At 44.2% G+C, this 144179-nt stretch overlaps 4 protein-coding genes and 1 non-coding gene across 10 annotated transcripts; 2 read left to right on the plus strand and 3 right to left on the minus strand.

The window, feature by feature from the left end:
* Positions 1-3099: 3099 nt before the first annotated feature.
* Positions 3100-45722, minus strand: LOC115163203 (huntingtin-interacting protein 1). Of its 4 annotated transcripts, none has more exons than XM_029714899.1 (32): positions 45436-45722; positions 29813-29876; positions 29199-29341; positions 28030-28086; positions 24137-24217; positions 23585-23661; positions 23195-23256; positions 21538-21678; positions 21145-21202; positions 20905-20980; positions 20545-20694; positions 20182-20282; positions 19819-19891; positions 19232-19415; positions 18948-19036; positions 18464-18580; positions 18314-18325; positions 17944-18045; positions 16965-17159; positions 16712-16859; positions 16366-16452; positions 15742-15849; positions 15252-15388; positions 7855-7965; positions 7627-7685; positions 7271-7364; positions 6571-6671; positions 6234-6339; positions 5906-6029; positions 5649-5710; positions 5459-5576; positions 3100-5346 (listed from the first exon to the last, which is right to left on the minus strand). In XM_029714899.1, exons 1-32 carry the CDS (start codon positions 45553-45555, stop codon positions 5336-5338), a joined length of 3168 nt encoding a protein of 1055 aa, XP_029570759.1. In that variant the 5' UTR covers positions 45556-45722; the 3' UTR covers positions 3100-5335. The 4 variants fall into 4 exon arrangements, with proteins under 4 accessions (XP_029570759.1, XP_029570760.1, XP_029570758.1 ...); XM_029714900.1 differs by lacking the exon at positions 45436-45722 and adding an exon at positions 39190-39724; XM_029714898.1 differs by lacking the exon at positions 45436-45722 and adding an exon at positions 37732-39046.
* Positions 16206-16312, minus strand: LOC115164001 (small nucleolar RNA SNORA16B/SNORA16A family). Its single transcript, XR_003869860.1, has one exon. It is a non-coding gene; the product is annotated as a small nucleolar RNA SNORA16B/SNORA16A family (small nucleolar RNA).
* An 8877-nt stretch (positions 45723-54599) lies between the features above and the next one.
* LOC115163210 (B-cell CLL/lymphoma 7 protein family member B-B) lies at positions 54600-57993 on the plus strand. The gene is made up of 6 exons (XM_029714908.1): positions 54600-54786; positions 55260-55335; positions 55444-55531; positions 55728-55898; positions 56096-56199; positions 56321-57993. Exons 1-6 carry the CDS (start codon positions 54695-54697, stop codon positions 56387-56389), a joined length of 600 nt encoding a protein of 199 aa, XP_029570768.1. The 5' UTR covers positions 54600-54694; the 3' UTR covers positions 56390-57993.
* Positions 57994-69372: 11379 nt separating this feature from the next.
* LOC115163200 (tyrosine-protein kinase BAZ1B) lies at positions 69373-104784 on the plus strand. Of its 3 annotated transcripts, XM_029714893.1 has the most exons (22): positions 69373-69572; positions 71319-71438; positions 72856-72972; positions 73891-74035; positions 74235-74451; positions 76420-76541; positions 76803-77000; positions 78516-78692; positions 78918-80490; positions 81491-81629; positions 81858-82003; positions 91720-91834; positions 91996-92094; positions 92249-92429; positions 92675-92860; positions 93532-93679; positions 96660-96803; positions 97496-97643; positions 97976-98094; positions 101459-101595; positions 101727-101833; positions 102126-104784. In XM_029714893.1, the coding sequence occupies exons 2-22, from the start codon at positions 71320-71322 to the stop codon at positions 102736-102738; spliced, it is 4950 nt and encodes a 1649-aa protein (XP_029570753.1). In that variant the 5' UTR covers positions 69373-69572; position 71319; the 3' UTR covers positions 102739-104784. The 3 variants fall into 3 exon arrangements, with proteins under 3 accessions (XP_029570753.1, XP_029570752.1, XP_029570754.1); XM_029714892.1 differs by lacking the exon at positions 69373-69572 and having other exon boundaries at positions 70364-71438; XM_029714894.1 differs by lacking the exons at positions 69373-69572; positions 96660-96803 and having other exon boundaries at positions 70365-71438.
* A 26835-nt stretch (positions 104785-131619) lies between these two features.
* LOC115163206 (frizzled-9) lies at positions 131620-134648 on the minus strand. Its single transcript, XM_029714905.1, has one exon. It carries the CDS (start codon positions 134117-134119, stop codon positions 132365-132367), a length of 1755 nt encoding a protein of 584 aa, XP_029570765.1. The 5' UTR covers positions 134120-134648; the 3' UTR covers positions 131620-132364.
* Positions 134649-144179: the final 9531 nt, after the last annotated feature.

The following is a 144179-nucleotide window of genomic DNA, read 5'->3' on the forward strand; positions in this document are numbered from 1 at the left end:
TGAGGCAGGCTGGGTTTGATCATAGTTTATTGTTCCTATGGCTGACACCCTTATTCACACAAACATTGAACAGTGATTACATTCACATGGCCTGGCTTCACAATATGGGCTCCTTTTTTAGGGCTTTAACCCTGTAAAAGGCACACAAAGACTACAGCACCTGGTTCCAAGTAGAGGAAAAGGTCTACTCTACAATAAAGTCTTGTAACGCAGCTAGGCAAAAATTATTTTACAAGGTCAGGTCATGTGGTCAGGAAAAATCTCCTGGCCCTACTGATAACACGCATCCTACAAATGAGCTAGCATGTGACGGTTACTTAGACTCCATCTTATATTGGGATTCTGCATGTGCTGTTACGGGCGTTGTTCTACTGTCATTGTCCACTTTTCCTCAGTGGGATATATTGTTTTTCTCATATACCCAAAGCACTACACAACAGAACCAGAGTCACTATCCGATAAATAAAATGATAAAATGACCCAGACCTTATTTGATCTTGACAACCCTGTCAAGATCAACATCTGTGATGACAGCAACTAGAGGGCTGTAGTGTCTGAATGGATGTGTTGTTTGTTTGGGACATGGGGTCCATCCAGGCATCATGACGAGAACCTCAGTCGTCGGAGTATAGCGGGAGAGCTCTCTCGATTTTATAGAGCCTAGTGCCTGCTCAGCTCCCAACCAACCGCAGGGAACTAAAAATAGCTCAGCCTCTTGGAGCCATGCATCACACCTCCCTGTCCACCTCCCCCTCCCTGCTTGTAATGGATTAGAGAGGACACAACACTGCATAAGCCTACAACACAAATCAGCCAAACAACAGCTGAGCAAACAGCATCCTCCACAGTGTTGTACAGAACATTGATAATGAACAATTGAAAATAAATGTATACATTGGGTAAACTCTGGTTAATATATAAAAAAAGGAATACAGACACTGGTGTGTGTGGTCAGATTTCTTCGCCAGGTGCTCGGGTCTGGTCTCAGGCAGGAAGGAGACACAGATCAGCCATAGCTGAGGCCTATAGTACAGCACCAGTACAGTACAGTACACAGAGAGAGGACATGTAGAGCCTGACACCTGTTCACAATGAAGAATGGTACTGCACTGCTGTCTGTGTATGCAGTATAGAAGTGTGGGAGATTGAAAAAAAAAAAACTGATTCAGGAGTTAATGCAGGTTCAAATCCAATCTAATTGTATTTGTCACATGCGCCAAATACAACAGTGAAACGCTTACCTACAAGCCCTTAAATCAACAATGCAGTTTAGAAAAATCCTAAAAAAATAAATAAAAGTAACAAATCATTAAAGAGCAGCAGTAAAATAACAATAGCGGGGCTATATACAGGGGGTACCGGTACAGAGTCAATGTGCGGGGCCACCAGGTAGTCGAGGTAATATGTACATGTAGGTAGAGTTATTAAAGTGACTATGCATAGATAACAGAGAGTACCAGCAGAGTAAAGGGGGGGTCAATGCAAATAGTCTGGGTAGCCATTTGATTATATGTTCAGGAGTCTTATTGCTTGGGGGTAGAAGCTGTTTAGAAGCCTCTTGGACCTAGACTTGGCGCTCCGGTACCGCTTGCCGTGCGGTAGCAGAGAGAACAGTCTATGACTAGGGTGGCTGGAGTCTGACAATTTTTAGGGCCTTCCTCTGACACCACCTGGTATATAGGTCCTGTATGGGTGGAAGCTTGGCCCCAGTGATGTACTGGGCGGTACGCACTGTCCTCTGTAGTTCATACTTTCCCTCTAGATTAGAGATTGTTGTAATCTCCACATTTGTCTCAGATTATATACTTTCATTCATACTCAATTTCCACTTTGAAATGTATATTTTTAGAGTGTCACGCTCACACACATGCAAAACCAGATCTTCCCTCCAGGACTGATGAGCGCTCAGGGTTTTATGGAATTGCAGTGATACCCCAGATTGAGATACTGTAGGTCTTCCTTGCCATGCAGTCTAGCTGGCAGATATAATGAAGGGCGATCAGATTAAGATTGACTAATTATTAGGCTGGATACTGTGGTCTATTCCATGAGGTGAAATGTTCAGAATGTTCCAGACAGAAATATAATGAATAGAGCAGACAGACACGATTCCCTGATCTACATGACAGGCAACCTCACAGAAGCCTTGTGTTACAATAAGGAGCGGTGTTCAAAGAATGAAGAAGACAAATGCTAAACAGCTGTACATAACTTTAACCAACAGTGTACTTTCTTGGGCATTGATGTTGGTAGCAATGTCTTAGTAAATACAGATGTCAAGGAATTGACTTGAATCAGGTACGTTTCTTGGTATTTGTAAACAGGCCTTTAATGAGTGGAAAAGAAAGCGGGATATTGGTGCATTAGTCTACTCTCAGATCAATGGGAGACAGTTAAAAAGGACTGTTTTTCCATGCAATAAATCAAATCAATACTTTCCACAAAGGCTCTAGCTGAACATTGAAAGAGGATATGTTCTTTCTCCAATCCATCTTACTGTATACTATAGCAGTAACAATGGATGTTAATACTGTGTAAATACTATACCCCTACTATTCAAAACTGTGCTGAATAGATTGAGTGATATGAAAGGTATGGTTTGACCCCCCCCCCACCTACCTTTAGTTCCATTGTCTTGACATTAAACAACAGTGTTTCGTCCACAACTAATCTCACTTATATAACAGTATTACTGTACAACACACAGAAGGAACTTAGTTCATCTTGCTACATTAAACAATTATTAAATGTTAGACAATCCACTCTTGACCGTTCCTGACAGTACAGAGCCAGACATCCATCCTACAGCTCCTGTATCAATCACTATGATTCAAACGTTTCATAATAATTCTCCCCAAGTGCATTACATCCCATAGAATCCTTAAAAAGAGTGCATGAGATAACGTCCTAAACGAGGAATGGGATATCTGGAAATAACCCACGAGTCACTCAATCATTTCAATGATACATTTTCCTGATCACTTAAGGGTTTTAAACATTAAATATTCATGAACATTTTAAGTACTTTAAAAAAAAAATGGTGCCAGCTTACCTTGGTCAGTCTGCATTGAAGTGAGCAAAAAACAACAAAAAAACAGGTTTGTCATATTAATGAGTTGAAATATTTAATTTTAAAAACTGAAAAAATTATACGCAGATACATAGTTTTTAGCATATCATACAAAGACATTATTTAAATGTTATTTTGAGTACTGTTTGTTTCTCATCGACTACAGTGAGCGGCAGTTTGAAAGGCTGGCTGAGCTGGTTGGACTACAGACACAAACCAAAGGGTGAGAGGTCAATAACCAGGAAGTACACCGTTAAATCATCATTAAATACCCAGTGTCACAACTTTTTATATAAAACAACCAAAAGCAGAGCAGAATAATAAAACCTCAAAGGGGCATTAAGACACGCAGGAAGACAAACTCAAAGAGCATCACACACAGAGAAAGTATACTGTGATTAAACCAGATCAGGGTCCAAATAGGATTCATACATCTTTTTGAATTGCATTGGGTTTCATTGAGCCTGACTGGAGTGCCACATGGGCGTGTTTTGAAGTACATTTGGGACTATTTCATTGGTTCCATGGCGCCAGGCAAGCTCAATCAAGCGCAGCTAAAGTATTTGAAAGGAAAACAAATACTGGATGAAACCCTACTAATCTAACTCATGGTGTACTCGACAACATACAATATTCCCAATACTTTTCATTAAGCCAGATTGAAGAGCAGTAGTGACCACTGGCAAGAGAGGCGAGGAGAATTCATGAGTCTCTAATGTGGTAGCTCTGCTGTGCAACACTGCCCTCGTGTGACAATTTAACATATTACACAGGTCCAGGTATACCCTTCCTGTTTCAGTCCGTTTTCTTCCATTTGGTGCCTAATGAACACAGCCCAGGTGTTATTGCTAGTGTAGACAGATGATGATGGAAGTTGTCGGTTTCCCTTCCTAGGCTTTACAGCTACGTCATCTGGGGAAGCTGATAAGAACCCAGCAGTGTGGGTGTGTAGGGCTGCGTTCCAATTCCCTACCTTTCTGCTTATTACTTGCTCACTCCACCAGATTTCTTACACAAGTCCATTCCTTTCAAATCAATGAGGGGGGAGTGCAGTGGAGAAGGGTAAATTATCAGACGTCAGCTTAAGGAAGTCCTTTTTCCGGCGACGTTTGACACCATGAAGCTCAGAGCCACAGCCATTCAACGGTCCATCATGATCAGTGTCCTGTTCAATAGGACACGGCGTAGCATACCGTTTAGAAAGCGGAAACAAGCGTTTCATATTGGACACGTTCAGGTACTAGCTTTTCTTCCGTGTTGTGCCTAATGAATACAACCAGGGGTTCAAAGCAGCCCCAGACCGTCACACACACACACACACACACACCACTTCATCTCTAGCTTCAACTCCAGCAACAGTCCTCTGGCTGCTCAGACATGCTACACTTGTGCCTTTAGCAAACCTAAGCCCCCATTAAATATTCCTGGGCTTTTTTGTATCCACAGGGTAGCTGGGCATCTAAACAGTCAACTCTAATAATAATAATAATAATAATAATAATAATAACAACAACAACAGTCATCATGGTCTTAAAAACAGGAGGTGAAAAGGCATAAGTCCGTATCCCGGTGGGCGTATAGCTTAGATGGGGTTTGTGTTAGAGATGTAAAAGCTCACAGTGAGTAGAAAAAGAGGCTCAAAGAGAAAAGAAAAGTGGGGAGGCAGTGAGGGTGGGAAGGGGTTAGCTCTCTAACACAGGGTACAAGTTAACAACCCCTACCACTTAGAATAACAACGCAACACAACTGTTGAGTGGGAGAAAAACACGGCTGTTTTCGTTGCACTGATGAGACATGGGCAGGCAGGGGGAGGGCAGGGGGTGGGGTCTATGTGGAAATCAGTCAAGTCTCCCTCTGATGAGGGATTGGCCCTTGTGCAATGCATTGTAGGATGTCTGGTTGTGAAGAACTTGTGCTCGTGGTGGGTCGCTCCACAGTCGCTCCGACTGGGACAAAGTGAACCGTTGGAGAACTGAAATAAATACTTGGTAGAAGACAGAGGAACCATCAGCTGGTGTGATATTTCTCAACAGTCGAGGGGGACGGGCCAGGCAGGTAGTCAATCCATCCCGCCACTTTCCCTCCTCATCAATGTCCAATTAGAAGCAGCTGGGAACAAGAGAATTTTTAAAAAGCACCTTTTTTATTTGGCTTTCATAAAAGATTAAAAAATAAAGAGAAAGGCCAAAGAGAGTATAAATGGGGCAAGAGGCAGAGCGAGAGAGAAGTTAGTCTTGTGGTTGGAGGAGAGGTGGGGAGCAGACCTCAACCTGTACCTGTGAGGAGAATAGAGGGATATTAGACTGGGCTTCAACACAACCAATTACACATAATCGCTATTTCTGCCATAGTGCCTCTGCGTAATCACTCTGAGACACACATACGCACCTTCGTCCTCCTCCCCCCAGCCCTCGGCCACCCCGGCCAGCTCGTAGTGCTTCTTCCTTAGCTCTCCAAGACGCTCTCGCTCCTTCTGCAGCTTTGTCTCCAGCTCTAGAACAGAAACCTGACAACACACACAAAAACACAGTTTACTTAGACCTGTAACACACACTCAGCCACCCCACATTGCTCTTACCTGTGAGTCCATCTCCTGCCTCTTGATCTGAGTGAGGGTCATACTGGAGAAATCCATGGTGTCTGAAGCACACAGTCATAGGAGGGAGAGAGATGGAGAGAGAGAGAAAAGGGAGGGACATATGAAGAGAAAGGAGGGGGAGATGAAGATAAGAGAAAGAAATTCAGCATTCACTCACAAAACATTCAGTCACAATACATGTCATGTTGATCTCTCACTGTGTAAATCCATGGGCACGCTACTGTTAATCCACTCACCTTTCTCCTCGATCTGGGACTTCCCGGACTTGGTGGAGGCTACAACCCCGGCGGTGGCCTGTGTGACCCCTTTGGATGCCAGCTTCAGGCGGCCCAGGTTGGCGTTATCTTTGTCTGCCTTCACCTGCCCAACAGACCAGAGAGTGGATGGGTTACCAATGGGAATCGGTGTGTCTTAAACACATGTAGAGATATGGTTGACACACCGAGTGATGAGAGAGATCTAACTTGGCATGTGTCGATCCGGTTGTGAGTGAGTGTCTCACGCACGCACAAGCACACACTTTGAGTTACCCCAAATCATTACATACAAGAAGTACCGTCTCACCTTGGATGCGGCCACCAGTTGTGCAGTGCTGGCTGCGATCTCATGCGAACACACCATCAGCTCCTCGTACTTGCCCTTGCCCTGCACCACCAGGTCTGCTGCATCTCTATGGGATATATTACGCAGAGCATTATGGGTACTGTAGTACATCATGCTACTAGTTCAACGCTTATAGGCTATACAGTATGGGGTGGAGTTTTTTTCTGGTCAGGTCATGTAGTCAGGAAAATCTTCTGGCCTAAATGAGTGTATTCCAGAATACGATGGTGTTGTGGAAAAGTGACAACACTGCTGTAATACAAGGTTACATTAGAAGAGAAAGGGTGATACTACTTACACCATGACTGTGGCGCCCCAGCCCACGGCTTTGGAGGCTGAGATCAGGCCTTCCGTCCAGCGAGAGTTCTTGACATAGAACTCCTTCATGGATGCTGCCCCCTGACGGGGAAAAAATATTATATTGGAATATACACTGAGTGCGCAAAGCAATAGGAACACCTGCTCTTTCCACGACAGACTGACCAGGTGAAAGCTATGATCCCTTATCGATGTCACTTGTTAAATCCACTTCAAATCAGTGTAGATGAACGGGAGGTGACAGGTTAAAGAAGGATTGTGAAGCCTTGAGACATGGATTGTGTATGTGTGCCATTCAGAGGGTGAATGGGAAAGACAAAAGATGTAAGTGCCTTTGAAGGGGGTATGGAAGTAGGGGCCAGGTGCACCGGTTTGAGCCATAACACCTTGGAAGAAAAAAAAAGCTTGAGGCATGGAATGCATAGTTGGAACATGTCGGTCATATCTTTAGTGTACAATATGACATTTCCCCCTCCATGTCAAGTGGGAGTGGGAGCACTGAGCAGAAGCTACATAGGCAGCAGAGAGGGCAGCAGCTAAATAAAACAAAATAAAATACAGCACATGCGCATAAATCTCCATATCAATAGCCCCGGCAAGTCAGGTTCCAGAAAATCCGGAACCGCAGCCACTCCGTATATTATATTATTATGCACATATGATAGGTTTCTGTTTCTCACTCTGCCACTCTCCACAATGTCCCTTTGCAGATCTTTGGAAGACAGCACGAGCACTTTGATGGCCTGCATCAGGTCTGTACAGGAGGCCAGGATCCTATGGGGGGTGATAGAGGACACATTCGATCGGCAGCTCCACTGTGCAACACATCTTGATATGAAACGTTTCACTCATTTGAAAGTTATGTGATTCTCAAAGCCAGGGTTGTGTTCATTAGGGCACGTGATGAAAACGATGTAAAAGGGGATGAAAAAAATGAGCGTTTCTTACTGAACACGTCCAGGTAGTCCCTCCCTGTTTCAGTCCGTTTTCTTCCATTCGGTGCCTAATGAACACAACCCAGGAGTGGGAGACTCACCTCTCGTTGACCTCCATCTTAACCCCTGTGTCGACAGCACGCGACTTGTTGAGCATGTCCTGTCAATAGGATACAATAGAGGAAATTAGACACCTTTTGGTTGGTACTACTGTAAAATGAAACCAGAGGATTCTTTTCACACACACACACACACACACATTTCTGTTTTATTCTGGTTCTTCCTTGGTGATGGTGGTGACACACACACACACACGTTGAGCTAGTTACCTCTATCCTGGCAGCTGCTGACTCCACAGCAGCCGATGTGGCAGCCATTTCCTGCTCCACCAGATCTCCCAGCTCCCCCTGCTGCAGCTCCAGACCCTGAGGACGCAGTTTCTACAGACCAGAGAGAGGGAGATAAGAGAAAAAGAGAGGTGGCATTGGATTTGTTGTTTTTAGTGGTGCCCCTAGATGCTGTCAGTTTGACATTTCGACAAAATGTTTTTAAAGATAAGGACATGGGTTCCCCCTCCCCCTCCCCGTGCCCAAGTAGGCATTATGAGGAAGTTGAGGTTCTCAGAATGATTTCAGGGTGTGGACTTTCGGTAAATTTAGTAGACCTACAATACCAGTCAAAAGTTTGGACACACCTACTCATTCAAGGGTTTTTATTTTTACTATTTTCTACATTGTAGAATAATAGTTAAGACATAAAAACTAGGAAATAACACCTATGGAATCATGTAGTAACCAAAAACGTGTTAACTTTTTAGTGACAGGGGGCAGTATTCGGAAATTCAGATGAATGACGTGCCCAAATTAAACTGCCTGCTACTCGGGCTCAGAAGGTAGGATATGCATATTATTAGTAGATTTGGATAGAAAACACTATGAAGTTTCTAAAACTGTTTGAATGATGTCTGTGAGTATAACATAACTCATATGGCAGGCAGGCAGGCAAAAACCTGAGAAAAATCCAATCAGGAAGTGTGGAAATCTGAGGTTTGTAGTTTTTCAAGTGATTCCCTATCCAGTATACAGTGTCTGTGGGGCCATTTTGCACTTCCTAAGGCTTTAACAAGATGTCAACAGTCTTTAGAACGTTGTTTCATGCTTCTACTGTGAATGGGGAGAGAATAAGAGGTCCTGGAGTCAGATGACTGAGAAAAGGACATGAGCTTAGTGGCGCGCACTCCCGTGAGAGTTAGCTGTGTTCCTTTTCCTTTTTGAAGACAAAGGAATCGTCCGGTTGGAATATTATGGAAAATTTATGATAAAAACATCCTAAAGATTGATTCTATACATCATTTGACATGTTTCTACGAACTGTAATATAACTTTTTAGACTTTTCGTCTGAACTTAAATGCGCGAGCACAGTGCATTTGGAGTACTCTACCGAACGCGCCAACAAAAAGGAGGTATTTGGACATATATATGGACTTTATCGGAACAAATGAACATTTATTGGGGAACTGGGATTCCTGGGAGTGCATTCCGATGAAGACCATCAAAGGTAAGTGAATATTTAATGTTATTTCTGAGTTTTGTTGACTCCACAAAATTGCGGGTTTGGTTTCGTCTCGGAGCGCTGTACTCAGATTATTGCAAAGTGTGCTTCCGCTGTAAAGTATTTTTGAAATCTGACACAGCGGTTGCATTAAGGAGAAGTGTATCTATAATTCTTTGAATAACAGTTGAATATTTTCTCAACGTTTATGATGAGTATTTCTGTAAATTGATGTGCTCATTCACTGGAAGTTTTGGGAGGCAAAACATTTCTGAACATTACACGCCAATGTAAAATGGGGGTTTTGGATATAAATATGAACTTTATCGAGCAAAACATACATGTATTGTGTAACATGAAGTCCTATGAGTGCAATCTGATGAAGATCATCAAAGGTTAGTGATTCATTTTAGCTGTATCTGTTTTTTGTGACGCCTCTCCTTGCTTGGAAATGGCTTTGTGGTTTTTCTTGTCTCGGCGCTGTCCTAACATAATCTAATGTTATGCTTTCGCCGTAAAGCCTTTTTGAAATCGGACAATGTGGTTGGATTAACGAGAAGTGTATCTTTAAAATGGGATATAATAGTTGAATGTTTGAGAAATTTGAATTATGAAATTTTTGTTGTTTTGAATTTGCCGCCCTGCTATTTCACTGGTTGTTGAATAGTGTCCCACATTTCCCAGAGAGGTTAAACAAATCCAAATATTTTATATTGGAGATTCTTCAAAATAGCCATCCTTTGCTTTGATGTCTGCTTTACACACTCTTGGCATTCTCTCAACCAGCTTCATGAGGTAATCACCTGGAATGCATTTCAATTGACAGGTGTGCCTTCTTAAAAGTTCATTTGTGGAATTTCTTTCCTTCTTAATGCGTTTGAACCAATTTCTGTGTTGTGACAAGGTAGGGGTGGTATACAGAAGATAGCCCTATTTGGTAATAGAACAAGTCCATATTATGGCAAGAACAGCTCAAATAAGCAAAGAGAAACAACTTTAAGACATGAAGGTAAGTCAATCCGGAAAATTTCAAGAACTCTGAAAGTGTAGTCACAAAAACCGTCAAGCGCTCTCCTGAGGACAGCCACAGGAAAGGAAGACCCAGAGTTACCTCTGCTGCAGAGGAGGAACACACAATTAATCTTCTCCTTTCCCCCTTCTGATAACCAGGCGGCGAATCGCATCTCTGCATGTCTGGCAGACATATCAGTGTGGATGACGGATCACCACCTCAAGCTGAACCTCGGCAAGACGGAGCTGCTCTTCCTCCCGGGGAAGGACTGCCCGTTCCATGATCTCGCCATCACGGTTGACAACTCCCTTGTGTCCTCCTCCCAGAGTGCTAAGAACCTTGGCGTGATCCTGGACAACACCCTGTCGTTCTCCACTAACATCAAGGCGGTGACCCGATCCTGTAGGTTCATGCGCTACAACATTCGCAGAGTACGACCCTGCCTCACACAGGAAGCGACGCAGGTCCTAATTCAGGCACTTGTCATCTCCCGTCTGGATTACTGCAACTCGCTGTTGGCTGGGCTCCATGCCTGTGCCATTAAACCCCTACAACTCATCCAGAACGCCGCAGCCCGTCTGGTGTTCAACCTTCCCAAGTTCTCTCACATCACCCCGCTCCTCCGCTCTCTCCACTGGCTTCCAGTTGAAGCTCGCATCCGCTACAAGACCATGGTGCTTGCCTACGGAGCTGTGTGGGGAACGGCACCTCCATACCTTCAGGCTCTGATCAGGCCCTACACCCAAACAAGGGCACTGCGTTCATCCACCTCTGGCCTGCTGGCCCCCCTACCTCTGAGGAAGCATGGTTCCCGCTCAGCCCAGTCCAAACTGTTCGCTGCTCTGGCACCCCAATGGTGGAACAAGCTCCCTCACGACGCCAGGACAGCGGAGTCAATCACCACCTTCCGGAGACACCTGAAACCCCACCTCTTTAAGGAATACCTGGGATAGGATAAAGTAATCCTTCTAACCCCCCCCCCTTAAAATATTTAGATGCACTATTGTAAAGTGGTTGTTCCACTGGATATCATAAGGTGAATGCACCAATTTGTAAGTCGCTCTGGATAAGAGCGTCTGCTAAATGACTTAAATGTAATGTAAATGAATTCATTAGAGTTACCAGCCTCAGAAATTGCAGCCCAAATAAATGCTTCACAGAGTTCAAGTAACAGACATATTGCAACATCAACTGTTCAGAGGAGATTGCAACAATTCAACCATGAAGGCCTGATTCATGCATAGAAACCACTACTAAAGCACACCAATAAGAAGAAGAGACTTGCTTGGGCCAAGAAACATGAGCGGTAGACCGGTGGGAAATCTGTCCTTTGGTCTGATGAGTCCAAATTTTTGGTTCCAAACGCTGTGTCTTTGTGAGACGCAGAGTAGGTGAACAGATGATCTCCGCATGTGTGGTTCCCACCGTGAAGCTTGGAGGAGGTGGTGTGGTGGTGCTTTGCTGGTGACACTGTCTGATTTATTTAGAATTCAAGGCACACTTAACCAGCATGGCTACCACAGCATTCTGCAGCGATACACCATCCCATATGGTTTGCACTTAGTGGGACTATCATTTGTTTTTCCACAGGACAATGACCCAACACACCTCCAGGCTGTGTAAGGACTATTTGACAAAGAAGAGTGATGGAGTGCTGCATCAGATGACCTGGCCTCCACAATCACCTGACCTCAACCCAATTGAGATGGCTTTGGATGAGTTAGCTGCTTTTCCTTCACTCTGCGGTCTAACAAATGCTCAGCATATGTGGGAACTCCTTCAAGACTGTTGGAAAAACATTCCAGGTGAAGCTGGTTGAAAGAATGCCAAGAGTGTACAAAGCTGTCATCAAGGCAAAAGGTGGCGACTTTGAAGAATCTCAAATATAAAATATATTTGGATTAACACTTTTTTGGTTAATACATGATTCCATAGTTTTGATGTCTTCGCTACTATTCTACAATGTAGAAAATAGTACATATAAAGAGAAACCCTTGAATGAGTATCTGTGTCCAAACTTTTGACTGGTACTGTAGGTAACAGGAGCTTGCAGGTGAGGTATGTCACAACCGTATGTCACAACCGTGTCAGAGAATTTCACATCCATGGCAGGCCAGAGAGTGGACAGCAGCACTAATTCTTCACATAAAGCTTTATCATAAAACTTCCAAGTGACATGGCAAACAAGAGCCCATGTCTAAGGCATAAAACAAACGCCGGTGGACACTAGTCCCCAACAAATGCTGGGACCTAACCAGTGGTGTACTGACATGTTTTTAGGTGCCGGATCGCAAAATAAATGTATTACATCATCGTTTCTCAATCAAAGTCTGTACTGTATTAGACCATTGAATAATACCATTTTAAAATATGCATAAATGCATCCTCCATGAAACATCTGCCTATGCCTACACATATTGGCTCAAATAAATATTCACAAATACCAAATTAGGCCAACCACTTGCTCTCAAATCAGTTTCATGGGAATATGCATTTAGATCTACTTGAATGATGTAACTAATTACTGTTTGAGCAAATTTAACATGCCCCCCATTATTACCAAGACAATAAACATGGGAGTTTGCTCCTCATCCCCATAAGTCACTGATTGAGTAAGTACTATTGTGACATACCCAAATTCTTCCATAAAATGGTGAGTTGGGAACCAGATCTGCACTCCTAATCATCCAGATTCCAGCTAAGATTTTAGCTACACCAACGTTCACCATGGACAGAAAAGACCTGGTCTGCTCGGTCCTCCAGTTGCTGTCCCTGGTCCAAGTCTCTTCAGCCATCAGACAACTCCAATCAATTAATGACCTGAGAACCATAGAGTTCGGCCACAGCTATACACGTCACGGCCGCAAGCTGCTCTACTGCGTCGCTCAACAGCTGACCATCAACGGCCGCACATGTCTGTTGGTTGACGCCATGTCTGAAGTGCTTAGAAAGGCTGGTCATGGCTCACATCAACACCATTATCCCAGAAACCCTAGACCCACTCCAATTTGTATTCCGCCCTAACAGATCCACAGATGACGCAATCTCTATTGCACTCCACACTGCCCTTTCCCACATGGACAAAAGGAACACCTATGTGAGAATGCTATTCATTGACTACAGCTCAGCGTTCAACACCATAGTGCCCTCAAAGCTCATCACTAAGCTAAGGAACCTGGGACTAAACACCTCCCTCTGCAACTGGATCCTGGACTTCCTAACGGGCCGCCCCCAGGTGGTAAGGGTAGGTAACAACACATCCGCCACGCTGATCCTCAACACAGAGGCACGTGCTCAGTCCCCTCCTGTATTCCCTGTTCATTCATGACTGCACGGCCAGGGACGTCTCCAATGCCATCATTAAGTTTGCCGATGACACAACAGTGGTAGCCCTGATCACCGACAATGACAAGACCTCCCTATAGGCTGAGGTCAGAGACCTGGTCGTGTGGTGCCATGACAACAACCTCTCCCTCAATGTGATCAAGACTAAGGAGATGATTGTGGACTACAGGAAAAGGAGGACCGAGCACGCCCCCATTCTCATCGACAGGGCTGTAGTGGAGCAGATTGAGAGCTTCAAGTTCCTTGGTGTCCACATCACCAACAAACTAACGTGAAGAGGGCATGGCAAAACCTATTCCCCCTCAGGAGACTGAAAAGATTTGGCATGGGTCCTCAGATCCTCAAAAGGTTCTACAGCTGCACCATCGAGAGCATCCTGACTGGTTGCATCACTGCCTGGTATGGCAACTGCTCGGCCTCCGACCGCAAGGCACTACAGAGTGTAGTGTGTACGTCCCAGTACATCACTGGGGCAAAGCTTCCACCCATCCAGGACCTCTATACCAGGCGGTGTCAGAGGAAGGCACTAAAAATTGTCAAAGACTCAAGCCACCCTAGTCATAGACTGCTCTCTCTGCTACCGTACAGCAAGCGGTACCGGAGCGCCAAGTCTAGGTCCAAGAGGCTTCTAAACAGCTTCTACCCCCAAGCCGTAAGACTCCTAAACATATAATCAAATGGCTACCCAGACTATTGCCCCCCCCACCCCCTCTTTTACGCCACTGCTACTCTCTGTTATTATCTATGCATAGTTACTTTAATAACTCTACATGTACATAGTACCTCAATTACCTCGACTAACCGGTGCCCCCGCATATAGTCTCGCTATTGTTATTTTACTGCAGCTCTTTAATTACATGTTCCTTTTATTTCTTATTCATATTTTTTAAACTGCATTGTTGGTTAGGGGATTTGTAAGTAAGCGTTTCACTGTAAGTTCTACACCTGTTGTATTCGGCGCATGTGACTAATAAAATGTTATTTGATTCAACGCACGCGCACTGCATTATGGCTTCCGTTACTTTGGGATCACCGAGGGGCTACTCCCAGCAATTGATCGGCCACACGACTCTACTTTGCAGTGGGCAGCCTCAATCCAGATATCAACCCCGATGCTAGAAGCCTGCCAAATGATGCCGTTTGTGATAACACACAACCCTTTACTGCAGAGAAGAACATGGATCGGATCATTGTTACGATCGCCTATGACCCGCGTCATGTAGACGTCTATGTTGTGGAAGACGTATACATAACGCAGCACCAACCGCCAGGGATACCTACAAGATCCGTGTCGGCATCTTGAGAGAGATACGCAGTAAGAGAGATATAGCAGCTTTTAAGCAAGAGGTAGGTTGTTGATAGAAACCAGGGCTGAAAGTAGATTGACAGTCTTGCCAGTAGGCATAGTACAGAATCCTTTGAACATGTAGTCAACTTGTGATTCTTCTTCTGATGAGATGCCAAGTGTTTAATAACAGCCTTATTGTTTTCTTTTTCTAGTTCACTTTGAGATAAAATGGACATGTAGACTATTCAAGTTTATACATGAATCCCTTCATCCCTGCAGCCTGACAGGTTTTTCAATGGTTCTGTATCGTTAGTATCAACGTCAGTAACCTGGGCACTGCAAAGTATAAAAATAATGTTTTTCTCCTCCTCCTTTTAATTCGCTAGTAATTGTATAATAATCTAATGTTATCATGAGATCAAATTACTGTAATTTGCACCTAAACTGTACTATGTACTCATATTTACTCTTAAGAATAAAGCAGCAACAATAACAACAAAACTTGTATGACCATAAAGACTGGACTGACCTCTGCGGTGGCCAGGATGCCATCCAGTGCTGCCCTCAGCATGGCACTATCTGCCGTTGCCAGGCTTGCCTGCTCCTTCATCTGAGCCAGCAGGGCCAGGGCCTCGGCCCCACACGCCTTCACACTGTCTGACAACGCTGTGTGTGTGTGTGGGGGGGGGGGGGGAAATACAGACACAGTATGGAGATTTAGAGGAAGTGGGTGACTAACCGCTAGCCTGGTCCCTGATCGGTTTGTGCAGTCTTCCCAACGCCGATGGTCATTGTCACCCAGTGACAGACAGCACAAACAGATCGGGGACCAGGCTAGGCTATCGTTGCCTGTCTGTGCATTATCAGTACTTCTCTAACAGATGTATATAGGGATGTAGAGGGTTTTTTTTGTAAGACATGGATCAAATCAAACTTTAATTAAAATGATGGAGCATTCCTGTCCTGGATGTGTGAGTACACATTTCAGTTGAAAAGACACAGGGACAGCTCACACTCACCGTCCGCTTGCTCCACTGGCACCATGTGAGAGGTGGCACTGCCCTGAACAATGGTGTCACCCACCAGGTGGGCAAGATGGGTCACTGCCCGCACCAGCTCCGACACACCTGGAGAACCAAGGGTCAAAGGTCAAACTACTATAAAGCCTAAACACAATCAACAGGCTATGCTACTTTTATTTTCAAGTACTTGAAGGCTGGAATGCTGAAAAACCCTGTATTTTAGCTATAAAGAAGCACTTTACTATCAACCTCCACTGTCCACAAAGTGGCTGAATAATGAATACCTATAACATATTTAATTATATTCAAGTAGATTTACTTTCTTCTATTGGGAAGAAATCAAATAAGACAATAGAAATCTAGATCTTTCATGTGGGCAAGAAACTGAAAAAAATTACTTTTCTTCAAGTAATATATGTGTACCAGTCAAAGCTTGGACACACACACTCATTCAAGGATTTTTCTTTATTTTCACTGCACAGCGGCCGTCGGTGAAAGTAACGTTTTTTGGCTGCCTTTTGACCTTGTCTGCTACACAAGAACAACAACAGCTTCGATAGGTGCCTGAAAGTAGAATGTGATGACACAAAGCTGACTAGGGGAGTAAGTTCTGAGTCTGACCTGTGTTGTCTGCCAGGTAGCTGTCTCTGGCAGAGTGAAGTCTGGCCATACAGTCCAGAGAGGCCTGACACCTGGACGCCAGGTAGTCTACACACAACGAGGGTACACAGTGAGGGGGGAGGCATCTTCCACCAGACAAACAAACATACACACTATTATGAGGGGGACATCATCCTACATCACACCCTGGAACACAAACACACATGTACAAGTAGATTGAGGCGTCACACACACACATCCAACATGGCTTTCACAATGTGGCATCATCTCAGACGGACAGACAGACAGGAACAAAGCTGGAGTCAGGTGTGCATAAGACAGAGGTTGGAGAAGGTTAGGGGCTGACCTGCAGAGCTGGTGCAGCTGATGTGTGCTGGGTCGTCAAGCTGGGCCAGTGAGTCCTGGACTATCCTCTCTGCCTCCTCCACAGCCCCCTGTAGGGCGGACCAGCGGGCTGCCACCAGCTGGCTCTCCAGGGCCTGCTCCCTGCTCTCCTATCCACACAGGGTCAGTTAGAGAGTCAGAGATCACACACGCTCACCGAGAGGCTGACACACAGGCGCACACAAACACACACAACTGCCTCCCTTAAAACACACCTTCTCATTGAGTTGGTTCTGTAGGGCCTCAGCGGTCTTCACACCGCTCTCCCTCTCACTGGCCAGGCTGCTCTGAACACGCTCAAGCTCCTCCCCCAGGCCTGCAAGCTCCTCCTCTTTCTTCGACAAGGATTCCGCTAGCTCCACCTTCTCCGATTCCACAGTCGAGAGCTGAGAACTGAGCTCCTCACTCGACTGAGAGAGAAAGTGAGTGAGGGGGGAGAGAAGTAGAGAGAGAAAGTGAGTGGGGGGGAGAAAATGAGTGAGAGGGGGGAGAGAGAAGAGAAAGGAGAAAGAGTGTGACACACATACACAGTATTTTAGGATCGTACATATCCCTGTTTCCCTGCTGAACTCAACGAAAAGGCTCACACACTATACACTCCTAATAGAGACAATGCCCTAAGTGCTATGAGATGTGGATATGACAACTGCCATTCCTCTACTCTCCCTCGCCTGTACGTGGGCACCCTCCTGAGCATGCGAACAAGAACGTGAACGAGAGACGGGAAGAAAGAGTTTGTAAGTGAAATGTGTGACAAAGTGACAGCGCATGTGTGTGAGGACAGGAGGGAGTGGTCGTGTGAGAGAGAAGGAGAAGGGGGTGGGGCGAGAGAGAAGTTGATTCAGAAATAGGGGTTGACAGGAGTGGGAGGGTGGAGAGAGGGATGGGCGGTGGAGAGGAGGAATGGTAATTGGACATTCATGGCCTGGTAGGACTACACAGCGTCGGGATCACGCAGAGATCGAAGTCTGCACCGACGCTCCACACAACCTTCTCCACACACACTGGCACCATACACAGACAGAGATGGGTCGAAGAGTAACATGGAGTTGTGGAATGTAAAGATAGAAAACAGAGTAAAGACAATTTGAAGGTGTCAGGGTGAGGTAAAGTGGGGTAGAGTGGAGAGGAGGAATGTACTGTTGGGTGAGTGTTCAGGGTGGAGAGGAGATAAGGAGTGTACGGTTTGGCTACCTGTTGGGAAGAGGCCATGGTGCTTTTCAGGGTGTCTAGCTCCGCCCTGCTGGAGATCAGCTCTCTCTGCAACTCCTGCAGCTGATCCACCTGTTCCTGCTCCTGAAGGGGGACAGAGGCAGGAGAGACAGAGAGTGGCAGGAGAGACAGAGAGAGATAGATAGAGAGGGGAGGACAAAAGAGAGAACGAGAGTGATAGAAACAAAGACGCATGTTATTTGCTAGGTCTCCATCTCTCTACCTCCGTCTATTCTACCTCTCTAACTCCCACATGTACAGCAAGGCATCTCAGTTACACAATTAAATGATCAGAGACAGATGGAGAAAAAGTTGAAAATGTACTGTAGTATGAAGAAGTGAAGTATATTACATTTGAAGTCCTCTGTGTCCAAGAAAGCGAGAGAGGGAGAGAGAGGGAGGGGGAAAAAGGGGAGAGTAAATAGAAAGAGTTGATACATAGTGTACACACAGTATTTCAGGAGAGTGTGCATCCCTGTGGGAGTGTGTGCCTCGCCCTCACCCGTCTCTCCGCGACCTCCTTGGCAGCCTTGACCTTCTCCTGCATCTCTCTCCTCACGCTGTCCACCTCGTCCTCAGCCGCCCGCGCCACCGTCATCTGACGAGTCACCTCCGCATTCTGAAGCCACGAACAGAAAAACACAGACGGCTTTAGGTGAGGGAAGAGTTTTTAGAATTGCAAACAAGAATTGTGGAGGAAATGTGTGAGCATTGCTGCTAGAAGTGTATTCTCCAAAGACATGTTACACTACAGAATGTATAGGGGTCCCTGATCCCACGCTACTCCCCCTCCCTCGGCCCAAACCCTCTGATTGGTGGAAGCAATATGGTGAAAGCTCTACCACTACACTTCATACTTATCCAGACCCTTCAGATCTGCAAACATGGACGGATTTGGGCCAAATGGGACTGGCTGAGAGGGGTAGGAGTCAGCCTGCACCATGAGTCTGAGGTTCTTCGATCATAAGGGGTCTGAATGGGCCTACCTTCCTCAGCAGATCAGCGTGACTCTGCACCAGCTCTGTGTACTTCTCCTTCAGCTTGACGTAGCGCTGCTCGTTGGCCACCGCTTTCCCTGAGACACACGGACAGACAGCGCTGTTATTGTCACAAGAGTCAGATGGCTGAATCCCAACTTGAGATATGCACACGTAATTCAAAAAGTTTGTGTAGGCATTGATATCAGCTGAAGGTACAGTAAGAAGATATTTGAGTGACTCATGTAAATCTTGTGGCCTGGGGTTGTCTGGCGGGCTGTCTCTGGACTCACTCTCGATCTCAGTGAGGCTTCGCTGCTCTTTCTCCGTGTCCTCTTTGACCCGGCGCAGGTCGTCAAGCTCCGCCCGCAGGAACTCGCCCTCTCCCAACGCCTGCATACTCAGGTGGCTCTGCTCTGCTAGCTCCGCCTCCAGCTCATCGACACGCCCCCGCAGCGCCTGGCACAGACGCCCACTCTGAGAGAGAGAACAGAAAGAGAGAGAGAGAGAGAGAGGACGGAAAGAGAGAGAGAGAGAACGGAAAGAGAGAGGACGGAAAGAGAGAGAGGAGGGAGAGAGAGAGAGAGAGAGAGAGAGAAGACGGAAAGAGAGAGAGGACGGAGAGAGAGAGAGAGAGGACGGAGAGAGAGAGAGAGAGAGGACGGAAAGAGAGAGAGAGAGAGAGAGAGAGAGAGAGAGAGAGAGAGAGAGAGAGAGAGGACGGAAAGAGAGAGAGAGAGAGGACGGAAAGAGAGTGGACGGAAAGAGAGAGTTATGTTTCAACAGTGTGTAAACACACTGCCTCAGAAGTTCAGGCATTATGGAGAACTGCCTCTGTAGTGGCTCAAGTGCCTCATTAAACCTCCTCCCCCCTCCTCACCTCCAATCTGAAGGACTCCAGTTCCTCCCTGAGGGCCTGGATCTCCCGTGTCAGCTGCTCGATCAGGCGGTCCCTAATGGAAACAGGACAGGACAAGGTCGTGTTCATTAGGCACCAAATGGAGGAAAACAGTCCGAAACAGGGAAAGAAATAGCTGGATGTGGCCAATGATAAAAGCGTATTTTCGGTTCACCATTGCAAAACGTTCTGGGACGGAAAGCTGCAGGGCTTTCAATGCCGCTGAATACCTCTATTAGAGGTCAGTGTGGTCTGAATTGTGTGACAATCTATACAGACCAAGGATATCCTACAAATGTCAAATTTGGTCATCCAGAGTGTAGCAGTTTGGTTCTGGTGTCTTACTTGTCGTCCTTGCGCATCCCGTTCTGACTGTTGAAATTGAAGGGGTCCGTGGCGGCGGATGTGCCAAAGAGGTCGTCGAACCTGGGCTCTACCACAGCAGCCTAGTCGGAACCAACACAGCAAGACAGAGAGACAGTCGTTCTATAGGCTTTAGGTTTCATTAGGTTAAGTTGACAGATACACAACTACCAAGACAGAACACAGGAAGGGCACCGTCTGTAACATGGCATATTTTGTGAGAAAAAAAATGCATTCCGTGTGTGAGTCAGCTAGTGCACGAAATTCATCTTTCACACACAATACGGCACGTTACAAACGGCGCCCCATAAGAAAGCAGTAATGGGACATGTTCAGATGGGCTACCGGCTGGGCGGGGATGTCGGTATCCACCAGGTCCTCTGTCACCAAGTCCGCCATGTGTTCCATCTCGGGGGAGGACGACTCAGCTGGGATGACCACCACGGGACTGATGTGCTCCGACAACGCCGATGCCCGCAGGAAGTTAGGTGGGTTCTGACAGCAGAGAGAGAGAGCGAGCATAATTAATCAAATTGTATAGCACTTAACTCAAGTAGCTGAACAGCAACCTGGGCCCAAATTCCTCAAGAGCAAGCAAGGGCAACAGAGAAATTTGGAGACTTTGTTCATGCGTGACAGTATTTACTTGATAATACACAGCAGAGATCCTGTCTGATCTACAGGCTAGTTCAGGAGGACTCTTACCTCAGGTAACTGTGGGATCTGAATGAGCCTCTTGAAGTACTGCAGGTTACTGGAGCGGTAGAATAGACTCTTCAGCCTAGCAGAGACAACACACACACACCGATGAAACACTCCACCTTCATCATCACACCTTAGTTAGGTCAGGTGGCGGAGCACTAGGGGCTCTGGTCAAAACTAGTGCACTACATAGGGAATAGGGCGCCATTTGGGACGCGGTCCGTGACTTGTGTGTGAACTGACTTGTTGAACTGCTCCTGGAAGCGGTCTCTGTGGCCCTGGAGTGTGTCAGCAGGAAGGCCTGGAACAGACAGACAGATCAGAGTTTTGGAATGTGTGTGTATGTGAAACTACTGAGAATGTGGATATACTACAGTGTGTGTGTGTGTGTGTGTGTGTGTGTGTGTGTGTGTGTGTGTGTGTGTGTGTGTGTGTGTGTTTGTACTAAGGTTTTATGCATTTCCTAACCCTATGATATGACCAAGAAAATGATGTGAATTATGTGCCCTTGGAATAGCCACAGTTTTTCTGGGAAGGTCACAGGAAAAACTGTTGGCCTTAGACTAGTAGCCAAGTATGAGGTATTCAGGCTGTCACTCTGCTATTTGTCCAGCGGGGGGCGTGTGTTGGACTCACAGGAGTGCAGCTTGAAAAGCAGCTTGACGGTGTAGTCGTACAGGTGGCTGCTGTCCAGGATGACCTGGATCAGTGGAGCCAGGCGACACTGGCCCGCAGCCGTCACCGACACAGACCGCGACATGTCCAAGGAGCTGAACACTGCAAGGGAGGACACACACACACATCAGTGATCATCTCTCTCTCTCTCACACACACACAGTGTGTGCGTGCGTGCGTATGTGCACGCAGGTGGTCAGGCAATCAACCAATGAGTATGTACTCCAACAGACTCTCTTCCTCTCTCATTACAGCTCTCTTTCAGTCCCTCCATCGCCTTTGCACTCCCTCCCTCCCGTTCTGATGCCAGTCCCTACAGACCCAGTCGCTCCCTCCCTCCCATTCTGATGCCAGTCCCTACAGACCCAGTCGCTCCCTCCCTCCCATTCTGATGCCAGTCCCTACAGACCCAGTCGTTCCCCCCCTCCCGTTCTGATGCCAGTCCCTACAGACCCAGTCGCTCCCTCCCTCCCGTTCTGATGCCAGTCCCTACAGACCCAGTCGTTCCCTCCCTCCCGTTCTGATGCCAGTCCCTACAGACCCAGTCGCTCCCTCCCTCCCGTTCTGATGCCAGTCCCTACAGACCCAGTCGCTCCCTCCCTCCCGTTCTGATGCCAGTCCCTACAGACCCAGTCGTTCCCTCCCTCCCGTTCTGATGCCAGTCCCTACAGACCCAGTCGCTCCCTCCCTCCCGTTCTGATGCCAGTCCCTACAGACCCAGTCGTTCCCTCCCTCCCGTTCTGATGCCAGTCCCTACAGACCCAGTCGCTCCCTCCCTCCCGTTCTGATGCCAGTCCCTACAGACGCAGTCGTTCCCTCCCTCCCGTTCTGATGCCAGTCCCTACAGACCCAGTCGCTCCCTCCCTCCCGTTCTGATGCCAGTCCCTACAGACCCAGTCGCTCCCTCCCTCCCGTTCTGATGCCAGTCCCTACAGACGCAGTCGTTCCTTCCACACCGAGGTGTGGTTTCCTGTGCAGCCAAACCCTGACACACACAGTCAGGGCTCTCAGCTCTTGGGTGACGTGATGCTTTAGCCTGCAAAACATCTCTCCTGATGGGAGGCAAAGAGTCTCTGTGTGTGTGTGTGTGTGTGTGTGTGTGTGTGTGTGTGTGTGTGTGTGTGTGTGTGTGTGTATGAGATGAGGAGACAGGGTAGAAATGAGTCCTACTGAGAGTGTTCAAATGGAGGCAGAAGGGCAATCATGTTGAGACAAATGGAAGATGAAATGTGTTTTACTTTGTGAAGAGCTTATAGAGGCCGGGAGACAGGAGAGTACTGTATAGCTCTGTTTTAATGTCCATGCCAGTACACTACTTTCAATGAAGCAATGTATTGGGCACACATTCTAAGTGGTATGCTAGTGCGGCTATTGGGACATAGCCTATGACGCCAAAACCAGGGTCCTGTTCATTATGCCCCAAACGGAAGAGAATGGACAAAAACAAAAAAAGGGACTACGTGGACTTAAGAAATGCTCATTTCTGTTTTCGGTTACAAAATGTTTTCCGTTGTGTGCACAGATGAACATGACCTTGACACACATACACATATATACACACACATACATACAAATAAATATATATAAAAAGAAAGAGCGAGAGAGAGAAATAGCTTACCACCCAGGAAGAGGTTGAGCTCACACTCCAGGTAGTCCAACATCTCCACTGTCAACTGGAAGCTGTAGTGAGAGGACACACACACACACACACACACACACACACACACGTTGGATTGGAGGGTTCCCAGCATGTAAAGTGGAGGCATAGCCTACACATCACACATACAGAGGCGGTAAGACCCATGACCCTGAGTTGGTTTGTATACATATAACAAGAGTAATGTGCTCTATATGGAGTCTAATAGAAGGCAATAACAAAAAATAATTCTGCATTTTCAACATCTGTAATCATAATCAAAGGGAACATTGGAGATATATTAGAATATGTATCATTATAGATCCAGCTCTCTGTGGTTCGGCGGGAACAACTAAGGCAAGCGACACTCACAAGTTGTTGACGTCGTTTTCTCCCGCCTCGTCAAGCTGCCTGTTTGACATCTGAAGGTTGCCGGGGAAACGGGGATTCTGGCGGAGAGGGAAGAACAAGTCATATCAGAAATGGGGCTGAATCTCAATTGTATTTCCGTGATTCCTCGTCTCATCTTGCCTTCCCTCCTCAAAACGCATCGGACGGAGAAGATTCAAGGTCTTCTGTTACAATGTTCTTTGAGAAGGAGATGAGGAGATAGGACATGAGGAATCAAGGAAATACAATTGAGATTTATCCTCGGTTTTTCCCAATTCAATAGGCATCTCCATTTAAAAAACAAAAATATCAGGAACAATAACTAAAACCTCCAGAGCAACACCAAGTCTGCTGCCTGCAGTATTTCACTGAGCTTAGCTGCCTATGAACTACTGATTCCTAAAAAGGCAATTCGTTTTAGAGAAGTGTGTCTGTGTGAGGGATATCCCTCCAGAAGGGTATATGAGAGAGAGAGGTGGAGAGAGACGGGAGACTGGTCTGTCTGTCAGTCATACAGGCTGGGGCATTACTCACTTTGACGTGGAACTCCATCTTGGTGATAAGCAGTTTGAGGTAGATGCTGCACAACTTCCCATAGCCTTCACTCAGGTGACCCTGAGGGCAGAGGGGAACAGATGGAGTGAGACACCAGAGAGAGAGACCAGGTGAAAGTGAGAGACATGATCTTCTCCAGAGGCTTGGGAGAGTTCCTAAAGGGATCGCTAGTTGCTGACGTTGCAGAAGGAATTTGTATCATTAAATAAAATGGATCTGCTTCTGCAAAGTCCTACACTGTATGCGTGTCAATAGTATGTGTGTTTGTGTGTCAGCGGTGCGCGGGTCAGCTCTTTGTTCACCTGCACCCTCTCGTGATTGCTAACCCATCAGCAGAGCCCGACTATGTGATAAAGTGAAAATCTGAGGCCCACACCCGACCCTAACCCGATAATATAGAAAATGCATTGTAGGCTACAGTCAAAGACGGCAGAACAATTTTTTGACAGGGGGTGCAAGATTAGTTTTGCCCAATTTTAGATACGTTTCTGCTTATAATTTTATAATCTATAACTAGATACATGCAGCTTCTCTGTCATTATATGTTGCCCTAGAAGACAAAAAATGCTCACCAGAATGTCATAAATCGATAGAATGAATGTTTAAATCTAGTTGACGTCAGTAAAGATCCATTTGTCATCTCTGCTTCTTCGCAGAGCAAAGATGTTTAGGGACCGGGGAGAAAATGCAATAACTAAAAATACAAAAAGACTGCATCAGTTTGACCGGTTGCAAGGAAATAGAAAGCTGTGAAAACAACACAACATGTTTCTGATAAGATCTGAGTTTGGCTCGGATGCATATTTTATGTGGTTGAAATACTTATCAGCTTTTATGATGCTGATCAGAATCACCTTTATTTGCCAAGTATATTTACACACTCAGAATATTACTTGGTGATATGGTGCTGCTATTGAAAGATAACATTAAGAGTCAGACAGCTGGTTGAGAGAATGCCAAGAGTGTGCAAAGCTGTCATCAAGGCAAAGGTCGGCTACTTTGAAGAATCTAAAAATGTTTGATTTGTTTAACACTTTTTTGGTTACTACATGATTCCATATGTGTTATTTCATAGTTTAAGTCTTCACTATTATTCTAAAATGTAAAAAAATAAAGAAAAACCCTGGAATGAGTAGGTGTGTCCAAACTTTTGACTGGTACTGTACATATATAAAGATATACATCTGTAGAGGTGCTGACTGAACATTTGCATTCTTTCAAAATACTGAAATAAAATATTGCTCCGGATAAATAAAATATTGTTGCCTACATTTGGTGTATAATTTCACTGTAAGTAATGCTTAATTCTGCAGGAGTTAATATTAAGGCTGTGAGATGTTATTAACCTCTAGTCAGTGTCCAGATTTCAGTTTCTATTGAACCCATCTGAACAGCAGGCTACAGTTCCCTTGACATGCCAGAGGCCTATTTGAAGGCCTAAGGCGCGCGTAAAGTTAGGCCCTAAAGCTTAGGCTTGCTTACGCACGAATGCCAGATAGCCTAAAATAATGAAAGAAAAATGTATAATTCTTGTGCAATTTATAAGTATTATTTTCTCTTTATTCAACCTGACCCCCAACCACCCACCCTTCATTCACACCATTTTTAAATGACCTTAAACCCGCCCGCCCACAGATATAACCACAAGGACTGTGGGTTATGAGTCAACCCACGCATCATGTAGTGTGTGTGTCAAAAACTGAATAACCAGTCAATTGCTTCTTCCCACTTCCCTTTCCTTCGGCCCTCAGTGTGATGTCACAACAGGAAGGAAGCAGTACTGGTCATCAATGTCACTCTCCCAGAGTCCTAGTATATTTTGTACCATTAGCAAATACCACGAGAGACCCAACTAAGTGTACTTCCAGGAAAAGGTGACGAGACCCTACTACCCCCTGCCCTTCCTACTCACTGAATGCCTGAGCAGTAATCGTTTTTTCCACTTCACTGCTGCAACCCAGAGGCAACTCTTTTGTTGAAAGGTGGTTATTTCATGTAAAAATAACAGTCCTGAATCAATCATTCACCTGGATGGAAACAGCCCCCCCCCAAAAAGAGTGTAAAGCAATAGTTTATACACAGTAGCACCATTAGGATACCATAACAGCAGCGTGTTATTTAGTCTGACTCCGGTTTAGCAGAACCACATTGCTGTGACGGTCACCTATTAGAATGTCGGTCTCTCCGATGGCAACACTACTGACGGCAGACCGGCATGGACACACCACGCTGATAATAATAATGACATGGTGGTGATGATGATTTTACTCCCTCAGTCACTGTACATGACACGTGCTCTAAATCACATCATATTCCCTATGGAATGCCAATTTACCTGCGTGCCAGTTATGGTTTTCATATGCACATTTTTGTGGAACACTCATTTCATTTATTATAACGTCTTCATATCTCAAAATGACTAATCAAAATTTGATCCAAATTTACATGAAAATGATACTTTTTAGGGTTGTAACTTCTATTGCCAACTACATAAAAATAGCCTACATATAAAGCCAACAAATAACAACACTGCAGCCTGCAGGTAGAAAATATCCAGAGAAAAAGAAATAAGACTATAAATCACATTGGCGACATATGGTCTGCAACGCACTAGAAACATCGGATCAACCATTAACTTGGTCAGGCCTGAAGTTCATGCTAGAAAACTTGCAACATAGTATAAAATATTCTGGGCCCTCAGTTTCCTGAACCAGTGAGCTCAGGACAGACACAGCTGTAGTCTATTTACACCGGGGATAAGCAGTAGGACTAGTAGTAGGACTATTTTCCACTGGATCAGAGCATGCCATTATCCCCTTTCACGCTGGGAGAGAAAAGGAGAGCTGGAAATATTTTTTTTATACATTGAGGAACTATTGTCATTCTCAATGAATGTAGAAACAGACTTTGTTTGCTTGCTGTTTGAGGTGAAGAAAACATTACTTTGAGAAGATCCACAGGTCATTAGTGGTGGTGAATTAAGCCAATCAGAAATACCATCAGATCCCCAAATGGGCACATTTATATGCCTACATTTGCGTGCAGGCCAGGTAGCCTATAGGCCCACTTCTACGGGTAATCAGGTCCGTGTCTTTACTCAACATTAACAGGAGCACTCTAAACAAAAGACAATGACTAAATTAACAAAACTCGTAAATGGAATTAAATAAACAAAAACTACTTTCTCACAAGTGTAGCATAGGTTGAGCACTCTGCAAACAACGTGTCCACTCCGACAATGAGAACAGGAAGACTGGAATAATAATAATAATATATTGAATGCATTAACAGAAATTACCATAACCAAACAAACATTGTAGATTTGAAATTCTAGGAATTAACTGTAAATGTACTACTGGTGATATACAGTATGTAATGAGGAATTGAAATACACTAACAATCAAATGCAAACAATTCACACAACAATGAATGTGCACAAATTGGCGAGAGAGCGTGCATTCTAGAGACGTGCGTCTTAGCCACACTCCCCTTCTTGGACTCTGCATCCCCGCGGCCTCCACAATGGATTAGTTCACCGAGATGAGCGCGAATAAGACATGTGTCTCATGTGCCATAAAAACATTTTTTATTTGCTACTGCTCGACCCCCCCAAAAATTGCGTTTGACCAACATATCGACCAAACGACTAATTGGGGTCAGCCCTACCCTATATAGTGCACTACTTCTGAACAGGGCCCGCAGAGGGCTCTTGTCAAACTTAGTGCACTATATAGGGAATAGGGTGCCATTTCCGACACAGCCAATGTGTCCATGCCAGCCTGCCGGTTAAGAGACATGATGACTGGGACTGAGAGTTTTTCCTGGCCTTAGGGCCCTAATGGCAACCGTCGGTGCCGTGTTCTGGTCCTTACCCACATTCTGCTCATGTCACCGAGGTCCGCCTTGTTCCTAATCGAGTCCTTTATCACCTGAACACACAGAAAGAGAATTTAGACAAGGCTGAAGCCACAAGCCAAATGTTCAGAATGTTGCTGATTCAACAGAGAGCGCTACATGTGAAGTTGTACTGTATGCATTGTGCGGGTGTGTTCAAGGCCAGTGTGTTGGGCAATCGCCAGGGTGCTCAGAAGTGAATGAATGTGTATGGGGGTGTGTGAACAGCACTATGCTGATCATTTGCATGGTGCGTGATGCTAGTCCTTGGAGGTTGTAGCTAATTTGGCTAAACTGGTGGTTGTCATCTCACTGTACAGTAGGATATATTCATAAACGTAGACGCTATGTAGCCTGGCCCCAGATCTGTTTGCGTTTGGCATGACAATGCAATATGACTTGGCAAGGCAGCAGATCCCAAATCTTGGACCAGACTAACAGCTATTCTGAATTAAGTGCAAATCTCAAATGATATTCCCTATGGGCCGGTTTGTTGGACACAGACTAAGTCTAGTCCTGGACTAAAAGCAACGGAGAATCTCCATTTAAGTAGCTTTTTTGTCCAGAACTAAGCTTGATCTATTTCCGGGAAACCGCCCCTATATTTAGTTGACTTTAACCTTCTTTTACCAGGTAAGTTAACGGAAAACACACACTCATTTACAGTAATGACCTGGGGAAGAGTTGCAGGGGAGAGGACAAGAGAGGGGTTGCAATTAGCCAATTGGAAGCTGGGGATGAGGAGAGCCAGAATAGGAATTAAGACAGGGCGACCAGGGTTAACACCCCTAGTCTTGGGATAGGTGTTGTGGAGAGCGTCAGTCCCCATTCAAGCCCAACCCTGGCCCCTATCCTGCTTGGCTTCAAACCAAAGCCAGCTGAGTAATAAACAGGGAATATTGTATAATTTGTTGTATCAAGTCTACGGAGAGATGGGCATGTCCCTGGCATGCAGCATGCTCAGGATCGTGTTCATTAGTCACCAAACGAAAGAAAACAGAGTGAAACTGGGAAGGACTACAGAGTCTTGTCCAATAACAAATGCTCATTTCCGTTTTCCGTTGCAAAATGTTCTCTATTGCACGCCTTAAAGATCGCGACCCAGGTATGTGTCCCATCAGGGCTGTGTTGGTGGGTTCAGACTTACGTTGGGATGGCCGTCTCGCAGCAGCTTGTGGAAAACGTGGCAGAACTTCCAGCAGAGCACCGCATTGCTGGAGAGCGGCAGCCGGTTGACCGTCGCCCAGAAGGTGTGGGCGCCCTTCTCATGGTGGGTCCCCAGGATACAGGGTGAGACGAACCAGTCAAGGAGAAACACACAGGAGATGGCAGAGAGAGAACACATACTCTGACGAAGGCTGCTATGACAACATGTGCCGGGGGTGTGAATGTCCAGGTGTTTTGCTTGCCTATTCAACATCCATTGTTCTCTCAAGAGGGGCTGAAAACCTCTCACAGATCTCTGAACATATCTCACAGAAAGACCGTACAGAGCAGTCTGTCTCTCGGTCTCTTTCTCAGACACACACGGCTAAATGAATGGCCTGGTCCCGGCAGACAACCACGGTCAGGTTACAATATTGTTTTGCACAAACATAACCCTGAGTCATGAAGGAACACTCAAGAGCTTCCACAAACCCATGGGAATCAACATAAACACAGCTCTCATTTCTCTATAGTCAGAGGAAAACAGATTCTATCCAACACACACACACACACACACACACACACACACCACACCGGGCACCACAAGGAGGATATTCCTGGCATGCTTCTCTTTGACGGCGACTTCCTGCGTGTTGATGGCCTTGTTGATGCTCACAGCCTGTGCAGAGGAGGAAGTGGAGGGAAAGAGGAAAGAGACAGAAAATACCAAATCAGGGAGATGCTTTTCACTCCTCACTCTGAGGAACACAGAACACACAAATAATTATGTTTAGATGATTTAGTGAATTACTGTTACCATAGTGAATTACCAAAGTGAATTACTGTTAACATATTCAGTAGGCTACAGGTCTATGATGTGGCAATCAAAGCCTAACCCTAATGTTTCAAACACCATACTTTAACTGAACCATTAGAACACACACACACACACACACACACACACACACACACACACACAGCAACTAAACTCAGCAACAACAAAAAAAGAAACGTTCCTTATTCAGGACCCTGTCTTTCAAGGATAATTTGTATAAATCCAAATAATTTCACAGATCTTCATTGTAAAGGGTTTAAACACTGTTTCCCACGCTTGTTCAATGAACCATAAACAATTAATGAACACGCACCTCTGGAACGGTCGTTAAGACACTAACAGCTTACAGACAGTAGGCAATTAAGGTCACAGTTATGAAAACTTAGGACACTAAAGAGGCCTTTCTACTGACTGAAAAACACCAAAAGAAAGAGCAGGGACCCTGGGCATCATCTGCGGGAACGTGCCTTAGGCATGCTGCAAGGAGGCATGAAGACTGCAATTTACTGCCCTGGCCACATCTGCAATGTCCGTACTGTGAGACGCCTAAGACAGCGCTACAGGGAGACAGGACGGACAACCCACCGTCGCTGGACCAGACAGGACTGGCAAAAAGTGCTCTTCACTGATGAGTCGCGGTTTTGTCTCGTCAGGGGTGATGGTCGGATTCGCGGTCCATGAAGAGGAGATGCACTGCAGTACTTAATGCAGCTGGTGGCCACACCAGATACTGACTGTTACTTTTGATTTTGACCCCCCTTTGTTCAGGGACACATTATTCCATTTCTGTTAGTCACATGTCTGTGGAACTTGTTCAGTTTATGTCTCAGTTGTTGAATCTTATGTTCATACAAATATTTACACGTTAAGTTTGCTGAAAATAAACACAGTTGACAGTGAGAGGACGTTTCTTTTTTTGCCGAGTTTATATAATAAAATAATTGTCAGTAACAAAAGGGAATACTTGTACCCTACAAGTAGCCTACTTGTTCTGAATATTCAAGAAAGCAATCCTCAGCAAACTGGCCCCGTGTGGGCTTCACTTGTCCAGTTGCATGTGGTGGTGGTAGCCTACCTCCAGTCCTGAGAGGGTTAAACAAACAAGGCTGAGCAAATGCAAAAAGGACACACACATCACAACCCCATCAGCCATCTGCCAGGTAAAAATCTGATTCCTCACACAGCCTTCCATACCTTCCAAGAAAAATCATTTCACTTCAGGGTTGTCATTTTTCAAATCAGGAGACATTCTTTTAACTTCTGTGTAAAGAGCCACATTCTTTTTCCCTTTAGTGATAGGCCTATTAGGAGTATCCCTTTCAGGCCTATTAGATCCCGGGCCTCCATCTGAGAGGAAAAAGCAGCACCCCTATGCGCCTCCACCTCTTCTCGGAGCCTTTAAAAATCAGGGATGGGCAACCCATTTTGCCATGGGGCGGAGAGAAATGTACACAGTTTTTAAGCGCATTTCCTGCAATTCTACACATTTTGTCATGACTTATGCCATGTTAATATGATATCCGAGTGAGAATGACTGACAAAATCAATTACCCCCCCAACCTGGTCTATTATTCTACTATGATTACTACAAGTTTAGATAGATTGTTTTAGTCTAGCCAGCTAATTTACCAACGTTAGCTGACATGGCTAACTGAGTGACATAACGAAAAACTGCTGATGCACATCCACATTTCTAAATTGCAGCTTGTGTATCCTACTATTCTGACTCTCATCAGTAAGTTAAGACCCCGAAAAATAAATAAACAAATAAATATTGATGGATAGATGGATAGATCTCCCTCTTTATCTGTGGGCCTACAAAAGATGGGCGGGCCGGCAGGTGCCCATCCCTGCTTTAAATGAATAGCTGTGTCACATGTAGCATGTTCTCTGATAAAGAACAGTGACATGGAGGTCTGAAGTGGAGTGGTTGCGGGGAGTGTCACAAAAGGACAGGCCAGGTTGAATAATCTCACTTCCCCCAGATGTCCTGAGTCTTCTCTGGGAGGGGAAGCAGAGGGCGATAAATCATCACAGGTCCACTTCCCTGGTGGTCCACTGGGAGCGCAGGAAGTGTGTTGGTTTCACATGAGGGAAGAACTTGCTGACCATGGCATTGAGAGGAATAGCCTAGGTGTAGTACACTACACGGTCATGCTTGGTTTGGTTGGAGTAAAGTACACACCAGATGCATATGATGAGCAAGTCAAGTCGAACCCCAAAAACGTCTATTCTGGGGGATTTTTTTGGACACCTTCTTCATTTGGTCATGTAGATTGTGTGTGTGTGTGTGTGTGTGTGTGTGTGTGTGTGTGTGTGTGTGTGTGTGTGTGTGTGTGTGTGTACAGTTTTGAAACACACACACACTAGGGGCGCAACAGTCCTGACGAGAGCAGACAAAATAGCCTACATTTCTGTGTGTCTTTTCCTCTCAGCCTCATTACAAATGGCATATCCCAGCTCAAGGTGACAAAGACGGGCTTTGTATTGACAAGATCGATTCACAGGGTGACTGTCATTAAGTCACAGCTGTGACTTCTGAAAAGGAGGAAGAGAAGAATGCAGAGCTGGCCAACAGCTCTCAACACACACTGCTCCCTGGTTTAAATTCCACTCCAGCCGTGTGTCTGTGCTTAGCTTGTAGCCCTGCAGAGGACAAACCATGCTCAAATCTACTAGCCATGCCTTCGATCATTAAAACATACATGCAGGGTTGATATGGACACTGGTGCTACTGGTAGAACTGCTGTTGTTACATAATCAAGCACAAGCCAAGAGATGTGTGTGTGTCATGTCAACACAGAGCCATATATCTGACCAAAGTCTCCTGTGGTTTCCTCTGTGTTTACTGAAGATCTGACCACAGGCAAGCTAATGTTTGACCTTTTCAAGTGTCACCATTGTTTGTCTGTGAGAATCCACTGCAGGATGGATGAGAGACTTATTGAAAACCGCTTAGGAGGAGACTGGACAAAATCTCATATCTAGATTCCACTTGGATATAAATACTGCAAATACAGTCTACAGCATCTTCTATACTGAACAAAAATATAAACACAACAATTTCTACAATTTTACTGAGTTACAGTTCATATAAGGAAATCAGTCAATTGAAATAAATTAGGGCCCTAATCTATGGATTTCACCTGATTGGGAATACAGATAGATATGCATCTGTTGGTCACAGATATATTTTTTACAATTTTTATATGGGCATGGATCAGAAAACCAGTCAATATCTGGTGTGACCACCATCTGCCTTATGCAGAGCAGCATCTCCTTTGCATAGAGTTGATCAGGCTGTTGATTGTGGCCTGTGGAATGTTGTCCCATTCGTTTTCAATGGCTGTGCGAAGTTGCTGGATGTTGGCGGGAACACGCTGTCGTACACGTCGATCCAGAGCACATCAGGCCATGGAAGAACTGGGACATTTTCATCTTTCAGGAATTGTGGACAGATCCTTGTGACATGGGGCTGTACATTATGATGCTGAAACATGAGGTGATGGCGGCAGATGAATGGCACAACAATGGGCTTCAGGATCTTACCACGGTATCTTTGTGCATTCAAATTGCCATCGATAAAACGCAATTGTGTTCGTAACTTATACCTGCCCATACCATAATCCCACCGCCACCATGGGGCGCTCTGTTCATAACGTTGACATCAGCAAACTGCTCGCCGACACAACGCCATACACGTAGTCTGTGGTTGTGAGGCCGGTTGTACGTACTGTCAAATTCTCTAAAACGATGTTGGAGGCAGCTTATGGTAGAGAAATGAACATTCAATTCTCTGGCAACAACTCTGGAGGACATTCCTGCAGTCAACATGCATATTGTGTTGTGTACAAAACTGCACATTTTAGAGTGACCTTTTATTGTCCCCTGCACAAGGTTCACCTGTGTAATGATCATACTGTTTAAATCAGCTTCTTGATATGCCACACCTGTCAGGTGGATGGATTATCTTGGCAAAGGAGAAATGCTCACTATGTAAACAAATTTGTGCATATGGAACATTTCTTGGATCTTTATTTCCAGCTCATGAAACATGAGACCAACACTTTAAATGTTGCATTTATATTTTTGTTCAGTGTAAAAATAGCACTCGTATCTACCCTTACATTTCACTCAAAACCCCACACCAATTTTTCCCCTAAAAAAATAAATAAAAAGTTTCTGAAAACCAAGGAACGATGAAAGGCTCCCAGCACTTGTGTAAGCGGTTCCCACACAGGAACGACCCAATTAGTCCACAGAGCGACTTTGTCGTCCATCTGAAAGAGAGCGTCAGCTGCCCAGGACTCCTGGCAAGCCAATGGGACTAGAAGCTGGAGCGGCTCGCTGGCATTGACAGGCCTATTAACTCATCTCATCGCAGTATGGGCAGCCGATGAAGTGAGATGATGACTGCTATAAAATTAAATTAGGAAGTGAGAAACAGACTGGTGGTGAGTGTGTTGGGGGATGAGGCTTGCCTCACAGACAGCCTAGTCTGGACTGGGCACACCTACGTCGTGCACAGAGAACTCTGGAGGCCTCTCCCGTCACCATTGATATGCTAGTCCTCGCCTGGCTGTGTGGCAGCGGCACTGTCAAGAAACAAACGTTAACGGCCAACGCATTCGTTGATCTTAAAGGATAGGCGTGAGCAATATGGTTTAAACTCCACCCAGCCTATCAGAAGGCAAGGTGAAGGAATTACCATACTGCTTAAATCTATCAGATCCTTTGAGATCTACAGGAGTGCCCAGGCCTTAAGGATGGATTGGGATTCAGCATGAGCCTGTGTTGTCTAGTACTGCGCAGGACCCAGCCGGTGCCTTAAAAGCAGCCCAGTCAGGGCCCATTTAATAATGCAGCGATCTCACATTGAGTTATTTGCCCAAAGAAAACATTTGAATAATGGTTTTGAATGCTTCACATGAACATGACTAACGGCCCATCCCAAGGCATAATAGGGAATTTCTCCTGCAGACGTATCGGCACTAGGACACTACATGATTATGACGGCAGCAAAGTATAAGTTTTATCACTGCTCCAGGAAACTTGTTGAAGAGCAGAATAAACTTAATGATGGTCCAAAAACATCTGTATTTAGAGATAGCACCCTCTACTCCTGTGCAACAACAATTATGATCAATTGAATCAATCAATTAACAAAATCAGTCTAATCAAAATAAGCCTGAGTTCTAACGAGTTTTGGGAGCTGCCATCGTTACGTTACAATTTTTATTTAACTAGGCAAGTCAGTTAAGAACAAATTCTTATTTACAATGACGGCCTACTGCCGGCCAAACCCTAATCCGGTGAACGCTGGGCCAATCGTGCGCCGTCCTATGGAAGAAGCTACATGGAAGAGGGGTGCTTTTCCGGTGGTGGTCTTGATAGTGTTTTAGATGATCTGCTGTTCACGCAGTGCTGAAACCACACCAAATCACAAGCAGGGGCCAAGCAGCACACACTATTCCCTGTTCCCACAGTAGTGCTTTTATCTGGCCACATCTCTTCGTAGATTCCTCACATTCCTTTTTATGAAGAAAATAATGAGTAAAAACACATGAAAAAAATATAATAATAATAAAAAATAAAAAAATCAGGATCTCACCGATTTTTCACAGCCAACCTTGGGACGTTCATATGATGGAACGGTACGATGAACTCACCGATTATGGGGTGGGAGAAACAAGGGGAGAGTTTGTGTTATCTTATACCATGCATTCGGAAAGTATTCAGACCCACTGACTTTTTCCACATTTTGTTATGTTACAGCCTTATTCTAAAATTGATTCAATTGTTTACTTCCCCCTCAATCTACACACACAATACCCCATAATGACAAAGCAAAAACAGGTTTACATTTTTTTACAAATGTATAAAAAAAGTTCAGACCCTTTACTCAGTACTTTGTTGAAGCATCTTTGGCAGCGATTACAAGCTTGAGCCTTCTTGGGTATGACACGACAAGCTTGGCACACCTGTATTTGGGGAGTTTCTCCCATTCTTCTCTGCAGATCCTCTCAAGCTCTGTCAGGTTAGATGGGGAGCATCACCGCACAGCTATTTTCAGGTCTCTCCAGAGATGTTAGATCAGGTTCAAGTCCGTTCTCTGGCTGGGCCACTCAAGGACATTCAGAGACTTGTCCCGAAGCCACTCCTGCGTTGTCTTGGTTGTGTGCTTAGGGTCGTTGTCCTGTTGGAAGGTGAACCTTTGGCCCAGTCTGAGGTCCTGAGTGCTCTGGAGCAGGTTTTCATCAAGGATCTCTCTGTAGTTTGCGCCGTTCATCTTTCACTCGATCCTGACTGGTCTCCCAGTCCCTGCCGCTGGAAAACATCCCCACGGCATGATGCTGCCACCACCATGCTTCACCGTAGGAATGGTGCCAGGTCTCCTTCCCATTGACACTTTGAACTCTTTGGCCTGAATGCTATCTTGATTTCATCAGACCAGAGAATCTTTTTTCTCATGGTGTAAGAGTCCTTTAGGTGACTTTTGGCAAACTCCAAACAGGCTGTCATGTGCCTTTTAAATGAGGAGTGGCTTTCATCTGGCCACTCTACCATAAAGGCCTGATTGGTGGAGTGCTGCAGAGATGGTTGTTCTTCTGGAAGGCTTTCCGCATCTCCACAGAGGAACTTTGGAGCTCTGTCAGAGTGACCAACAGGTTCTTGGTCACCTCCATCACCAAGGCCCTTCTTCCCCGATCGCTCAGTTTGTGGGGGCGGCCAGATCTAAGAAAAGTATTGGTAGTTCCAAACTTCTTCCATTTAAGAATAATGGAGGCCACTGTGTTCTTGGGGACCTCCAATGCTGTATACATTTTTTGGTATTTGTGCCTTGACACAATCCTGTCAATTTTAGAAAAGCTGTAACGTAACAAACTATGGAAAAATAGAAGGGGTCTGAATACTTTTTGAATGCACTGTATGGGGAGATTCAGGCACCGTGGACAGAAGGTGAATGGTGGGCTGCTGCGCTGGTACTGTGAAAACTTGTCCACCACCTCAAGAGGAATGGGTAAGCAGAGAATGAAAACAGGAAACATGGTTCGCTGTCTGTACACGGAGGTGCTGTGGTGGAGAGAGGGTCAGTAGGTCTGGGGTGTGGTAGAGAGACGGGGGGGGGTGTGCTCAGTCAGGCTTCCTGTCTTGGCACATTTTTTCCTGCCCATTTCCTTTCTGCTGAAAAATGCACCCAGCTCCTCCCCTCTTCCTCCACCTCAGGCCTAGTACCCGGTGCCAACCCAAACAGACCTCACAGCTCCAGACTTCCAGCTCCCCTATTATAATGTTTCCTTTGCCAGCCTCTTCCAAGTTGCCCCAATAGGTCAATTGGACATACTTTTTACATTTTGCAGAGACAGACACACAACATTTGTAGCTGTTTGACACTAATAATGCTCTCCTATTGACAACGACTGCTTTAGATGGATATCTTGAACTAAGAATACCTACTAGCCACTTCCTGAAAAGTTACTCACTTCACATTACGTCACACTAGACAGACTGTGTGAAAAACACAAACTAATTCCTGAAGAAGAGCTGACGTAATAAAAGCACTGTAAAAGGGCAAGCACATCTGCAGCTGAATTAGTTTGTGGTTTCTCTATGCACATTCGCACTAATTAACCTTGATAAAGATGCTATGACACTGTAGAAATGTAATATCGTCTTACAAGACTAGGTTTTAGTTTACCTTAACAACAATAGTAGGGCCTATACCCAAGATGTAAACGGCAAGGCTGTTCTCTGGGCCCTCTTTGAAAACGATTTGATATCTGTTTTTGATTCTTGCATCTGCCAAGAGCGTTGATGTTTTCATACCGTTGTCTCTCAGTTCATGACATAAATGACCAAAGCAGAGGACACTGACAGGCAGGCCTTTATCCTCCTCTGGCTGAGATGGAGAGGAATTCGTCTCGGAGAGCAGCCTTGAGGCTTCGTCTGTTTGATCCAGAGCAGTGAACAGCGCTCCAATAACATATTTATAACATGACTTTGAGCAACCGGTGTTGCTTCCAAGAACAACTGAGAAACTTTTTCCACATCACAACCAGTGTCTGTCACAAACAAACTGTTGTGTGTCCTCAGCAGCTACCTCCATGCCAATGAGCTTTCAGGGAGGAGCACAAAGCCCCTGGAGATGCTTTCGTATCAGCCCCCTCCCCCCACTCCTCTATACAGAGCCAGAGTAGCCTACACTGTGTTGGCACTGAAAGGGCAGTTTTGGTGCTTTGGTCCTGCTAGTACACCTGCTCCGGAACTCACACCAAGTCCTGCCAGTGTTGAACTGACCCTGAGGGGATTTCTCAAGCGGGGATTCCCCTATTCACAAATTACTAATCAACGTTCTCCATCGGCTGTCGAAGGCCATTCATGATCAATCATTCACAACAGCATACATAGCCTCTATCACTATAACCCATGATATTTGCAATAACACTCATGCTGTAATAAAAATGTGATGGTTGTGTGTCAATAAGAGTGATTATTCGTCTGAACTAAATCATGCATGGTTTGTTTTTATAATGCTGTATGTCCCTGGTTGTTCGTATTTATTTTTTTTACATTTATGGATTGTGCAATTCAACCTATTACTAAATAAGCTGCTGTCTCTAGTAGCCTTATAGAAAGTATTTAGCTGACCATGACACACATTGTAAAGCAGCTGGGCTACCATAAATGTCTGACATCGCTATCGTCCAACAAAACAACACTACAGTCAGATAGCTCGTTGACATTCTAGTCACCGTGAAAAACGTACGCGTGCTTACGTTATCTAAAGACTATAGAGAACGGGCTACTGTGAACAAATAAAAAGGGGGAAACATCCGATCCGTCCAGGGAAATTCGTTAGCAAACTATAGCCCAATACACTAGTTATAGCCTACACTAAAACATGCATCTGACTGGAGTCTGGACTATCCTATAACAAACCATATCCTACACGGCCAACTTACAAAACACCACCTCGATATAGTTTAATGATCAGCAACTGATTTAGAGCGAACATAAACATATGCAGTATCTTACATTTCCTGAAGAAACAATCCTGGTATCAAATTAGTTCGCTCTCACCCTAAACATGCATATCTGTTGCGCCTTTAACGCAATAATGCTCAATGGAAAAACAAATCGATATCTGGAAACCTACCATTTTACTAAGATCCATAGTCTCAGAAAAATGCCGGGTGGCTGTGAGATCAAAGACAAAGCGGGTCGCTGGCAATACTTCCGACACAATACTCTACAACTGGGAAATGAGAAATCTAGAAACGCTTTTGAGGGAAAGGGTGGTGGAGTGGGCCCGTTAACTCAACATGTGTCCCGATTTGGTATCAAATTCTTTCCTTCCGTGTCCATTCTACTCTCCCCGGTCTTACGTGCTCAGTTAACGGTGGGGGCTCCCAAACACAGCATCCGACTGTCAAGAAGCGGAACCGAACTCTCTAGAAAACGACAGTCTACACACGGGAACGTGTACCGTACGCTGCTTCTCTGCATTTTCCGCATATAGGTTTCATACCATTTTAGATTGCTGTATTTAAAAACGACATGACAGTTTCTAAGCATCGAGTATTTAATATCTGTCCGGGGCTTTTGTGTAAACAACAGCGTGCTCTCACTGAGACAATAGGTGCAGACCGGGGATGGCACAAACCCCCGCCCAAACTAACCTCGTTCCTCACCATGTAACAAATTATACAATCCTGAAGAAAAAAAAAACGATCAAAGAAAAGATGAGAAGGCGAGACACCAGAGCAGCGTGGCTCGGACACACTACAAATAATCATGATGGTAAACAATGTAACTTTCCATCACCAGTATAACAATTCATCAGTGATTGGGTGACTGCTTACATGTGGCCATAACATTACTCTCTGATGTAGGCCTATGTCTATGGGCCATATTGAAATATGATGTGCTATACGAAAAGTGTAGCCTACAGTAGCATAATTAAAGTAAGTCACTGTCAACATCAAAGATATGCTGTGCCTCTACTGCAAAAAGGAGCCGTTTTCAGTCTTCAGCTATGCTGAGGCAATGTGGCTATAAACTTTAGCCGACAGAGTAATTGTAGGTAAATAGTGCCCCCCTCTGGTTACTCTGAGACAGGTTTATATCAGAATCATGAAATGATTGCACTGTGGAACCGTCACAAAAGAAATCGAACAGCTCAGATAATTTCAGATAGCTATTCAAAGAGTAGCCTCCTTAATTATAGAAAAAGCACAAACAAGTCAATATTAGACCAAGCATATCATTCTTTAGCCTCATTTCGGAATTGTTTGCACGTCATGCACGAAAAGCACATGAACAAATAAAGTTACTATTATTATAACTACTAGGGCCAACTGAAGAGCATAGTCCACAGTAATCATTATGTGACCCATTCTCCTGCTGGCAGACTGGCCGCTCCACACAAACAGTCACGCTTCAGACAAAGCCTGCTCTTCACCACAGTCTCTTCACTTCCTGGTACTGTGTGGGTGGACCCACCGAGCACAGCTTTATGGAGAGGCTGCAATTCTCACATACACTACTCTAGGCCTCTATGAGTATCATGTTTAAATTGTAGTCAGTTGTAGAATATTGATTGTTTACAAAACTTCTGAGTTTCTCTTTTCATCTGGGTCCCCATACATTGATTCCGCCTTGGTGATGGTGGTGCCGAGCACACACACACACACCAAGTTTCAAGGGTGAAAGTCCTCTCTGTCTCAATTCTGTGGGCAAAGTTCATATAATGGCCTTGAACACAGCTGAGACAAAACAGTTCCTGACCAAAAATCAACTTACTGGTAGGTCACGCCGGCATTTCATTGCGGAGTAGGCCCTTCTAGCCAGTTGGCCAGACTCAGGGCATATCGCTACTGTGTGTGAGAACAGTATCCACTAAGCAATACTGGTTTTACTCAATAATAATATCAAGTCTGATAGAAGTTAGAACTAAAATCACAAGTATTATTGTAATGATGAACTCAATAATACAAATGTAGGTCCTTGTGATGATGTAACCTAAGCATCCAATGTCCAATTAACTTTTTTCAGCTTGTAAAATATCTAATCCACTCCAAATTAAATGCCAGAGTTAATGCCATTGTGAGCTCATCTCAGCACTTTGTTCCAATGGCTGACCTGCCACTCATGTCCAGGACTTTTTAATTTACAGCCGGTGCAATGAGGCCACAGGCCAGTGCCTGTATGTTTTTGCTGCCTCAGTGGTTTTAGTGGGCCAGGGCCGCTTTCGCTCTCCCTGTGCATGTGTGTATGTAACTACCTCTCTCTGGTTATAATGACAGGGTACAAGCACAGGGTGGGTGTAACAACAAAGGCAGGAAGAGAAAAAAGGAAGAGCAAGAGTATTTGTAACAGACAGAGAGATTAGACAGTCCACCCTGCTGTGCTGCTCATGCCCAAGGGACATTCCACAGCTGCCAGGGCACCACAGTGCCCCGCTAAAGGGGGCAAAGGCGTTCTCTTAGTCAAACCAAGGTACATGATCTAAGAACTAAACTGTTAACATCGTCCAAAAGTGTCAGAATGACTCTTACTCTCAAAAAGCAGAGGATTTCAACACCCACCATCTCAGATTGTTTTGAAATTGTTTATGTTATTAGAAACATAAGATTAGCATTCCTGCAACATCATTTAGTTCAAATTTTATTTGATCTGAGAAATTATGCTAATTGATTGCACCAAAATTGGCCAATTTAATTTATAGGATTCATATAATATTCAATAAATATAGTACCTAACATCCAATTTGGACTAAACGGTTTTCTAACAATGAGTAAGACATGAGGAATCCAAAGAAATTGTCACCCACGGACCCCCCACCCCAATAACGAGTATATAGTATCAGTTCTCTATGTCTGACAAGCAGTATGGAACTGCAGCTCAGAGTATTGTTTCTTCATTCCCAGTGAATTTGGTGATGTTTTTCTCCACTGTTCAGTGAAAGTCATTGAAGTTGTTAGGTTTGTGTCCCATCCAACATCCTGATATTACCAGGTTCTGGCCACTAGATGGTACTGTTCCAGGTGATTACTCTTATTTTAAAGGCGGCTTTTGACAATTTCTTTGGATTCTTCATTGAATCGCTATGAATCCTATAAATTAAAAATGGCAAATTTGGGTGCAATCAATTAGCTTATTTTCTCAGAGATCTAATTATATTTCAACCAAATAATGTTGCAGGAATGCTAAATCTTTTCTGTTTCTAACAGAAACAATTTAAGATAGCGGGTGTTATGGCTTGCTGAAACGACCCATACTGAATATCCAGAGGCAGCCTGCCTTGGAGAGCTGTGGGATGCAGGAGGCAGGCAGGAAGGATCTGGATCTAAATGTAAGGCCTTAATTATGTAAGCCACACTGCTGTGTGGTGGAGTCGATCTCAGGATGTATCCCACAATAGAAAGCCCAGTCTGGGAGACCCAGGAGAGGTTCTAAAGTGGGGTGCCGGGCTGAACGGAAGTAGCCTTCCCACAGACGCAGCCATGTTTCTCTCATTTCAGACGACTATCCAGACAGACACTCTGTCATTGTAGCAGGCAGTACTTAGCTATGGTTTCTGACCACAACAGTGGTGTTCATCACCATAGTGCATTCCAGGGAAGATGGATGGAAAAACATCAACATGTAGTCTAGGCCTTCTAGCCTATTTCAGGAATAAATAGAAACTAATTAAACCAGGACTCTTTTATTGTTTCAAGACAAATAGTTTCTCAAGATGGTCACTGAGCTCATTTTTAACAACTGTGTCATTATGTTTCATGACCGATGAGAAACTGTTACGTAGCAGTACAACTGTGACTCCAGAGAGAGGCATGGTGTAACCGATGTGAAATGGCTAGTTAGTTAGCGGTGGTGCGCGCTAATAGCGATTCAATCGGGTGACGTCACTCGCTCTGCGACCTTATGTAGTTGTGCCCCTTGCTCCGCGGCTTTTGTGGCGCGATGGGTAACGATGCTTCGTGGGGTGTCAGTTGTTGATGTGCGCAGAGGGTCCCTGGTTCAAACACAGGTTGGGACGAGGAGAGGGACGGAAGCTATACTGTTACAATGGCAGTACTTCATAAACAACTCCACCATAGATTAATTCCATCCACAAATAGAGAGAGCATTACTAATTTCAGGTCTCTAAACATGTCATTATATGTATGCTGTATGTGTTACCTGGCCCTGGGTGAGGTATTTTGTATAACTCTGCAGACAAAATGATGGAGCGAGGACTCGGAGTCTGAACACACCCTTGTTGTTTACCCGACTCTCAGGCTTTAAGCCTCGCCGAGATAGGAGCCCTGGGACCCATAACTTCACCCGTACCACTATCAGTCTACTCTAGAGACTTGTTCTGTGTCAATGCATTTCTATACACCATAAAAAGACTGCATTTTGCCAACTCCTATGTTCATTTGTGTAACAGCACAAACAAATCTGGGACCAGGCCAGATTGTATTAGAGTGCTTGTGCCTGAACAGAGGAGCTGGAAGGAGGTCTTATAGCAGAGCCAAACTGGTGGTTTTAGGACAGTGGTGAAAGCCAGCAGATTCAGGCAGATCCAAGCCACAACAGATCAGATTAACTCGGGATGATCCCTATATTAAAGCACAAACAAGATTTCACTGATTCCTCCCTGCGCCGCGGAACAGCTTTAGGACTGCTGTCAAAAATCTACCATAACAAAAACAACTGCCATAACCAGATTAGGAATCATATCCAATTTGAGCAATTTTGAGAGGAATGTGGTGTGATTGATTTTAGGTGAAAGCCTAAACTTGTCTATGTCACAGTCACAGCACACTACGACTACAAGAGACAGCAAAACTTTGCTCTCTGGATGAATCTTCAGTCCCACAAATGAGTGCTCAAAAGCTTACTGATTAATTTAGCAGTGGTCGTAGTAGAAGATGGGAAAAGCAGGTTGCAGCCACCGCTGAAAAATAAATAATCCAGCAGAGCATGGTAATTTAGAGGCTTGATTTTTCTGACCTACTTTTTTGACTGGTCTGGGAAGAGGGGGGAGAGACCGCCAAGCAGAAAGTGTCTTGTCCACACAGCTCAGTAGCTTGCATGAAAAATGAGCATGCGTTTTTCTGGACTTCAGCTCTTGAGTAACAGCCTATCAGCTACATGGGATGGATAATTCATAGAACATCCAAACCATTAAAAAAGGGGAATCTGCAGTTGCTACATCCATTTTTGGATGTATACCCGTTGATTCTTGAAGAATATAACTTAGAAATGGCTCATGAGCTTAATTCAACTGTCCTACCCCATCAGAACCTAGAATATAAGCTTGTTTTACTCCAATGTTTGTAAACAAACACTATATAGCCTCAAAATATGAATTCTCCAGCCCCATCCCTCAGTTTTCTACAGAAACACTGTTTGAACTGCGGATTGCCCCTTTAATCCGCATCAACAAACAGTGCTGCTCAGTTCCACCATTTTTTCCTTCCTTTCTCACAATTCATTTCCCTGTATCAGAGCAACAATGATAGTCCCACCCAGCTCTCTCACACACCCCAGTATGTAGGCTGATTGCACTTTCCAGAACCCATCACAATGTCCCAGGTCAATAGTTCTAGTGCTGTGTCCAGGAGTCACTAATAGGCTTTTACTGCAGTTCGATACATGGTAGTGGTATTTATGGATAGTCCAGGCAGACACACAAAGCATGTTTGCCTACCTCTCTGAATAGTCCAGGCAAACGCATACAGAATTTAGCCTCTCTCTCACAGTTGTGGGCGTCACCTCTCCTGAGATATGGTAAATCAGACCTGTTCTTATCAGACAGAATTCCTCAAAAGGGCTACATCTGTGCTCTTAGGACTGACCCATTTCAACAGATTTGTATCTTGCACTGAAGACCCAACACTGATGTCATGTCTCTATAATCTTTGCAATGTCAATTTTATGTGATGGCATATTTTCTCTCTGCTCCTACGTGTGCTAGGCTATTTGAGGCAGAGCCATCAAAAACTTATATCAGAGATGTTACCCCCTGCTAAGAATAGGGATGATGTTGGCTTGCTATTGTGTGGTGGTACTATAGTACTGCATTGTACTACAAACATCGTAAACAATGCATTCATGTAAACACTCGCTGATTTAGGTCAAGTTGGCGCGCATGGATCATGAGTAATGTTCACAAAAAAATCTATGGATATTCGAACGTGCGAGGCAGCACAAATCAGTCAAGCAGATGAATCATGACATGTCCGCACGTTCACGCTGAAAGGATCATTGCCAATTTCAACGCAACGGACTGTTCCAACTCGAAGCTTTACCAGAACTATTATAATATCTTCACATTTTAGTCCCTTCTAATTCTGTAAACGAAATCCCGAAATCCCCAAGTTCCCACTAAACAAGTGTTCAAGTGTTTTACCTGACCGCGTTCAAAGTTCTCCTTTTCAAGTTCAAAACTGTTGGCACCACCGGTCCGACGAATCAGCGCTTTGTGAATTGGGTTCGGTACTTGCTGCATGGAACTCTTCACTCGGTCCATTGTGTCTCTTTAGAATTTCCACAGAAAAATAATATTTCTACAAAGTCATCGTCAAATTATTTCTAAAATTTGACAATAATAGTCCATGCAGTCGACTAATTCAGGAGGTCATTTCGCCTGTCCACTGCGTCTCCCTCTGTAGGCGATGTCATGTTTTTAAGCTGGGTCCGTAACCAAGTAGGAGGTGGGATTTTACTAGTTGCGAAGTGGTCAATACCAGTTGGATGCGTTCATGTGCTTTGAATTCGTTGACAAACGCAGAGTGGCTTATGCCCAACGGCTGTGTAGACCATAAACTAAAGGTACAGCTATCATGCTTGTAAACAAATGATAGTGTTCAGAAAATATATTAATAAATTGCTTTTTTTAAATAATGCATTGTTTTGCATTTAACTGCCAAAATGCTGTTATCAAGATAATTTTCTTAGTAGGTGGTAAGCTTGTGAGAGAAATGGGAGCTAATGATGATATAAGAGTTTCCCACTAGTAATTACCATTTGGAAGGCCATTCAAGTGGATTTTTCCCAGTCCTATGTGGTAAATTCCCACTCCCCACTTGGTTATGAACACAGCATTAAGCCTGATGTACAGTGGGGTTGCTGGTTGTCAGCTGGAGGAGAATAGTTGGGTCAGGTTAAGTTTAAGTTTTTTCTTCTTCTGGTTATCTAGATCTCTAGCGCCCTCTTGAGGCATGAAGCTTAAAGCATCAGACAAGCTCGATGCATATATTGATTTTATTAAAACATGTATGTATGGAAAAATACATATTTAAACATTTCAAGCAATGACTGGTCGAAAGAACAGATGACATTCAGTTGACCAAGATTTTTTTTAGACAGCCCTATCCTGGTGCCCTATTATTTGAAAATGATTGATTTTGATATTATGCTCAATTACGCATGGTTGAAGACACATGATAGCGTTTGGGTTGTTAGTACAGACTTTATCACGATAATGTAAATATAGACAAGCCTGTAGGAAAAGTCCATGTTTATGACTGTAGGCCTACATTCAGTGTCTAATTGAGTTTTTGCTGCAATAGCCTACATAATAGACACAGCATGCCAGTGGCCTATTAATTTTTTATTCAGAGTAAACAATGAACTAAGGAACTAAATTAAAAATATGGTGGTTATAGTATGGTCTAATAATATGTGTGTAATATATGTTTTTATGGATATGGTTATAATATGTTATTATATACAAAACCAGTCAAACGTTTGGACACCTACTCATTCAGGGATTTTTCTTTATTTTACTATTTCTACATTGTATGATATGAAATATGAAATAACACATATGGAGTCATGTAGTAACCAAAAAAATGTTAAATAATTCCAAATATTTTTTATATTTTATATTCTTCAAAGGAGCCACCCTTTGCCTTGATGACAGCTTTGCACACTCTTGGCATTCTCTCAATCAGCTTCACCTGGAATGCTTTTCCAACAGTCATGAAGGAGTTTCCACATATGCTGAGCACTTGTTGGCTGCTTTTCCTTCACTCTGCGGTCCAACTCATCCCAAACCATCTCAATTGGGTTGAGATCAGGTGATTGTGGAGGCCAGGTCATCTGATGCAGCACTCCATCACTCTCCTTCTTGGTCAAATAGCCCTTACACAGACTGGAGGTGTGTTGGATCATTGTCCTGTTGAAAAACAAATGATAGTCCCACTAAGCGCAAACCAGATGGGATGGCATATCGCTGCAGAATGCTGTGGTAGCCATGCTGGTTAAGTGTGCCTTGAATTCTAAATAAATCACAGAAACTGTCACCCGCAAAGCCCCCCCACACCATCACACCTCCTCCATGCTTCACGGTGGGAACCACACATGCGGAGATCATCCATTCACCTACTCTGCATGTCACAAAGACACGGCGGTTGGAACCACAAATCTCAAATTTGGAATCATCAGACCAAAGGACAGATGTCCACCAGTCTAATGTCCATTGCTCGTGTTTCTTGGCCCAAGCAAGTCACTTCTTATTATTGGTGTCCTTTAGTAGTAGTTTCTTTGCAACAATTTGACCATGAAGGCCTGATTCAAGCAGTCTCCTCTGAACTGTTGATGTTGAGATGTCTCTGTTACTTGAGCTCTGTGAAGCATTTATTTGGGCTGCAATTTTCTGAGGTTGGTAACTCTAATGAACTTATACTCTGCAGCAGAGGTAACTCTGGGTCTTCCTTTCCTGTGTCGGTCCTCATGAGAGCCAGTTTCATCATAGCGCTTGATGGTTTTTGCGACTGCACTTGAAGAAACTTGAAGCTAAGTAGTAACATTAACATGATGCCTTCTAATTGTAGTTGCAGGACTCATAATATACAGGAGAATAATCGCCTTACGGCGCAATCATTAGGCAAGGGTAATTTCAGTGTAGGAAAGGATGAAACAGTGTCTGTGCCACCAGTAAGTACAGATGGTAGTATAAATCCCCTCGCACAGTTCCCGCAGCCGGACAACTTTCTCATGGCTTCTGGAGGGAAATGCTGTAGCAATGCTCAAACGGTGTCGCTCATTCAGCCGACAGAAACTTTCAACCAGTTCTCCCCATTAAACAGCGAGTCGGAGTCAGAGGCCGAGACTTCTCTGGACTCTACTCCTCCCGTTACGGGGTCTGAGATGCCAAAGACTCCCACCATTAGCTCTGACAAATTGAAAACCCTAGTCATTGGCGACTCCATTACCTGCAGTATTAGACTTAAAACGAATCATCCAGCGATCATACACTGTTTACCAGGGGGCTGGGCTACCGACGTTAAGGCTAATCTGAAGATGGTGCTGGCTAAAGCTAAAACTGGCGAGTGTAGAGAGTATAGGGATATTGTTATCCACGTCGGCACCAACGATGTTAGGATGAAACAGTCAGAGGTCACCAAGCGCAACATGCCTTCAGCGTGTAAATCAGCTAGAAAGATGTGTCGAGTAATTGTCTCTGGCCCCCTCCCAGTTAGGGGGAGTGATGAGCTATACAGCAGAGTCTCACAACTCAATTGCTGGTTGAAAACTGTTTTCTGCCCCTCCCAAAAGATAGAATTTGTAGATAATTGGCCCTCTTTCTTGGACTCACCCACAAACAGGACCAAGCCTGGCCTGTTGAGGAGTGACGGACTCCATCTTAGCTGTTAGCCAGCCTGCCAGCTTAGTGGAGTCTGCCACTAGCACAGTCAGGGTAGTCAGCTTAGCTATCCCCATTGAGACCGTGTCTGTGCCTCGACCTAAATTGGGCAAAACTAAACATGGCGGTGTTCGCCTTAGCAATCTCACTGGAATAAAGACCTCCTCCATTCCTGCCATAATTGAAAGAGATTGTGATACCTCACATCTCAAAATAGGGCAACTTAATGTTAGATCCCTCACTTCCAAGGCAGTTATAGTCAATGAACTAATCACTGATCATAATCTTGATGTGATTGGCCTGACTGAAACATGGCTTAAGCCTGATGAATTTACTGTGTTAAATGAGGCCTCACCTCCTGGTTACACTAGTGACCATATCCCCCGTGTATCCCGCAAAGGCGGAGGTGTTGCTAACATTTATGAAAGCAATTTCAATTTGAGCTTCTAGTCATGAAATCTATGCAGCCTACTCAATCACTTTTTATAGCTACTGTTTACAGGCCTCCTGGGCCATATACAACGTTCCTCACTGAGTTCCCTGAATTCCTATCAGACCTTGTAGTCATGGCAGATAATATTCAAATTTTTGGTGACTTTAATATTCACATGGAAAAGTCCACAGACCCTCTCCAAAAGGCTTTCGGAGCCATCATCGACTCAGTGAGTTTTGTCCAACATGTCTCCGGACCTACTCACTGCCACAGTCATACTCTGGACCTAGTTTTGTCCCGTGGAATAAATGTTGTGTATTTTAATGTTTTTCCTCATAATCCTGGACTATCGTACCACCATTTTATTACATTTGCAATCGCAACAAATAATCTGCTTAGACCCCAACCTAGGATCATCAAAAGCTGTGCTATAAATTCTCGGACAACCCAAAGATTCCTAGATGCCCTTCCTGACTCCCTCCGCCTACCCAAGGAAGTCAGAGTACAAAAATGAGTTAACCACCTAACTGAGGAACTCATTTTAACCTTGAGTAATACCCTAGATGAAGTCGCACCCCTAAAAACAAAAAAACATCTGTCATAAGAAACTAGCTCCCTGGTATACAGAAAATACCCGAGCTCTGAAGCAAGCTTCCAGAAAATTGGAACGGAAATGTCTCCACACCAAACTGTAAGTCTTCCGACTAGCTTGGAAAGACAGTACCGTGCAGTATCGAAGAGCCCTCACTGCTGCTCGATCATCCTATTTTTCTAACTTAATTGAGTAAAATAAGAACAATCCAACATTTATTTTTGATACTGTCGCAAAGCTAACTAAAAAGCAGCATTCCCCAAGGATGGCTTTCACTTCAGCAGTGATAAATTCATCAACTTCTTTGAGGAAAAGATCATGATGATTAGAAAGCAAATTACGGACTCCTCTTTAAATCTCCGTATTCCTCCAAAGCTCAGTTGTCCTGAGTCTGCACAACTCTGCCAGGACCTAGGATCAAGGGAGACACTCAAGTGTTTTAGTACTATATCTCTTGACACAATGATATCTTTCTTTCTTTCTCTCTCTCGGAGGACCTGAGCCCTAGGACCATGCCTCAGGACTACCTGGCCTGATGACTCCTTGCTGTCCCCAGTCCACCTGGCCGTGCTGCTGCTCCAGTTTTAATTGTTCTGCTTGCGGCTATGGAACACTGACCTGTTCACCGGACGTGCTATCTGTCCCAGACCTGCTGTTTTCAACTCTCTAGAGACAGCAGGAGCGGTAGAGATACTCTGAATGAGCGGCTATGAAAAGCCAACTGACATTTACTCCTGAGGTGCTGACCTGTTGCACCCTCGACATCCACTGTGATTATTATTATTTGACCCTGCTGGTCATCTATGAACATTTGAACATCTTGGCCATGTTCTGTTATAATCTCCACCCGGCATAGCCAGAAGAGGACTGGCCATCCCTCATAGCCTGGTTTCTCTCTAGGTTTCTTCCTAGGTTCTGGCCTTTCTAGGGAGTTTTTCCTAGCCACCGTGCTTCTACACCTGCATTGCTTGCTGTTTGGGGTTTTAGGCTGGGTTTCTGTACAGCACTTTGAGATATCAGCTGATGTAAGAAGGGCTTTATAAATACATTTTATTTGATTTGATTCAAAGTTCTTGAAATTTTGCGTATTGACTGACCTTCATGTCTTAAGTAATGATGGACTGTTGTTTTTCTTTGCTTATTTGAGCTATTCTTGCCATAATATGGACTTGGTATTTTACCAAATAGGTCTATCTTCTGTATACCACCCATAACTTGTCACAACATAACTGATTGGCTCAAACGCATTAAGAAGAAAATAAATTCCACAAATTAACTTTTAACGGGGCACACCTGCATTCCAGGTGACTACCTCATGAAGCTGGTTGAGAGTGTACAAAGCTGTCATCAAGGCAAAGGGTGGCTTCTTTGAAGAATCTAAAATATAAAATATATTTTGATTTGTTTGACACATCTTTGGTTAATACTTGATTCCATAAGTGTTATTTCATAGTTTTGATGTCTTCACTATTATTCTACAATGTAGAAAATAGTACAAATAAAGAAAAACCCTTGAATGAGTATCTGTGTCCAAATGTTTGACTGGTACTGTAGGTAACAGGAGCTTGCATGTCACCAGTCCACTCCTGTGGGCATTGAATTAGATCATTTCCATGGTTTCTGCTGGCCCTCTCATATTTGATAGCTGGCAACAGGCTGGTTTTCTGTACAGTACTTTGACAGTAGTGCTGGCAGGCAGTGCCTATCTTACTGTCTTGTTTGTCAACTGGGATTGAATCTCCAGGAATGTGCTGTATGTTTACTTATTCTCTCATGTGAAGAACTCTCATATCCTCTTATTGAGGGAAGATGGGTTGTGACCTAACCAGAAAAAACTCTGGCCAATAGTAAGGCTAGGCTATAAGTATGACCTGACAAGAGCAAACTCCTGGCCCTAGGCCACCTCCATCTGATATGCATCTTCATTATCAGGCAGAGCCATGTTGATGCATTAGGTAATATGCCATGATGTAGAATAAAATAGTGTGTGTGAGTAGTGTGTGTGTGTGTGTGTGTGTGTGTGTGTGTGTGTGTGTGTGTGTGTGTGTGTGTGTGTGTGTGTGTGTGTGTGTGTGTGTGTGTGTGTGTGTGTGTGAACAGTGTGTGTGTCCATAATCTTAAAAATACCTAACAGAAATCGAATCGCAAGATGTAATAGACATTGATCTGGGTTTGCAAACATTCAAGGAGTGGGACACAAACCCGGACGCTTAAAAGAAATCCCGCTACGCCCTCCGACGAACTATCAAACAGGCAAAGCTTTAACACAGGACTAAGATTGAATCCTACTTCACCAGTTCTGATGCTCATCGGATGTGGCAGGGCTTGCAAACTATCACGGATTACAAAGGGAAACCCAGCCGCAAGCTTCCCAGTGACGCAAGCCTGCCACAGGAGCTAAATGCCTTTTATGCTAGCTTCGAAGCAAGCAACACTGAACCATGCGTGAGAGTATCAGCTGTTCCGGACGACTGTGTGATCATGCTCTTCATAGCCAATGTGAGTAAGACCTTTAAACAGGTTAACATTCACAGGACGCATACTCAGAGCATGCGCTGACCAGCTGGCAAGTGTCTTCACTTATATTTTCAACCTCTCCCTGACCCAGTCTGTAGTACCTACATATTTTAAGTAGGCCACCAAAGGGACTACCCTTTGCCCAAGTACACCGGGATAACCTGTCTAAATTACTATTTACACTCACATCCGTAGCCATGCAATGCTTTGAAAGTCTGGTCATGACTCACATCAACACCATCATCCCAGACACCCTGGACCCACTTCAATTCGCATACCACCCCAAAAAGTGAACAGATAACGCAATCTCTATTGCACTCCACACTGGCCTTTACCACTTGGACAAAATTAACACCTATGTGAGAATGCTGTTCATTGACTACAGCTCAGCATTCAACAGCATAGTGCCCTCCATGCTCATCTCGAAGCTAAGGACCCTGGGACTGAACACCTCCCTTTGCAACTGGATCCTGGACTTCCTGATGGGCCGTCCCCAGGTGGTGAGGGTAGGCAGCAACACATCCGCCACGCTAGTGCCCTTCTGCACAACTCCAACACCATCATTAAGTTTGCAGAAAACATGATGGTGGTAGGCCTGATAAATTGACGATGATAAGAAAGTGTATAGGGATGAAGTCAGTGTGGTGCCAGGACAACAACCCCTCCCTCAACATCAGCAGAACAAAGTGGCTGATCGTTGACTACAGGAAACGGAGGGCCAAGCACACCCCATTCAGATCGACAGGGCTGTAGTGGAGCGGGTTGAGAGCTTCAAGTTTGCCGGTGTCCACATCACTAAGGATCTATCATGGTCCAAACACACCAATACATGACAATGCCTCTTCCCCCTGAGGAGGCTGAAAAGATTTGGCATGGGCCCTCAGATCTTCAAAAAGTTATACAGCTGCACCACTGAGAGCATCTTGACTGGCTGCATCACTGCTTGGTATGGCAACTGCTTGGCATCCGACTGCAAGGCGCTACAGAGGTTCTGTGTACGCCCCAATACATCACTGGGGCCAAGCTCCCAGCCATTCAGGACCTCTATACAGGCAGTGTCAGAGGAAGGCCCTAAAAATGGTCAAAGACTCCAGCCACCCAAGTCATAGTGTTCTCTCTGCTACCACATGGCAAGCGGTACCGATGCACCAAGTCTGGAACCAACAGGACCCTAAACAGCTTCTATCCCCAAGCCATAAGACTTCTAAATAGTTAACCAAATAGCTACCCGGACTATCAGCATTGACCCTTTTGCACAATCTTTTTTGACTCATCACATACGCTGCTGCTACTGTTTACTATCTGTTCCTTTATTCCTAGTTATATGTACTGTGCATTTGGAAAGTATTCAGACCCCTTCCCTTTTTCCACATTTTGTTATGTTACAGCCTTACTCTAAAATTGTTGAAATTCATTTTTTCCCTCATCAATCTACACACAATACTAAATAATGCCAAATCGAAAACAGGTTTTTAGAAATTTTAGCAAATGTATTTTATTGAACCTTTATTTAACTAGGCAAGTCAGTTAAGAACAAATTCTTATTTACAATGACGGCCTACACCGGCCAAACCCAGACGATGCTAGGCCAATTGTGCGCCGCCCTATGGGACTCCCAATCACGGCCGGTTGTGATACAGCCTGGATTCGAACCAGGGTGTCTTTAGTGACGCCTTTAGCACTGAGATGCAGTGCCTTGGACCGCTGCGCCACTAATTAAGGCCACAGCTATAAGATCAGAATAGATAAAGGTTACACAAAATATCTCACCCTGCTGATTGAGCCTGCCAACCAATATTTGTTTTCTCCAGTGCTTGACTTGGGCAGGAGCTCACCGGAACTGAGTACCAGTACCTAAAATGTTTTACTGCTTCAGTTCCTGCACCTCCGATAAAATATTGGTTTAAAACTATTGCAGAGTTCCTGCACCTAAATATAAACAGTACCTGCACACAAAATGAGTACCGGCACCAATTTATGTCCACGTCAAGCACTGGTTTGCTCAATAGAACCAAGCTTACAAATGCATGCTATATCAGTGTTTATTGGTCAGTGCAACCCTCTGCAAGACTAAAAAGATAGGCCCATAATAACACATACTGTATATAATTGGATCACTCCCTCTCCATTGTAGTTTCTTCATCCCCTCACTTCCTCTCATACCCAAGGACTATCATCTCATATCCAATTTGATATAATGAACCATGTAAATCATTATGTTTATGTCATTTATGAGGTTAAAATATCCAGATATTCATCATTCCCATCATAACAACCTATTCCTTTACTGTCAATGGTAATGTGATGACGTCGGTTCAAAGATGATGGGGAGGATGGAGAAAACAGACAGACCAACCACTAGGAAAAGAGAATGGGTGTTAAAACCTCGCGAGAATATTAGTATATTGGAAGAGTAGGCACACTGCAAGTTTGGAGTTGCAAGAAAAGACATCTCCAAAAAGTAACAACAACTAAAGATGTCCGGACGGTCAGGTCGCGCGGAGACACGAAGTCGTGCTAAAGATGATATTAAAAAGGTGCTGGCAGCAATTGAAAAAGTGCGTAAATGGTAAGTAAAACCGCGGGGATTATGTAAATGAAATGTAAACATCTGCAACGCCACACATCAAACTTCACTCGTAAAATATTAGAAGGGTTGGTGAGTGATTGAAACAACAACCAATAGAGAGACTGGGCTGCCGAAGCCCGGTATTGCTATGGGCGGGACTAACGGTATTTTTCACAATCTGTCAAAATGGCTACACTTGTCCATATGTTGTTACAATATTACGCATTCTGATATAACTGTGACCCACATTGAAAATATCCATCGTCCGTCTGAGCAGTTTCCCTCGGCGACTTTCAGGAATATTTGTCAGAAATGCACGTATAAATAAAATAGTATCACACAGGCTATTTACATAGCGTAGCACTATGCATAGCCACCAGTAAATGAGCCAACGCCAGCAGAATCTTTGGTTCATGCTTTTTATTACTGAATGTAGTAAATCTATTCTCTGTTCTGTTACATTTCATTTTCAGGGAGAAGAAGTGGGTAACAGTGGGAGACACATCCCTACGAATATTCAAGTGGGTGCCTGTGACAGACACTAAACAGGTATGTTATCTTATAATACTGTGTCTGGCCATTATATGGTTCATGAATTTAATGAGTTTGTGTATGGAACTACGCTGGCTCTATTTTTCTCTCTCTCCTCTCTTTCAGATATACCGGAGCAAATCCATAACTGGAGAGGTTCGAGGTCTAAAAGATGTGGTGTTGGAAAACACCAGCTCTACCTTGGATTTCCAAGGTGAGGCACTGACTGACTATGAGCAGCACAAGCAGCACTGTATTTGGAGCAGGTTTTAGAGCACCGCAATACTCTATATAACAGGGTTTGGGGCAAGTCCGTGGAAATGTTTAAATGTAATTTCAATTTACCTCCTGAATTGAAAAGGATATTGATCTGAAACCGTTCAAGACCGCTCCTGTTCTCTTCAACGCAGATGAATGCAGCAACCAGAGTTTCCTGTCTGATATCTACCAGCCCAAAATGGACAGCAGCAGCTCCAGCTCCCAGCATGCCAGTGAGGCAGTCAGTCCTCTTCCCCATACCACAACCCTCCGCACGACCGAAGACGCTCAACCACCCATGCTGGGCCAGGAGAGTGTGGACGGTACAGTTGGCCTAGCATACTACACTGCACCCATGTAGGGCGAGGAGCTTTTCCAGACCCTGTAACCTGACTAGGAAAAATTCTGGGCCCTAGCTATTATGTCACTCATGTAACTGAGGTATACTCTGTTGGCTAAATTACAGTTAATATCTCAATGCCTTTTAAGTGTTTCACTCAGTCTATCACTCTATATGCAGAACCGTCCCAGCCAGCACATGAAGTTGCTGATGAGCCTCCAACATTGATCAAAGAGGACCTGGTTTTGCCCCTTGGTGTCCGAGTAAAAGCTCCATGCACAGAGGTAAGTCGTTTTCTATATTAATAAAGGATATTGAATGTTATTGATAATTGCTTCAGCTCTTAATAATAACATGAAAGAAATCACCATAGTCAATTTATTTAAATACCAATATTTCTAACAGGAAGAAGAGGGATCAGGAGCCCCTCCACTGAAGAAAGTTTGCAGTGAAAAAAAGGCTGTACTGAGATAACTAGTTGATTGGATGGACATGCATGCAACCCATGCACTAGCTTTATTGAAGGCTTCAAATGGGACATAAGAATAACTGCCAAAATAATAGAAACACTTGAGTAAATGAGGGATACAAAGTATATTGAAAGCAGGTGCTTCCATACAGGTGTGGTTCCTGAGTTAATTAAGCAATTAACATCCCATCATGCTTAGGGTCATGTATAAGAATGCTGGGGCAGGCCATTATTATGGCTACCATGGAAATGCCCCCTTAGTACTGTATGAGAACACCAAATGATGCAATTTCTTGTGGCAGAATGGTGTTGCCGCCCTCCAATAGAGTTCCAGACACTTGTGGAATCTGTGCCAAGGTGCATTGAAGCTGTTCTGGCTCGTGGTGGCCCAACGCCCTATTAAGACACTTTATGTTGGTGTTTACTTCATTTTGGCAGTTATTTGTAAATAGATTATTATAAAATATGCCTTTCTGTTAATCAAGTTATTACAAATGGAATACATTTAAAAAGAACGTTGAAGTTATTGTTTTAACACAGTTTTAAGTTGTTTTTTAAAATACAATTTTACTTTCTCAGCTTTGAAAAGGAATCTTAAGCCGTTTAATGCGTTACACTGTACATAAAGTCGTGCTCACAGAAAGTGCCTATCGCTCTGAAATATCCACTATTTATTTTCTGTCAGGCAAGTGTCTCATATATTATGCTATTTGTATAAATTGCACAGATATAAATAATTATGGCCCCTATTCAATCAAATCAGTTTGTTAATCCTGAGGGATGAAGTGGAGCACATCTTAATTCATGTTCGGTTGAGTTTCTTTTGTTTCACACTGTTAGCGCTGTTTTGTTAAATACATTTATCCAAGCAGCACAAGAAGTATGAGGGGAAACTTATTCCGGTCACTGGATTTGATTGAATATTGGCTGAAGTTTTTTAAATCATTTTTTACGTTTGTACTTTGCTTTGCAAATCAGATTAGAAAACTGTTTGTCATGTCTATCATTTTTGATATACTGTATCTTTCTTGTTCAATTTTCATAGGACATTGAAAGTGAATGGTGAACGAGGTTGAAAGGTAGTTCAAGACCTTGGTGTAAATACACTTGTATTGTAATTCAGAGAATGTTTCTTATGGTCAGGTGGGTCATGCTCTCAAGTGCTTATTTTTGTGCTGCAAAAGTGATGCACATGCTGGAATATACGCTGCTCCATAGCAAAATCCAGTTGTAGATATTGTGTTTTCTGTTTGCAGTGTTTTGCATCTTTTGACTCCCATACTCTCAAATAATTGGGCAAAATATTTTTCACTATATAGGATGACCACTTGACCTGGTTGCATTTTATCAACACTGTTTCATGGAAATGATTGGATTGCAAATCCATGGCCTTTATCCCTCAATCTATACATAGAAGGCTTGGGCTGTGACTGACCATACGTCTCCAGACTTAGCACTGTGGGTTTTTAACAAGTCCATGAAATAAACTCCTGGCACCTGATAGACATTATATAATTATTCTTGGTTGAATGTTAAAATCCATGGGAATTAAGTAACTCCTATCACTGTAGGAAATGTAATTTCAGTATAAATTCTTGTGAAAATGTGATTTTAGTGTTTTCGTTATTTGTAAAGAATACTATTTTCCTGTCATACTAAACATTTTCGTGAGAAATATTTAATTGCTTGTTATTGAATGTAAGGGATAGTTCACTCAAAATAAAACTAAGTGGATTATAGGGGAATAAGGTGACTTTTCAAAATTGTAATGCATACAATGTCCTCAGACAGGGACACTGAATCTAAATGCAACGGGACATTATGTAAAAAGAAAATTAGTTTTCTCTTTCTAGAAGGGGCCCAACAATGTCAATATATTTGACAGTTATGGAGGTGCCCAGCCCACCCAAGCAATAGAGCAGTGGTTCCCAACCTTTTCGGTTACTGTACCACCAAATGAATTTTGCTCTGCCAGGAGTACCCCTGAAGTACCCCCATATGTGCATTTTACCAGTAGGCCTATGGTCTCATGAGTCTTCTCAAGTACCCCCTGTGGAAAGGCCAAGAACCCCCAGGGGTCCTAGTCTCCTGGTTGGGAACCACTGCAAAGAGCCCCACAGCGGATGCATCATAAAACCTAGCGGTCAAACAGGGAAATATTTCCCAAACTTTTTTTTCACCATTCATTTTTTCCATAGGGCATTTTAGAACCACTTCAAACAAGGTCTGTGTCTCATGTAGGCTTTCCCTGGCGTGACGTTTTGATAACCATGTAAACTCTGTCAGACAAGGTGACTTTTAACAATATATTTGGCTCTATTTACTCTCCGATTCAAAAATGCTAATTAGCATCAAAGTAGACATGCAAGACTACAAGCTCCTGCACTTCATTTCTTGCTGACACCTTTGCTGTCAGCTAGCTAGCTACTAGCAACCTTGATCCAAAACAAAATATATATTGAACATTTTAATTTACTGTTCCATATTTTATATAACTAATATTTGTCTTTTTTATGCATCTGGTCTTGTGTCGTGTACAGAATACTATTCTAGTAGCAGTCAGATATTTACAATGTGCCATGAATACTAGGCAATCTTTTTGCAAAGAAGCTAGCTAGCCAGCTACGTAAATTAATACTAGCAACATACCCTTATTTTACAAGATCCTCTTCTCCTTCAGCCAGTGGAGGTCTATATTTAATCCCTCAACATTTCTGCCAACTATATGAACGAGGAGAAATCTATTTCAATTCATGGTGTCAGAATGCACTGCTGTATTAAAGCAATTCAGAACTAACAGCGAGAATAATTAATTGCAGAATGTATACATAATCATGAATGAATAAGCATATTTGTTTGACAAGAATGCACCTAGTCACCCATCAATCACGTCAAACAACTGAACTCCAACAATTACATTGTTTTAAAGAAATGAACAATGCATACATAAGCCTTTTATACATAACATATAAACATCTTACTTAAAGTAAACATTAAACAATTTATTAATCAATGCCACAACCCTGGGACATCGAAGATCACCATATGAATGAGTATTACTATCAGAGAGCACACAGATTCTTCTGCTTTTCCATTTTAGAAATTAGACCAGCAGAAATAACACAAACAACTGGATGCGTAAGGTAGGTTTAATATAAAATACTAGGTCAACTCCGGCAGAATGAGAAACAAAACAAGGAAGCCATGCCTAAACACAGCTATATCAACACCCTTCTTGTCAATGTAATGTTGCTGCTGTCAATTGTGAGCAGAATATTTACCACTGCATTCAGTCTGAACCCCAGAATTAGCAGGACAGAATTACACAGGTGAAAAAAGGTAACAAAAACAGTCCACCACAACACTTTTAAACCTTTTTTTTAATAAATTATGTTTTTTTTATTGAATATTTAAAACGTACAATATACTTCAAGGGAAGCAGCTCAACAACTACATCACATTAGTCATCTAACAGACTCCCATCCAGAACGACACACAGAAGCAACCAGGGTCAATGGCCAGCTCAAGGGCACGTCGACAGATCTTCAACAAAGTAAAAAACGGGGTCCCGAACCAACGATCCATCAGCCACCGGCCCAAGTTCTCAACCGCCGTCCAAGATCCCCCTCCCCACAGTTACCCAAGAGCTGCCCCGCAACCATCCGAGACCACCCCCCCCCCCCCGAGAAAATACAATTTGAAAATAATAATAATTCCATCCCCCCTCCCCAATAACCAGGAAAAAGAACAAAAGAGAAATAAGAGAAAGACAAAGGAAAAACAGAAAACAACAATGCAAAAAGAAAAGACATCAAGGACAACAAAAAATCATAACAGCAAGGCCAACTGAATATGTTTCAGTGCATGTATGGCACTATTCACATGTGTGTGTGTCCATGTATGTGCACATGTGTGCATTTGAATGAGAGTGTGTATATGCATGTGTACAAACACCTGCACGGCATCAGCTTCAGGCAAACGGGCATTAGCTGTAAAAACCCTGCCCCTCAGTGTCATTCAAACGTACTTTTTGTCATGTTTTATTTGGACTTTTTATACTTCTATCTTTGACCGCCATTCTATCCCCCGCCCAGCAACTCCACTCCCACTTGTTTCCAATTCCACATCCTAACCCTCAGCTTCCCTCGGCCCATCCCACCTATCTCTGCTGGCCACTTTTAAACATGTTACTTTGTCTAGATTTGATCAAATCAGGAGAAGAACAAGTTAAGGAAGCAGCATAGGGAAAATGGGTGAAGGTAGAGTGGGTTTATAGAGATAAGATGGAGAGTTCCAAAATGTTCAAAGTTGAGGGACCACGGGGCATAAAAGGCAGTGTGGAATAAGGGGTAGCTAGAGGAATGGTTGGCCTTGGAATAAACATTTAACTTGCTTGTCATGGTGCTGGTGTGTTTCTGCACCCCTTCTAAGTCATTGTCACAAATATCCGGCCCATGTCCGGTCATACTCGGGGTTTCAGCGTGTCCCTCAACGTCATTCAAATCGTGAACATCGAGTGTCTGTGAATCATAACATTAAAGTTATCGTGATTTGACTTTAACATTAATCTGAAGACTGTTATTTATCTAATTAACTAACTATGCTTAATTGTTACCCAATTCAATGAATCATGTAACAATTAACTCATTAGGATCTGGGGCACCACGAGAGCAGTTCTTTAAAGAGTTACCATCTCCCGACTTAAACTCTAAAAGGTCTTTACCAATCACATCTATAAACAGTCAAGTTATTAATCATATCCTCGTATCATATCATCATTCTGAACAGTCGTAACCTCCTTGAATCTGCAAAAACCAGAACCTTATGATTCAGTACTACACAAATTGGTTACATTATTTATTTACTAGCTAGTTAAATGGGAACACAGGATAAACACATACACTCTGCACCGGTTATTGACTGGAGACTTATTACTCTGAAAACAGGTCCCTAGCGGAATGACAACAACATGGATGCTTGTTAAAGAAGAGATGGAGAGAGAGGGACAGAGACACTTAACATTGCCACATTCAGAAGCTTCTCTCACCTACAGTAACCATTGTCGTGACTTTACTTTCATTAATCTGATGACTGTTATTTATTTAATCAACTAACTACGTTTAATTGTTACCCAATTAAATTAATCATGCAACAATTAACTCATTAGGATTTGTGGCACCACGGAAGAGGTTGTTTAAAGAGTTACCATCTCCTGAATTAAACTCTAAAGGTCTTTACCTATCACATCCATTAAACAGTCTACGTATTAATCATTACCTCTTATCATATCATCATTCTGAACAGTCGTAACCTCATGCATCTGGAAAAAAAACAGCCTCATTCATGATTCAATACTACACAAATTGGTTTAATTATTTATTTACTAGCTAACTAAATAATAACACAGACTAAAAATACACCCTTTACATGAGACAAAGGTCCCTAGTGGACTGACAAAATATGGCGGCTTATACACAACAAACGAAGAAGGGTGGGGAGGAGAGAGAGAGAGAAAAAGGGACACTTATCATGGATACATTTTACAACTATTCTCACATTAATCATATATTTTGCACACGAACCGCCACCCGTTTGGAATATGAAATCTGTCATGACTCCCGCCGAAGTCGGTCCCTCTCCTTATACGGGCGGTGTTCGGCGGTCGACGTCACCGGTCTTCTAGCCATCGCCGCTCCACCTTTCGTTTTCCATTTGTTTTGTCTTGTTTTCCCGCACACCTGGTTCACATTCCCTCATCAGACTGAATGTATATTACCCTCTGTTTCCCCCATGTCTGTGTGTGGAATTGTTTGTTGTTACGTGTATGTGCACGTCAGACTGGTTTGTGCCGGGTTATGTCAACCCGTATTTTTTTTGTGTTCTTAGTGCTGTGTGTTTGTTCGCCATAATAAAGGGCTCCATTTGCTACCCAATTCTGCTCTCCTGCGCCTGACTTCCCTGCAGCCAGTTATGCATACGTTACAAAATCGTTAATGTATTTACATGTGAGTGCCTTTGTTCGCCATTTATCTCTGTCGGAACCAGGCCTTCTTAGGAAGGATGTGGGTTGGCCTTTCAGCAGCACGCTTGCAAGGCTCTGATTGTCCGAAATGGTCCGGATCCGTCTCTTCTACTGTTCTTCCCTCTGGAAGATAGCTTTGGTGATGAGCAAGATTCCCATTGGTGATGAGCATAGTAGGATAGTCTCACTTAGATTCGCTTTTCTCGATATATGACTTGGGACAGCTAATCAGTTGTACCAGTGATTGTCTGAGGTGAGCTTCTCGCCTCTTCCTAATCGTGTTGATAGTCAGGATTTAAACCACTTTAGACGTGGGTTGCAACTCCCCGTCTTTCCTGGTCTAATGTTAATTTCGTTATCAGGCCTTTTTATGCACTCTGACCGAAGGGGACGGCTCCTTCTGACTGACACACTCTCCAACCTCACTCGGGGGCATGGCTACCTACTTATGCACAGTTTATAGGAGATAGATTCTCTTATACCTCCTAAAATCACATTCAAATTTTAACAAAAATACTTTCATCATTTATCATATTACATGCACTGTAAGGATGTTTAACTGGCGGCAGAGAAGTCAGACGCAGGAGAGAAATAACTGTGTTTCCAACGGCGCATTTTATTTACAAAAACCCACCGGAAAACATAATAATAAAAATCAATGGGTAACATAACCCGACGCACACCAGTACAGACATACACTTACAATAAACAATCACCGACAAGGACATGAGGGGAAACAGGGTTAAATACACAACATGTAATTGATGGGATTAGAACCAGGTGTGATGGAAGACAAGACAAAACCAATGGAAAATGAAAAATCGATCAGTGATGGCTAGAAGGTCGGTGACGTCAACCGCCGAACACCGCCCGAACAAGGAGGGAACAACTTCGGCGGAAGTTGTGACATGCACAATGTATTGGATGGAAACTTGACAGATAAAGGGGATATGCTTTCCAAGTTACAGGATTCCGTCCATACAGTTTTTAATGACATCACAAAATGAAAAACAATATTACATTTATTTTCCATAGCTTCCCACTGAGCATTCCCCACATTATTATATTAGAAATATTGTTCTTGTATTCAATTTTGACCGTGTGAGAGTTTAGGCAGGAAAACTGTCTGTGAAGATGCTTCTTTGAAGATAGGCTAGCCAGCCGTATCTATGGTTCCCCAGTGAGGTGATGAGAGTAGCGTAATACGATGGTTTGAGCAGAGTAACAGGTTGGTCCTACTTAAATTCGCTTTTGAAGATACTTAACTTAGGACAGCTAATCAGCCGGTCCAGTGATTTTCCGGGAGGTGAGTTTATTGTCTCCACCTCGACTTGAGATTCAAAGTTCAAACCATTTTGAACACGCAGCTGCAGCTTCACGCTTTTCTGGTCCCATGTGTTAATTCATAACCCATCATTTATACCTTTTGCACGAAACTGGCGGTTCTGGCATGCTGGCACGCTCCGTGACCTCACTCCGGGGCGGTGTGCAAAGTTATGGAAACAATTCTCTATTATAATTTTTTCTAATCACATCCCTCTCTTAACAAAAACACTTTCATAATTTTCCATAATACATGCACAACCCATAGTATGGAAACTTCATCCATGTAGTGGGCATACTTTCCAAGTTACAGTATTTCCTTTATAACATTTTTAATGACATCAGAAAATAACAAACCAAATGACATTAGTGTTCTATAGACCATTCCTCACATTCTACGTTAGAAATATTGTCCAGTATTCGCTTTGTACGTGTTAGAGTTTCAGCAGGAACAAGTCTGTTGAGACAAAGCACATTCCTTTGGTGAATTTTGAGAGCACAGGCCTGGATCTTCTCCCTTGATTTACAATAGGATGTGAGTTGTTAATCCCCACTAGTTATTTTCCTTCCCCCTTCCTTCCCCTTATTCATTGCAAACCTGATCTGACCGATTTAGATTCTCATGGTCAGTCATGACAAATACGATGAGTGATCACATGATTTCCACCAATTGAGCCATACACAATACAACTTAAGCATTGAGGATGTAATTTTGTTGACAACCTGGTGGTTTATACTATGTCTACTGTGTGTGAATGATGGAAGAGTCTTACCCCGGATGTAGGTCCATTTCAATGTGTGTGGTCACTTAGGCCTGCACATCAACCAGTACTGGGACCATTAGAGACTTGAGATGCTTGCTCTCAGAGTGCTGCTTGAACGTCTTCGGGTTTGTATTTACTCTATAAAGGTCAAGTACAAAATGGAGGAAGTTAACAATCTGTGGCTTAGATTGAATTCAGTTGACACAAATGATAAACTAAGCAATATGATGCAACAAACTACTACACATATGAAAGACTGTACCACACAGGCCAGTACAATAGCCTACACATAGAGAGTAACCTAAAAGCACATACAGTACCAACCAATACTACTCACCCAACAGACAAGGCAGGTGTGGACCAGTGCTGCCTTGGCTGCAGTCTTCTGGTCCATAGCTACTCCGTGCTTCTTAGCAGCGGCCGCATTGCTATCAGTAAACAAGTTCAACTGTACCCATAGTACAGAATATTGACTTAAATGGGTGGACAGCTCCAGATACAAATGGCAGGAGTGTGTATAAGTTTCTTGTATAAGCTTTTTATAAGCATTATTTTGATTATTTAAGTCAGGTGTTAGAGCTGGGCTGGGACAAAACCCTTCACACACTCCTGCTCTTCAGGACTTCCTGCAATGACTGAAACAGACCAAAGCAGGAGCACAGTGTTCCAGGTTGAAACAGCTTACCTAGTTTAGAGGTAATAAGACTCAGGCACACCCATTGGTTCTGGAATAGAAAAGGTGCAAATAAGGTTTGCAATTTGGTATCAATAACACGACAGTAGTTCTATCTAAAGAAACTAACATGAATACCAATTAATTTAAAACCCACCATAGCAGGCAGGACTAAATAACGTTACATAACCTTGCCTACTAGCTATACTAATGATCTGCTTTCCAGAGGGTAACAGCAAACATATCAATTCCTTCCTGTAGTAAAGTAAGCACACTGTTGACTCAAGAGCGGATGATAATAAGTCCATCTCTGAAAGTCCATCTCTGAAACCTCTCAAAAAGCCAGACCAAAATCAGTGGTGTAAAGTACTTAAGTAAAAATACTTGAAAGGGGTATCTGTACTTTCCTTTACTATTTAACATTTTGACTACTTTTACTTCACTACATTCCTAAATAAAATAATGTACTTTTTACTCCATATATTTTCCCTGACACCCAAAATGACTTGATACGTACATTTTGAATGCTCATCAAGAGAACATACCTGGTCATCCCTTCTTCCTCTGATCTAGAGGACTCACTAAACACATGCTTCATTTGTAAATTATGTTTGAGTGTTGAAGTGTGCCCCTGGCTATCCATAAATGTATTTTTTTTATTAATATAAGGAATTTGAAACTATTTATACTTTTATAAGTATATTTAAGTAATTACATTTACTTTTGATACTTAAGTATATTTAAAACCAAATACTTTTACTGGGTGACTTTCACTTTTACTTGAGTCATTTTCTATTAAGGTATATTTACTTTTACTCAAGTATGACATTTTGGTACTTTTCCACCACTGACCAAAATAATACAGCAAGCTAGGGCAGCTACAAGTCAAGTAGTAATGAAGTAGGTTACCCACCCCTCACCCACAGACACAAAAACATACTCTCAAGAACGCCTAGTGTCACCATCTAAGTTATATTGATAAAAGCAAAGAGTATGGATATACTGACAAAATACACGTCTCTCCACCCTGACAATGGGAGTCATTGTCCACAAAGCGGCACAATGGGCTGTCTCAGCTTCCGCCTATCCTTTCTTTGGATTGGTGGATACATCTCATTATTGTAATGTTTTTTAAAATTTTTGATGAGGGTTGTTGACGTCTACCGCCAGTATTCAATGGAGAGAAATGCTATGCTACTAGCCTCATGACATGAAAATGCATAGTCATCTCAAGACAACTCTGATATAAAGTATTTTGTCTCACAAAGTACACTATCAGTACACTCGTAACATCTTAAGCATTACAAAACTTATATCAGATCAAATAAACCTCACGTAGAAAATAAGCCATTCATTTTTTTGTTGAGCAAATTTGACACTCTGTCAAAAACTTTGTGCTTAGTGGTCAAAACAAAAAAACAAAAACAACTCTCTCTTCCTCTTCCTCTCTGATAAAAGTCGCCTTGTCTGAGAGAGATTTACACAGTTATCAAAACGTCACGTCAGTGTAAGCCTACACGAAACACAGCCCTTATTTGAAGTGTTTCTAAAATCGATTGGAACCATTTACGTGTTTGACCGCTAGGTTTTATGAGTATTATGACATACTTGGGTTCTCTATTCAAATCCTGATTATGGTACTTACACAGTAGATACAACATTATTACATTATTTACAGTGGTTGATGGAATTTTATAGTATGGTAGCAGCTGCTATCTACATTCTGCTACAGTACAATATATTTTTTAATTTGATGACATTTTAAAAATATTCAAAGTGTCTGGGTCTTAAATAGTACTAGAGTGCCATCTGCATACACCATCGACATTGGCTGTGTTCGAGAGCATCAAGACCATGATGTAGCATGGGTAAATTGTAACTGACCGACTGATCTACAAATAATACTAAGCAGTTATTTAGGATGCAAGCCAGGTGATTTGTAGATCAGGCAATCTCGACTTGACTTTAAAGTCGGCTGTAATAGAGCTCGCCAGCTTGTAGTCCTAAAACCTGGAAATGAGCTACCTCTGATTCATTCAGCCATCCCTACAGGAAAAATGAATGGGAAAATAATATGGTTTTGGAATAAATGTCAGAAAATAAGATTGGAAGTTAACATAGGGTCAAGAGATCTTACACATTTTGTTCTATGACATAATAGCAGTCAGTTGAAATGACCTTTATGAATTATGAAGCCTTTATATTTATTAAATTACAGAAATTCTTCAAATTCACAAAAAGTGACATTAGCTGATGAAGATGATCTCATAGATCAAAATATATAAGATCTCCTAAGCCTGTGTTTACCACAGACCTTACAGAGAGAAATAGTAATGGCTTCTTTTCGTAGGCACTAACTCTGCCATGGTTCGTTGGACAAAGCCTATGAGGAAAACAAATGGCGTTTTTGTAGGATTTTTGTATTAACGCTGAAAATAAGGTATGTGGTAAACACAGGCTTAGAAGATCTTATACATTTTGTCCTATGGGATAATCTTCATCAGCTAATGTCACTTTCTGTGAATTCTGAAGAAATTATGTAATAATTAAAATCACATAAAGTCTTCACAATTCATGTTAACTGAATGCTATTATCTCACAGAATAAAACATATAAGATCTCAAGACAAAGGAGATGATTGTGGACTACAGGAAAAAGAGGATCGAGCATGCCCCCATTCTCATCGACGGGGCTGCAGTGGAGCAGGTTGAGAGCTTCAAGTTCCTTGGTGTCCACATCACCAACAAACTAACATGGTCCAAGCACACCAAGACAGTTATGAAGAGGGCCTGACTGTCACACCCTGATCTGTTTTACCTGTCCTTGTGATTGTCTCCACCCCCTCCAGGTGTCGCTTGTTTTCCCCAGTGTATTTTTCCCTGTGTTCCCTGTCTCTCTGTGCCAGTTCGTCTTGTATGTCCGGGTCAACCAGCATGTTTTTCCCGTGCTCCTGCCTTTTCTATTCTCTTTTTGCTAGTCCTCCCGGTTTTGACCTGTGCCTGTTTCTGGACTCTGTACCCGCCTGCCTGACCATTCTGCCTGCCTTGACCTCGAGCATGCCTGCCACTCTGTACCTCTTGGATTCTGAACTGGTTTTGACCTTTTGCCTCTCCACGAGCATTCAATTGCCTACCCCTTTTTGGATCTATAAACATCTAAGACTCCAACCATCTGCCTCCTGCGTCTGGGTCTCGCCTTGTGCCCTGATAACAACAAAACCTATTCCCTCTCAGGAGACTGAAAAGATTTGGCATGGGTCCTCAGATCCTCAGCAGCATAATCGAGAGCATCCTGACTGGTAGCATCACTGTATGGCAACTGCTTGGCCTCCGACCGCAAGGCACTACAGGGGGTAATGCGAACGGCCCAGTACATCACTGGGGCCAAGCTTCCTGCCATCCAGGACCACTATACCAGCCGGTGTCAGAGGAAGGCTCTAAAAATTGTCAAAGACTCCAGCTACACTAGTTATAGACTGTTCTCTCTGCTACCGCACGGAAAGCAGTACTGGAGCGCCAAGTCGAGGTCCAAGAGGCTTCTAAACTGCTTTTACCCCCATGCCATAAGACTCCTGAACACCTAATCAAATGGCTACCCAGACTATTTGCATTGCCCACCCCCAGCCCTGTTTACACCACTGCTACTCTCTGTTGTTATTATCTACGCATATTCACCTACATGTACATATTACCACAACTAACCGGTGCCCCTCGCACATTGACTCTGTACCACCCTGTATATAGTCTTGCTATTGTTGCTCTCTAATTACTTGTTACTTTTATTTCTTATTGTTATTTGTATTTTTTTAAACTCTATTGTTGGTTAGGGGCTCATAAGTAAGAATTTCCATGTAAGGTCTACACCTGTTGTATTCGGCGCATGTGACTAATACAATTTGATTTCATTTGAAACCTGTGTTAACCTCAGACATCATTTTCGTATTTATTCCATTTTTTTCACCATTCATTTTTCCCATAGGGATGGCTGAACCAAAGATGGTTTAGTATAAAGATATGTAGAAACTGCTTCTCCAATATAAATCCCTATTCACGCTTGTAGGCGATGTCATGGCGATGTTGGCTTGCTAAGCTCATGCGCAGAAATACGTCATCGGATGTAACGGTCGTATCGCGCCAAACTGCGCATGTGCAGGCCGTCAAATCAAAGACTCTTCTAATATGACGTTGTTTTTGCCGAAAATTAAAACTTGTTAGTTTGTCACTTTCACGAGGTGGGAGTAATGACATGTTCAGCTACTTAATGCATTGGCTCGAAACTATGTTGTGCCTTTACATTTCAAGAAAATTAACAACTAAGGAAGGATTTTCCACTTCACTCATTCCCTAAACCCCGGTCTGCCGAGTCTTCATCGCTAGAGTTCCCGAATGTGGCTGAACAAACCAAAGGTAAATCATTTCCGGGTTTAGGACTACAACGATTTTTTTTATAACTAACCCAAGATAGACCACAGCCTGACGTTTCAAATTGAAACAAATGAGTCTTAGTGGGCAGAACAAGCAAAGAGGAGGGCAGAGCCAAGCACGAGCTAGCGAGATTACTCACTGCTTGACCATTTCATTTTCTTGCAGCTCACGTTGTTAAACCCCGCCCCTAATAGGATATAAGTGCTCGGTCAGGTAGTGACAAATTAACAATTAAAATCAATAAATCGCGTGTCCAAAATGACTTGTCATTTGAAATAATGTGTTGACACAACAGCGGCAAATCAAATTATACTGGGGTTATGAAACTGGCTCCATGACGTTTCATTCCGGAGGAGGGTACCATTTTGTCTCTATTGTTTCCAACCGTATTTCAAAGATTGTTATGAATAAACCAAGACAGACCACAGCCTGTCGTTTCAAACGGGAACAAATGAGTCATAGTGTGAAGAACAAGCAAGGTGGGCACGATCTAGAGATCCTATTGGCGCGTTGTAGTTTCGTATGCATATTTCTGTGAATAAACGCCTACTCAGTGATGTGTGAGTGCGCAATAACTCAATTCGCCTTTGTACTCCTTCTAAACAACGCAAGCGGATGCTTCACATTTATACATCCGGTGAAATATCTGCCTCCTTGTTCTATTTGTGATAGAACTCGCCAGTTTGTAGTCACAGATAGAACAAGGCGACAGATATTTCACCGGATGTATGAGTGTGAAGCATCCGGTTGGCGTTTCCACTCCCGACCAAATATGATGAGAGGAACCCCAGTCGCTGGCAGTTGGAGAAGATGGGGCGGGATGGATTTTGGCCGACATTATGCAGATTTTCTCACCGAAGAAACATTTAATCTCAATACAGTTTTCTGTGGCCAAAACTAAAATATGTTACGAACAGAGTGGACTAGGTTTAGTAGATTTGACCCTTTGCCAAAGTTTATTAAAAAATGGCGTTGTTTAGAAGGAGTGCAAGAGCGAAGTGAGTTACGGAAATATGCAAACACATGCTAGAACACGCCAATAGGATCGCTCTTTGTGAGACCAATCGAAAGAGAGAGGGGCGGGATAAATCTATACGACGCTGTTTGCTGCCGGGGAAACTGAGTTTTGGGGTTGTGCAGAATTTTGCCGGGCGGGAACTCCCGCCATTTTTTCAACCCAGGTGTTAACCTCTTGCATATTTCTATTAAGTTGTTACAACCCTTTACTATTATTGTAACAACTTCAACTTTCAAGGACGGAAACTGCGAGTCAAAAAAAATCGCTCCTTTAGAAGCGGCCTAGTCTTTGGAGAACGGAGTGTAGAGGGAACCTCCGCTGTTGCCGCGAGTTCGAGAATCCTGTCAGCTCGTCTCTCCATCCTCCTTTAGGACTAGCTAGCATAAGTTTATCCGTATAGCCTACCCGAAGAGTCCATTATCAGTTCACACTTTTAAACAGCTGTTTTTGACAAGTTCGTGTTGATAAACAATGACACAACTACCAGCGAACAGAACAAGGATGCGATTTGACTGCTAGCAAGAAGTGCTGTGTTATTGTTTTGTAACGAGGATTTAGCCGACTAGCTTAGCTAGCTTGCTACACGTTGAATGCTCCTGGAATATTTTTGGATACTTGACTACATGCTAAGGCCATATTGTCATATTTTGCGTAGTTTTGTACTAGGAGTTTTATTTTGAAAGACGTCATCGCTGCCGTTTCGTACTCAGGATGGCACCACTGCTGGGCCGGAAACCCTACCCGCTGATTAAGCCGCTAGCCGAGCCGCCAGGCCCAGAGGAGGACGTCTACATCATCGAACACACCAAGGAGGCCTTCAGGAACAAAGAGTATCCTTTCACAATATGGCAAAGCCGACTCAGTTCACCAGCTAGCTGACTATCAAAGCACAACCATTATGCACACTAATTGGGACATCGCGTTTTGTCAGTGTTTTAAAATGTTATTCACCTTCTGATGTTTAATAACTAAATACTGTAGCTATGTTGAATTTGTTGTGCTTCTTTTGGGATTGTTGTCCCTGTCTTTGTCGTAATATGAGCACACAGTGTTATGTCGTAGCCAAAGTTGTGCTCTCTTTTTAAAATTAGCTAACTAGACAAACAGTAGCTAAGTGAACTACTACTACTACTTTTATTTGAGAATAGTACTATCCAGCTATCTATCGAGCTGATTTATGCCTAACTGGTTTGGGTAATTCGCAAGATCTGTTTAAGTTTGTTATGGCGCGTTTGTTAGCATAGCTAGCTAACTTTACAGAGTAGACCCAAGAGCAAGCAACTAACTACAGACAGAAAACGTCACAGATTACATCACGTCGGTTCTGACACTAGCTCATGATCAAATCGGTCGGATTTTGACATGCAGATAAAATTGGCAAGTTTGACTTGTTGGAAATACAACGGTTGTTATGAATGTAAGAAAATGCAAACGTCTTTGTGCCATGAATCACTTTCCAATCAAGTGTAGCCGGTGTAGGCTGCCTGGCATGCCCGATTGATATTAAACATGCATCGTTCAGGTTGCTCAACTGTGTAGTAACAATGCAGTTCAATGCATTGTTTTGAGGTCCCCTAGCCCTACTACCAATAGTTACAGAAGTTTTTTGGTGCCCCACGTGTGAGTTCGAGATAATGTATTGCTCCTGGAGGCCGCATAACTCAGTAGGCCATCACAACCTTTTGTGTCTCAAGTCTAAAGGTACAGTACAATAACCTTATTTGATAAGCAGCAAATTGAGCCACCTGTAAGCAAACCCTAATACTACTATCCCAGTGTACAGCATCATCAACCCAAAACGTTTGTGCTCTGCATTTTGTCAGAAAGTGTAATATAATGGGTGAAGTTTGTACTGCTTAACATCTAGCTAGCCTATAGCCATTGGGGTTAATGATGCCAAAGTCATAATGATATCGGGACATGACTTAACACATTGCTTAGCCTCTACAGACAGGAACACGGTTAGATTTAGTTTCAGCTGGAGCACAGTGTTTCTGGGTATTACCCTGCACTTTCGCTCTGTTATGAAAGGATCCAGAATATATGCGTCACACTCAGACTTTTAATTATTGAGATCAATTGCTGCTAACATGATTAATTAATTATGAGTCAGGGGTCTCTGGGTTTACTGTAGAGCTGAGTCAAGTGACTAAGCGGATGTTCCAATCCTGTATCCTAGTACTCATACTATGAGACTATGATAATTTGAAGGTAATATATGTTGTTATCCTGATGAAATGGCTACAGAGAGTATGAGGCGCGCCTGCAGAGGTACGCCGAACGCATCTGGACATGCAAGAGTACCGGCAGCAACCAGCTCACACACAAGGAGGCCTGGGAGGAGGAGCAAGAAGTCACTGAACTGTGAGTAACAAGCAAGTCTAGCTTGAGTGACATTACAACAGAAATGCTCTGTTTCAAAATAAATATAAATTGTCATTACATACAGAGGCTAAAAAGATCTGTAGCACACACTGCTCACTGTCTCCGGTTGAAGGTCACGTGATTCACAGCTGTGTTATTGGACCTTCCCCGTACCCCTCCTTCCTTTCTATTTGCAGGACGTATGGATTGAGTCATCCTTGAATCCAGTGATGGCGAGAATGCCTTCATTTTATTTAATGAAACGAGGGTGCAAAATAAGTGTGTGGCCTGGTCCAGAAACAGCCCTTAGCACTTCACGCCCCCTAGGCACTTGTGTCCATCTGAAGGGTTTGGATTAGGGAATGTTTATAGACAAGGTCTAAGTTCTCTCGTTTGATAAGTTTCAGGACAGTGTGTCCAGGTTGGCTGTACTGTGGGAGGGAGTGAAAGTTGAGTTCCGTGTGTACACGAATGACCGCAGCCAGGCTGTGCTCCACCAGCACCCTCGGCGCAAGCCATGCAGGATCAGCAACCGTATTTAAAGATGTCTATTTATACTATGCAGGGAAGCCTGGGTTTGAATTCGCTTCCCCTGCTGGAGAAGTGGTTGTGTACACTGTGTACAGATAGGATGGGCATTGGTGGTTCCAGCATTCCACTTCATTGAGGCGTTACCATTTGTATTTATTCCTCGGCTCGGACTGCTGCATGCATGTTTATGAATTAAAGAAAGCATTTGCAGGTGACCCGAATAGTGCAAATGGCAATAGCCATACAAAGCCACCATCTGTCAAAAGGAATTGCGTGAATGTGTACCAATAAACCCAAATCAGTTAGCATAAGAAGACTGTTTATTGCTGACATTTTCAATTGAGTTTTAGATAAATGAGATGTTTGACATGAGTGTCTTATGTCCAGGCTTCAGGAGGAATACCCACTATGGTTTGAGAAGCCCGTCCTGGAGATGGTTCATCACAACACGGTCTCCCTGGACAAGCTGGTGGACCAGGCCTGGGTGGAGATCCTCACCAAGTACGCCGTAGATGAAGAGTGCGACTTTCTGGTGAGGTTATTTTTATTTTGGTCGAATGCTGTGAATGTTTGTTTTCATGTGGTGAGATAGTAGTCAATGAAGGTGGAAGAAATGCTTTTCATGGAAAATATGTTGATTTAAAAAAACGCCCAATTGTACACATTTTTGCACGTTATTGATCTGAAAACCCTTTTTACCCCCCTTCCCCAATTCCTTCTGGGGTTTTTAGGTGGGGAAGGAAAAGAGTTTGCGGGTTAAGGTCGTGAAGATACACCCCCTTGAAGGGAACGCTGAGGGGGAGACGTCGGAGAAGAAGCTAGAGGGAGCCTGCGACTCTCCTTCCAGCGACAAGGAGAATGCCAGCCAGGAGAACCAGAAGAAGGAACAACAGCTGCCCAGAGAGGAGAGCCCCAGGGAGACCAGGGAAAGCAGGCGAGAGAGCCTCAGTGAGTACAACACGTTTGGGTCAGGTTGTGCTAACAAATTATATTATTCGATTTTGGCTAACCTGCACCAAAATTCTAACATAGTAGGGGTGTAAACGTTTAAATGAAATTTGGAGCCTTAACGTTAATAAAAATCCCTAACAGCTAAAACAATGTCCCTACAACATTTTTATGACAGTGCACTTATCACAAAACATATTATTTTCTGTGTTATAGCCTTAACTAGACGATAGGCTATAAAGGCCTGGGGAACATTTTTTAAAGGTAGACTCAGCGATATGAAGTGAATGCAGAAAGGAAACAACATAGTGGGTCAACTTACACAACAACTAAGAGCGTTGAAGTGCAAGACTACTTCTCTGCTGTTTTGGTGCCCTGGCTACCATGCTGTGAATCGAGCCCATGTGCAGTGACTTTGAGGGCAACATGTTGCATTGTGCTCATCTCTATCCTAGCCTATTCATTGATAGGCCCTGTATTATGGAAGTTGCAAGACATTGCAAGCCAAGAAATTGTGAACTACAGCATTCCATTGCGAGATCCAGATTTTGATTGCCGGTAGTTAGGCATAGTGCACGGTTCTGACTCTGCCTGCCTGGTGCCCGACCTGCCTATACTGTGCCCCTCCCCTCTGTCTCCTCCGTTCCAAAAATACTGAATCTTAGGAGTCAATTCCTAGCGGAATCTAATCTTGACACTGCGAAATGCGAGTCAACGTGCAAGGAATCGTCGTTAAGTTGGGAAAAATGGCAGAGACAAGCGACGGCAGCGAAGTCCTCTATGGCAATACGTTGAAAAGTTAAATGAGAAGGAAATGTACGGTAATGGTGGTTCAGGTGCAATGCTTAACCATCTGAAAGGGATGCACAGTGAGACCCAAGCCATTGCTGGCAGCAGCACAGCTTCTTCATTGTGAAATGTATGATTTTTTTTCATAGTTTTAAACGGAAAACCGCCCCCAAAAAATGTGATTGTCAGTTTAAACAACGTGTCAAACTCGTTCCATGGAAGGCCCAGTGTCTGTGTGGGTTTTCGCTCCTCCCTTGTACTTGATTGATGAATTAAGGTAACTAATTAGTAAGGAACTCCCCTCACCTGGTTGTCTAGGTCTTAATTGAAACCAAAAACCAGCAGACATTAGGCGGGGGGCAAAGTACGGCCCCCTTTTTTTTCTCCCCAATTTCATGGTATCCAATTGGTAGTTAGTCGTGTCCCATTGCTGCAACTCCCGTACGGACTCGGGAGAGGTGAAGGTTGAGAGCTGGGCGTCCTCCGAAACACGACCCGGCCAAGCCGCACTGCTTCTTAACACAATGCCCTCTTAACCCGGAAGCCAGCTGCACCAACGTGTCGGTGGAAACACCGAACCCCTGGCGACCGTGTCCACGTGCCGGCTTGTCACAGGAGTCGATAGAGCGCGATGGGACAAGGAAATCTCGGCCTGCCAAACACTCCTAACAGACGACGCTGGGCAACTGAGCCGCCTCATGGGCCTCCCAGTCACGGCCAGCTGTGATACAGTCTGGAATCGTACCCGGGTCTATAGTGACGCCTCGAGCACTGTGATGCAGTGCCTTAGACCACTGCGCCACTCGGGAGGCACCCTCAAATTGATTTTAACAATTGGTCCTCTAAAAAATATGGCCCTTCCGTTGAATTTCTAAATCCCGACTTGGCCCTCAAGCCAAAAAGTTTGCCCACCCCTGCATTAGGCCCTCCATGGAATGAGTTTGACACCCATTATTTATTTTTTAGGTCACATCCCTACAACACAGCACATGGAGCTTTCAGACATGTGGGCTAGTTCAGAGACTGTTTTCACATATTAAAGAGATTTGATGTCTATTGGACAAACCTGGATGATTCTTTTTTTTATTCAAATGTACATGTAAAAATAGAATACAATCCACACAGGTCTGATCTGTTGACATGAGTGTTAAAGTATACTGTGTGCTTGTTTGCCATTAGGTGATCGAGCACGGCGCTCCCCCAGGAAAACTCCCACCGCTATGAAGGAAGAGAAGAAGAGATGGGTGATGCCAAAGTTCCTGCCACACAAGTACGACGTGAAGCTGATCAGCGAGGACAAGGTTGGTGTCCTCTCCACTGTTTTAAAATGTCGATTGTTCACCTCCGACCATCAAGTGCACGTTTTATGTAACTGGGTCGTGTTCATTGGTTACAAAATGGATTTAAACAGGAAGGGGCTGCCTGAACTTGTTGAATAAGAGACACACATTTTTGTTTTCCGTTACCAAATTGATGTAAAACATTTTCCATTGCATACTCTAATGAACACAACACTGGCATCTTATGTAATTTATATAAATGTTTAAACCCTACACCAACAGGTCATCAGTGATGTCCCAGTGGACAGCCTTTTCCGGACTGAGCGCCCTCCAACCAAGGAGATAATGCGCTACTTCATCCGCCACTATGCACTCCGGCTTGGGATGGGAGAGACGGCCCCCTGGGTGGTGGAGGATGAACTGGTGAAGAAGTTCAACCTGCCCAGCAAATTCAGTGACTTCCTCCTGGATCCACACAAGGTAAACCACCATTTATATGGTGTTTTGTACTTTTTGTTTGTTTGTCCAAAAACCTCCACATATACTCCTGTTGATGTAGGCGCTCTGGATTATGTGATAGAATACAACAGTAAAACGAAACTGAAAAATAAATTGCCTTTCAGAAAGTATTCATACCCCTTGAATTACTCCACATTTTGTTCTTACAGCTTGAATTCAAAATAATAATAAAAATCTAATCTGTCTACACACAATGCCCCATAATGATAGTGAAAACATGTTTGTTTTTTTAAATGTTGCTAATTTATTGAAAATTAAATACAGAAATATATCTCATTTAAATTAGTATTCACACTCGTGAGTCAATACTTTGTAGAAGCACCTTTGGCAGCGATTACAGCTGTGAGTCTTTCTGGGTACGTCTATAAAACAATTTCACACCTGGATTGTGCAACATTTGCATTGTAATATAATATCTTCAAGCTCTGTCAAATTGATTGTTGATCATTGCCATACAACTATTTTCAGGTCTTGCCATAGATTTTAAGTAGATTAAGTCAAAACTAACTCAGCCACTCAGGAACATTCGCTGTCTTCGTGGTAAGCAACTCCAGTATAGGTTTGGCCTTAGGTGATTGTCCTCCTGAAAGGTGAATTCATCTCCCAGTGTCTGGTGGAAAGTAGACTGAACCAGGTTTTCCTCTAGAATTTTGCCTGTGTTTAGGTCCATTCTGTGTCTTTTTCTTCCTGAAAAAGCATACACAACATGATGCAGCCTCTACTATGCTTGAAAATATGGAGAGTGGTACTCAGTAATGTGTTGTGTTGGATTTGCCCTGAACAGAACACTTTGGATTCAGGAGGAAATGTGAATTGCTTTGCCACATTTTTTGCTATGTTACTTCAGTGCCTTGTTGCAAACAGGATGCATGTTTTGGAATATTTGTATTTTGCACAGGCTTCCTTTTCACTCTGTCAATTAGGTTAGTATTGTGGAGTAACTACAATGTTCTTGATCCATCCTCAGTTTTCTCCTATCACAGCCATTCAACTCTGTAACTGTTTTAAAGTCCCCATTGTTTGGCCTTATGGTGAAATCCCGGACCGGTTTCCTTCCTCTTCGGCAACTGAGTTTGGAAAGATGCCTGTGTCTTTGTAGTGACTGAACGTATTGATACACCATCCAAAGTGTGATTTAATAACTTCACCATGCTCAAAGGGGGTATTCATTGTCTATTTCTTTTACCCATCTACCAATTGGTGCCCTTCTTTGTGAGGATTTTGAAAAACTCCCTGGTCTTTGTGGTTTAATCTGTTTGAAATTCACTGCTCGACTGAGGGACCTTATAATTATCTGAATGTGTTGGGTACAGGGATGAGGCGGTCATTAAAAAAAATCAACACCGTTATTGCACACAGTGAGTCCATGTGACTTAAGTCAAGCGGTGTGAATACTTTCTGAAGGCATTGTATGTATGTTTTTATGTAACATTTTGTTTTTAATTATGCGACTAATAGTTTTTTTTTGCCTTCTAGTTTTTCGCAGAGAATCCAGTCTCAACCAAGCGCAGGAGCCTGAGCTCAACGGAGGGCAAACCCGGTAAGAAGCTGAAGACCTCGAACACCCCGGGAGGAGTGAATTCAGGGAACGAGAAGAAAAAAAAGGATTCTCTTGGCATGCCCCTGAGCCCCACAATCTGGGGACACATGCAGGTTTGTCAAATTTTATACATGCTGATGTAATCTGATTTGCAGATATTTTTAGCTGGCTTAGTGGTTTTATAAAGAACCTTAGTAGACCTGGAATATGACTGTTGGTAGATAAACACAGGGTTTGTTTTCCTTATTTGACCATTGAGAATTTAAATGTTCAATAGAATTTGCAGATTTAATCTGTTGTATTGGATTGAATCAATAATGCATCCATTTATATTGTAGATGAAAATGAATGGCTCGCCTCTGAAGGTAAAGAATTCTGGAACCCCCAAGAAAAGAGATGGTGGGGCCTCTGTCCTCTCCTCTCCAAAATCCAGCAAAAAACCCAGAGATAAGAAATCTGCTGCTGGCAAAAAGACCCCCGGCAAGAGCGGTCAGAAGATATCCTCCAAAAAGGATGAAAGGGGTGGAGGCGCCAAGAAGCCCAAGATGAAGCAGATGACCCTGTTGGACTTGGCCAAGAACCCTCCCTCCGCTGGAAGCCCCAAGAAGAGAGCCCGGAGCACTGGCCCAGGGACCCCCAAACTGGGCAAGCCCCTGCACCCCATGGCCCTGCACCTACTGCGCTATTACAAGGAGCACAAGGGCAAGGAGGACAAGAGGAACGCCATGTCCTGTCTCATATCCAAGGCGGCCAAGGCCCTCTCGCCTGAGGACCGAGGCCGCCTGCCAGAGGAGCTCCAAGACCTGGTCCTGAAGCGCTGGGAACTGCTGGAGCAGAAGAAGAAATGGGCGGCCATGAGCGAGGAGGAGAAGCAGGACGTGATGAGGAAGAGGCGAGAGGAGATCAGGGAGAAACTCCGGGAGAAGACGAAGGAGCGGCGGGAGAAGGAGCTGCAGGTGCGCCGTGAGCAGCAGCGCCGCTATGAGGACCTGGAGATTGAGGGCGGCAAGGCACTTCCTGTCTTCAAGCTGGTTGACATGCCAGAGGGCCTGCCCAACTCCCTGTTCGGAGACGTGGCCATGGTAGCGGACTTCCTCAACTGCTACGCGGGCCTGCTGATGCCCGATGACCAGTACCCGGTGACGGCATTGGCCCTGATGGAGGCTCTGGCCGGGGAGAAAGCAGGTTTCCTATACCTAAACCGTGTGCTGGTGGTGCTGCTGCAGACTCTGCTGCAGGATGAGCTGGCTGAGGGCTACAGCGAGCTGGACATGCCCCTGTCGGAGATCCCCCTCACCCTCCACTCTGTCTCGGAGCTGGTGCGCCTGTGCCTGCGGCCGTGTGACGCCCACGGTGATGACTCAGGCCAGGGCTCCGGGGGGGATGACTGGGGCCCCCTAGGGGGATTCGACCAGGTGGTAAGCGGCGAGTTCCTCGAGCAGCTGGAGGCAGTGGAGGTGTTTGAGCTGACATCGACGGAGAAGGCCAGCCTGCTGGTAGCACTGTGTCACCGCATCCTCATGACCTACTCGGTGGAGGACCACGTGGACTCCATGCAGCAGCGCTCGGCCGAGCTGTGGAAGGAGAGGCTGGCCTCGCTCAAGGAGGTCAACGACCGCAAGCGGGCTGAGAAGCAGCGGCGTAAGGAACAAGCCGAGGTCAAAGGCGAGGAGGCTGCCAGTGGCGACACACCATCAGCCACCGCCGGCGACACGCCATCAGCCACCGCCAAGGTGGAGAAGAAGAAAGAGGGTAGCGCCAAGAAAGAGGTGAAGAAGGTGAAAGCAGAGCCGGTGGCCACGAAGCCGGTGGCCACGGAGCCGGAAGACATGATCAGTACGGTGAAGAGTAGGAGGCTGATGTCCATCCAGGCCAAGAAGGAAAAGGAGGAGCAGGACAAACAGAACAAGGGTAAGGGCAGCTGGGAGTATTGTAGGTCATTAGACTGGGCTATTTTTCCTGTTCAGGTCACGTGGTAAGGAAATACTCCAATCACTAGTCGTGAGGCGCTTCCCATGAGCCAATCAGTGTAATTTTGTAAATGCCAGATCTCTATGGCAAGACGCATCATTCGTTCACGTTTAGTCAAAATTGGGCCGTTGGTGTTTGAGATCTCGTGGGTTAGCTAGACTCATATCCCTGAGCATGTGTGCCAAATATCATCACTCTGAGTCAAACAGTTTGAGAGCTAAACGTGTCTGTTATATCGCCACCATGTGGTCCATATGAATGTTCTTGCATATGTTATGTCTTGACAGTGTTTGCAACAGGTGTACCAAATATTGTTACAATATGAATGTCCTTTGACTGATTTATATGCATTTGTATCAGACAACGTGAATGTTTATTGGTCATTAGTCTTGAAAATACTGCGTTGAGAGACCTTTGTCCATAGATGCCACATCAAGTTTTGTGTAGATCGGTCAGTCGGTGCCAGAAGAATAGTGAAGTGTTTTTCGCAAATTCATAATGGTGGAATTTCCATCATGACAGATCTTATGAGTCCCTGAGGCAATTATGTTCTTTGTGTAAGTCAAACAGGTTGAGGAGTTTGACCTTTCAAAGTTATCATTTTCAATCTCTTGTTACAGCGCCACCATCTGACCAATCAGTGTAATTTTGTAAATTCCAGATCTCTATAGTAAGACTCATCATTCACACAAGTTTTGTCAAAATGGGGCCAATATGGTCTGAGGTTGCGTGTGACTAACGTACTAACAGACGGAGACAGATCCAAAGTCCTCGCCCCGATTTTGTCGTGGAGGACAATTAGAAAAGATGAGAACTATGGTTGAATTTGAGCCAAACAATGCTGAGATCATGGGTGCATAGGTGATTTATGCAATGGGAATGCTCTGTTATGTGCCTTTAAGTGTCACCGGCTCAAATAATGCCGTTTCTCTCCCCTCAGAGCGCATGGAGAAGGGGGCCGAGGAGGAGCGTGTCCGCAAGCAGAAGGCTGCAGCAGAGAAGGCCTTCCAGGACGGCATCGCCAAATCCAAACTGGTGCTGAGGAGAATCCCACTGGGAACTGATCGAAACCATAACAGGTCAGCATGCACACTTCAATGGTGCACAACAGGTTCAGGTGTTTCATTTACAGTGTACTCTTGATACGTGCACATCACTGATATGGTTTAGTGCATGCATCCTCAACGGTCCCAAGACATTGGATATATTAGGAATCAACAAATATGTCAAATGTAAACCAATTTAATGTCACTGTTGGTTTATATTACCGTCGGTATTGACCTTTCAGCTCTTTGGGTCTGTGTTAGGTACTGGCTGTTTTCTGATGTGGTGCCTGGCCTGTACATAGAGAAGGGCTGGGTGCATGAGAGCATTGACTATAGCTACACCCTCACCCTGGAAGAGGCTACAGCCGAGCCTGAAGACGAGGAGGCCACCAAAGAGGAGACTAACGGTGAGTTATTACACTGTCATCACGTCTGAGAGTCTGCAAACCAGAAGCTGTACTATGTTTAGTGCCTCATGTCCCAGAAGCGTAAAGCAATATAATTAATAAATATAGCTGTGAGCAGCAATGACGTATTGCAGATGATTTTGAGCATTAGCGTTACATGTGCAAAGAAGTTGCTTATAGTTTCCTTGTTTTAGATATCAATACCAAATTTGGTGTTTTTTGGGGGGTGGATGTCCATGATAGCAACGACAAGTTTCAAGTTAATAGTCCACTGTGGGGTGGATTTAGTGGTTTAAATGGACACATCTGATTTGTCAATAACTCAGCCATCTTTTGACCAATCCCTTTGCTTTTTTTAAAAACGTAGGTAGGACTTGAACCATGGGCCTACATGTCATATGGTTCGTGAGTTGATTTTTAAAGTATTTTTAGCATATTAGTGTAAGAGCTAATATGCATCTTGGTCTAGTGTGACAATCTTTGAATACATCAGTGTTATTTTCTTAAACTCTTCAGGGGCTATTGTGATGCGTACAAAGTAGAGGTCGACCGATTAATCGGAATGGCCGATTTAATCAGGGCCGATTTTCAAGTTTTCATAACAATCGGTATTTTTGGACAGCGTTTTTTGTTTTTGTTTAAATATTTATTTATTTTAAAAATATTTCTTAAAAAAAAATATTACATTTAACTAGGCAAGTCAGTCAACTTCTATGGGCTTGGTGGGACGCTAGACCTGCGGGACACAGCCAGTGAAATATCAGGTCGGCAAATTCAAAAACAACAAAATGTCATCATTCAACTTTCTCAAACATACAACTATTTTACACCATTTTAAAGATACTCTTCTCCTTGATGTTACCACATTGTCCGATTTCAAAAAGGCTTTACAGCGAAAGCAAAACATTAGATTATGTTAGGAGAGTACATAGACAAAAATTATCACACAGCCATTTTCCAAACAAGGACATGTCAATAAAACCCAAAACACAGCTAAATGAAGCACTAACTTTTGACGATCTTCATCAGATGACACTCATAGGACATTATGTTACACAATACATGTATGTTTTGTTCGATAAAGTTCATGTTTATATCCAAAAACAGCATTTTACATTGGCGCGTGATGTTCAGATAATGTATTCCCACCAAAACGTCCGGTGAATGTGCACATCAATTTACAAAAATACTCATCATAAACGTTGACAAAATATATAACAATTATTTAAAGAATTATAGATAGACTACCCCTGGATGCAACCGCTGTGTCAGATTTTAAAATAGCTTTACGGAGAAAGCAAATTTTTTTCAATATTCTGAGTACATAGCTCAGCCATCACGGCGAGCTATTCAGACACCCGCCAAGTTCGGGGCAACCTAAACTCAGAATTAGTATTAGAAATATTCTCTTACCTTTGCTGATCTTTGTCAGAATGCACTCCCAGGACTGCTACTTCCACAAGAAATGTTGTTTTTGTTCCAAATAATCCATATTTATGTCCAAATACCTCTGTTTTGTTTGTGCGTACAGATCACTTATCCAAAGGCATAACGCGCGAGCGCGGAACCAGAGACGAAAAGTCAAAATGTTCCATTGCCGTACTTAGAAGAATGTCAAACGCTGTTTAAAATCAATCTTTATGGTATTTTTAACGTAAAATTGCGATTAATATTCCAACCGGACAATAGCGTATTCATTCAAGGAGAAAAAGAAGGAACAGCGTGCTCGCGTGACCGCGCATATCCAATCCCTTTGTTGCCAGGCAGTCCACTCAGAAACTGAGCTCCTATACTCTGCCCAGTCACAGGAGAAGGCTCAAACCACTTTCTGAAGGCTTTAGACAGCCAATGGAAGACTTAGGAAGTGCAACGTAACCCCACGGATACTGTAGTTTCGAAAGGGACTAGAAAGAACTACAATTCTCAGATCCTCCACTTCCTGGTTGACTTTTTCTCAGGTTTTTGCCTGCCATATGAGTTCTGTTATACTCACAGACACCATTCAAACAGTTTTAGAAACTTTAGAGTGTTTTCTATCCAAATCTACTATAATATGCATATTCTAGTTTCTGGGCCAGAGTAGTAACCTGTTTAAATTGGGTATGTTTTTCTTCTGGCCGTGAAAATACTGCCCCCTAGCCCACACAGGTTAAGAACACATTCTTATTTTCAATGATGGCCTAGGAACGGTGGGTTAACTGCCTTGTTCAGGGGCAGAACGACAGATTTTTACCTTGTCAGCTCGGGGATTCGTTTTTGCAACCTTCCGGTTACTAGTCCAACGCTCTAACCACCTGCCTTACATTGCACTCCATAAGGAGCCTGCGTGGCAGGAGTGCACGCAGGCTCCTGTGCACGCAGGCTCCTGACTACCTGTTACCTTGGCTTCTTGCTGCCCTCGCGTAAGTTGCTAGCTAGCTAGCTAGCTAGCATTAAACTTATCTTATAAAAACAATCAATCTTAACATAATCACTAGTTAACTACACATGGTTGATGATATTACTAGTTTATCTAGCGTGTCCTGCGTTGCATATAATCGATGCGGTACCTGTTAATTTCTCATTGAATCACAGCCTACTTCGACAAACTGGTGATGATTTAACAAGCGCATTTGTGAAAAAAGCACTGTCGTTGCACAAATGTACCTAACCATAAACATCAATGCCTTTCTTTAAAATCAATACACAAGTATATAAACTGCTCAAAAAAATAAAGGGAACACTAAAATAACACATCCTAGATCTGAATGAAATAATCTTATTAAATACTTTTTTCTTTACATAGTTGAATGTGCTGACAACAAAATCACACAAATAATCAATGGAAATCCAATTTATCAACCCATGGAGGTCTGGATTTGGAGTCACACTCAAAATTAAAGTGGAAAACCACACTACAGGGTGATCCAACTTTGATGTAATGTCCTTAAAACAAGTCAAAATGAGGCTCAGTAGTGTGTGTGGCCTCCACATGCCTGTATGACCTCCCTACAACGCCTGTGCATGCTCCTGATGAGGTGGCGGATGGTCTCCTGAGGGATCTCCTCCCAGACCTGGACTAAAGCATCCGCCAACTCCTGGACAGTCTGTGGTGCAATGTGGCGTTGGTGGATGGAGTGAGACATGATGTCCCAGATGTGCTCAATTGGATTCAGGTCTGGGGAACGGGCAGGCCAGTCCATAGCATCAATGCCTTCCTCTTGCAGGAACTGCTGACACACTCCAGCCACATGAGGTCTAGCATTGTCTTGCATTAGGAGGAACCCAGGGCCAACCGCACCAGCATATGGTCTCACAAGGGGTCTGAGGATCTCATCTCGGTACCTAATGGCAGTCAGGCTACCTCTGGCGAGCACATGGAGGGCTGTGCGGCCCCCCAAAGAAATGCCACCCCACACCATGACTGACCCACCGCCAAACCGGTCATGCTGGAGGATGTTGCAGACAGCAGAACGTTCTCCACGGCTTCTCCAGACTCTGTCACGTCTGTCACGTGCTCAGTGTGAACCTGCTTTCATCTGTGAAGAGCATAGGGCGCCAGTGGCGAATTTGCCAATCTTTGTGTTCTCTGGCAAATGCCAAACGTCCTGCACGGTGTTGGGCTGTAAGCACAACCCCCACCTGTGGACGTCGGGCCCTCACTCCATGAGGGTGGTATCTGTTTCTGACCGTTTGAGCAGACATGCACATTTGTGGCCTGCTGGAGGTCATTTTGCAGGGCTCTGGCAGTGCTCCTCCTGCTCCTCCTTGCACAAAGGCGGAGGTAGCGGTCCTGCTGCTGGGTTGTTGCCCTCCTACGGCCTCCTCCACGTCTCCTGATGTACTTGCCTGTCTCCTGGTAGCGCCTCCATGCTCTGGACACTACGCTGACAGACACAGCAAACCTTCTTGCCACAGCTCGCATTGATGTGCCATCCTGGATGAGCTGCACTACCTGAGCCACTTGTGTGGGTTGTAGACTCCATGTCATGCTACCACTAGAGTGAAAGCACCGCCAGCATTCAAAAGTGACCAAAACATCAGCCAGGAAGCATAGGAACTGAGAAGTGGTCTGTGGTCCCCACCTGCAGAACCACTCCTTTATTGTTAATTGCCTATAATTTCCACCTGTTGTCTATTCCATTTGCACAACAGCATGTGAAATGTATTGTCAATCAGTGTTGCTTCCTAAGTGGACAGTTTGATTTCACAGAAGTGTGATTGACTTGGAGTTACATTGTGTTGTTTAAGTGTTCCCTTTATTTTTTTGAGCAGTATATTTTTAAACCTGCATATTTAGTTAATATTGCCTGCTAACATGAATTTCTTATAACTAGGGAAATTGTGTCACTTCTCTTGCGTTCTGTGCAAGCAGTCAGGGTATATGCAGCAGTTTGGGCCGCCTGGCTCGTGAACTTTGAAGTCCATATATTCCTAACAAAGGCCGTAATTAATTTTCCAGAAATGTACATAATTATGACATAACATTGAAGGTTGTACAACGTAACAGCAATATTTAGACTTAGGGATGACATCTGTTAGATAAAATACAGAACGGTTCCGTATTTCTCTGAAAGAATAAACGTTTTGTTTTCGAAATGATAGTTTCCGGATTCGACCATTTTAATGACCAAATGCTCGTATTTCTGTGTTATTATGTTAAAATTAAGTCTATGATTTGATAGAGCAGTCTGACTGAGCGATGGTAGGCACCAGCAGGCTCGTAAGCATTCATTCAAACAGCACTTTCGTGCATTTGCCAGCAGCTCTTCGCAATGCTTCAAGCATTGTGCTGTTTATGACTTAAAGCCTATCAACTCCCGAGATTAGGCTGGTGTAACCGATGTGAAATGGCTAGCTAGTTAGCGGGGTGCGCGCTAATAGCGTTTCAAACGTCACTTGCTCTGAGACTTGGAGTAGTTATTCCCCTTGCTCTGCATGGGTAACGCTGCTTCGAGGGTGGCTGTTGTCGATGTGTTCCTGGTTCGAGCCCAGGTAGGAGCGAGGAGAGGGACGGAAGCTATACTGTTATGTTACACTGGCAATACTAAAGTCCCTATAAGAACATCCAATAGTCAAAAGTATATGAAATACAAATCGTATCGAGAGAAAGTCCTATAATTCCTATAATAACTACAACCTAAAACTTCTTACCTGGGAATATTGAAGACTCGTGTTAAAAGGAACCACCAGCTTTCATATGTTCTCATGTTCTGAGCAAGGAACTTAAATGTTAGCTTTTTTACATGGCACATATTGCACTTTTACTTTCTTCTCCAACACTTTTGTTTTTGCAGGCTAAATTGATTTTATTGATGTATTATATTAAGTTAAAATAAGTGTTCATTCAGCATTGTTGTAATTGTCATTATAACAAAACCAAAAAAATACAGCCGATTAATCGGTATCGGCTTTTTTGGGCCCTCCAATAATTGGTATCGGCGTTGAATAATCATAATCGGTCGACCTCTAGTCAACCAAAGACATTTTGAGTAAATCTGACTTTTAGTCCATGATTATTCTGAGCATTAGCGTTACATAGTCAAAGTAAGTTGTTAATAGTTTCCTTATTTTTTTAGCATATCAACTTGAAACTTTGACATTGATAAGCCATTGTGGAGTGGATTTACAAAAGATTTTAATGTGCACGTAAAGTCTACTTTCCTTATTTATCTCTTAACCTAGGGGTTCCTAAACTTTTTGGCCAACTACCCCATTTTGATATCTGAAAATGTTTGCGACTCCAACCATTTGGGGGGGAGAGAAAGTATGTAATTATTAACAGCCAATGTTTATGGCAGTCAACTCACAGTCACATACTTTTAACGTGCGGCTATGACAGTCAGTAGCAAATTAGTCTGACATAAGACACATTATCTGCATGTCGCATCGGAGCTTCTGAAAACCATGGAGTGTAGTCGACAGTGTGCATCTCTGCTCTCAAATCCAACCTGGATACATTTTTGGTTTTAATGCAGATGAGAGCACTTAACCCAGCTTCACACATGAGTTTGATGGTGCTTCAAGACAACTGGGAACTCAGGAAAAACATGAGGTGAAATCATGACGTCGGTGATCTTCAGGTCAGCAAGTCTGAGGTCTAGAAAGAGGCCCGACTTCCCGAGTTGGAATTCTGAGTTGGATGACCGTTCAAGCTCTTTTTTTATTTTCATGTTCCCAGTTGTTTTCAACATGGCATTAATGCTCGGAGGGAGACCTCAGGGTATTCCCTTTGCGACGAACCAAAACACTTGCATGATGCTTGTGTTCAGTTCGTTCAGTTTCCCATATCTGTTACATAAGCAAGGAGACATTTTCTTTTCATTACACAAAGTCTCATTTTTTTTATACCCATTGTGAAAGACAACAGTTCCTCTCTCAATATGAAAAATGTAAACACTCCCTCTTGATAACCACCAAGCCTCGGTATGAAATGGAACATTGTCATGCTCTGATCCCATAACCCCACATAGTTTGCAAACAGGCGTTCGCGCAGTGGTTGTGGTTTGATGTAGTTTAGAATCGAAGTTACCGTCTGCAGTATATCTCTGACTTCTGTGCTCGGCTTTTGTGCTGCCAGTTGCATATATCATACAGTGCAGAAGGACATCCATTCATAACTAGAGTACAGAGGCCTGCCCGCCATCTCTTAAGGTAATTTATTTAGGCACGGTTACATATTTTATCAAATAAAAATCAACATATAAACCAGGATCATAATAACACTTTAGCGTGTCTGTTTGCGTGCATCACCTGCATGCGAGACGAGTGGTCCGTTGCTCAAGGAACAAGAGACAGTCAGACATTGCAGTAGCAGGTAGGCCTATATACAGTGCCTTCGGAAAGTATTCAGACCCCTTGACTTTTTCCACATTTTGTTAGGTTACAGCCTTAATCTAAAATGTATTAAATTATTTTTCCTCATCAATCTGCACACAATACCCCATAATGATAAAGCAGAAATATCACACTTGCATAAGTATTCAGACCCTTTACTTAGTTGAAGCACCTTTGGTAGCGATTACAGCCTCAAGTCTTCTTGGGTATGCCGCTACAAGCTTGGCGCACCTGTATTTGGGGAGTTTCTCCCATTTCTTGTTTGCAGATCCTCTCAAGCTCTGTCAGGTTGGATGTGGAGCTCTTTTCACGTCTCCAGAGATGTTCGATTGGGTTCTGGCTGGGCCACTCAAGAACATTCAGAGACTCCTGTGTTGTCTTGGCTGTGTGCTTAGGGTCGTTATCCTCTTGGAAGGTGAACCTTCAACCCAGTTTGAGGTCCTGGGCGCTCTGGAGCAGAATTTTCATCAAGGATCTCTCTCTACTTTGCTCTGTTCATCTTTGCCTCGATCCTGACTAGTCTTCCAGACACCCTACCACTGAAAAATATCCCCACAGCATGATGCTGCCACCACCATGCTTCACCGTAGGGATGGTGCCAGGTTTCCTCCAGAAGTGACACTGCATTCAGGCCAAAGACTTCAATCTTGGTATCATCAGACCAGAGAATCTTGTTTCTCATGGTCATAGATTCTTTAGGTGCCTTTTGGCAAACTCCAAGCAGGCTGTCATAAGCTTTTTATTGAGGCGTGGCTTCTGTCTGGGCACTCTACTATAAAGTCCTGATTGGTGGTGTGCTGCAGAGATGGTTGTCCTTCTGGAAGGTTCTCCCTTCTCCACAGAGGAACTCAAGAGCTCTGTCTGTGACCATTGGGTTCTTGTTCACCACCCTGACCAAGGCCCTTCTCTCCTCAGTTTGGGCAGCCAAATCTAGGAAGAGTCTTGGTGGTTCCAAATTTCTTCAATTTAAGAATGATGAAAGCCACTGTGTTCTTGGGGACCTTCAATGCTGCAGAATTGTTTTGGTAACCTTCCCCAGATCTGTGCCTCAACATAATCCTGTCTCGGAGCTCTACGGACAATTCCTTCGCCCTCATGGCTTGGGTTTTGCTCTGACATGCACTGTTGACTGTGGGACCTTATCTAGACAGGTGTGCCTTTCCAAATCATGTCCAATCAATTTAATTTACCACAGATGGACTCCAATCAAGTTGTAGACACATCTCAAGGATGATCAATTGAAACAAGATTCACCTGAGCTCAATTTAGTCTCAAAGCAAAGGGTCTGATTACTTATGTAAATAAGGTATTTCAGTTTTATTTTTAATAAATTAGCAAAAATGTCTAAACCTGTTTTCACTTTGTCATAATGGGCTACTGTGTGTAGATTGCTGAGGATAAAAAAAAATATATATATATATATATATATAATACATTTTTAGAATAAGGCTGTAACGTAATAATGTGGACAGTCAAGGGGTCTGAATACTTTCCAAAGGCACTCTATAGCCTATAGAATATGATAAAGAACAATCAAATAGCTAGGTAGCCAATTCAAAACATATCGTTCAAACTTTTTAGCTATTATTATCATATGTTGTCGGCATGTCCCAAAAAACTTTCCATCGACACTTGTGAATAAGGCCATACAAAGTTGGTTCATTTTAAACGGTTATTTTTTACAACAAGCGTTTCACTTCGCCATTGTATTAATTTGGATTTGGTTCAATCGCGATGAGTCGAATGTGACTCAAAATGTGAATTGGAAACCGTAATATAGGTGGAAAAAAATATTAGATGTAGCCTTTCTTTTGGATTATGTGGCTTCAAAACATTTGTAGATACTTCCAGTTGATTTAGGTATCCAATGTATGGGACATTGCAACTCAATAGATTCTAGTCAGCCCTGCAAAGTAAGCACTAAGATAAATATGACTAAACTAAAAAGGTACATTTTACTGAAAACTTGTGGGCTTGCTTCAGCTGAATAAAAAGATGTGTAGCCTACCATGGCCATTTGATCTGATGTATTAAATGAGTGAATTATTTCAAAAGGTGTAAATTATTTAGATGTAATGTCGCAATGTTATACAGGACAGTGTGTAGGCTGTTATTCCAGCCCCCCTCTGTTTGAGCAGGGCTTGATGAAAAGCCTGCACACCCAGTAGCTTTCCAGGCTGAGTGTTGACCACGTGTTTTATAGAGCTGCCTAACTGGTATTCTACTTTTGTTGGGGGTTAAGTGCCTTCCACAACGACAGGAGATGGTACATGGGATCAGAGAGTAGCCTCTGTGTCAATACCACATTAAGCATACTTTTGTTACATGCACATAGAGACGTCGCTAACGGTTGCTCGTGGAAATTGATTTGAAAGTCATGAAATTCCATCTGTCAATGTGTATGAACCCTGAAGTTAAGAGAGGCCTACGTACCGAATTTGATTTTCTTTCCCCAAATTTCCAAAATAGAGGATTATGGGCCCTTGAGGCAAATTTGTTCAGCATGTAAAAGACGCCTACATACAAAGTTTAGTCTCTGCTTATAACAGTGCCACTTGTAGGCCAATCAGTGGCATTCTTTTTGACTAAATTACTCGTCCTGTAGTTTCTGTGTGCCAACTTAGAAACGTTACCAATCTATGCTTTGAGTTATTTGACCATGTCCCAAAAAATTATTGGAATTCAGAGAATAACAATGTTTCACAGCTTTGCTGTGAACCCCTAAATATAATTGAGTGATATTATTAGTTGTAGATGATCTTGTAGTGGTTGCAGCGTTAAACCTGGGTCATATACAATAGGGCACACTGTAGAAAAACTAGAAAAATAAGCTATTCCTATTGATCAAGTTTGGTTTTGTGCCTACTGAAAATGACCCTATTCTGTTGCTGGTCCTGCAGATGTTGAGGACGACGGTGGCAGCCTAGATGGTGCTCTGAGCGAGGGAGCCCACCAGGGGGCGCCAGCCGCCGTCTGCATAGAGACCACCACTCCCAACCAGGGACAGAACCTCTGGTAAGAAACTCACTGGCAGAGATGGTCGTTGGTTGACTTGATAACTAAAAAGATTTGTCTTTCAATAACAATGTTGAAACGATACTTACACCAGAGAGCAGATGATTATATTTGTTTTAGGACATACTATGTGATTACACCAAGCTTGTGTTGTGTTGAAGGTTTGTGTGTGATGCTCCACGGGACCTTGATGACCTGGTGGAGAGCCTCCATGCACAGGGTGTGAGAGAAAGCGAGCTGAAGACCAAGCTGCAAGTCAGGTGAGGAGACATGAGCGTTACATTCTACATTCCCTTTTTTATCTTGTCCTATTTATGCAAATAGCCCAGAGTTTATCCTGGTTAGGTCACATGGATCAGGTATGTGTGTGAGTTAGTCTGACTGACTGACTGACTGGGTGTTGTACGCTGACAGGTACCAGGACATTCTCCACTCTATCAACCTGGCCCGCAAGGGGAACCCGGGGCTGAGGAACTGCGACGGCCATCAGGAGCTGCTCAAGTACATGCGCAGCGACGTTATCGAGGTGGCCTCGCGCCTCCAGAAGGGCGGCCTGGGCTACATGGACGACAGCATGGATGAGTTTGAGAAGAAGGTAACTATTTATTCATACAATCAATTGACATGTTTGGAATCAGGACTTTATCCTGATCACTTGTCGGGTCGTATGGTCAGGAAACACTAATGGGCATACACATTATTTTGTATCTACTGACTTTATCAAGATCTTCCTCAATGCCCATTTACCTGTATTTGACTTTGTGCCTTGCACATTCAGCAAAATATGACCTCTGAACTTTACCATTCCCCTCTGACCTCTTTCTCTTTGTGTGTGTTCAGGTGCGTGACCTGGAGAACCTGAAGGACTTTGGGGAGTGTGTCATCACTCTCCAGGCTTGTGTCATCAAGAAGTTCCTGCAGGGCTTTATGGCCCCCAAGCAGAAGAAGAAGAAGAAGCAGGAAGGGGAGGAGAGCAGGAAGACTGAGGAGGTGGATGAGGAGAAGAAGCTGGCAGAGGAGGCCAGGGTGAGTAATACCTATTAGACATAACATGGTATGTTACCTGTAATTAAAACCAAGGCAACCCCCTTTCAAATGTAACCCCTTTTATACATATCAGTGCGTAACTGGCAATTTGTATGGTGGGGGGGTTAAACCATGGGGCCTGTTTGCAATTCATATTCCGAAGGTATTAAACAATAGTGTTATTGAATTTACCTGCGTAAAACAGCTCTATTGTCACAGACCCATTACCAGTTTTTTTTGGTTACAGGGTCTGAAAATACAGGTTTCATGACCTAGGTCTCGAGGTGGGTTGTAAATCTAGCATGTTTTTATTTTATTTTTACCCCTTACCTCTTTCAGGTATAAGCAAAAGATGGTATAAAGAAGATGGTATGGTAAAGTGTGATTTGTATCTGTATATGAAAGGGGTATTCCTAACGACTAATCCAGAATCCGATGTTTCTTCATCCTGCTAATGGTTAAGGATTGAAGCTAGGGTAATATGTTCCTTGATCTGGTTTTAAAGGGCTGCTTCTACCCCCAAGCTGTATTTGAACTTAAGGAGGACTGTCTTTTCAAATCAAATAAATGTTTATTTAAAGTGCATTTTAAACACACTTTTTTCTGTAAAAATCGATAAAATAAGAGATTAAATAAACAAAGTCAATAATAGTCATTTGTTTGCTGTGCAGGTGGCGACGGCAGTCGAGAAATGGAAGACGGCGATCCGTGAGGCTCAGACCTTTTCCCGGATGCACGTGCTGCTGGGCATGCTGGACGCCTGCATCAAGTGGGACATGTCGGCGGAGAACGCACGCTGCAAGGTGTGCCGCAGGAAAGGTGGGTGATCGTCAATGTCCTGGAGCTGTCTGAAAACTGAACGTGGAATTTTAAATGGTGTCAATGGAAAAGGGCATTCCAATTATTAAGAAACAATTGAAGATGGTATCCTAAAAGTGGATCTAATTTGAACACTAAAGTCAATCAGATGAGGGGGGGGGGGGGACAGTATGTATGTAGTGCTGGAATCTATCATTAGGTGGCGGTAGAGCACCATGCCCCGACGTCTCGTCAAGAACACTTTTCACAGTATTGAGTCATCTACACCCGGGTTTCCCAAACACGGTCCTGGGGTCCCCCCTTGATGCAAGTTTTGGTTTTTGTCCTAACACTACGCAACTGATTCAAATAATCTAAGCTTGATGAGGAGTTGGTTCTTTCAATCGTCTGTGTAGTGTCAGGGCAAAAACCAAAACAGACACCCAGGGATAGAGTTTGGGAAACCCTGATCTACACTACAGCATTTGACTGTCATTTCCTGCCTGTTGGAGATGATCTGCCTGAGCAAGGTCCTGTGAAGACTTGGCGATCCACAAATCACCTTGCATCCAAACAACTACCCACTAAAGCAGGGGTGTCCAACAAGGCCCACGAGCCCATTTCAATCCGGCCCGCGAGGTGGTTTGAGTAAAAAAATGTATAAACAAACATTTCAGGGGAAATACAATCTCAATCGACATTGAAATTACTAGAAGTAAATGGAGACTGTAGAAATAATGACCTGGGCCTCCCGGGTGGCGCAGTGATCTAAGACACTGCATCGCAGTGCTAGCTGTGCCACTAGAGGTTGTGGGTTCGAGTCCAGGCTCTGTCGCAGTCGGGCCGCGACCGGGAGACCCAATTGGCCCGGCGTTGTCCGGGTTAGGGGAGGGTTTGGCGGCAGGGATATCCTTGTCCCATTGTGCACTTGTGACTCCTGTGGCGGGCCGGGCGCAGTGCCCGCTGACACGGTTGCCAGTTGTACGGTGTTTCCTCCGACTCGTTGGTGCAGCTGGCTTCCGGGTTCAGTGGGCATTATGTTAAGAAGCAGTGCTGCTTGGTTGGGTTGTATTTCGGAGGACGCACGGCTCTCGACCTTTGCCTCTCTGAGTCCGTACGGGAGTTGCAGCATTGAGACGAGACGAACTACCAATTGGATACCACAAAATTGGCGAGGAATAAGGGGTTAAAATAAATAAAATAATGACCTAGATTTAGTCTCTGTAAAAATATCTTTTTTTTGTCACATACACCCGCTACAGTGAAATGTGTTTTACTCTGAAGCTTGCTACAGTCATCAAATGAAAGTTAGACAGTCGGGTAGCATAGAAAAATCCAAAAGAGGTCGACAGATTATGATTATCAATGCCGATACCGATTATTGGAGGACCAAAAAATGCCGATGCCGATTTTAATCGGCTGATTTTCTTTTTCCCCCCATTTTTTTCAATGTATTATTTGTAATAATGACAATTACAACAATACTGAATGAACACTTATTTTAACTTAATATAATACATCAATAAAATCAATCTAGCTAGTTAGCGCACCCCGCTAACTAGCTAGCTATTTCACATCGGTTACACCAGCCTAATCACGGGAGTTGATAGGCTTGAAGTCATGAACAGCACAATGCTTGAAGCATTGCGAAGAGCTGCTGGCAAACGCACAAAAGTGCTGTTTGACTGAATGCTTACGAGCCTGCTGGTGCCTACCATCGCTCAGTCAGACTGCTCTATCAAATCATAGACTTAATTATAACATAACACACAGAAATACGAGCCTTTGGTCATTAAAATGGTAGAATCCGGAAACTATCATTTCGAAAACAAAACGTTTATTCTTTCAGTGAAATACGGAACCGTTCTGTATTTCATCTAACAGATGTCATCCCTAAGTCTAAATATTGCTGTTACATTGCACAACCTTCAATGTTATGTCATAATTATGTACAACTCTGGCAAATTAATTACAGCCTTTTGTTAGGAATAAATGGACTTCACACAGTTCGCAACGAGCCAGGTGGCCCAAACTGCTCCATATACCCTGACTGCTTGCACGGAATGCAAAAGAAGTGATAAAATTTCCCTAGTTATAAGAAATTCATGTTAGCAGGCAATATTAACTAAATATGCAGGTTTAAAAATATATACTTGTGTATTGATTTTAAAGAAAGGCATTGATGTTTATGGTTAGGTACATTGGTGCAACGCCAGTGCTTTTTTTCGCAAATGCGCTTGTTAAAGCATCACCCATTTGTCAAAGTAGGCTGTGACTCGATGAGAAATTAACAGGCACCGCATCGATTATATGCAACGCAGGACACGCTAGATAAACTAGTAATATCATCAACCATGTGTAGTTAACTAGTGATTATGTTAAGATTGATTGTTTTTTTATAAGGTAAGTTTAATGCTAGCTAGTAACTTACGCGAGGGCAGCAAGAAGCCAAGGTAACACGTAGTCAGCCTCCTCGCAGTCTCCTCGTGGAGTGCAATGTAAGGCAGGTGGTTAGAGCGTTGGGCTAGTAACCGAAAGGTTGCAAAAACGAATCCCCGAGCTGACAAGGTAAAAATCTGTCATTCTGCCCCTGAACAAGGCAGTTAACCCACCGTTCCTAGGCCATCATTGAAAATAAGAATGTTTTCTTAACTGACTTGCCTAGTTAAAGAAAAAAAGGAAGAAAATAATTTGGCAAATCGGTGTCCAAAAATACCGATTGTTATGAAAACTTGAAATTGGCCCTAATTAATCAGCCATTCCGATTAATCTGTCGACCTCTAGGATTGAGGACATTATCTTTCACATTTTGGCCTTGGAGTCAGACCTCGAACAGGCAGAAAGACATGAGTAACTAATATATGGAGTCTTTGAATGACAGAAGAGAAGTTATCATCAGCTAAGTGTTGACCTTTGCTCTAGTAAATATATTACCTTGATTTAACCAGTTATCTTATTGGAACACATTCTCTCTTCCAATAACAACCTGTACTCTTTCCAGGGACAGGGCTGATACCTCCAGTCCTCGTGCTGCGGGACATAGTTAGCCCCAGTCCCAGGCAGGGCAGGGGGATGAGCCCAGAGCAGGGACAGGGTAGTGTCACTAATGGTGAACTAGCAGTAGGATACTACAGTATAAGGCAATGTAAGTAATGATGTAATATAAGCACCAATTACTGTAAGTAGAAGTACAATACTCAAGGCCCTGTATGAAAATACACCGCTCCCTCCTATCCATGTTGCTGATCTGACATTAGCAGAGTTGGTGTAGTGGAAACCTACCCAGTGATTTCAGGTTAGCCATGACTTGTAGCCTTATCTTGAACTGCAGATATTTGGAAATGAGACTGATTTTATATAGGTTACAAATTATTATGGTGAATGCTTGTTTTGGTAGAGCTAATGAGTGAAACAAAAGTCACTCTGGGCCCCTTCTCCCTGGGGGTTTGACCACCTGTCTCATTGCAAACTGTGCCTTAGCCAAATGACCCTGGATGTCTTGGGGCATCTTCTTGGCCCAATCCCATATCATCCTCTACTCCCTAGCCCTTTTTGTGTACCACTCAGATTTATTTTGTCACACCTGTCCCTGTCAAATAGTTCCTCCACCTCTAATCAGTAACCACCTCTGGCCCTAACTTGTAGGTGTGAGTCCTGGGCTGTGAGGGATGCAGCGCGGGTATTTTTTGTTTGCTCAGTTGGAGCTTTTGCACACGCACTCCGTACAGAGGCTTCTCCTTATTTCATATGAATGACTTTATGTATACACATTTCATTGTCTTGAGTTAATGACTCTTTACTGAGTCTGTTTGTGATGATAATCTCTCTTGTCTTCAGGTGAGGATGACAAGCTCATCCTGTGTGACGAGTGCAACAAGGCCTTCCACCTGTTCTGTCTGCGCCCCGCCCTCTACCGCATCCCCCAGGGGGAGTGGCTGTGCCCCGCCTGCCAGCCTGCCGTGCAAAGACGCTGCTCCCGCGGAAGGTAGGGGGTCACACAATAAAACGCATCACTTCACTGGAGGATTAAAGACTTAGCTGTGTCTAAACTTTCTTGTTCCTCGTCAAACACGATAAGCAAGCCATTTCAATCTGAAGATGGTACTGTATAGGCCACTTGGAAAATACTTGTTTTATTATTTTGACTCCACTGATGAGCCCCCCAAAATCGTACAATTCTGTTCCTAGTTTCAGATGTTCTTCCAAACCTAAAGCGTGTAAAGAAAGAAGCCTGTGTTTGCTGGTTGGGTGGTTGTTGGGTACCAATTGGATGAATGCGCTTTAACATAGAATGCTGGTGGCTACTTGTTGTTCCAGAAACTACAACGAGGACACTGAGGAAGAGGAGGATGAAGAGGAGGAAGAGGAGTCTGAATCGGAGGACTCTGATGAAGATGACGAGGGGGATGCTGATTACAAGGCCGTGGGCCACAGCTGTGAGTATTATTGACCCTTGTGAGGAGCCTTACTTATCATAACCCAATGTAACAGTACTAACAAGAGCAGGGTGGCTAACATGTGCAGGTTTTTTTCCAACCTAGCTACAGTGCCTATCATAAGTATTCACCCCCTTGGTGATTTCTTTTATAAAAATGTTATTATTACATTTTAGTGGGAGTCTTGCCAAAAAACTGTAACTTGGCCAATAAGGAATATTCTGTCTTCTTGGTAAGAAACTCTGGTGTAGATTTGGCTTTGTGTTATAGGTTATTGTCCTGCTGAAAGGTGAATTTCTCTCCCAGTGTCTGGTGTAAAGCAGACTGAAGGTTTTCCTCTAGGATTTTGCCTGGTCTTAGCTCCATCCCGTTTCTTTTTATCTGGAAAAACTCCCCAGTCTTTGCGGATGTCAAGCGTACCCATACCATGATGCAGCCACCACCATGCTTGACAATAAGGAGGCAGTTTCAGTGATGCGTTTGATTTGTCCCAAACATGAGGCTTTTAATTTAGACCAAACAGTGTATTCCTTTGCTGTGATAAAAGGAAGCATTTGTATTATGTATATATGTATTCTTCTTTTCACTCTGTCATGTAGGTCATTATTGTGGAGTCACTACAATGTTGTTGATCCATCTTCAGTTTTCTCCCATCACCTACTGCTTCTTGGTGACATGCCTGAGCAGTTTCCTTCTTGTCCTTCAGTTCAGAAGGATGACTATATCTTTGTGGCTGGGTGGTTTAATACATCATCCACAGCATAATTATTAACTTGACAATGCTTAATATAGATATTTAATGTCGGATTTTTATTGTTACCCATTTTACTTACCAATCACTGCCCATCTTTGAGGCTTCTGAAAAACTCCCTGGTCTTTGTAGTTGAATCTGTGCTTGAAATTCAATATTTGATTCACACTCCTTGACTTCTTCCACATTTTGTTGTAACAGCCTGAATTTAAAATTGATTAAATTTAGATTTGTCAGTGGAATTATGTTTTTAGACATTTTTACAAAGGAAAATCTGAAATGACTCAAGTCAATAAGTATTCATCCCTTTTGTTATGGCAAGCCTAAATAACTTCAGGAGTAAAAATGTGGTTAATAAGTTGCATGGACTCACTCTGTGTGCAATAAGTGTTTAACATGATTTTTGAATGACTACCTCATCTCTGTACCCCACACATACAATTGTCTGTAAGGTCTCCCAGTCGAGCAGTGAATTTCAACCACAAAGACCGGGTAGATTTTCTAACACCTCGCAAAGAAGGGCACCTATTGGTAGGTGGGTAAAAACAAAAGTAGACATTGAATATCTTTTTGTGCATGGTGAAGTTATTAATTATACTTTGGATGTTGTATCAATACACCCAATTACCACAAAGATACAGGTGTCCTTCCTAACTCAGTTGCCTGAGAGGAAGGAAACCGCTCATGCCAATCAATGGTGACTTTAAAAGTTTGTTTAATGGCTGTGATAGGAGAGAACTGAGGATGGATCAACATTGTAGTTACTCAACAATACTAACCTAATTGAGAGGGAAAAGAAGGAATAAAAAAAATATATTTTTTAAATGCATCCTTTTTGCAACAAGGCACTAAAGTAATGCTGCAAAAAAATGTCAAAGCAATTCACTTTTTGTCCTGAATACAAAGTGTTATGTTTGTGGCAAATCCAACACATTACGGGGTACCACTTCATATTTTTTAACATATTGGTGGCTGCATCATGTTATGGGTATGCTTTTAATCGTTAAGGACTGGGGAGTTTTTCAGGATAAAAAAATAAATCGAATAGAGCTAAGCACAGGCAAAATTCTAGATGAAAACCTGGTTCAGTCTGCTTTTCACAAGACACTGGGAGATGAATTCACCTTTCAGCAGGACAATAACCTAAAACACAAGGCCAAATATACACTGGAGATGCTTACCAAGAATATGGTGAATGTTCTTGAGTGGCCTATTTATTGTATTTGTTTATGTACTTTGTTGACTTAAATCTACTTGAAAATCTGTGGCAAGACCTGAAAATTCTTGTCTAGCATTGATCAACAACCAATTTGACAGGTTAAAGATTTAAAAAAATAAAATAATTGGCAAGTATTGCACAGTCCAGGTGTGGAAAGCGCTTAGAGACCTACCCAGGAAGAGCTGTAATCGCTGCCAATTTATTGACTCGGAGGGGGTGTAAATACTTATGTAAATGAGATATTCCTGGATTTAATTTTCATTAAGTTTGCAACAATTTCTAAAAACATGTTTTCAAGTTGTCATTATGGGATATTGTGTGTAGATGTGGGGGGGGTTAATACATTTTCAGTTAAGGCTGTAACACAATGTGGAATAAGTCAAGTGGTATGAATACTTTCTGAAGGCACTATGTATGGGGTAGGGATAGAGGAAGGGTTGGTCATTCAGTAATCCTGTCAACCTCTATTTCACACAGTGAGCCCATGAACTAATTTGGGCTTGCCTAAGCAAAGGGGTTTATTTTTTAAATTATTTAATTTGTATTCATTTTTAGAATTATTTTCACTTTGACATTACGCACTATTTTATGTAAATAAATGATAAATTCACAATTAAATCTATTTCAATCCCTCCTTGTAACTCAATAAAATGTGAAAAAAAAATCCAAGGCAGGAAGCCCATAAACTCTGAAGTGAAAAACTGTGGACTAGGGGTCTAAGACTGGGTGGGAAGGGCCTGTTGTGGAGCAGTGGTTTTACATAAATACTAGGGCCCAGAGTGTCTCCTATCCTGACCAGCAGACCAGGGAAAACTCTGAACAGCCCGAACAATGGACACGTTTCCATTTCGCGTGTCCAGAGAGATGGGAATGTGGTGCAGTATTCCGAGCCTATTCTCTTCCCTCTTCATTGTCTGAGTGTTGTCGTCGTCCCCCACCCCCTTTTGATCTGGCGGGCTGTTCACCCCCGGCTTGGCTGACAGTATGTGGCAGAGGGATCCTCTGAGTTTAGGCATGCACGCAAGGCAACCACACACAACTGGGTTTGGAAGACAGGGGTGGTTGGTGGTTATAGTGCTGCAATAACATTGCAAACCAAACAGAGAGGATACGGCCTCGTGCATTTTGAGGTCTCTTGACTAGACACAGCTCCCTCCCTCTGAGAAGTTGGACTCGTTGATGAGCCTATTAGACCAGAGGACATCTGTTTTTAGGATGTCTATTGAAAGATTAAAAAAAAAAAAAAAAATCTGATTTATGTTTGACCATTTTAACTTTTGATTTATATCTTCATCCCTATTCTTACAGTTCATACAGGTACAACAAATGGGGCTGACTGAAATGTTTTCCTAGTGGTGTATGTGTTTAACTAGACTCTTTCTTCTTCTTCCCAGTGAGATCAAGGAAGAAGACCAAGCACTCTAAAGCATCGAAGGCGTCCAGTAAGGGTGGATCTAAGAAGCACTCTCCCCCCAGTAAACCCAAGAAACAGAGGGCTGCCCATAGCAGCCCTGCAGACCTCGACGAGCTGGTGAGAACACATCCTATTGCTCATGATTATAAAGACTTTGGTCTGGTGACTCCGACGCGCTGGTGCAAGCCAGCTTCTATGCAGATTATTTGACCCCTTCCCAACACTATGGTGTGTTTGGTTTGCTGCAGGTGCGTCAGAGTTCAAAGACAGGTGTGCGTCGGCAAGCCCTGGAGCTGGAGAGGTGCGAGGAAATTCTGCAGAAGCTGGTCAAATTCCGCTACAGCTGGCCGTTCAGGTGAGACTGATGCACTACTAGTCTGTTAGTTAGACCGGCATGCAGTGAAACATTTGAAGCTGGGAAATGCCTCCTGAAAATGTTTAAACTATGGCTTGAATGGTACAACCTACTTTCGACTTATACTCCTATCTCAATGTAACAACGTACATTGACATTAACTATATAGATATCAGACAGTTGATTTTAGATTTTCAATGTAGGTGTCCATGTGAATTCCATGGCAATGGTAACAAGCTAACTTGATCTGAGACGGTAGACCTGACCCCTAACCTTCCCGTCCTCTCTCCAGAGAGCCGGTGTCAGTAGAGGAGGCGGAGGACTACTTTGACATCATCTCCAGCCCCATGGACTTCCAGACCATGCTGGCCAAGTTCAGCGAGGGCCAGTATCGGCACGCCCAGGACTTCCTGGAGGACGTCAAGCTGGTGTTCTCCAACGCCGAGGAGTACAACCAGCCGGGCAGCTCGGTGCTCTCCTGCATGGCCAAGACGGAGCAGAGCTTCACCGAGCTGCTCCACAAGCTGCTGCCCGGCCTCAGCTACCTGCGCCGCCGCCAGCGGAAGAGAGTCAGTCGGACCCCCCAGGTCTCAGAGGATGAGGAGGAGGAAGAGGAGACGCCAAAGGTTCGGAAGATGCCGAATGGGAAAGGCAAGGTGGGTCGGCCCAGGAAAGCAGTGGTGGAGCAAAGGAGGAGAGAGGAGGAGGAGAGCGAGGAAGAGGGAAGCGCGAAGAGGAAGAGCAAGCGGGCCTCTTCCTGCCGGAGGGACTACCGGGAGCAGGAGAGCGATGGCGAGGAGTGCAACAACCGGAGAACTCTGCAGCGGGGGGCTGATGGCGGGGATAGTGACGAGGAGAACAGGGCCGGCCACCGACATTCCAAGCGGCAAAAACGCTCATATTGAAGTCCAGGGTGCTTTTTCTGTTTTGTCTTTTCAAATTTCTGCCCCTAAATGAAGCAGAACCCACCTCCCAATTTTGAGGAAATGGGGCTCAACTTCTCAGATGGAGTTTTTTGTGATTTTGGTTTTGTTCATATTTTTTAGTAAAAAAAAGAAACTGATTTATATTTGTAATGCGATTTAATATTTGACATTTTTCAAACCGAGAAATTTACATTTAAGACGAGAGGATTTGTCAGAGCCCCCCCCCCCCCCCCCCCCCACACCTTACATTGTGGTCATCCTCCCAGGTTTAAAGTTGCGTCTTGGGCTGTGAGAGATGGGCTTGTAACCGTTGTCCAGGATAGAACTAATTTATGTCGATGTACAGTCATCATTCTCTGGTTTTGCTTTTTTTGACGTGACTTAACACTGGCCTTTGGGCAACCCAGCTGTGTGAGGCCACCAAAGCCCTTGGCGTACACGTCTGAATTCTTTCTTCAGGCCACACACTGCCTAGCCATCACTCTGCCTAAGCATTGAACCAGATAATACAGGTGTTTACATATGCAATTCAGTTTCCAATGTTATTGACAATGAAAAGACCTATTGTAAAAACAACAGTACATTTTAGTCCCCTCTTTCTCCAGATGGCTCTGTTCTGGATGCAGAAACACATGTTGATCTGCAGTGTCTCATTCCTGGTCCACCGCGGTACCTAACCTTTCACCTTCATAATGTCCTCAGGTTGAGTAGTTGATTCTCCTTCAACTCAGCCCTGGAGTTCTCTCCCTGTAAAACTATGCCTGCCTTTATTTTCACATGTCTACTGTCTCATTGACATTATAGGCTTTTATTATTTGAAACCACTGTTTAAACCACATACAAGGATAACCATGGAAACGTGCTTGTTGATGCATGGAAACGTGCTTGTTGATTTTAAATGTAATTTTCGTGTTGAGTGTTTGTTTTGTTGCACATCTGGCTGAATTTGATTCAAACGCAGTGTATGAGAAATACTTGTGAGCTGTAACCACTTTCTCCTTCACAAAGATTTGTCAGCGGTCATCTTTATGCCATGCCATCCATACAAGGTCTGGTTGGGGTCTAGTCCGAGGTAGGCGATCTGTGTGTGGAGGAGGGGTCGTGGACCATGGGACGAGTTGTTAGGTTCACATTCTTCAGCAGCAGGTTGCCTGTGCTTCAAATTCCTTTGTCTGTTTCCATTCATTAGCACCAGGTGGCGCTATACGTTTAACCAGCATAGTGCAAGCCATGCTCTCGTGAGAACCTCTTGTCTTGTTCGTATCCCTTTCCTTAACAACCTCATGCACATTCTACTATCACTAGAGTGTGTACCATACTGACACCTTGGAAAGGGGCTAAGATCCTTATAGTAATCTCAGATGGTGTGTTGGGGTATCTATGTACAGGTCGCAGGTTAGGTATTGATCTACAATGCAGATGTCTTGACTATGCCCTGTTCTGTATATGCAGTTATGTGCTGTTCTATGCAGTACGTTAGGTTTTCCAACACTGTCATTGAATCCTCAATCCTACGATCTGATTTCATTTTGGTTTTTATAATTTGGGCAGTTTTATAAAGTGCTTTGAGGTTTTTGTTTGTACTACTCAATTCCTGTATCTGAGATGATTGGGATTTCATTGTTGGCTGTTCAATTACATTGAGTATATAGATGGAAGTGCAAATCTAAATGACTGCAAAAGTGACTGCCCTCAGTAGGATGCCTGTCTGTTGTAAATGCTTTCTTTCTGGAGGAACTAAAAAAGTATTTTACACCTTTTTTTTGTTTGTTTTATATTAATAGTCTCAACTGGGGTCGGGATTGGTTGGACAGGTGTGGGGCTCACGTAAAGAATTCCCAATAAAGGCTATGGGAGTTTAGATCTCCCCCTTTTTTATTTTTATTTCTTTTTTTTAGGTAAATAATCTTCCCCTAGCCATCACTGCCAATGGTACACCTTCTGATCTCTCATTGCCTGTGGGGAGGAGTTAGCCAGGCTGACGTATGTTTTCTTTACTTTTTAATAAAACATCATACAATGGTATCGCTTTTCTAGTGTCTTGCTTATTTCTGTCTTTATACTTTGGTTGGTTTAGCTTCCTTGGTTGAATGCACTGATTCTAAGTTGTCTGCTTAATGACTGAAATGTAAATGTTGATAAAGGTCCTATGCATTGTGAAAGATGGTTACAACCCAGTACATGTATGCTTAGTTTGAAGATCACTTGCAGAATTAAAACTGCTTCTTGTCATCTGAGGGGGGACAAGACTTTACCTGAATGACTGTCCTATTAAGACAGCTTTTGTGGAGTCAAGTGAAACTCTTGTGTCTCAGGTTTGTAGGGTTTCGTTGCCTCGTCGGGACGGCTGGAACACTGACGTGGGGCTTCATCGGTCGGGCTCTCTGGTCCGGTCTCACTAGGCTTGCACTCTCTCACCCAGAGAAGCATACCATTCTTTTAGTTACAGACACTTGTGTTGTTCTTGGACCTCTCCGGAGGCACCAGGTAATTATCCCTAGTCACTCGTGAGGCACACATGCTCCAGACTTTCCACTGCTGCATGGAGGGAGAGGGCCTGTGGCAGAGAGGGGGGGTGGTAGGGCGAGGGCCTGTTGCAGAGAGGGGTGGGGCGAGGGCCTGTTGCAGAGAGGGGGGGGGGTGGTGGGACGAGGGCCTGTGGCAGAGGGGGGGGGGGGGGGGGGGGGGCGAGGGCCTGTTGCAGAGGGGGGGGGGGGTAGGGCAAGGGCCTGTTGCAGGGGGGGGGGTAGGGCAAGGGCCTGTTGCAGAGGGGAGGGTGGTAGGGCAAGGGCCTGTTGCAGAGGGGGGGTGCTAGGGCAAGGGCCTGTTGCGGGGGGGGGGGGGTGCTAGGGCAAGGGCCTGTTGTGGGGGGGGGGGTGCTAGGGCAAGGGCCTGTTGTGGGGGGGGGGGGTGCTAGGGCAAGGGCCTGTTGTGGGGGGGGGGTGCTAGGGCAAGGGCCTGTTGTGGGGGGGGGGGGGTGCTAGGGCAAGGGCCTGTTGTGGGGGGGGGGGGGGCTGGGGCAAGGGCCTGGTGGGGGGGGGGGGGGGTGCTAGGGCAAGGGCCTGTTGTGGGGGGGGGGTGCTAGGGCAAGGGCCTGTTGTGGGGGGGGGGTGCTAGGGCAAGGGCCTGTTGTGGGGGGGGGGGTGCTAGGGCAAGGGCCTGTTGTGGGGGGGGGGGGCTAGGGCAAGGGCCTGTTGTGGGGGGGGGGGTGCTAGGCAAGGGCCTGTTGTGGGGGGGGGGTGCTAGGGCAAGGGCCTGTTGTGGGGGGGGGGTGCTAGGGCGAGGGCCTGTGGCGGAGAGGGGGGGTGGTGGGCAGAGGGCTTGTGGGGATGGTGGGCAGAGGGCCCGTGGCGGAGAGAGAGGGAGGGAGGGAGGGATGGTGGGCAGAGGGCCCGTGGCGGAGAGAGAGGGAGGGATGGTGGGCAGAGGGCCCGTGGCGGAGAGAGAGGGAGGGAGGGATGGTGGGCAGAGGGCCCGTGGCGGAGAGAGAGGGAGGGAGGGAGGGATGGTGGGCAGAGGGCCCGTGGCGGAGAGAGAGGGAGGGAGGGAGGGATGGTGGGCAGAGGGCCCGTGGCGGAGAGGGAGGGAGGGAGGGAGGGATGGTGGGCAGAGGGCCCGTGGCGGAGAGGGAGGGAGGGAGGGATGGTGGGCAGAGGGCCCGTGGCGGAGAGGGAGGGAGGGAGGGATGGTGGGCAGAGGGCCCGTGGCGGAGAGGGAGGGATGGTGGGCAGAGGGCCCGTGGCGGAGAGGGAGGGAGGGATGGTGGGCAGAGGGCCCGTGGCGGGGAGGGAGGGAGGGATGGTGGGCAGAGGGCCCGTGGCGGAGAGGGAGGGAGGGATGGTGGGCAGAGGGCCCGTGGCGGAGAGGGAGGGAGGGATGGTGGGCAGAGGGCCCGTGGCGGAGAGGGAGGGAGGGATGGTGGGCAGAGGGCCCGTGGCGGAGAGGGGGGGATGGTGGGCAGAGGGCCCGTGGCGGAGAGGGGGGATTGGTGGGCAGAGGGCCCGTGGCAGAGAGGTGGGATTGGTGGGCAGAGGGCCTGTGGCAGAGAGGGGGGGGGGTTGGTGGGCAGAGGGCCTGTGGCAGAGAGGGGGGGGGGTTGGTGGGCAGAGGGCTTGTGGCAGAGGGCCTGTGGCAGAGAGGGGGGGTTGGTGGGACGAGGGCCTGTGGCGGGGAGGGGGGGTTGGTGGGACGAGGGCCTGTGGCGGGGAGGGATGGTGGGCAGAGGGCCTGTGGCGGGGGGGGATGGTGGGCAGAGGGCCTGTGGCAGAAAGGGGGGATTGGTGGGCAGAGGGACTGTGGGGGGGGGATGGTGGGCAGAGGGCCTGTGGCAGAGAGGGGGGATTGGTGGGCAGAGGGCCTGTGGCAGAGAGGGGGGATTGGTGGGCAGAGGGCCTGTGGCAGAGGGGGGGGGGGTTGGTGGGACGAGGGCCTGTGGCAGAGAGGGGGGATGGTGGGGAGAGAGCTGCTATGGAGTGGATAATGTGGTTAAGGAAGTGATAGCTCCCAAGTTTCTAGTTGGAGAGTCAAGAATGTTTAACCATACAGGGAATTATCCAGACAAGGTCATTTTGTACTCATTGATACTAAATACAGATTGTTTGAGTATATTGCCAGTACACATTATTTGACCTGACTGTCCGGGGGCTTATGAAGACCACTGTTGATATACTTCGTGTTCTGTATCTGGTATGGCTCATCATGGCTTCTGTTTATATTCAAGATGGGTTGTCCAACCTCCCCAAAACCTTTGGGATGTGTCAGTTGATCTGAAACTCCCTTACAAAGGTAAGAGCATTCCTCGGGCCTCATCCAGTACTGTGGTTCAGCCATGGAATACCTTCAGCCATATTCACTCTAATCTCGGAAACCCCAGACATAGGGAAACAGCATATTGTAGAAGGCAACCCGTCTGTCTAGAGAGACTATACTCTGTCTGGTCAGGCCAGACCAATCGGTGTACACTTGAGTCTGCTCACTTGCGTGGGTGTGGACCTGTTCTACACGTCTTCTGAGCATCTTGGTATGACGACAAGCCCTGTGATTCCTCAGAACTGACCAAACTCAGATGGAATGTACTGTACCTGAATACACTCTAGTTTTTTTATGTAAATTAGCTTAGATGAAATTTGGAAAAGCGTATCCTCAGACAGCATGCTCATTTCTAAACCCAGTGTCTACAGACGTCTTCCAGTAATGAGAGGACGGAGCAAACAAACCTGTAGCTTACAGCTCTGGTTACAGGCCTTTAGGTAGGTTGACCTTGATGTGACCTGACCAGGAAAAACTTTAGGCTGTAATGTTACAGGCTATATAACTAGAATAGAGCCCAGAGTTTTTCCTGTGTTAGGTCACTCCAGGCCATATGTTTTGCTGTGGCCAGACTCCGCATAACATTCTAATGACCAGGTGTTTGCCCTGTTGGGATATTGTGTCGGTTGAGGTTTCACTCTCCACAGGGTGTTATTAAACTGATAATCGATGTCAATGTTATCTTCATTACATCAACGTGACCCCCTTATAAAGTACAGTCATGGAAACACACTAGCAGGGCTTCAAGCTGAAGACATGAAATCTGAAGTTTTACACAGCAAGTTGTTTTCATTAGGGCACTCAATGGAAAATGTTTTAAAACATTTTGCAACGGAAAGAGAATGTGTTTCTTAATAGTTAATGAACAATAACTAGGTTTAATTTGTGGCAGTTACTTTTATTTTTTATTTTTAACTTTAGTTTATTTGATAAATATTTTCTTAACTCTTCTTGAACTGCATTGTTGGTTAAGGGCTTGTAAGTAAGCATTTCACGGTAAGGTCTACACTTGTTGTATTTGGCGCATGTGACAAAGTTTGATTTGATATCGCCATCGAAAAGTAAACACTCGCCACGCGCCGAGTCACCTTTGACCAACCATGCCTTGTGCAACCTGCCAATTGGAGTGAGCGAGCCGCAGACTGTGCGTGTGGGGGGCAGTGTGGCGCTCAGCAAATATTGACCCACAACTTCTGTCCAAGGTCCTGCTCAGTGCGGAGGGCATTAGGCAGCAGCAAACCAAAAATATTTCATAGGTGAATCCACAGGGGATTGTGTGTGTATGTTTGTGTCTGTGCGGCATGTGGCTGTGGTTTGGTGGGTATAAATCTTCATGTAAGGGCTGGTGATGAAACGTTTGCTTTGGAACAAAATAAACAGACAAGAAAAATCTTGACAGCCTGACTATGCAGACTGAAGCCAGACTGAGCCACAGAACCATAGAACCATACAGAGGGACAAAAAGGACCTGAAAACGAGAGACCGAACCAACTCCCCTGACCTCTGTATCAGCAACATCAATGCACCCAATTGAATCCTCTTCTCCCATTCAACGCGAGCTCAGAGGAGTACTAATGCATTATTCACAAAACATACTCCTTTACCCCAAATTTCTCGACAAAAGTACGTCCTTCTCTCCCTTTGATGATAAAAAAACGAAGTAAAAAAAGAAAAGAAAGCAGAATGCAGAAATAGAGAAGTTCTGAGGCTGAGCTTCCTCCTGGGGAAAGACAGGGAAAGCATCCCGATGGGAGTCTCTGCTCTCCTCTGAAATGTTCCTCATCCCAGACTAGTTCAAACTCACCCAGAATTTACATCACTGATATATGCACTGCTGCGACTGGATCTGGAAATGGACAATAATATAAAATCAAATCAAATTGTGTTTGTCACATGCTTCGTTAACAGGTGTAGACTAACAGTGAAATGCTTACTTACCCACAATGCAGAGAGAAATAATAGAAAAATAACACGAGGAATAAATACACAATGAGTAATGAAAACTTGGCTATACACATGGGGCACGACGTAGTTGAGGTAGATATGTACATAGAACTAAGAATAAAGTGACAGACAATAAACAGCCCTCATCAGCTCAAACAGTCTTGGCCAGCTTACTGGCTGAATCCATTTCGCATTCCATTTGAAAAGTTGAACGGAGAAGTGGTTACACTCCTGTCCTGGAGGTGCTGTGGTGTTTACTGGTTTTGCATGTTACATCCTGGCACTTTGATCATTTGGCGGGGCTTTTTAGACATGTTACATGTTGCAGCTGTTGTGTTGGCAGGATTAGAATAGCAGTTCAGGTTGCTATTGAAAGTCTGTCTAAGGTGTGAAAACAAATGACAAAAGTTTCAATACAGTTTTTAGACCAGTCTCTTCACTTGTCAAATGGTGTCTGTTCTTCAACATTTTCCTAGTGTTTCACTCATATGACAGTACATGTGTCACGAGAAACACATCTAGTCTTCAACATAGTCTTCATCTTATTTGTCTGCGGATTTAGTTCCGCTAAGTCCGGAGTTAAACTAATCCTGAGTGTGCTCTCGGCAGATAGAAGACTTCAATCAGAAAGAAAACCATTAAAGCGTGCAACAGCGTAACAACCACCCCAGGACTCTCACCTCCTACACAGCAGAACCAAACACTGGTGATTCATTCAAAAAACAGGCTGCAGCTGTTGGATCCTGACAGATTCCTGTAAAAGAAAAGGGAGGGCTTTTACAGAGGTGTGAGCATGTGCAACAGAGCCCTTCTGGTGTGTGTGTGTGCTTGTGTGTGTGTTTTAATAGGAAGTGGTCAGAGGTGCTGCTGACGGTTCCATAAAGGACCCTTTGAATGGCGAGGCACTGGCTAATGCACAGCAGATGTGGAGGAAAGAATATCTGCCTAGGTTGAGTGGCCTTCTGCCGCTAGGCGACATGAGCCCTGTCCAGGGGAGGCAGCCAGATGGCGGGCAAACACTCTGGTTCTCTGGACCCACCGAGTCTGGAGGTCTGAGCTTTATGCAGGCTTTATGCCACATCTCCTGGCTTTGATGCCAGCGGGGGGCTAGGACGGCGCCTTTTGGACAATTAACATCCTCTCATGTCATTAGCATGGCCAGGTTACACACAATACGTTCGCCGTCTGACCTGAGCCGCATACGCGAAGGCGACATGGCCAGGTAAGATCATCTGAGAACACCATAACCTGAACGCTGTTCCCTCTCACACACTTTCATCTGTCAATAGGGCCACTGGCCAGGTGATCACAGGAGAGACAGATGATTCAAACACCTCTGACTAGAGTACAATAAACACTGGCTGTACTGTACCTTTGCTTACAAAGTACAAACAAACTGAAGTTATTTTAATCCTGTGATTCCTTTGATTTGGAAAAGCAGTGAAATACGATACATCAGTAGTAATATTACAGGTCTCACTCTTGTGAAGATATCTCTAGTAAAATGTTCAGTTACAGATCAAACCTATGAAGGATGAGGTTAGAATGGGGGGCTATAATTCCTATTTAACACGATAGTAACATATCCTACTCCCAGTGAGGGGGAGGGGAGGGAGACGTTATTGTGCCTGGTCTGTGACCCAAGATGTTCCGCCTCGCTTGACCGATAATGAAAACAAACAACCAGGAGAGAAGTTTCACACCATCAGCACCTTCCGTGTAATAACCGTCCCCCCGTCCCTTACCACACACGCATGCACCCACACACGCATGCACCCACACACGCACGCACACACGCATGCACACACGCATGCACCCACACACGCATGCACCCACACACGCATGCACCCACACACGCATGCACCCACACACGCATGCACCCACACACACAAACGTCTCCTCATGCCCCACTGTCCCTCCACACAGATGGGACCCAGCGGGCATCACTTTCACTTTGAATTAAAACTTAACACCCAAAATAAATTTGGCCGAGCGGATCGCCACCCCACTGCCCCCTCATTCCTGCCTCATGGAGAAAGTGGAGCCGGTAGGCCAGATGTTCGCCTTAGTTCGGATAAATATCCAAGTGCTAGCTTTCTCTGTAAGGCAATCTGCTCGCTGTGTCGTTTGTCGGATTAACGAGGGTAAGGCAAACATGGGGATTGTGTTCCCGTGGCATTTCCCACTCTCTCTCTAACCGCTCTGTGTAAACACCCCAGGCCTCAGCCTCCCCTCACTTCAAGTTTCAAGTTTTATTAGTTGTATTTACGGGATATACATGGTACACAGCGCCCAATGAAATGCTTACGTGCAGGTTCCTTCTCGACAATACAACAACCATAAGAAATACTAAAAGATAAGAATACGAACATAAAGTAAACGTCTCAGTAGAATAGAATAAACATTTTTACGTAAGTATAATACAGAAGGCCCAATTTAATGTTTAATATTTACACGTGTTTTTGGGGAAGGAGGGATTGGGGAGCAAGTGTTTAAATTGTCCAGTATTTAGCCATCATAATAAGTGTCTGGTAGCAGCAGTTGTGATGTGTGTGTAGCATAAATGTATATGTCTGTGTGGGTGTGTACATGAGTGAGTGCATACTGTATGTGCTAAGGTGTGGAGGATCAGAGCAGGTCCAGTTCAAGTGTTCAGCAGTCTAACGGCCTATAGATAGAAACTGTCTCTTAAACCTTAAACCTGTTGTTATCAGACCTCATGCTCCAATACTGTCTGCCCAACAATAAGGGAGTGAACAGCTCATGGCTGGGGTGTGAGAAGTCCTTGATGATGCTGCGGGCCTCCCTCAGGCAGCGTTTCTAGTAGATGTACTGGATGGGTGGGAGCACGGTCCCAGTGATGTATTGGGCTGTCTTCACCACATGTTGTAGGGCCTTGCGGCCGTGGACGGAGCATTTCCTGTACCAGGCCGAGATGCAACCGGTCAGGACGCCCTCGATGGTGCAGCAGTAGTATTTGGAGAGGACCCAGGGTGGTATGCTGAATTTCATCAGCCGCCTTAAGAAGTAGAGATGATGTTGTGTCCTCTTAACAAGAGTGGTGGAGTTCTTGGTCCACGTCAAGTCCTCGGCGTGGATGCAGAGGAACTTAAAACGGCTGACTCTCTCTAATGCAGTCCCATTGATGTGGATCTGGGCATGTTCCCTACTCAGCTTCCTGAAGTCAACTACTTTGTTTTGCTGAAGTTGATGGAGAGGTTGTTGTCCTGGCACCACAATGCCAGTTCAATTACCTCCTTCCGAAAGACTGACTCGTCGTTGTTGGTTATCAGGTCTACAACCGTGGTGTCATCAGCAAATTTGATTATGGAGTTGGTGTTTTTTAAAGCCACGCAGTCGTGGGTGAACAACAGAGGGCTGAGGACACACCCCTGGGGGGCCCCTGTGTTAAGAGTCAAACGTGGGGATCACTTCCACCTCTGCTGCAGCATTCTGTGGCTGCAGACTTCCCGGCTCCCCGTGGCCATTTGTTTTAGTAGCAGAGCCCCTGGAGGAGTGTTTGGTTGTGTTGCGTGTCACACACTCTGTGAGTGTTAGATAGTGCTGTCGATTACAGTGTGTGTGTGTGTGTGTGTGTGTGTGTGTGTGTGTGTGTGTGAGCAGGACCGCAGCTCGTGAGAACGCAGGGGATACTGCTAATCCCTCCTTCCCTTCTGTCTCCCGTCCAAGGAACTATTTTGTGACACTTCAAACTGAAAACACTTGTGGAATTCATCTCACAGGCTTCAATGAGGGCTTGGTCTCAGAGTGCCCTCTCTATCTCTCTTTCTCAGGGTATCATTCGGAAATCTCTCTCTCTCTCACACACACACACACACACACACACACACCCACACCCACACACGCTTGACCTAACAAGAGAAATGCAGCCCTATCCCTGACACCCTGCAGCTGGACAACAATATTAGCCATGTTCCCTGTTGGTGCTGAAGGGCCTGGCATGGTGTAATAGAGCTAGAGGCCAACCGGTGTTGATGAGCACCTGGCCCAGTGTGACTGTGGCTCTCGCCTGCAGTCTGGAGCCACTAATAGGTACTTTATGGACATATCCGCCCAGCGGTGTGACAGCCTTAATGAGGCTCTTCTTTGGCCTGTAAACAAGGCCAGATGCAGAGCAGACCAACTACACAGGAAATGTATTATTACCAGAACAAGGCAAGTCATGCCTCATGTCAATGCAGGATGAATTGTAACGACAGAAAAAATGAAGACTGAGGTATCGAACTTACTGATCGCAAGTGCTGCAGCTAGACCTGGAAATTCACCCAACCATCACCTGCCCCAAAATCATCACCGACCAACCACCTCTCGGTTTCCAAAGCCTATATTGTTTGGCAGTTGATTCCAGTTCTACATCGAGCTGGTATGTAATGTTCGACACGCCACAATGGAGAACCATGTTCATCTTAACATAATGAACACCTCTCATGCAAGAACAGTTGTTTTCTTTAGGTTTGGGGTGGTCGAGCATTCTTTCATTTGCGGTACAAAAAAAGTCTAGTGTGTATGACTGACTGTGGCCTATTGGCCGCCTGCTAGTTCCTCTTAGTGCTGAGCAGTCTAATGTACAATGATCAGCCTAAATCAACACCCCTGGCCGGAGAACGGGCTTAATTGATGATAGGAAAAATTGGAGCCAGTATGTCTGAAGTGCCTAAAGAACTGTCTCAATAGCCCCATCTATACCTGGTTCTAACTAGGGCTGTTACGGTGACCATATTACCACCACCGGGGTTGGGGAGTGACGAATTATATGTAATCCGTTCCATGTAAGGGTTTACAAAAAAACGGTAACTGTAATCCATTAGGTTACCAGCAAAAATATTGTAATCAGATTACAGATACTTTTGAAAAACTAGATGATTACCTCGAGGATTACTTTAAAATTCAGAAAGGACGTTTGCGAAGGAAAGTCTTTGACACTTCTCTGTTTTCTCAATGACATTCAAATCAGCATTGACAAAAGGTGCAAGTTTAAGTTTGTTCCACGTGAGCGAGTCTGACCACAAGTCAGAGACCACTATGATGACACACCAAATGTGTTTGATGGATCGCGGGAAAAGAGCAGAAATAGGCTTTTTTAGGCTACAGTCCAAGCTATGTCTTCCAATTGTGAGATTTCTGTCGGCATTCAAAGATGATCCAACTTGAATAAAAGCTTGGAGGTAAGGATGACAGCAGTGGTGTAGTCAACGGCGATACGGATATCACTTATTATTGATATCTACACAGCATATTGATGTGAATCACGCTGCTGCTCTGTGGTTGTTGTGGATGGCTGTTCAAAAATCTAAATGTGCATTTGAACCCAATAATGGTTGAATTCAAGAAGTTTAAGCTGCCTATCAATCATTGTTTTTCAAACCAGTGGACAGCCAGTGAAAAATGCTCTCTTGTAACAGCTGCATAGTGCGGATCCCAGTTTATGGAATAAAAGTGGGGCGTTTATTGCTCAATCAAATCAAATCAAAGTTTATTTGTCACGTGCGCTTAATACAGCAGGTGTAGACCTTACAGTGAAATGCATACTTACAGGCTCTAACCAATCGTGCAAAAAAGGTATTAGGTGAACAATAGGTAGGTAAAGAAATAAAACAACAGTAAAAAGACAGGCTATATACAGTAGCGAGGCTATAAAAGTAGCGAGGCTACATACAGACACCGGTTAGTAAGGCTGATTGAGGTAGTATGTACATGTAGATATGGTTAAAGTAACTATGCATATATGATGAACAGAGTAGCAGTAGCGTAAAAGAGGGGTTGGCGGGTGGTGGGTGGCGGGACACAATGCAGATAGCCCGGTTAGCCAATGTGTGGGAGCACTGGTTGGTCGGCCCAATTGAGGTAGTATGTACATGAATGTATAGTCAAAGTGATTATGCATATATGATAAACAGAGAGTAGCAGCAGTGTAAAAAGAGAGGGGGGGGGGCACATAATGCAAATAGTCCAGGTAGCCATTTGATTACCTCTTCAGGAGTCTTATGGCTTGGGGGTAAAACTGTTGAGAAGCCTTTTTGTCCTAGACTTGGCACTCCGGTACCGCTTGCCATGCGGTAGTAGAGAGAACAGTCTATGACTGGGGTGGCTGGGGTCTTTGACAATTTTTAGGGCCTTCCTCTGACACCGCCTGGTGTAGAGGTCCTGGATGGCAGGCAGCTTAGCCCCAGTGATGTACTGGGCTGTACGCACTACCCTCTGTAGTGCCTTGAGGTCAGAGGCCGAGCAATTGCCGTGCCAGGCAGTGATTCAACCAGTCAAGATGCTCTCGATGTTGCAGCTGTAGAACCTTTTGAGGATCTCAGGACCCATGCCAAATCCTTTTAGTTTCCTGAGGGGGAATAGGCTTTGTCGTGCCCTCTTCACGACTGTCTTGGTGTGTTTGGACCATTCTAGTTAGTTGTTGATGTGGACACCAAGGAACTTGAAGCTCTCAACCTGCTCCACTACAGCCCCATCGATGAGAATGGGGGTGTGCTCGGCCCTCCTTTTCCTGTAGTCCACAATAATTTCCTTAGTCTTGGTTACGTTGAGGGATAGGTTGTTATTCTGGCACCACCCGGCCAGGTCTCTGACCGCCTCCCTATAGGCTGTCTCGTCGTTGTCGGTGATCAGGCCTACCACTGTTGTGTCGGCTGCAAACCTAATGATGGTGTTGGAGTCATGCCTGGCCATGCAGTCGTTGGTGAACAGGGAGTACAGGAGGGGACTGAGCACGCACCCCTGGGGAGCTCCAGTGTTGAGGATCAGTGTGGCAGATGTGTTGCTACCTACCTCACCACCTGGGGGCGGCCCGTCAGGAAGTCCAGGATCCAGTTGAAGAGGGAGGTGTTTAGTCCCAGGATCCTTAACATAGTGATGAGCTTTGAGGGTACTATGGTGTTGAACACTGAGCTGTAGTCAATGAATAGCATTCTCACATAAGTGTTCCTTTTGTCCAGGTGGGAAAGGGCAGTGTGGAGTGCAATAGAGATTGCATCATCTGTGGATCTGTTTGGGCAGTATGCAAATTGGAGTGGGTCTAGGGTTTCTGGGATAATGGTGTTGATGTGAGCCATTACCAACCTTTTAAAGCACTTCATGGCTACGGACGTGAGTGCTATGGGTCTGTAGTCACTGTGGAGATGTACAGTCACTGTGGGGACGATGTCCTCGATGCACTTATTGATAAAGCCAGTACTCCTCAATGCCATCGGAAGAATCCCGGAACATGTTCCAGTCTGTGATAGCAAAACAGTCCTGTAGTTTAGCATCTGCTTCATCTGACAACTTTTTTTATAGACCGAGTCACTGGTGCTTCCTGCTTTAATTTTTGCTTGTAAGCAGGAATCAGGAGGATAGAGTTGTGGTCGGATTTACCAAATGGAGGGCGAGGGAGAGCTTTGTATGCGTCTCTGTGTGTGGAGTACAGGTGATCTAGAATTTTTTCCCCTCTGGTTGCACATTTAACATGTTGATGGAAATTTGGTAGAACTGATTTAAGTTTCCCTGCATTAAAGTCTCCGGCCACTAGGAGCACCGCCTCTGGGTGAGTGGTTTCCTGTTTGCTTATTTCCTTATACAGCTGACTGAGTGCGGTCTTAGTGCCAGCATCTGTCTGTGGTGGTAAATAAACAGCCACGAAAAGTATAGCTGAAAACTCTCTAGGCAAGTAGTGTGGCCTGCAATTTATCACAATATACTCTTCTTCAGGCGAGCAAAATCTAGAGACTTCCTTAGATTTCATGCACCAGCTGTTGTTTACAAATATGCACAGACCGCCCCCCCTCGTCTTACCGGAGTGTGCTGTTCTATCCTGCCGATGCAGCGTGTATCCCGCTAGCTGAATATCCATGTCGTCATTCAGCCACGATGCCGTGAAACATAGGATATTACAGTTTTTGATGTCCCGTTGGGAGGATATTCATGATCGTACCTCGTCTAGTTTATTGTCCAGTGATTTCACGTTGGCGAGTAGAATTGACGGTAATTTCAGCTTTCCCACTCGCCTTTTCCGGGTCCTGATCAGGCATCTGGCTCTTTGTCCTCTGTACCTACGTCGCTTTCTCTTGCAAATAACGGGGATGTCGGCCCTGCCGGGTGTTTGGAGAATGTCTTGCGCGTCTTGTTTGTTGAAGAAAAAATCTTTGTCTAATCTGAGGTGAGTGATCGCTGTCCTGATATCCAGAAGCTCTTTTTTGCCATAAAATACGGTTGCAGCAACATTATGTACAAAATAAGTTACAAATAACGCAGAAAAACACATAATAGCACAATTGGTTGGGTGCCCGTAAAACTGCTGCCATTTCTTCCGGCGCCATTTTAGCTAATAAAAATGTATAATTTAATAGTATTACATGTAGTAGAAATCGATGGGTTAGAAGAAGCCTACATAACCAACCCATAAAATAAAAGGTAACATCCCTATATGGCCAGCTATGTAAACTTTAACATTGATTTATCCTGCAATAGATGTCGTTCAATTGGAAACATACATTTTTGTCTTCTTGTAATGCCTCTTATGGGGAAAGTAATCTAAAAGTAACGGAATGTAATCAGATTACGTTACTGAGTTTGGGTAATCCAAAAGTTACGTTACTGATTACAATTTTGGACAGGTAAGTAGTAACTGTAACAGATTACATTTAGAAGGTAACCTACCCAACCCTGACCGCCACACCGGCAGTCACGAGTCATGAAGGCAGTCAAATTCCATGTGACTGTTTAGTCACGATAATTAGGCATCTCCAAACTCTGATGCTGCTGATGGTCATTAGTAGCCTACCAAACTTGCTAACTGCCTGGTACTCAGCACTCTATTGTCCCTCTAATCACTCTGACATCAATACAAATGTAATCCAAAATGTAATCAAACACTTCATGAGAGCACATGAGCTCATGTTGAGCAGCATTTCTATAGGCTATGCAATTTCATGAGAAAACAGAGTGGTGGCCTCTATTAAAAAGAGGAGGCTCCCCTCAGCATGCTGCAGGCTAGGCCTACTATATTTATTTCTCAACTTTCCTAATATTAAGCACATTGCTTCTCTTTACAACAGAAGTATAGCCTACCTGGCTGGAATGAAAATGAACCATAGGAAAAGCATCCTCCATTCACTATTTAAGTGCACAGATGACATGTTTTTTTCTCCTGCCCTTGTTTCGAGACAGGTGCATGATAATGGTCCATTCTAAATCAACAGAGATTTCACACATATGGTATTTAATATACAGTACCAGTCAATTTTTGGACACACCTCCTCATTCAAGGGTTTTTCTTTATTTTTTTACTATTTTCTACATTGTAGAATAATAGTGAAGACATCAAAACTATGAAATAACACATATGGAATCATGTAGTAATCAAAAGAGTGTTGTGTTGCACACTCTTGGCATTCTCTCAACCAGCTTCACCTGGAATGATTTTCTAACAGTCTTGAACGAGTTCCCACATATGCTGAGCACTTGTTGGCTGCTTTTCCATCACTCTGTGGTCCAACTCATCCCAAACCATCCCAATTGGGTTGAGGTCGTGTGATTATGGAGGCCAGGTCATCTGATGCAGCACTCCATCACTCTCCTTCTTTGTCAAATAGCCCTTACTCAGCCTGGAGGTGTGTTGGGTCATTGTCCTGTTGAAAACAAATGATAGTCCCACAAAGCGCAAACCAGATGGGATGGCGTATCGCTGCAGAATGCTGTGGTAGCCATGCTGGTTAAGTGTGCCTTGAACTCTAAATAAATCACGACAGTGTCACCAGCAAAGCACCCCCACACCATCACACCTCCTCCTCCATGCTTCACAGTAGGAATAACACATGCGGAGATCCTCCGTTCACCTACTCTGCGTCTCACAAAAACATGGCGGTTGGAACCAAAAATCTCTACTTTGGACTTATCAGACCAAAGGACAGATTTCCACCGGTCTAATGTCCATTACTCGTGTTTCTTGGCCCAAGCAAGTCTCTTCTTCTCATTGGTGTCCTTTAGTAGTGGTTTCTTTGAAGCAATTCGACCATGAAGGCTCCTCTCCTCTGAACAGTTGTTAAGATGTGTCTGATGAACTCCGTGAAGCATTTATTTGGGCTGCAGTCTGAGGTGCAGTTTATTCTAATTAACTTATCATCTGCAGCAGAGGTAACTCTGGACCTTCCTTTCCTGTGGCGGTCCTCATGAGAGCCATTTTCATCATAGCGCTTGATGGTTTTTGCGACTGCACAGGAAGAAATGTTCAAAGTTCTTGAAATGTACCGCATTGACTGACCTTCATGTCTTAAAGTAATGATGGACTGTCATTTCTCTTTGGTTATTTGAGCTGTTCTTGCCCTAGAATGGACTTGGTCTTTTACCAAATAGGGCTATCTTCTGTATATAACCCATACCTTTTCACAACACAACTAATTGGCTCAAATGCATTAAGAAGGGAAGAAATTCCACAAATTAACCTTTGACAAGGCACACCTGTTAATTGAAATGCATTCCAGGTGACTACCTCATGAAGCTGGTTGAGAGAACGCCAAGAGTGTGAAAATCTGTCATTATGGCAAAGGTGACAATATTAGCCTATCACTTGTGAATTATATATAATCACTTTTGAATGATGCCCAGCGTAAGGCAAGAAACAATGCATACCTTTTTTTGTGACTTTTTCAAATCATGGTCGCACACCTCATGTAGCCTAGCCCATATGCCTATATGTTTTGATAAGGTTTGTATCACAACTAAAGTGGCCAAATAACTTCTTAAAATTAAGCACATTAATTCGCTTTACTACAGGTGTAGAGCCTAACTGGCATACATAGGCAGCGTATGAGTTTCAAGTTTGGGGAAGATCCTTTTCACTATAAAAATGCACCTTTATAATAAAAGCATTACATGCATAATCACATTTGCGGTCACTTCTGATAATTGCTTTCCTGCTAATGGCACAGTCGCACTTATAGCCTACTGCCGTGTGCTCATTGCTGTGCTTATAATGTGAAGAAATAGCCTAAAAGTTTATCAATATTTCAAGCTAAACGTTCTGATCTGTTGCGTCAGCCTCATTGCCTAAAAAGGTTTTGTTGATGCTAGCGGTTGTATTAATTTGGGATCTATCGCATCCCACAACTGTCCCAGACTGTTTGGAATATTTATTTCTCACACAGAATATAATTGGACAGCTTTTGTAGTATGAGGATAGTAGATTGACATAGGCTAGTGCTTTTGCTGTTCATTAGGCCTACTCATCTTGTTAGCTGATGAAAAGAAAATGTTGACAGTTCTTCCAATATCTTCAATATGCACCTTGGAATTGGATAAGGACGCGCACAGTCGCGTCCCAGATGTGACTGTCTTCACTTGTAGCCTGTGAGAAAGAACCGATCACTTGTTGGAGAGCCATGTGCGTTAGAGGTGCTTCGGAGCAATGTGAGTGAGAGGTGCTTTGGAGCACGCAGCACATTCGAGGCATTATCAAGTGCTTGTCAAATTGTGAATGAGAAACTGATGAAGTGTGTACAGTCTGCACACAAAAAACTAAGCAGAGCTCATATCTTTCATGTGACTTTTTTCATGCAGCCTTAGAATGTATTAAAAATCAAAACATATATATGGATTTATTCTACTTCCTAAAGTCTGTCTCAGTGGCTTGTAAGCTATGTCCGGAAGTCAGCCGATGCTAAATGTGTTTATGTTAAATTAACGGTCAATTACTGTGAGAGCGGCAGTTATTTGCTTGACAATCACTGGCTGATGAAATTTCAGGACCGCCACAGCCATAGTTCTAACTTGCATCCTTTGTCTTGATCTTGTTCAAATTCTGATTGTTCCTACAATTTTAGACATGTGTAGACAATCAAAAGACACATTGTGATCTCGGCTCCCGTGCTGGCTCATCCGGATCCCTCCTTGGCATTCATAGTGGAGGTGGACGCGTCCGAGGCTGGGATAGGAGCTGTGCTGTCTCAGCGCTCGGGTACGCCACCAAAGCTCCGCCCCTGTGCCTTCTTTTCGAAGAAGCTCAGCTCGGCGGAGCGAAACTATGATGTGGGGGACTGGGAGCTGTTGGCTGTTGTAAAGGCTCTGAAGGCGTGGAGGCATTGGCTTGAGGGGGCTAAACACCCTTTTCTCATCTGGACCGACCACCGCAATCTGGAGTACATCCGGGCGACGAGGAGACTGAACCCTCGCCAGGCAAGGTGGGCCATGTTTTTCACCCGTTTTGTTTTCACCCTAACCTACAGACCAGGTTTCCAAAACGCTAAGGCAGACACACTGTCCCAGATGTATGATACAGAGGAGCGACCCATGGATCCCACTCCCATACTTCCGGCTTCTTGCCTGGTGGCACCGGTGGTGTGGTAGCTGGATGCGGACATCGAGCGGGCGTTACGTACAGAGCCCACTCCCACCCAGTGTCCCGCTGGGTGTCTGTACGCTCCGTCTGCTGTCTGTGACCGTTTGATCTATTGGGCCCACACGTCACCCTCCTCTGGTCATCCTGGCATTGGTCGGACAGTGCGCTGTCTTAGTGGGAAGTACTGGTGGTCCACCTTGGCTAAGGACGTGAGGGTTTATGTTTCCTCCGGCTCGGTGTGCGCCCAGTGCAAGGCACCTAGACACCTGCCCAGAGGGAAATTACAACCCCTACCCATTCCACAACAGCCGTGGTCACACCTGTCGGTGGATTTCTTGACGGATCTTCCTCCGTCACAGGGAAACACCACGATCCTGGTTGTTGTGGATTGGTTTTCTAAGTCCTGCCATCTCCTTCCTTTGCCCGGTCTCCCTACGGCCCTACAGACTGCAGAGGCCCTGTTCACCCACCTCTTCCGGCACTACGGGGTGCCTGAGGACATAGTTTCTGATCGGGGTCCCCAGTTCACGTCCAGGGTCTGGAGGGCGTTCATGGAACATCTGGGGTTCTCGGTCAGCCTTACCTCAGGTTTTCACCCCGAGAGTAACGGGCGGGTGGAAAGAGTTCACCAGGATGTGGGTAGGTTTCTACGGTCCTATTGCCAGGACCGGCCGGGGGAGTCAGCGACTTTCATCCCCTGGGCAGAGATGGCCCAACACTCACTCCACCACTCGTCCACTAACCTATCTCCCTTCCAGTGCGTACTAGGTTATCAGCCGGTTCTGGCACCGTGGCATCAGCGCTAGATCGAGGCACCTGCGGTGGATGAATGGTTTAGGCGCTCGGAGGAGACCTGGAACGCCGCCCATGTGCACCTGCAACGGGCCATAAGGCGGCAGAAGGCAAGCGCCGACCGCCACCACAGTGAGGCCCCAGTGTTCGCACCGGGGAATCGGGTCTGGCTCTCAACCCGAAACCTGCCCCTCCGCCTGCCCTGCCGGAAGCTGGGTCCACGTTTTGTGGGGCCATTTAAAGTCCTGAGGAGACTGAACGAGGTTTGTTATAGGTTACAGTTCTCCCTGATTACCGTATTAACCCCTCGTTCCATGTGTCTCTCCTCAGGCTGGTGGTGGCTGGTCCACTCCAGGAATCTGAGGTGCAGGAGGTTCCTCCGCCCCCTCTGGAAATCAAGGGGGCCCTGGCTTATGCTGTTCGAGCCATCATGGACTCAAGGCGTCGGGCGAGAGGCCTTCAGTACCTCGTGGAGTGGGAGGGGTACGGTCCGGAGGAGAGATGCTGGGTGCCGGTGGAGGACATCCTGGACCCTTCATTGCTCCAGGAGTTTCATCGTCTCCACCTGGATCGCCCTGCGCCTCGTCCTCTGGGTCGTCCCCGAAGCCGGTGTCGGCGCGTTGCTGGAACCGCACGTCAAGGGGGGGGGGGGTACTGTCACGACTTCCGCCGAAGTTGGGCCCTCTCCTTGTTCGGGCAGCGTTCGGCGGTTGACGTCACCGGTTTTCTAGCCGCCACCGATCCACTTTTCATTTTCCATTTGTTTTGTCTTCATTGTACAAACCTGGTTTCCATTCCCATAATTATGTTCCTTATTTAACCCTCTGGTTCCCCCATGGTTTTGTGCGTGTTTGTTCATTGTAAGTGGGTCTGTATTTGTGAGCTTGATTATTTTCCTTGCAATATTTGTTGTTTTGAGCAAAGTTACGTGAATTACTCATCTCTGTGTCCTGCGCCTGACTCTGCCTTACCTGCTACACCTAGACGCCTTACAACCCACCACTGCGACCGTTGGCTGGCCCTCGCTTCATATTCGTCGCCAAATCCACTGGCTCCAGGTCATCTATTAGCCTTTGCTAGGTAAAGCCCCGCCTTATCTCAGCTCACTGGTCACCATAGCAGCACCCACCCGTAGCACGCGCTCCAGCAGGTATATTTTACTGGTCATCGCCAAAGCCAACTCTTCCTTTGGCCGCCTTTCCTTTCAATTCTCTGCTGCCAATGACTGGAACGAATTGCAAAAATCACTGAAGCTGGAGTGTTTTATCTCCCTCACTAACTTTAAGCATCAGCTGTCAGAGCAGCTTACCGATCATTGCACCTGTACACAGCCCATCTGTAAATAACCCACCCAACTACCTCATCCCCATATTGTTATTTATTTTTTGGCTCCTTTGCACCCCAGTATCTCTACTTGCACATTTCATCTTCTGCACATCTATCACTCCAGTGTTAATTGCTGAATTGTAATTCTTTCGCCACTATGGCCAATTGCCTTACCTCCCTAATCTTACTACATTTGCACACACTGTATATAGATTGTTCTATTGTGTTATTGACTGTATGTTTGTTTATCCCATGCGTAACTCTGTTTTGTTTGTGTCACACTGCTTTGCTTTATCTTGGCCAGGTCGCAGTTGTGAATGAGAACTTGTTCACAACTGGCCTACCTGGTTAAATTAAGGTGAAATTAAAATTAAAATAAAATTGGTGCAGGGGGATTACAATCCCCCCCACCTTCCTTCCACCTGGGGGTGTGCTTAATTAAGTAGGCGCCCCACCTCCCCAGTGCCCATTCTGCCCTCCCGGTGTTAGAGGTTTGGGGTTGGAGTGATTGGGGGTTTGGTATTGCTGAGGTGAGGGAGGTCGCTCTCATTACACCCCTCTATAAAGCTACCAGCCGCTTCACAATGGGCCAGAGAACACAATGGGTCTATAGTCCTCCAAAAATCACTCCTGTGTGTGTGTGTGTGTGTGTGTGTGTGTGTGTGTGTGTGTGTGTGTGTGTGTGTGTGTGTGCCCCATTTGGAGATCCCAATCAACCAACACACACCTCTGCTATGCTGAACATCACACCACTGCAGTTCATTCATCTCAGTCACTCAATCGCAATGCATTGTTCTTTCTGGTTTGTTAGCGACACTGTTGGGTCAGCGTGCCAAGGTAACCTTACAAAATATGTCACAATATATGTAGACCTTAGTTCTCAGGTGTTTTTTTCGGGTGGTTCTGAAAATGCTCTGACTGAAATAATGTTCTTTGGAGTCCATAAATATGAAACAATGCTCAGAGATTAAAAAGTTCAAGTTAAAAGTGTGGAGTGAATTCAAAGGGAGAGGAACTTGGAAGAGTTTAGTCTACCCTGGGGAGACGAGGAAGGCTGTGCTGGGCTGGCTTTCTAAGAGGAACACAGACCCGTGGGGGGAACCTTTGATGGCTGAGCGTGACATGAGCACATTTTTGGACAGGGTAACAGTGTGACAGCCACACTTGTCAGCCAACAGAGATGCAAGCAGCTCTCATCCTCTTCACCCACCTGTCAACACACACCTGCCAGCCATTTTGAAATGGTGTGTCATGTTGTTTCCTGGGATTAGGAGGTAAGAGACAGTTAGTGTGACAGACAGGGTTGTGTTCTCGCATTTGAAAGTAATGGGGACAAACAGAGAGAGGCGTAAAGTGCAGACAGACATACGAAGCAGGGTAGTGGAGAAAGGCTTGCAGGGTCTAGACTCAGAATCACATCCTGGCCTTTACACTTCCCTTCTCCTTTTCAGAGTTTCTATAAAGCAGGTCGTAATGCAGCATGGTTTTGTGTTCTTTGTCGCTGTTGTTGATTTTGTTTTCTTTTGTACTTCCTGCTCTCTTTATCTCCTCTCAAAGGAGACTCTATGGTACTGGCGATTAGAGAGGGGTGCTGCCTAGCAACCGATTCAAAATGGCAGCTACAAAAGGGGTGCTCTCTCTCTCTCAAACGCCTGACCTACATTATCCCAAGCCTCTGATCTATGGCACAACACAACAACATGATGAAAGGGGCAAAATTATGTTTTAACCCTCAAACAAATGCTTGCCATTGCTAGCCTCCACCCCGAGTCATTGCACCCCGGGTCGTATCAAAGGATGAGTTTAATCTAAATATAGCATGAGTATAAGCAACACTATAATGAAATGAACATGCAATGTAATGAAATAAACATGCAATGAAAACAGTGTTTCTGAGAAGAAGGCAATGACGATTACGATCCCAGAGATGCTGTTAGCTTATTTGCGGCTTCACAGCAAGAGAGGCAGACTTCTCTGACTCATCCACCAGTCCAGAGGCAGGAGAAAAAGGGATGAGACGCTTTTATAGTTCTGTCTCTGATTTTTTGACTGTGAAAAAAACATGCAAAAAATAAAACTGGAAAGATGGAAAACTGGAAAATTTCAACTAATTATAATAATGGAGATGTCTGTTCCAAATCCAACTAAACAGCTGTCTGTGGTAAAGGTTCCTGTACGCACTTTGTGCTGATCCTTACCGGCTCTAGAGTTCATTTCTCATATTGACATCACATTTGACTGTTCCATTGGTATGCATGTCTCAAGTGTTGATGATTGGGATGACAGGAATGAGGATCGGAGATGATGATTGAGACTGAGGCTTCTAACAACGTGAAGAGATCAGGGCTTTCAGATGTGAAAAGGCACATGATACGATACATCACTGGCAAGCCAGAAAATAACAGAGATGAAGACATTACATTATAATGAGTTATGATTATTCATACCTATCGTGTAGTTGGGAAAATAGCATCACATTTTAAAGACATAGATGGTTTGGGTAACCATCTGTTATAACAGAGATAATAGCTCTGTGTCGCAGCAATATCCTTCCTACTTACTAAATAGCTCAAGAATATCTGAAATGTTTCTGAAATTGCAAGGCATTGAAAAAATACGGACAAAGCCCTATACAGCAGAAAATGAATGCTCTAAATCTTTGTGTTTTCCTCTGATTTAATAAAATGTAATAACATTTACATGGTAAATATCACAATTTTCAGCAATGGACTTGTCTCTCAAATTCTGCTCTTTTTTCAACCCAATCTACAGTAAGGTTCTTCTTTCACACTAGTCTCTTTATCAGAAGTTTCGATTGGATTTTGTTCGAAGTTGTATGTGCTGTATATATGAAAATCTTTATGTTTTTATATGTGTATTAAATAGTCATAACTGTGTGTGTGTGTGTGTGTTGGTTAGCGAATATGTGTGTGTGTGTGTGTGTGTTGGTAAGAGAGAGCGAGAGAGACGGTGTTGAATTGGCAGACAGGGAGCCCAGTGGGAGGCCGGTAGTGAAGGGTCTGAGCTGTGTGAACTCTGCTGCTGCTCTCAGACAGGGAGCCCAGTAGTGAAGGGTCTGAGCTGTGTGAACTCTGCTGCTGCTCTCAGACAGGGAGCCCAGTAGGAGGCCGGTAGTGAAGGGTCTGAGCTGTGTGAACTCTGCTGCTGCTCTCAGACAGGGAACCCAGTAGGAGGCCAGTAGTGAAGGGTCTGAGCTGTGTGAACTCTGCTGCTGCTCTCAGACAGGGAACCCAGTAGGAGGCCGGTAGTGAAGGGTCTGAGCTGTGTGAACTCTGCTGCTGCTCTCAGACAGGGAGCCCAGTAGGAGGCCGGTAGTGAAGGGTCTGAGCTGTGTGAACTCTGCTGCTGCTCTCAGACAGGGAGCCCAGTAGGAGGCCGGTAGTGAAGGGTCTGAGCTGTGTGAACTCTGCTGCTGCTCTCAGACAGGGGCATTTTCATGGAAAGCATCTCTTTGGGGCCTGCAGGTTTTCAATACACTCATTTACACATCAAACAGGCTCAGGAAAGGGATAGTGCTGAGGCGGAGTGGGGGAGGGCAGAGGAGGGAACAGCAGCAGCGTAATGAAGGATGCTTTCTTTTCTCTCCCCCCCCCCCACCCTCCCACACCCCCTGAGGGGTAGGCAGCGGTTTAGGGCCAGGAGGGAGGGGCTTCGGTGCCATAACGATCGCCTCTCTAATCAGACGCATGACCATAGAGGAGGATTTCTATTCACACCGCCCACCCAGACAATCACATAAACACTGTCAGCTAAGTAGTACCTTAACTTTTAATAAACCCACCTTGAAGATAAATCTTATTCACCCAGACTAAATAGTTCATGTAATACTCCACTGTTTGATAAATCAACCTTCTCCCACGCAAAAACAAACCAATCACAGATCCCTATGCCATGATTCTCCAGTCTGAGTCAATACACTGTCGCATTCCATAGAGTAGCTAGAGACATAGACAAGGTAGATACAGTATGTTAAAGTCCCCTTTAATTTTGAACTTTTTCAGATAGGTGCAGAGACAGACAGACCCGTTCTGTCCCTCAGACTGCCGTTATTGAAAGATACTACCTCAGGTTAACCCCCTGAGCCTTGTGGTTGAAAAAAAAAAACAGTGCCTTGGTCAAGCAAAATATTTCGACCAAGGCCAAGCTTACTCACTCTTGAAATTGAGCATTGCTGTAAAAAAAAAAGGTTGTGGGGATTCTTTCCAGGGTTGTGCTGATTGGCTGGCACAGGTTCTAGAGTGCTGACCTCAGGTGTGTGTGTGTGTGTGTGAAGGGCAGGTGTTACCAGAGGTGTGTGTTTTGCTCTATATATGAAGTAGAGTTCGGAGCAGTCGGCACGTCGGATGCTCTTTTTACCTGATTCCTCTGAGGAATTTAAATGTATTTTTGCTTCCACTTCGTTTGTATTTAAATTCAGTTTTACGCTGTTGACCACAAGGTATGGCGCCCCCACAGGACACACAACTCAAACAAACTGTTTTAGGTATTCTGGGCCCAGCCCAAAACTCCCTTCCATCTACATAGAAGTTCAGTAGTGTTGTGAGTCTGAACAAGTTTTTCCTCTGGAGACAGCTAGAAAATACACAAGCTACTGGCACTAACATGTTCGGACAGCATTCAAGCATGGAACAAGCCTCGTTGAACAAGGTTTATAAACAACAAACGGTTGCAAACGCTCTCTGTTACTCCAATCACTGCATGTTGTCTTTGGGGATTTGTCCAGCAACACAAATACATCAAGTACCTTCATATTTCCTCACTCAGCCCTTGTCCTAAACAGACTGCAGTTCCTATCTAATCACAGAAAACACAGGTGGGACTGGCTGTTTTTTTATAGCAAGTGTTTCACCTCACTGGGTCATGTCACAGAGCATAAACCCGAGAGGAAGCCAGCAGCTCGTTCAACCGTACGTGAACTGGTCCATGTGGCTTTAACTCCAGTTATTGTGTCCCAGCGACATGCTTCAAAGGAAACTCACACTCACTTTTAATAGTTAAATGTGGTTGGCAATGTCAGACTTCAGCTCTCTGCTAAGCAATGGACAATGTCTATAATGGCCAAGCAAGGAAAACACAGAGGTTAACCCCCATCTACCTCTCCCTCCTTACATATGAGCGCACACACACACACACACACACACACACACACACACACACACACACACACACACACACACACACACACACACACACACACACACACACACACAATACGATTCTGCAAAGACTGTGATGAGTAAATCCCTTTAGTTTTGACCTGCTACAATCTTCTCAATTTAAACGCTTTTGTTAAATTGTAATCTTAAAGTTGATGGTGTCTAACAAAGGTTCAATTAAAAACCACAACACAACCGTCTATAAAGCTTGACAAAATCTAAACCTCAAAGTGAGCAGTAGTCTGATGATGTAATGACACCACAAGTGAAATGTAACTCCTGGTCCTAACATCTTTCCATGCCATCACCCCATATGTTGCCTGACACGGAATACAATTACACAGACATAATAAACAATTACATTTTCTGTTCAACACCATGCATCCCAGCAAGCCTGCTGTGAAACAAATGGTGTCTTATATTCGTGTGTGCTTATAATTGACATTGACACCCTAATTGTGTGTGTGTGATCTACTGAGAACAGTTGCTGCCAACATAAGGCTTGAATGTACCAAATTCAAACTGAGACAAAACCATGCAACCAATGACCAATATGTAGGATGTAGTATGAAATTTGTGAAACTTTTTGGTCAAATACAAATCTTCAATTCATTTTCTCCCAATTTAGGTGTAAAGCGTTGGACTAGTGCTGAGATCTAGTTGGCCTACTTCAAATTCGTCCTCCTGGATCAAAGTGCGTGTATTTGCATGGGGATCAAACAGAGAGGAGGAGAGGGAGAGGGCACAATAGTGGTTCGGGGAAAGGATTAGCACACCCATTAAATATATTTCTCTGTGAACAGCTCCTGCATGTTAAAGGGATACTTCAGGGTTTTGGCAATGAAGACCTATATCTACTTCCCCAGAGTCAGATGAACTCTTGAACAGGCCTACCATTTGTATGTCTCTGCCTGCAGTTTGAAGAAAGTTGCTAACAAGCGTTAGCGCAATTGCTAACTAGTGTTAGCGCAATGGCTGGACGTCTATGGTAACTGCTAGTATGCTAGTAGACACCATAGACTTCCAGTTATTGCGCTAACGCTGGTTAGCCTTGGATCGCAAAACTGCCTCTAACTTCTTTCATACTGGATGCAGAGACATAATGGTATCCATGAGTTCATCTGACTGGAAGTAGATAAAGGGCTTCATTGTCAAAACCATGAAGTATCTCTTTAAAAATGATGACCCGAACCTTGAGACTACTTACCATAGATTGCCACTCTATTCATCTCCAATTCTCTTTGAGGAATAGTGTGTCGATGTTGCTTCCAGGATGTAGCCTATACGCAGCCTATGCAGTTGAACATTTGGCGCGCGATTCTCACTGTAGAAAATTGCGTCAAAGCAAGATAGGAAATTAAGGACCAAATGGTCGACGGGAAAATAAACAACAAATGTTGGCCTTAGTGTCCTGTGAAAAATGTGTTCAAAGAGGCTACGACTTTGGAGTAAGAAGAAATGGGCGTATTGGGCTACAAAAGTTAGGAATATAAACTGTTGCATTTATCCTTATATTGAGAAGAATTCTCCAAATGATTACAGTTGATATTTGCGTGTTGGCATTACCATAGGAACTAGGCTACCTTTCATTTGTAAAAGAGAATGCACCCTACTACAGTCTACTTCACCTAAAAGAGAATGCACCCTACTACAGTCTACTTCACCTAAAAGAGAATGAACCCTACTACAGTCTACTTCACCTAAAAGAGAATGCACCCTACTACAGTCTACTTCATCCAAAAGAGAATGAACCCTACTACAGTCTACTTCATCCAAAAGAGAATGAACCCTACTACAGTCTACTTCATCCAAAAGAGAATGAACCCTACTACAGTCTACTTCACCTAAAAGAGAATGAACTCTACTACAGTCTACTTCACCTAAAAGAGAATGAACCCTACTACAGTCTACTTCACCTAAAAGAGAATGAACCCTACTACAGTCTACTTCACCTAAAAGAGAATGAACCCTACTACAGTCTACTTCACCTAAAAGAGAATGAACCCTACTACAGTCTACTTCACCTAAAAGAGAATGCACCCTACTACAGTCTACTTCACCTAAAAGAGAATGCACCCTACTACAGTCTACTTCACCTAAAAGAGAATGAACCCTACTACAGTCTACTTCACCTAAAAGAGAATGAACCCTACTACAGTCTACTTCACCTAAAAGAGAATGAACCCTACTACAGTCTACTTCACCTAAAAGAGAATGAACCCTACTACAGTCTACTTCACCTAAAAGAGAATGCACCCTACTACAGTCTACTTCACCTAAAAGAGAATGAACCCTACTACAGTCTACTTCACCTAAAAGAGAATGAACCCTACTACAGTCTACTTCACCTAAAAGAGAATGAACCCTACTACAGTCTACTTCAACCAGTCTAGCACATCTGATTCAGTCTGATTGTCCTGGGATAATGAAATGAATGAATCATGAATATCTATAGGCATATATAATCTAACAAAGTTTTCATTTTGTAACAATTATATTTATTTATTATAGAGCCAAATTATTATCAAAGATAATGTAAAATTCAATATTTTTTGCAATACATTTTCCTCCCAAGTCTCTCAATATAATTTTCTCAATCAATCCAATGAAACTAAGCCATATTGAAAAATGTATAGGATTCACACTCAATTTAATAATAGTAAATAAACCATGACCAAAAACATACAATTAAAAGGCAGTTTGAAAATGTATACCCGATTTTATTATTCTTTAGAACTTAATAAAAGGCACTGTATTTTCCTTGATGCTCAGTAGTTTACTCTTTAGCCTAATGGATGCATGTTCACTCCAATCAAAACTTGTGAGAAACCAAAGTAAACTTCAATTAAATATATATACAATAAATAGACTGTTTAACATTTAAACATATTTATGTAGTTATTTATACCCAGTTCAGGGGAGAACAATGCCTCTCCTTTAAAATGTCCATGCAAGTCCTTTTCTGCATTACAGCTGAGCATCTCTATGCAATAGTCCACACATCTTGTGTGTTTATAGAGAGCAATACTGAACATTTCCCATCAATACTGAAATAAGGAAAGTTGCACAGAAAAGCAACAATGGACAGCTGAATTATAATTTCTCTCCTTCCTCTCAATCTCAATCTTATTCTATATATTACAATGTCACCCCAGTAGCTCCTTGCGTTTAGACAAAGCATTGAATGAACTGCATACTGGTAATATACTGACTGTCAGCGTCAGACATGTGTGGGGCTGTCTGAGTAAGGGTCTGTCTTGGGCATGTTGAGCACCACGGCAGGGGCTTTGTAATGACAGTGTGTGCTGCTGCAGCTCACGCTGCCACAGGGCTTCCTGCTAGTCCTGTCTGATGCCAGCTTCCTGCTGCACAGGCCCTGCCAGGTCTGCAGGGTCTTGGAGCTCCACACCCACACACCACTGGTGATGCCCACCACCAGAGACATGAAGATCTTCAGCATGAACACCACGACGGTGGGCACCGACGCCTCCAGGGAGCAGTCCTCGTTCCGGCGCCCGGGGAACGACACGCACTTGACCTCCAGACCTATGAACTTCCAGTAATCCATGTTAAGCCTCTCGTAGAAGTAGCAGATGATGACGCAGGTGGCGGGCACTGTGTACAGGATGGAGTAAATGCCAATTTTCACCATCAGCTTCTCCAGCTTCTCCGTGTTGGTGCCTTCGGTTTTCATCACCTTGCGGATGTGGAATAGCGCCACAAAGCCGGTGAGGACGAAGGACGTGCCAATGACCAGGTAGCAGGAGAGAGGGATGAGCACAAAGCCGGTGAGCGCGCCAGAGTCCATGCTGCCCACGTAGCACAGACCCGTCAGCTCATCCCCTGCCACCTTCCTCATGGTGAGGATGACGATGGTCTTCAGAGCTGGGATGCCCCAGGCGGCCATGTGGAAGTAGTTGCTGTGGGACTCAATGGCCTCGTGGCCCCACTTCTTACCAGCGGCCAGGAACCAGGTGAGGGTGAGGATGACCCACCAGATGGACGAGGCCATACCGAAGTAGTAGAGGATGAGGAAGACGATGGTGCAGCCTGTGGACTCCAGCCCCTCTTGGATGATGTAGAGCTCGCCATTCTCCCGGTCGCAGGCGATGTTCTCGGCCCCGGCCACTGAGCGGATGATGAAGGCCACAGAGTAGACGTTGTAGCACATAGAGAGGAAGATGATGGGCCGCTCGGGGTACTGGAAGCGGTGGGGGTCCAGGAGGAAGGTGAGAACGGTGAAGGCCGTGGAGACAAAACAGAGTGTTGACCACACCGTCATCCAGATGAAGGCAAAGTCCTTGTCCCGTCTGGACCAGAACACGTCCACTGCAGAAGAGCAGCGAGGAGCACACGACTGGCTCTTCTCCACGTAATGGAACTTCTCTGGGTTCTCGCAGGAACCAAGACTGCCCATGGAGCGCCCGTTACTGCTACCCGGTTGCCTGGGCCGAGGGGGAACAAAAGGCATGTCCTCTCCCTTCTTGATCTCCGTCTTGGTGTCGTTCTCTGGAGCCTCCATGCACAGCGCGTTGGGGTCATTCTTGGTCGGGAGCTTGGAGCAATCCAGCGAGTCAGGCCATGCGTAGTGGAACTTCTCCATAATGGGTGAGCACTTCTGCCTGGCCTGCTCACACATGGGCCTGCAGGCTGGGATGGAGGTAGACACTTTATCAGTGCACATTGGGGCGTAGAGAGAGCAGAGGAAGAAACGGAGGTGCACATCACAGCCGTAATCCACCAGAGGTGCAAACTCATTCAGCTTGATGGCAGCCTCCTTTTGGTTTTCATGGTCCATAAAATTGGGCATTCTGGTCATGTTGTAGCCAATGCCCTGGCACATGGGAATTACTATGGGTTCGCATTTGGCTGGTCTGCCTCGTTCTAGGTCGTATGTTCCTAGCTCCACACTGTAGGCAGCAATCATGAGCGGACACCAGAGAGAAATCAGTATCTTCAAAGGAGACCCCTCCATGCTTATTTTCAGTCATATGATTAGTCTAACAAATAGTTGTATTTGTTCAGACCAAAAATGTAAATTCAAGAGGATATTTCCATATTATTTTACCATTGTAAGCACAGCCCCAAAAAGTAGCGTTAAAAATCCGTTGTTAGAAATACATTCTATGCTGGTACACAACGCAAATGCAGGTAATATATAACAAAAATAATCCCAGTAGGTAAACATTAGGCTATGATATTAAAAAAAAAAAAAAAAAAAAGCTTCTCCAGAATTAGACGTTTAAATGTTCTTAGAAGGCAGCCTCCGAGCCAATTCGAGGAAGGCAGCTCAATCTAGAAAATGAAGTTCGTAATGAAATGAGGAAATAACGGTGGTGAGCACAAATAACGTTCATTACAGAAAGTGTTTACTCCTTATCCTTGACTTCTTAGTTTTGAATAAAAACTGTTTAAAGCTGAATCGGTGCAGCTATTTGCAGCAGTAGATATATTTCACTCTACCTCGGACAACCGCTCTCCATCCATCGTTTGAGAACACTGAACTTTCTCTTCTATCTGCGGCTCTTACCCGTTGTGAGGGTGGGCATTTCCATGACGCGACGCTTCCATCTCGCACCGCCCACTACTGACCTGAGAAGCGTCTTTAAGCGCACGCACGACTATATTGATTCCACATTTCTTTATTTGGGAATTTGAAAGTGGTGAGTGAGGTTTGGATAAATGTTAATCTTATAATAGTGATCATAATCCTTAGGCAACTGTTTTGTTTATTTTTTACAATCGGCTATGTCCTATTGGGCTACCGGCTACTGAGTGGCACAGCGGTCTAAGGCACTGCATACCAGTGCAAAAAGCGTCACTGCAGTCCCTGGTTTGAAACCAGGCTGTATCACATCCGGTCGTGATTGGGAGTCCAATAGGGCAGCTCACAATTGGCCCAGCATTGACCGGGGTAGGCTGCCATCATAAGCAAGAATTTCTTCTTTACTGACTTGCCTAGTTAAATTTAAATGTCCAAATAGTTTATAAGGCATCTTATGAGAGGCTACAAATCTTCTGCTTCTGCAATGGTTTAAGTGGGTAGTGAATTGGTCACTATTTATCATACAGTATCACAATGTATATTATACTCCTTGGTATCACTAACATAGCACATGTTATGTGGTCAGTGTTTGTGCCTAAGAAAAAGACTATTGTTACCATCTAGTGGCTGAGTGGTAGGCTACAATTGCCCCCTTTGACAGCTCAAATAAGTGTTTGATCTTTTCATTCACTATGTGATATAGCTGACTACTCATGCACAAAATCCCATTGATGAGGCTATCTTGTGAAAGGCCAAAGAGAGACCAGAAAATATCAAAGAGACAGTATGATCCAACAGCTTATAATATGACAGTGACACACAGCATAATAAATGATGGTCTTGGTAAAAATATCCGACATGTTCAAAAACTAGGTGCACATTAGGCCCATGAACTAGGTGCACCTCTAACACATGATGCTACTTCTGAGATGTTTGAGCTTTCAAGGCTAAATGAAAGATAGGTATAAAATGCATCAAATATTTAAATAGGCAGCTTCACCAACACTTGAGTTTATGAAAAGGTTTCCTGAAATCAGCCACAAATATCTGAAAGAGATCTCACCAAGAAGTCATTTTAGATGTGAAGGAATGTTGGTCCATTACAGCAGTGCTTATTCTGCATCAAAGGCAATGCCCAAACCTGGATTGTCTTTGAACTCCTCTTAATCGAGAGAGGGAGGGAGAGAGAGAGAGAGGGAAGAAAAGCTTTTACTATTTTGCTTTCTTTTCTGACAAATGGTGGTGAAGGTAGGCAATAAAACCACGTATCCCCTGGTGTTATGTGGTGCTGTATCAGATTTGGCAGTTGGTAAAATATGCTGTCACTTTGCCTTCAAATTCAAATTGGGGCTTGATACTCATCTAGCCAGAGAGGAAGTGCATTCCAGACACAGAGATGTTATCTTGCTCCACGTCAGCATGATGCTTTTGGTAAATCTAGTAGGATACTTCACAGTTCTTTCATGTCATTGTTTAGCTTATGCATTCAGATGTGTTAGCCCTTCTAAAAGGCCCAGGTTTCAAAGCCATGAGGCAAAGTGACAGGGCCTAAGAGTCAAAAAGGCTTAACAAAAATATATTTATATATTTATCAAGGGGTAAAGTGCACACCGTGGAACAGTTGTGAGTCCATTTGAAATACTACTGTAGGTTCATGGAAGCCATTAGAAAGGCACAGTGACTGGAATGACCTATCAAACAGGGAGGCATGAGAGAGGTGGGGGGTGTCACCTAATCCCAGAATTGATTTCCCACTTTTTGGAAGAAAGTACAAATGTTGAGGTTAATTCTAATCCCTCATATATATATATATATATATATACACACACACACACACACACACCCCCCACACACACTCCCCCTTTTCCAATACTGCAATATAACAAAGCTTGTCATTGCCAGGTTTTTGTATGTCTTTATAATAACTAGCCTTCAAACAAACCCGCCATCTTGTATTACATACAGTAATCAGATGATCCAACATGTGGGCCTTGTAATTATTACTCCTCTTACTTATTGGTTATCATATATCAGACACCAAGCCATAAACGCACTGTGGAGAACAATGGGAGAGCTTGGCACCGCTTGGGTTGACATTACTCTCCCAGAGACACTGGCTGTCTGAGGTCGTTCTGGGTGTAATAAGAGACACCTCTCCGTTACAGATCTACATCTGGACGGCCATACTGCTCTTAATAGGGAGCACAATGGCATATAGTTGGAGGTCGGATCAAATCAAGTCACATTTTATTGGTCACATACACATTTCAGCAGATGTTATTGCGGGTGTTGCGAAATGCTTGTTAATCATGCAATTAACTCTTTGCTCATCCAGTCCCAATCCTCTACTGCTCTGATACCCTAGTCTCACCGTATAGAATGAGGGGCCATCCCTTGTAGGTTTGGGTGGGGTAGAGTGTTCACTGAATGTTTGGGCATCGCGCTCAGTTAGTTTCAGAACCATTTCAGTAGCAGGAAATATGTTATTTAATTTACTGCAGTGGGTGAGTGCAAAAGTGACTAACCCACTGTTACGCTCTACTGCTCTACTGCACTATGAATATTTTGAACTCTCATGAACAGCATTGGACTGTTATTGTCCTGCTATTCTTTAACTGGTTAAGAGAATTGTAAGAGAATTGAAAGGAATGAATTCTTTCAACATCACAACCCATCTGTGTTCTCCATCTCTCAGTGATGTGGAAAGATAATGTTCTTTACAGCTCTGGTGGTGGCAGGTAGACAAAATGAGCGAATGGATTTCTATTCCTTGTCCTCTTCTCTCATATCCCTCGATCGGGCGGGGAGGGAACAAGGCACTTAATGAGGTAGGCAAAACCCAGCACTTTTCCAAGTCAAGGGACCCAGGCAGCACAGACAGGCTCCTCAGAAGAATGGTTAGAATGTGAGGTGCCAAGCAAAGCAAATATTTTTAAAGGATTTCAAAAATAAACGGGGGTCTCAGTCCTATATGAGGGATTCATTCAAAGGGTCCAAACAAAGCATCCAACCACATTATTATGTCAAGATACGTGTGATATCAGATACTGTAGAGAAAACTAAAGGAGATTTAATATAATCTCTCTACAAACAGGGATTCCAATCCACAACCCCTGACTCTCATCTATCCTTTAACCATGTCCAAAGTGAAAGGAAGAGAGAGAATGTGTGTGTGTGTGTTTGTGTGTGTGTGTATGTGTTCGCGGAGTTATGCAATACATGTCTAATTGTGTGTGTCCATGCATTCATTCATTTGTGTGTGTTTGCGTGCGTGCATGTGTGTGTTTGCCTGTGTACGTGTGTGTGTGTAGTCTGTGACAGATATATGTAGAAAAGAAAGGTAGGAAAGGGAAGCCTGATGTTGAATAGCTCAATTTGTGAGAGTTAATCTTTCCCCTCTTGTTTTTAAAAGCTGAACTTTCTGGGCATACACACGTCTACTTTCACTGGTCCTGGGGGAGAAATGCAATGGAAAGCAATACTACTGTGTGGTCGCAGGCCTAGTGAAAGGGGAACAGGGGTGTTTTGAGTGACTGGGTGGTTGTAAGGCGGTACAGTGGGGTTAGAAAGGCTTTGGAAGAGTGTAAAGATAACTCTTCGATGGGGGTCATACAAATTATATTGGAAAGTTTGTTGTTGCAACTCGCAAACTTGGATTATTCACATTTCTGTGGACGGGTAATAGAAAAACTATGCCTGTTTGCCAAGGTCGTATAACTGGAGAATATGTTATATTCTGCTTTCCTGGAATATGAATTCTCAGCAGGCATTCTCCGTTATAGTGAATCCTAGGCTTGGTTAGATTTCGCTATGGGTCGGAGTGCAGGAGTAAACTACTCCAGTGTTAAGGCTGAGGTGGAAGGACTAAAATTGGACCGGAAGGGAATGGAGCCAAGAAGGTCAGGTGTAGCTATAAAGTAATAAGCAATATTCCTAAATCAATGTAAAACTAGCATTTGCCACCTCTCTTCAAAAGACCTGTCACGCACTGCTTTAAAAATTCCAGACATAGTAAAAACGATACATCTCGAATGAACATTAGTTTCTAATATCCCCTCTAAATAACTTTCTCTCTTTTGTATTTTAGAATGAACCTGGGTTTGAGAGAAAAAAAATCAGAACACCTTACTAATATTGTTTTTCACCTCCTTTTGCCCCCAGAACAGCCTCAATTTGACTACAAGGTGTTGAAAGCGTTCCACAGGGACACTGACCCTTGTTGACTCCAATGCTTCCTACAGTTGTGTCAAGTTGACTGGATATCCTTTGGGTGGTGGATCATTCTTGATACACACGGGAAACTGTTGAGCATTAAAAACCCAGCAGCATTGTATTTCTTGACACACTCAAACCAGTGCGCCTGGCACATACTACCATACCCCGTTCAAAGGTACTTAAATATCTTGCCCATTCACCCTCTGCCCATTCAATCCATCTCAATTGTCCCAAGGCTTAAAAATCCTTTAACCTGTCTCCTCCCCTTCATCTATACTGATTTAAGTGGATTTAACAAGTGACACCAATAAGGGATCATTCACTTGAATTCACCTGGTCAGTCTATGTCATAGAAAGAGCAGGTGTTCCTAATGTTTTGTATACTCAATGTACTATCAGAGTGGCATGAAGCAGTAAGTAAGTTATTTCCTTATCTCGTCGCTAACAAAATGGAGGCTACGTTTCGTCGCCCTCCCAGCCTTGCTGTGCCCCACTCACCTCTGAGGAGCCGCGATCATCAGATAGCCTGTTCTATCTCACTCTCTCTCACACTAGTCTCTTAAATCACCGTCACGTCAAGGCTGTGAATAGCGGACCAATAAGTTCAATTAACACCCAAATACTCTGAATCCGTGCCCTTCTGGCCACCCGTCACCACCTTCCCGGGGCGGCTTCTCGGGTCTCAGCACATAAGAGAGCACCGCCAGCCCCCGGACCCTTGCCACAACTCCCCAGCCCCCTCCCCCATGTCACACACTCAACCCCCCTCGGCGCCGTGGTCACACACACTGACACAGCCCACCTATTTATACATCACAACCTGGCAGCGTACATGGGGAAAACAAGGCCTCTCTAATATCTATGTGTCCAGTACTCCTTCTTCAATCATACTTTCCCACTTTGATGTCTGGGGAGATAAAAGGACATCAGAGGACTTGAACTATATCTGAGGATTTCTATATAGTGAAAGGTTGACAGACAGGTCAACAAGCCAATCATGTGGCGATTGAATGACATAATTTGCCCCCACTCCCTTCCTATTGGTGTAAAAGTCTGGAAGACTATGCCATGGCAATCAAAGCCATCAGAGTGTTCTCACAGATCCTGTGAAGATCCTCAGTGTCTCCCTTAATCTTACAGAGAGGTACAATATCATAGAGATAGATACTATATCAGTGTAATCTCTCATGGTTGTTATCACCTATGGCCTAGCACCATCTCCAGCTGGAGGAAAATGGCAACATTGAGGCAAGGGGGTAAAGGAATAGAGGGCAGAGGGAGGGATCAGCTGGAGGACAAGCAGTGGGTGGGACGGCATCTATCTTTGAACCCTCTTCTCAGACCCCCCACCCAGACCCCCTCTCACTCCTGCCCCCTAAGGATTACCAGCAAGTTTGATTGGCCAAACAAGGCCTATTAATAAACTGTGTGTGTGTGTGTGTGTGTGTGTGTGTGTGTGTGTGTGTGTGTGTGTGTGTGTGTGTGTGTGTGTGTGTGTGTGTGTGTGTGTGTGTGTGTGTGTGTGTGTGTGTGTGTGTGTGTTAACACGCATGTGTGTGAGGTGGCGCTTTGCGTGTACATGTGCAGGAGGAAGGGGTTGGTTACAGAGTCAAATGACATAGGGACCAATGTATTGTGCTAACGTGTTTCTATACTGGACTAGACTGTCAGGTCCTTACACTATAAATGGGGGTAGTGGCACCTGCCACCAACATCTCCCGGAGAGGAACGTGGGTTGTTTCAATCCATATCTTAAACCTTGATAATTATTTGAGAATCAACTATTATATTACAGAGTAACAACAGAAAGAGAATCAACATGGATATGTGTGCATGACTGTATGGCACATGAGCAGCATAGACTATTTTAATGAATATATACAGTGCCTTCAGAAAGTATTCATAAAGTTATTCATACCTGTTGACTTATTCCACATCTTGTTGTGTTACAGCCTGAATTCAAAATTAATTAAATAGATTTTTTTTCTCTCACCCATCTACACATAACACCCCATAATGACAAAATGAAAACATGATTTTACAAAATGAGATACAAAAATATTCACATGCTCGAATCACCTTTGGCAGCGATTACTAATGTGTTGTTTTGGATTTGCCGCAAACATAACGCTTTGTACTGAGGACAAGAAGTTAATTGCTTTGCAATTTTTTTTGCAATATTACTTTAGTGTTTAGTAGTCGCTGCTTTTGCAACAGTTAATAGGGATCCTAATAAAATACCCCCCAAAATATTGTTGCAACAGGTTTTGGAATATGTTTGTTCTGTACTGGCTTCCTTCTTTTTCCTCTGTCAATTAAGTTAGTATTGTGGAGTAACTACAATGTTGTTGATTCATCCTCAGTTTACTCCTATTAGAGCCCAAAAAACTCCTGTTTTAAAGTCACCATTGGCCTCATGGTGAAATCTCTGAGCGGTTTCCGTCCTCTCCGGCAACTGAGTTAGGAAACAGGCCTGTATCTTCGTAGTGACTGGGTGTATTGATACACCATCCAAAGTGTAATTAATAACTTCACCATGCTCAAAAATATATTACATATCTGCTTTTTTATTATGTTTTTACCCATCTACCAATTGGTGCCCTTCCTTACGAGGCCTCCCTGGTCTTTGAGGTTGAATCTGTGTTTGAAATTCACTGCTGGACTGAGGGACTTTACAGATAATTGTATTTGTGGGGTACAGAAATGAGGTAGTCATTCAAAAATCATGTTAAACACTATTAGTGCACACATAATGAGTCCATGCAAATTATTATGATGTGACTTGTTAAAGAAACTTGTTACTCCTGAAATGATTTAGGCTTGCAATAACAAAGGGGTTGAATACTTATTGACTCATGTAACGGGCGTCGTATAGAGGGGACCAAGGCGCTCATGATTGCTCATGATTATACTTTAATGAAAACTAAACACTTTTACAAAGAAACAAAACGACAGCAAACCATTCTGTCAGGCAACAGACAACAAAACAGAAAACAACTACCCACAAACACAATAGAAAAAAACTACTTAAATATAATCTCCAATTAGAGGCAACGAGGACCAGCTGCCCCCAATTGGAAATCAACCCAAAAATCCCCAACATAGAAATAGAAAACTAGAACTTAAACATAGAAATAGAAAAGATAGAAAACCACCCAAAACACACCCTGTCACGCCCTGACCTACTTTACTATAGAAAATGTCATCTTACAAGGGTAAGGATGTGACAACTCAAGATATTTCAGCTTTTCATTTTTTATTAATTTGTATCAATTTTGAAAAACATAATTCCACTCTGACATTATGTGGTATGTGTGTTGGCTAGTGACAGAAATATCAATTTAATCCATTTAAATTCAGGCTGTAACCACAAAATGTGGAAAAAGTCAAGGGGTGTGAATACTTTCTGAAGGCACTGTAGTTTAATATAGAATCTGTTTAGTTGGGTCACACCGGACTGAAGGGCTCTCCCAATCTTAGTATAAAAGCCAACCGTTTTGCATAGTCCAAACCTCCATAACAGCTGCATTCATCCTCCTTTCATTTCCCTTGCCATAATCAACACATGTCTGCCACGAGGCACTGGTTGTGAGGTATAAGGCTAAACCTGGGCTTACTTTGAACAGCTAATAGGCTCATCCATCATGATGAAATGAGAGGCTCCTCTTCTCTCCTATCCACCACTAGTCCTCTCCATCTCATGTCCGCCAGCCACTAGTAATACTGCAGCCAACTAGAGCACCCAAAAGTACATGCTTCAGGGGAATTTATTTGGAACTTCTGTTACCAGACCAGGGTGTCTTGCTTTCTTTTTTATTTTGAGTGAACAAGGAGGCCTTCATGCTGAACATAATTTATCCAGTGTCTCGTTTCGGGGGGAAAAACTCCAGAAATTAAGTGGAGGGAGAAAAAAGGTCACTGTGGTTTTGAAACTCCAAATCTCAAGCCTCCCTGAGCGCTATATGCACGAAACTGAGGCTGGCTAAGGCCAGGGCTCCTGTTCACTTCTTGCGCCACATCGATGTAAATGAAAACATAACTCAATCAATGGAGCGATTAAGGGAACGTCTTGTTGTTACACACTGTTCCCCAGCACGATCATTTGTTGGCGGTGGAATTGGAACATTTTATTTGCATTGTTGGTGGGGACAGCTTGCTGTGAGATTATACAGGGCTTTTGTGCCGTAAATCCTATTTGCACTGTCAGTAGGCATGAACATGCCGGACTTGAAAAATATATCTCATCTTCTATATATGTCGGGCTGTAAGCAAAATACAAATTGGGTTGTGAGCAAAAGACACATCTCTGTTGTCTGCAAGATAATAGAAAACAAAATATTTTTCTTCAGGACAGCTGAGAGCAAGGACATGGGTCAAAACATTTCCACTTTAGTGAGGGAGACAATGTGATTATGCTAGGATAAAAACCCTCAGATTTATTACAATTTTGCAAGCAGTTTGTGTGAACCTCTCATGACTCAGAGAACTGTGGTACAGTACATGCTGACATGTTGATGTCTCCAGACCAGAGGACCCAGACGAACATGATAATGTGAGTCTTGAGTTTTTCATGCTTCCACTCTCTTTGACAAAGTGTTTAATCTCTTTGAGTACACACACATCACACACGCATGGGCAGACACGCATGTACACGCTCGACGAGCGCACGCACAGTCGCACACAAATAGACAGGCGATGTATAACCCTCACACAAAAAATCTGACGAGGAAAAATACCCCTTTGATTTGGTCCCAAGTGCTGTACCCAGAACTGCATGTTTTCCTTAAAGCAGGAAAATCATAAAAAGCCCAGTTTCCTAAATTACTGTCACTCAAAGAGCTCCTTTTTCTCCCTCTTCCACCTCTAGGCCCCAGCCCCCAGACTCAGAGTCTCTCCCTCTTCCACCTCTAGGCCCCAGCCCCCAGCCCCCAGACTCAGAGTCTCTCCCTCTTCCACCTCTAGGCCCCAGCCCCCAGACTCAGTCTCTCCCTCTTCCACCTCTAGGCCCCAGCCCCCAGACTCAGTCTCTCCCTCTTCCACCTCTAGGCCCCAGCCCCCAGACTCAGAGTCTCTCCCTCTTCCACCTCTAGTCCCAGCCCCCAGACTCAGAGTCTCTCCCTCTTCCACCTCTAGCCCCCAGCCCCCAGACTCAGAGTCTCTCCCTCTTCCACCTCTAGGCCCCAGCCCCCAGCCCCCAGACTCAGAGTCTCTCCCTCTTCCACCTCTAGTCCCCAGCCCCCAGACTCAGAGTCTCTCCCTCTTCCACCTCTAGCCC

Source organism: Salmo trutta, chromosome 26 (assembly GCF_901001165.1).
Source record: "Salmo trutta chromosome 26, fSalTru1.1, whole genome shotgun sequence".
Taxonomy (NCBI): domain Eukaryota; kingdom Metazoa; phylum Chordata; class Actinopteri; order Salmoniformes; family Salmonidae; genus Salmo; species Salmo trutta.

Coding starts and splice junctions, on each gene's coding strand:
- LOC115163203 (XM_029714898.1), bottom strand. CDS start 37,857: ATGAAAACATCAACGCTCTTGGCAGATGCAAGAATCAAAAACAGATAT. Junction 19,037..19,231: donor AAGCCTCACTGAGATCGAGA/GTGAGTCCAGAG, acceptor CGTGTGTCTCAG/GGAAAGCGGTGGCCAACGAG. Junction 16,860..16,964: donor AGAACCAACTCAATGAGAAG/GTGTGTTTTAAG, acceptor CTGTGTGGATAG/GAGAGCAGGGAGCAGGCCCT.
- LOC115163210 (XM_029714908.1), top strand. CDS start 54,695: ATGTCCGGACGGTCAGGTCGCGCGGAGACACGAAGTCGTGCTAAAGAT. Junction 55,336..55,443: donor CTGTGACAGACACTAAACAG/GTATGTTATCTT, acceptor CCTCTCTTTCAG/ATATACCGGAGCAAATCCAT. Junction 55,532..55,727: donor CTCTACCTTGGATTTCCAAG/GTGAGGCACTGA, acceptor TCTTCAACGCAG/ATGAATGCAGCAACCAGAGT.
- LOC115163200 (XM_029714893.1), top strand. CDS start 71,320: ATGGCACCACTGCTGGGCCGGAAACCCTACCCGCTGATTAAGCCGCTA. Junction 82,004..91,719: donor CACCAAAGAGGAGACTAACG/GTGAGTTATTAC, acceptor CTGGTCCTGCAG/ATGTTGAGGACGACGGTGGC. Junction 101,834..102,125: donor CGCTACAGCTGGCCGTTCAG/GTGAGACTGATG, acceptor TCCTCTCTCCAG/AGAGCCGGTGTCAGTAGAGG.
- LOC115163206 (XM_029714905.1), bottom strand. CDS start 134,119: ATGGAGGGGTCTCCTTTGAAGATACTGATTTCTCTCTGGTGTCCGCTC.